Raw genomic sequence first — 129,547 nt, forward strand, 5'->3', positions numbered from 1 at the left:
GGGTGGAAACTAATCAAGGAGGGAACCAACCTAGAAATTAAGCTAAATGTCCTGACCATTAGAACAATTAATTAGTGGAACGGTTTCCCTTCAGAAGTTGTGGGTGGTCCATCACTGGAGGTTTTTAAAAAGAGGGTGGAGTGTCGTTTTCGTCTGAAATAGAACTGAGTTTGCTGCTTCAGGAAGGGGTTAGACTAGAAGACCTCCAAGATCCCTTTCAACTCTGCTATTCTCTTTCTGTCTATCTTTTCTTCCTCTATCCATTAGAACTTCTGCAATCAACCCAATCACGTTTGCTGAAAGAGAGGGTTATTACAATATATCGTCCATTTTGTGAGAATGCATTGGGGGAATACTGGAATTTTTGCAACTTTCCAGCAAGTAATACAATTTTTGTTGTTGTTGCTGTGCAATAAAGATTCTCGCATTAAGAACGGCTTGCAAGCAGCTTCGACTTTTAAGTGGTGGGATTCAGCCGGTTCGCACCTATTCGGGAGAACCGGTTGTCAACTTTCTAAGCAGTTCGGAGAACCGGTTGTTGGAAGAAATCTCCTTTTGTTTTGTTTTTTCCCCACTTTCCAGGGCTAATCCTGTAAGGAAGGCAGGAAGGAAACATTCTGGTGTTGTTTCTAGCCTCATCTTTATTGCCCTGCTTACAGAAACTGTCTGTGGAAAAGCTTTCTTTCAGATTTCGTAACAGCCTATTCTTTTTGAAGGAGTTTTCAAATAGTTCTATTTCTACAGGATGGTTTCTGCGCTGATTCCGCAACGTCTTTATTAGCTCGGCGCTCGACAAGGTTTTGTTGTGCGAGCCTTCTCTTGTCTTCTGTTTCTTTGCCTTAAAGGAAGAACAAGGGGAAGATTTCAAAAATGTATTGTCACATCGTAAAGGTATCCGGCTGATACCTTGACAGGATGATTCTAAGGACTCTGCAATGGCTGTTTTTATTCAATTTTGCAAACTTATTGAATGCTATAAATGACTCTCCCCCTACCCTCTATTGCTCCTTAAACTCCCTGAACTGACTATTGAGGCACTTCAAATGGGTTGACTTTAAAACGCCCACTTGAAAGACCTTTTTTCGAACCATATATTTCCATTGGGGGGGAAAAAAGCAGAGGTGAATCACCCAGGCCAAATCGGCCTTTTTAGTTATTTTGGACAGAGAGAAATTGTTCTCGAGTTTCAGCTTAGGTTAGTTTTAAGGATTTTCTGCACTGGGACACGGATAACACAAATGTTGGGCCCTGTCGGCTGCCAGCAGCTCCGGCAGCCGAATCAGAAGAGGAAGAGGAGGAGGAGGAGGAGGAGGAGGAGGAGGAGGAGGAGGAGGAGGAGGAGGAGGAGGAGGAGAAGGAGAAGGAGGAGGCGGCATGGGGTCTACATTAGGGCAACCTGAGAGCTCAGAGGGGAAGAGAGAATGGAGCTGTTAGAGAGAGAGAGAGAGAGGGGGGAGAGAGAGAGAGAGAGAGAGAGAGAGAGAGAGAGAGAGAGAGAGAGAGAGAGAGAGAGAGAGAGAGAGAGAGATGGAGCCTGGGCCGTCCGTCAGCCCTCAGATGGAGAGTCAACAGCCCCCAAGTCTGGAGGTGGCTGATGAGGAATAGAAGGAACATCTGGATCCAGGGCCTGATGTGCGGCTGCACAGAAGGCAGAGGAGAGGAGAGCAGTGGAAATATAGGGGCCAGTCCTTGGGATCAAAGAGCCACCACTGGCTAGCAAAGCCTCATCCTAACCCTGCCCACCACCACCCCAAATATATATATATATGTGGTAACCACTGCTGGCCATATATTTTTCCCTGCACGGAAATTCTTCCTGGGAATCAAGGGTGAACCATTCACTTAAACTACAGTCTGACTTCAAAAGCATTATTTTGCATCAACTCCCACCCAGCCCGGTGGGATCCCGCTAATTAAAAATACCCACTAATTTTAATGAGATGTTAGTCTCGCCTCTAATTTGGCCCTCAGCAAGTAGGGAATGCTGCATGGTTTGGGGGTTTGGAAGTATTCTGAACGGAAAATTAATTTAGCAGCAGAATTACAGGCACCAGACATAATTACACCGTATCCAGTTGAGGTGACACTGAAATTCTCAGCATGTTGTTACTAACTTGGCTGTTCATCGCTATATAGTCTTTGTATGGAGTTGTGGGAAGCTACACAGCCTCCTAGGAAGAATGGAATATTTTGGGAAATATTAGAAAGGCAGAGTGGTATATTTTCCCAAAGGGAGAAATGAAGAAACATCAGGGGTGGTTTTCAACTTACTTTCCCTACCTGTTGGCAAATATGCACGAATGCACACCCGCCCCGTCTGCGTATGTGCCCAGATTTCCGTGCATGTGCTTTGCTCAAAAAATGTCTGTAAATAGAATGACATAGAGCTTCCCAAGAGCATGAAGCAAATTCCTGGTCCCGACAAAAAACCCTTTTATTAACTTACTGTGAATTCTGCTCATTCACATCCAGAAAAGTCTTTCAAGAGAGGATTTATGGTCACAGACCTTATCTGGCTTGGAGAGGTGCCAAGCAATATATGCAAAACTTAGCAAGGAGTCTCGGAGAGTCATGAACCAATTAAGTGAACTAATTGTCTCCTGCAAACTCTCCACTCCCCTTTCGCTCCTCTTTTATTTCCTCTGGGAGGGGCCATTCATTGTCCACCTGTGGCCTTACTCCGAAGTCGACCCCTGTTCTTTAGCTGTTCCCTTCGTCTGTCAATTCTGCGTATGCACACACTGGGAACAGGTTCCAGCTGTTCATATGCCTCACTGATGTCTGACTGTGAAGGCAGCTGATAACTGGCATATGGCTCTGGCCCTCTCTCTGCCTCCGACACAGAGCCCTCATCCGAGCCTTCCCAGCCTCCAGGACTGGCCCATGTTTCTCCCCAACCTCCTCACTGTCCGAATCTTCTGCCAGCTCCGCTATCTACTGGCGGGCCACAGTCTATAGAGGCTTCAATCTCAACTCTGCATCGGTAAAACAAACATTTGCACACTCAGATATCCAGCGCCTTCTCCTTAAATAAAAAATGAAACATCCACTGGGTCGGCAGACAAATTTCACCTTTCTGTTTTAAAATCATCGCCAGCGGCACTTTTGCGTTTGAGAGATATTTCATATTAATGGCTGCCCAGTCTTCTCTCTCTCGTTGTTGTTGTTGTTGTTGTTTAGAGAGAGACACACACGCCATCGTGCTGAGAACTTCCCAATTAATATTAATCTGATCTTGCTTTCCTGCTTTTGATCCCAGCCGGAATAATCAGTAGAAATGACCTCTATCCTGCATCCTGTTTTTCAAAACTATACAGGAGGGCTGTTATCCTGTCTATTCATCTATGACTTTCTCCCCTGCCTAGGCCACCCAGGGCAGAAGCCTGGGGGGGAGGGGGGGTTGAGTGAGTTAATCTTGGAACCGGGTTCAAAGTACAGGACGTATGAAAATTTTCATCACAAGCCATTTTTCGTAGTTGGTTGTTCTTAGGAAGTTTGTCGTTGAGTTCTAAATAAAAGTAAACAGCTTCGTAGCTAGCTTTGAGTGGCGCTAAGCTGCTGAGATGTTATTAATCACTCCTCGGGAGCTTTCCCTTAAATTACATAAAGTTTAGGGGAGGGGGAAACTAGCTAGAGGATAAAACCACTTAAAAACTGAAAACAAGCCGAAGGAATAGCAATAGCAATAGCAGTTAGACTTATATACCGCTTCATAGGGCTTTCAGCCCTCTCTAAGCGGTTTACAGAGTCAGCATATCGCCCCCAACAACAATCCGGGTCCTCATTTTACCCACCTCGGAAGGATGGAAGGCTGAGTCAACCCTGAGCCTGGTGAGATTTGAACCGCCGAACTGCAGATAACAGTCAGCTGAAGTAGCCTGCAGTGCTGCATTTAACCACTGCACCACCTCGGCTCCTTGGCTTACGACCACAATCGAGCACAAAGTTTCTGTTGTTAAGGGAGACATTTCAAGAGGTAACTAGATTTTCTGGGGTTCTTTGAAGACATCATCCAAGAAGCTTCTTCAGCTCCATAAATTATAGCTAAATGTATGTGGAGATTCTCAGTCAATCCGGGTCCTGGTGGTCCCAAAGATGCTTTTTCTTTCTTTTATTTAAAAAGTGTCTGTTTATTTTTGTTTCTCATAAATTCACAAATGTGCATTTCTCATAAATGTCATTAGTGTTATATATTATCCTTTAACCTTTATGCTTCCATTCTTTCCATAAAGATATCATACTATATTCCAGCTTACTTTCCAGTGGTGGGATTCAAATAATTTAACAACCGGTCCTCTGCTCTAATGACCAGCAGGGTAGGTGGGGCTTGGTGGTCATGTGACTGGGCGGGCGTGGCCAACTCAACGTTACTCAAGTCGATGGATGCTTCGCATTAGCTGTTACAATGTAATAAGGGTTAACCGGAGAGGCAGTTTCTGTAAGCAGGGCAATAAAGAAACAACACTAGAATGTTTCCTTCCTGCCTTCCTTACAGGATTAGCCCTGTAAAGTGGGAAAAAACAAAATGAGATTGCTTCCAACAACCGGTTCTCTGAGCTGCTTAGAAAGTTAACAACCGGTTCTCCCGAATAGGTGCGAACTGGCTGAATCCCACCACTGTTACTTTCCTGCCATCCCGTAAATCTATCTTAATATTACAATAACCCTACTTCTTCTTCCGTCTTTCTTTCTCCTACCCTCCCTTCTTCTCTACTTTCCTCCTCGCCTTTCTCTTTTCTTCTTTCCCTTCCTCTCCCCTAACCCTCCCCTCTTCCTCCCCTTCCTGTCCTCTCTCCCACTGTTACTCCCCCCTCCCTCCCTTCCTCGCCTCCAAAGGTGCCTTTTCAAGAGGCCACTGGTTTCTCTTTGAAGACGTTTTTTCTTCTCATCCAGGAAGCTTCTTCAGGGTTATGCAGTCTACAACACAGTCCTTTCAACAGTTCCAAAAAGGCTCCACACCCATATGCACCACTCAGGTGACCCTGAGGACAGAGATAAACCTCCAAGCGGCCTCAACAACCCTCTAAAAGGATGCAAATGACCAGCTGTCTGCAAGGAGGATCAATCCTTCCATTCCCCACCACCCAATCAGAGAAGAAGATTCTTGGAGGAGAAGTGAAACATCTTCAAACAAACAAAAAAAAAACCAAGAAAGTTCAGTTGCCTCCTGAAAAAAACACCTTTGGGGTAACCATGACGTGGAGGGCTGAGACTTTCCATAGACTTTGAGTTTTGCATTGGTTTACAACATTTTGTGCCACCGTTGCTAAGCGAATCACTGCAGTGGTTAAGTTACTAACAGGGTTATGAACAGGCTTCCCCATTGAGTTTGCTCGTCAGAAGGTTGCAAAAAAAGGGGGGGTCACATGACACTAGGATCCTGTTATGTTGTGCTAGGTTTACAAATCACGACATCTAGACCAGGGGTGGGTTCCTGCCAGTTCTAACCTCTTCTATAGAAGAGGTTCCACAATCTACCGTGCCGTTTAGAACCGGTTCCAACTCCCTCTCCCGCCCGTCTGCACATCATCAAGATGAAGAGCGAGAGGAGGAATTCTGGGGGTTGAAGTCCACAAGTCTTAAAGCTGTCAAGTTTGAACACCCCTGGGGTGTTTTTTTCTAAAGAGTTAGGGGTGCAAGGGTCTTGTAACTTGACAGCTTTAAGACTTGCACGCTTCAATGCCAGAGTTCCTGAGCCAACATCACTGGAGGAGGAATTCTGGGAGTTGAAGTCCACAACTCTTAAAGCTGTCAAGTTTGAACACCCCTGGGTTTTTTTTCTAAAGGGTTAGGGTGCAAGGGTCTTGTAACTTGACAGCTTTAAGACTTGCACACTTCAATGCCAGAGTTCCTGAGCCAACATTTTTGGGTGCTAACCAAGAGCATTGTTAAGTGAGTTTCACCACATTGTACAAGTTGGCCATGCCACCCAGTCACATGGCTGGCAAGCCACTCCCACCCTGTCACATGGCTGGCAAGCCACTCCCACCCTGTCCACATGGCTGGCAAGCCACTCCCACAAAGCAGGCCACACCTACAGAAGAGGTTCTAAAAAATTTTGAAACCCACCACTGATCTAGACTTATCTATCATACTAAGCCAAGACCCAAATGTACCACATTAGGGTTTGATGTGATACGTAAAGCCTTGTTTTGTGGTTTTGTATACAGGACAGTATTTTAAATTTAGTGGATTTACATTCCGTTTGGCAGAGCACAATTATGAAAGAAGGGAAGAAAAGCAAGCATGCAAAATAAAACTGGCCCCCAAAACAGAAAATCTCTCTCTCTTTTTTCCTGCCTGTCCAAATCTGCAAATATGGGAAAACTGCTAAGTATTTGACAGGCACCAAAATTGAATGTACAGCCTGTGATAATCTGTTCCAATTCTGTGATACAGCTTATTCCGAAAGCTTGGGTAAAAAATAAAAAAACGACCAACAATTACAGCAAACCACCACACTGGACTAAGTAAAAGAAATGGTTTGCTGTAATGGAAATCCTCGACGTTTGATCACAAGTGAGCCCCAGATTTATGAGAGTGAGAAATGCATTAGGTGAGTTTTATGACTTACCTTGCCACCGATAATACCCATGAGACTTCAACTTGTGTATTTAATACAATACAATACAATAGCAGAGTTAGAAGGTATCTTAGAGGTCTTCTAGTCCAACCCCTTGCCTAGGCAGGAAACCCTATACCATTTCAGACAAATGGTTGTCCAACATCTTCTTAAAGACTTCCAGTGTTGGGGCATTCACAACTTCTGGAGACAATTTCTGTTCCATTTATGAATTGTTCTAATGTCAGGAAATTTCTCCTCAGTTCTAAGTTGCTTCTCTCCTTGATTAGTTTGCACCCATTGCTTCTTGTTCTGCCCTCAGGTGCTTTGGAGAATAGCTTGACTCCTTCTTCTTTGGGGCATCCCCTGAGATATTTGGAAGACTGCTATCATGTCTCCCCTACTCCTTCTTTTCATTAAACTAGACATACCCAGTTCCAGCAACCGTTCTTCCTATGTTTTAGCCTCCAGTCCCTAATCATCTTTGTTGCTCTTCTCTGCACTCTTTCGAGAGTCTCCACATCTTTTTTTACATCGTGGAGACCAAAACTGAATGCAGTATTCCAAGTGTGGCCTTACCAAGGCGGTATAATTGATTCTATGAAGTGTTAATACCACTTTATAATGCCTACAAGTAATTGTACTATGACGCACTTTGATAATACCCATGAAACTACAACTTGTGTATTTAAGTCTCACCTGTGCACTGTTCAAGTATTCCCCTCCTGAGAATCCTGTCCTGCACATGGTAGTTCTCAACAAGACACCTTCTTATTGAGTGATAAAGCTTTTCGTTGCCTATAATCTCCTTGTTTGGTTTTTCGTAAGTGTATAGCAAAAAATATCAGGGATTTTTTTTCTCACAATTTGGGGTCTCGCCGGGAGTCAAGGCACAACAAGGGATATCACAGCAGCGGAGTTTTCTAGCACTACTGCCCATCCGGTCTCCAACCATACCAAAACTCCTGGGATTTCTATTCCCCCTGGCAACAGTGTGCCTTGACAACTGATATCACTAGAAGTCAGATGGCAGGTGCTGTCGAAAAGACGCGGATCAATTATTGATGGGCCTTAATGGATTGCTAATCCAACGAAACAAAGTAGCTAATTGTGTTCCATTGTAGAAGGATTTCGGCTTTGGGGAACATCAAAGGCGTCTGAAATGAAGGACACTGGATCCTTCCCCCTTCGTCTCTTTGTTTGTAGGGTCACCTCACCTGTTTCAGATCCAGGTGGCCTTTCCTTACCAAGGGATTATGGATATTAGATTCCCCGCTCTTCCTTTTCCTTCCTTGGCTCTTTACTCCAACACACGCAAAAGAAAATAAACTTCTGAGTCCTTTTCGGCTTGGCCTCACCAGCTCGTTCTCCCAGTTTTTAATTTGGAATCCTCGCTCAGAAGCGAGTTGTTTGGTTGCTAAGAAGAACATTTGTCAGTGAGAAATGGGGGATAATGTTGTATTTACCATCTGTAGAGATTCTCAGTCATCCAAGTCATAGTCGTCTCGAAGGCGCTCTTACAGGAGACAACGGGACTTTCTTGTTTTTTCTTTGGAAGATTTTTCGTTTCTCATCCAAGAAGCTTCTTCAGCTCCGACTGGATGGTGGGGAATGGAAGGATTTATATTCCTTGCAGACAGCTGGTCATTTGCATCCTTTGAGAGGGTCGTTGAGGCCACTTGGAGGTTTATCTGTGTCCTCAGGGTCACCCCAGTGGTGCAAATGGTTCCTGTAATCGGAAATGTTTTTCCTCTGGAAATCCATTCCTATTCCCACATCATTCGAAGGGTGTTCATCCCAAATTGTATGGCTAAAAGTATGTAGAGATTCTCAGTCATAGATAGAATAAGAGGGAGGGAGGGAGGGAGGGAGGAAGGAAGGAAGGAAGGAAGGAAGGAAGGAAGGAGGGAGGGAGGGAAAGAAGGAAGGAAGGAAGGAAGGAAGGAAGGAAGGAAGGAAGGAAGGAAGGAAGGAAGGAAGGAAGGACCATGGTGGTGGCACAGTGGTGAGAATGCAGTATTGCACAGTGACTCTGCCCATTTCCAGGAGTTCGATCCCGACCCGCTCAAGGTTGACTCAGCCTTCCATCCTTCCCAGGTTGGTAAAATGAGGACCCAGCTGGGTGGGGCCAACCAGAGCTGATATTTCCAGGTTCTCTGAACTACTCAAAATTTTCCGCTACCAGTTCGCTAGAACCGTTCCAAACCGCCTGAATACCACCTCTGATCCAGAGTGAGATAAACTCTCTTTCAAATTGAACTCAACACCAGATGCCTCAGGGGCACCTGATGAGAATTCTTGGCAGCAACGGAGAAATAGTTTGCCCTTGACTTCTTCTCAAATCTATCACTCATTCCTCGTCTGGACCCACAAAAGTGGGACATCTGGTGGTCTCCGATCTAACTACTGACCACATCTGTCCCTTCCTAACCTCTGAGTCCAGAAGAAGCCTGCCAGATGTTGCTATCTGTCAAGCCAACCAAAGTTATAGCCACCACCGGGGGGAAAAATAGCTATTACACCCTTCGTGGATTTGCACACTCTGTAACGTGAAAAAAAAATATATTCTCTGATTTTGGTTCTTGTTCTGACTAGTTTTTTCCTTAGATCTACAGGGAAAATGCTCCAAAATATGTTTTCTTTCAATTCCATTAACCATATAATGGAGTTTGAATGAATGGGCTCAACAAACACCTATTGATCAAAGCAGCTTCTGCTAACACAGTTGTGTCGGTTAATTCCTTTTTTCTCTACATTCAAGTGATTTAGTTTGACACCCAGCAATATTTCTGCTAACGTTTACTGCTTTGCAAAGGAGAGGATAATCCTGTGATCTCTTTTTTCTTCACTAAGGAGTTTTTTCTTCCTTTAAACAGTTTTTTTTTATTAGCTTATAATCTAAAATAAAGGAACGCGGTGGCTCAGTGGCTAAGACACTGAGCTTGTCGATCAGAAAGGTCGGCGGTTCGGCAGGCAGGGTTGATCTCCTCTAGGACTGATCGGTGCCTGCAGCCATCTTTTCTTTTGGATCTTTGGCCTGCCACACTTTCTATTATTCTACTATGCATTCTCTATTGTGGGAAAATGGGAGGGGGAATTGTAAGGAGTTAGATGTGATGTAGTCATAACAACATTCTTTCTAGAGAGCCAAGGTCATCCTTTGTCTTTGCACCTCTGCACCTCACTGGAACGGGATGGGTGGAACTGTCAGCATGGCAGTGGAAGATTGGACCATGTGATGGACTTGTGGGTATGGGGGCAAGATCTTGAACTGGGTGGGGAAAACCGGGAAGCTTTCAGATTCGGGTTTTCCCAGATGTGCCAACACGACTCTCTTAATAAATTGGAACTTTGAACAACACTTTGCCTTGGACTCTGATTTATTTTGGGATGCTATTTGGAACCCTGACAACTGGTTTGATCACCTTACAGTCCAAGGGACTCGCAGGAGTCTTCTCCAGCACCAGAGTTCAAAGGCCTCCATTCTTTAGCGCTCAGCCTTCCTTATGGTCCAACTTTCACAGCCATGAATTGCAACGGGGAAAACCACAGCCTTGACTGGACGCACATTTCTTGGCAGAGTGATGTCTCTGCTTTTTAGAACTCCCTAAACTTCAGTTAAAAAAAATAAAAACCAATCAAGGCGATGAAACAGATTGAAAATTTAAAGAATCCAAAAATGTGCACAGAGATTGGTACCTGCGTCAGGAATGTTAAGAAGGAGTCCATTGCAATCTGTGGAAGAAGCAAGAACGGTGGCATTTGACTTAATAGTACTCCCCTTGCACAATGCTCTAACAACCTTAACCCTCAAATTCCAATCGATTTCTGGACGTGGCTCAGAATCCAAGCCACGGTGACCTTTGTAAGGTTTCATCACAAACCCTCAGCTAAGCTGTGTGCCCGCTGAGCAGGAAGCTAAGTAGAGAGGGTAACTCTCTGAGTCATCTTGAGAAGCAGCAGCTCTTCGGCGAAGAGGTCAATTCAAGCACTCCCAACAGCCCATGCATTATTCAGGACCAAGACTCCCCGCTGGACCATCGCGTAATTCCTTCATTTCAAGGAATCAGTCAAGAAAAGGGATGCTGAATCGCCCCAACTCAAAAAATTACAAGGTCGGTATTTTGTGTATTTCCTTCTTTGGGTTCCACCACAAAACCGTGCCCGACTAAACCGCGTCGCTGACGTCATCAACAGGGCGACAACAGCGCGGAGACAGAAGCACGCTGTAAACCCTAAACCTAAAATTAACACCTAAACCTAAACCTAACCCCCCTAAACCTAATCCTAAACCTAACCCTAAACCTAACCCTAAACCTAACCCTAAACCTAACCCTTAACCTAACCCTAAACCTAACCCTAAACCTAACCCTTAACCTAACCCTAACCCTTAATCTAACCCTAACTCTTAACCTAACCCTAACCCTAACCCTAAACCTAACCCTAAACCTAACCCTTAACCTAACCCTAAACCTAACCCTAAACCTAACCCTTAACCTAACCCTAACCCTTAATCTAACCCTAACTCTTAACCTAACCCTAAACCTAACCCTAAACCTAACCCTTACCTTAAGTTGAATCGGCTTGCTTTCAAAGCACTATTTAAAGCGCCCTTCTTTCTCCACGCTGGCTGTTGTCGCCCTGTTGATGACGTCAGCAACGCGGTTTAATCGGGCGCGGTTTAGTCGAGCGCGGTTTTGACAGGTCACGCCTTCTTTGGAACATTATCCCTGAGATGTTTATCCAAAGCAGAAGGTTAAAATAATAACCATAACAATAATAATCACATTGAATGATTACATCCAGAAAAGTGAAGGACCAATGATTAAGGAAGTAAATAAAGGAGGCCTTTTAAAAACAACTAAGTCAAAAGCTGAATATCAGAAAGAAGTAATTGAGAAGTGAGCTGAAAATTGGAAAAAATAAAGCTAGGCATAGCCAATACTCGAAAAGTATTGAAGGCAAAGCTGACCAAAAGCTAACTTGGAACTGGTTAAGATCAGGAGCACTGAAAAAAGAAACAGAAGGCTTTATTTTGGCAGCTCAAGAACAAGCCTTAGCCACAAACTGCATGAAGGCAAAAATTCAACATGTTACCACCAACAGCAAATACGACAGAAGTCGTATTTTCTGCAGTCGAGTTTGAAGCGGTTCTCAGGGGCTGCCACAAAGAAGACGGAGTCAACCTATTCTCCAAAGCACCTGAAAACAAGGCAAGAAGCAATGATGGAACTCATCAAGTGCACCAGGAGAAGACTCTATGGGAAGGAGAGGGTTTTCCAGTTGTCTCCACAATTGATAGGGCTTTCGGTTATGACAGGTAGAGGAAAAAGTATGCCGCGTTAGGAGGAGGAGACTCTATGGTGTGGGAACTGAACTTCCGGTCAGCTAGGAGGAGACTCTATGGTGGGGGAACTGAACTTCCAGTCAGCTAGGAGAAGACTCTATGGTGTGGGAACTGAACTTCCGGTCAGCTAGGAGGAGACTCTATGGTGTGGGAACTGAACTTCCGGTCAGCTAGGAGGAGACTCTATGGTGTGGGAACTGAACTTCCGGTCAGCTAGGAGGAGACTCTATGGTGGAGGAACTGAACTTCCGGTCAGCTCTAGAATTGAACAGGGGGCTTCCGGTTAGGATCTTTGTGGCTCCCGGTGTTTTCTTTACTGCGGAAAACGAGTCCAAATGACTCTTTGAGTGTTTAAGTTTGCTGACCCCTGAGCTAGAAGACCTCCACATTGGTCCCTTCCAAATCTGTTAGTCTCTTAAATGACTGATTCCACAGATAATAGAACTGTTTACCACAAAAATCATAGTCCCTAAACCAACATTTCAATCTCCAGTGTTCTAATTTACTAAAACGGTCTCCATCAGAAGAAGGAGGGAGGGAAGTAAGCTTAGAAATACGTATATTGTGTAGATATTCTTAGAGGTTGTGCATCCTGCCTGCAGACTGAATGAATGGAATTTGATCAGTTTGAGAATCTTTGCTCTAGGGAATAACTTGAATATTTTTGTCCTTCCTCCCTTTGATTGCTGCTGTGGTTTCCATGGAGATTTACTCAATAAAAAAATATGTCCTGGTTGGTAGCAATCATAGCCAGAGTCACTGTGGTGAAGTGGGAGAAGATTAAGAGCATTGTACTCTTAAGTGTCCCTGAGAATCTTGTCTTCCCTAACACAAGCATTATGTCATCTGCGATAATGCCTAGAAATGTGTGTGTATTCTGCCAATTTTCAATTATCAGCTGGGGAAGGGAGGGAGAGAGGGAAGGAAGGAAGGATGGAAGGAAAGAGAGAATGAGATGAAGGAAAGAAAAAAAAGAAGGAAAGGGAGAATGAGATGATAGAAGGAAAGAAGGAAAGGGAGAATGAGATGAAGGAAAGAAGGAATGAAGGAAAGAAGGAAAGGGAGAATGAGATGGAAAGAAGGAAAGAGAGGGAGATGAAGGAAGGAAGGAACAAGGGAAGGGAGGGAGGGAGGAGAATGATGAAGGAAAGAAGTAATGAAGGAAAGGGAGAATGAGATGGATAGCAGGTAAGAAGGAAAGGGAGAACGAGATGAAGGAAGGAACAAGGGAGGGAAGGAAGGAAGGAAAAGGAGAATGAGATGAAGGAAAGAAAAAAAGAAGGAAAGGGAGAATGAGATGATAGAAGGAAAGAAGGAAAGGGAGAATGAGATGAAGGAAAGAAGGAATGAAGGAAAGAAGGAAAGGGAGAATGAGATGGAAAGAAGGAAAGAGAGGGAGATGAAGGAAGGAAGGAACAAGGGAAGGGAGGGAGGGAGGAGAATGATGAAGGAAAGAAGTAATGAAGGAAAGGGAGAATGAGATGGATTGCAGGAAAGAAGGAAAGGGAGAACGAGATGAAGGAAGGAACAAGGGAGGGAAGGAAGGAAGGAAGGAAAGGGAGAATTAGATGAAGGAAAGAAGGAAAGAAGGAAAGGGAGGATGAGATGAAGGAAGGAAGGAACAAGAGAAGGAAAGAAGGGAGGGAGGAAGGAAGGAAGGATGGAAGGATAGATGGATGGATGGATGGATGGATGGATGGATGGATGGATGGATGGATGGATGGATATTGGTCTTAGCTGATAACCCCAGAGCCATGAACTCTCTTACACTTTGAAATTAAGCAGTGAGTTTCAGGAGGATGGGAACACACGTCCTCATGTACTGAGTACATACAATCTCATTAGGGACTCTTTGCATTTACAACAGTGGGGAAGATGAAGTAATATCAGAATCCAAGTCATCTTTTTTACTTAGCAACCACTTTATTTAACAAACAAATTGCCAGTCACAATTCTGGTTGCCAAACAAGGATTACCCGTACCATATAAGGAGAAGTGCTAGATAAGATACCAGAACATTTTCTTAATATTTTTGCTCAGGTCCACAAGCGCAGAAGCTCCCCCGTAATTTTCCTTCCATCGGTTCATGAAAATATCCCCTAAAAACTCAATTGCTGTTTACATCACAAAAGAGCGTAGCTGTAACGAGTGGAGAAAAATAGCAATTTTGAATGGGATCCAAGCAAAATAGAAACCGAAGGAAATTGAAGAATCATTAACGGCTCTTCTGCAAATGATCCTTTGGTGGAGAGAGAGAGAGAGAGAGAGAGAGAGAGAGAGAGAGAGAGAGAGAGAGAGAGAGAGAGAGAGAGAGAGAGAGAGAGAGAGAGAGAGAGAGAGGAGACAGAGGAGACAGAGAATGAGAAACAGAGAGAGAAAATGAGACAGAGAGAATGAGAGAGATAGAGATGAAAGTGAATGAGAGAGAGAATAAGAGAGAGAGGAGAGAGAGAATAGGAGAGAGAGATCAGAATGAGAGAGATATGAAAGAGAGAATGAGAGAGAGATGAGAGAGAGTGAGATGAGAGAGAGAATGAGAGGCAGAAATTAGTGAGAGATTGAGAGAGAGATGAAAGAGAAATGAAAGAGAGAGAATGAGAGAGAGAGGAGAGAGAGGAGAGAGAGAGAATAAGAGAGAGAGATGAGAGAGGAGAGAGAATGAGAGAGAGGAGAGAGAGAGAGAGAGAGAGAGAGAGAGAGAGAGAGAGAGAGAGAGAGAGAGAGAGAGAGAGAGAGAGAGAGAGAGAGAGAGAGAGAGATTCTTTATTGGCCAAGAGTGATTCGACACACAAGAAAATTGTCTTCGGAAAGAGCTGTTTTGCTTAATATAAAGGAGGGAGAGTAAGCGACAGAGGGAGGGACAAAGGGAGGGGAGAGGAGAGGAGGAGAAAGGAAGGAAGGAAGGAAAGAAGGAAGGAAGGAAGGAAGGAAGGAAGGAAAAAAGAGCTGTTTTGCTTAATTTAAAGTAGGGAGAGGAAGGGAGGGGAGAGGAGAGGAGGAAGGAAGGAAGGAAGGAAGGAAAGAAAGAAAGAAAGAAAGAAAGAAAGAAAGAAAGAAAGAAAGAAAGAAAGAAATAGAGAGAGACCCAGAGAGAGAGAGAGAGATCTATACATAGAATTAAATATTTATACTTTCCAGTTTTTACTTGAGACGTCTAGCCTTGTCATACTTTCTACTGTTGGAAGAAATGTCCATCTGGGTTCAGTTCCAAGTGGGGGAAAAGACACTGGATTCATGGAAGTTGCTTGGAAAGAAGGTTTATTGAGGATGGACAGGATCACATGGCTTGAGACCCTGGGCCAAAAGGGGAAGAGATGCCGAGTGTGCCTGGATTTCATGCCCTCTCTGGGCTTTTGAATTTGAGCTTGCATTCTGATTGGTTGTCAGACTCCCATGGGGGCCATGCAGGGGTAACTTTGTAGATTGTCTTTTGAGTCCCAGGCTTGGTTGACTCTTGCTGGGTGATGATGTCTTTGAAAGGGCTCTGGGCAGTTCCTCCTATGGCTCTGCCTGAAGGAGGTACGTCTTGGTTATGTAGAATATACTGGCTCAGGCCTTAATGGCCCGTTGACAAAGGTGGGGTGGGTGTGAGTTTCTGCCTCACTTTTAGGGGAAATAGCCTGCTCTTTTAATATTTCCTAAAATATCTCATTTTCCTAGGAGAGCGATGGGTGCCAACTTCCTACACTACAGAAGAGAAGAAACTGCAAAAGGAGGAGGTGGTGTGAGGGATGTTTTATCTCTCTTTTTTCCTAACTTTCATCTCTTGCACTGACTCGCACAAATCAGCGGGCTTGAAATCCGAAAGGAGATAATCTCACCTGCTTCCATCTTATCTTCACCCAAGCTCATCCTCCTTATTTCCCCACGCAATGTACCCACTGATTGACCAAGTAAAATCAAATGAATGGCACTTTGGAGAGGGAAACGTAGCATTGTGGAACCAAGGTTTCCAAACCAATGTAGTATCCTCAATTGTATGTGTGTGTGTATTTACTCCTGTTCTTCCAACAGCCATTCAACATTAAATATAAGCTCATTGAATGTAAGCCTCAATATTTTCTGAACAAGAATATTAGAGTTCTCCAAGCTTCATGGTGGATCTGTGTGCCCAGAATCCCCGTTTTAGCTACTGTCAATTCTACTCGTTCTTAACTATCTGGTTTGGTTCAGCAACCAATGTATGGTGGTGAAAGTTGGACCACAAGAAAGGCTGAGTGCCAAAGAATGGAGGCCTTTGAACTCTGGTGCTGGAGAAGACTCCTGCGAGTCCCTTGGACTGCAAGGCCATCCAACCAGTCAGTCCTAGAGGAGATCAACCCTGACTGCTCCTTAGGAGGCCAGATCCTGAAGAGGAAACTCAAAGACTTTGGTCAGCTCTTGAGAAGGAAGGAAGCCAAAGAATGGAGGCCTTTGAACTCTGATGCTGGAGAAGACTCCTGAGAGTCCCTTGGACTGCAAGGCGATCAAACCAGTCAGTCCTAGAGGAGATCAACCCTGACTGCTCCTTAGGAGGCCAGATCCTGAAGAGGAAACTCAAAGACTTTGGTCAGCTCATGAGAAGGAAGGAAGCCAAAGAATGGAGGCCTTTGAACTCTGATGCTGGAGAAGACTCCTGAGAGTCCCTTGGACTGCAAGGCGATCAAACCAGTCAGTCCTAGAGGAGATCAACCCTGACTGCTCCTTAGGAGGCCAGATCCTGAAGAGGAAACTCAAAGACTTTGGCCACCTGATGAGAAGGAAGGACTCCCTGGAGAAGAGCCTCATGCTGGGAATGATGGAGGGCAAAAGAAGAAGGGGACGGCAGAGAATGAGGTGGCTGGATGGAGTCACTGAAGCAATGAGCTTAAATGGACTCCAGAAGATGGTGGAGGACAGGAAGTCCTGGAGGAACGTTGTCCATGGGGCCGCGATGGGTCAGACACAACTTCGCAACAGCAGCAACCAAATAGGACAGACCCAGACTTCAACGAATAGTTAGAACGGCATAAAAAAAAACAATGGCTACCAACCTGCCTTCCATGTAGGACCTGTACACTGCACAAGTCAGAGAGAGGGCTGTGAAAATATCGACACGAATGGATGGATGGTCCTGGATGGGAAACAAACTGTTTGAACTCTTCCCCTCAGGACAAGGCTATTGGGCATCGCATGCAAAACAACTAGACACATTCCCCCATGGCATTCCTCTGCTGAACACCAAACTTCCCTGTTTTGTGCCTAAAGGATATCTAACAGAGGTGGGTTCCTACCAGTTCGCACCTATTCGGTAGAACCGGTTCGTCAAATCTACCGAACCGGTTAGAAGAGGCTCCACCAGTGGACCCGGAAAGCAGGCCACACCTACAGAAGAGGTTCCAAAAAATTTTGAAACCCTTCACTGGTCCTTGGATATGATTATTCTACACCATCATGCTCCTATTTATAAAACTCAGTGCCTCTGTGAAAGGTAAGGATGACTACTGCGTTTGTGGTGCAATCAGAACATTGTGTGTGTTGAAGTTGTTTTAACGCAAACCAAAGATGCCTTTTAAAAAACAAGTTTACGTCATATTCTTATGCATGCCAGTGCTGTGTGTGAGGTAATTTAAGGTGGTTCTGACAAGTGTCGTCGGCATCTTCATATCCGGTCACATGGGCAGCAAGCCACTCCCACAAAGGAGGCCACACCCACAGAGTAGGTTCGAACAATTTTTGAAACCCACCACTGATATCTAACCACATCGTAAGGCTGTATTACTATTGCCCTCCTCATCTTCCTCATCTTCCCATTTCTCGTACTACCATCTCCTGTTGGTATCATACGATTGATCACTTGTTGTTTGTATCTTACGGTTTATGATTTCAACTACGATTTATGACCTATGACTTATCAGCTTTGAAACAGAGATGAGCACTGTCCCCTAGAGTCGGGAACGACCAGCACATATGTGGGAGGGGAACCTTTGACTTTACCTATTAAGAGAATGTAGAAAGGGGACACAAATTAATTTAAAGTTAGATGAGGCTGGGGAATTATTTTAGAAAGGGATTTCTTTTTTCAAAGAATAAATTGGAAGGAGACAGGAACTGATTCTTCAGTGCGGGTGGGAGAGAACAATTTATTCTAAAGATGAATTTTAAGGATTTGTGAGAGGCACATGTGTGAATGCGTGTGTGAGAGAGACAGAGGGGAGGACTGTGTGTGGGTTGTTTTTTGTGGGTAGCATTAGATGAGTTTATTTGTAGCGATGTACAAAATAGAGAAGTCTAGCTTTCGGGGGGGGGAAAGGGTTTAATTTTAGAGTCGAACCACATATTTCTAAAAGTCCCTTGTCCAGAATATGAAATGAATGTGTCAGGGTAATGATGATTTAATAGCTGACCAGCTGCTGTAATACTGTAATGATGATACAGTGGTAGTAATGAGTCAGCAGCATTATTTGGCTCTTTATCACTTTAAGAGACTGTATTATAAGAGAGGCCTGGTTGGGATGTATCTCTCTCTCTCCCTGTGTGCTTCCATGCTATAGTTGATGATTGATTGCCTGATTTTGCCTAGTATGTGTATGTATATATCCCTCGTAGATAAACCACTATTTGAAAGACAAACCTCTGTTTACTGCATTTTGCTCCTGAGTTGTCTCGAAATAGTCATGCTGTGTGTATTCTGACAGAATGGTAATCTTTTCCAGTGTTACTATGATCCGTTTTCTCTTCCAGATGATACTTTTTTAGCTTTGGTCAAGCCACACATACTGTACTTAGCTTCTTGGCCTGGTTCTGGAGAAAATTCAGAATATTCGGATGCCAGTCCACTGTTTCCTTTTTTTTAATATTATAAAAAAAAATTTTTTCATTTTCATAACATATAATCACATGTATACTATTACATAGCCAACAACATATTGTATTAATAAATGTTTACATTGATTCATCTTACTGTCAACTCCCAAAAACAATTATTGGCTCTTCTGCTCTCCATACACCATATTTGTACCTTATCCATCACTTTCTTCTCCCTTTCTCCTCCCCCTCCCTGCCTCCTTTCTTCCCTCTGTCATCCTTCCCTTCTCTACTTCCCCTTCCTCTCTCCTTCTCCTCTCTCCCCTTTCCACTCCTCATTTCTCTCCTCCTCTTCCCTCCCCCCTTGCCCTCTCTCCTATCCCTTTCTTCTTCCCTCTCTCTCCTCTATTTCCCATTTACTTGGTGTATTTCAGCTTCTGAGAAAGCTCCATTTTATGTTGATGGTATTTATAATTCCTTTTCAATATACATATTTAATTTTAACATGTATTATCCTTTTTTAAAAAAAATAGAACAAAACAGTATACATATATAGTCATTGTACTTTTAAAACCCTCCCCCCCGCCCAGCCTAGTTTTGGCCGAGAGGTAGACCTGTTTACTGTATCTCTGTTGGCTTAACCATCAGGCACAAAAAGTCAGGAATCAGGACAGAGTTCAAAAGTACTATAAGTTTATTTCATGCTACGTAGTCACAAGAATTGGATCTACTAAAAATCGAGGTGAATTGGCGGCAGATAAGAGTCAACGGACCTTCAAGGAGGGATGAACTTAGTGTTGTGGCCCACCAGCAGAGCTGGTGACAATTAGGAGGTTGGGGAGGAACATGGGCCAGTCCTGGAGTCTGGGGAAGGCTCGGACGAGGGCTCTGCATCTGAGGCAGAGTGGAGGCCAGGGTCGTCCAACAGATATCAGCTGCCTTTGGAGATCAGTGGGGCAGTAAAACAGCTGGAGCCTGTTCCTAGTGTGCGCATGCGCAGAGCTGCCAGGTGAAGGGAACAGCTAAGGAACAAGGGTCGACTCAGGAATAAAGCCGCAGGTGGATGGTGAATGGCCCCTCCCATAGGGAATAAAGAGGAGCGAAAGGGGAGGGGAGTTTGCAGGAGACAATCAGTTCAATTCATTCGGGTGAAGATCTGTTCCTGACTCCTTGCCAAGTAATTGCTGCTACAGGATGGCGTTTGGAAGATATTGGCAGCTCTCCAAGCCCGATAAGGTCTGTAGCTGTGAAATCTCTTGATAGACTGTCGGCCGGGACTTTGCTGGAGAGGAATTCCCTTTAAACTAAATAAAAGGGGTTTTATTGGGACGAGGAGTTGGCTTCGTGCTTTTGGGTAGCCTAGGTCAGAACACTTAGGTCTCTTACAGTGGCATAAAGAATTCAAACTGATGAGGCATTTGACCCCACCGTAGGGTTCAGCCTTGCTGTCTCTAACGTTAACATATATAGAGCATTACTGAAGCACACACTAACCATTGCTTTTCGACAACGTCCTACTTTCTCTTTATAGTGACGGTTTGCAGCCTGGAGGGTGGGCTACTGAGGATAGAATGCGATGAACCCAACACAGACTTGGAATGGTGTGATTGCCCCCAACGCAAGGGAACATTGATCCGAAGAGTTTACAACCTGCAGGGATTGGTGACGAAAACTGAAATGCTGAAACAGCTTGACTTAAGGGCTTCCCCATTGCAGCACAATGAAAAAGAGAGAGTGGGGGGAGGAACGGAGGGAGGGAGGGAGAAAGCGAGCTGTTTTGCTTAAAGGAGGGAGAAGGAGGGAAGGAGGGGAGAGTAGGAAGGAAGGAAGGAAGGAAGGAAAGAAAGAAAGAGAGAGAGCGCTGTTTTGCTTAAAAGAGGGAGAGTAAGGGATGGAGGGAGAGGAGAGGAGGAAGGAAAGAGAGAGAAAAGAGTTGTTTTGCTTCATTTAAGGAAGGAAGAGTAAGGAGGGAGGGAGAGGAGGAAGGAAGGAAGGAAGGAAGAAAGGAAGGAAAGAGAGAAAGAAAAAGAAAGCTGTTTTGCTTAAAGGAGGGAGAAGGAGGGAGGGGAGAAGAGGAAGGAAGGAAGAAAAGAAGGAAAGAAAGGAAGAGAGAGTGTGCTGTTTTGCTTAAAAGAGGGAGAGTAAGGGAGGGAGGGAGAGGAGAGAAGGAAGGAAAGAGAGAGAGAGAAGAGCTGTTTTGCTTAATTTAAAGAAGGAAGAGTAAGGGAGGGAGGGAGAGGAGGAAGGAAGGAGAGAAAGATCTGTTTTGCTTAATTTAAATTAGGGAGTGTAAGTAAGGGAAGGAGGGGAGAGAAGAAAGGAAGGAAGGAAGGAAGGAAAGAGAGAGAGAGAGAAAGAGAAAGAAAGCTGTTTTGTTTAATTTAAAGGAGGGAGAGTAAGGGAGGGGGAGGGAAGAGGAGAGGGGAGGAGAGGAGAGGAAAGAAGCAAGCAAGCAAAGTAAGAGAGAGAGAGAGAGAGAAAGAAAGAAAGAAAGAAAGAAAGAAAGAAAGAAAGAAAGAAAGAAAGAAAGAGGACCCTTTTAAACTACTCAGTGAAAACTAAGGGCCAGTTCTGACTCAGGAAAGCCATGGTCTGCATTATTTATGTACTGATTCTCAGAGTAGGGGAAATAAACAAGATGAACTTGAAATCTTATTACAAAAAGGTGAAGATGATTTAATCAGTTTAACAGGGACCTGATGACATGTTTCTCCTAATTGAAATACAGAAGCTGAAGGGTACAACTGGTTAGTGAAGCAACGCAAAGGAAGGACACATGGTGTTGCACACTAAAATATCCACAATCGTTGGCAGAAATCCAGACGAAAGAACCATTTCTGGAAACTCCAAGACTAAAAAAACAACAACCCTATATCTGTGGAGATTCTCAATCACCCAGGTCGTGGTTGTCCCAAAGGTGCTTCCTTTCAAAAGGCAACTGGCCTTGCTTTCTTTTTGCTTGAAGAGGTTTCACTTCTTCAGAACAGAAGAAGCTTCTTGGATGAGATGTCGTCAAAAAATGTCTTCAAGCAAAACGAACGAAGCCTTTTGAAAAACACATTTAGGACTGAAAACAATACTGTGGTAGGTTTCCATGTGCTGTGGCCCACCAGTGGTGCTGGTGGCAGACAGTGAGGAGGTTGGGGAGGAACCTGGGCCAGTCCTGGAGTCTGGGGAAGGCTCTGAGGAGGGCTCTGTGTCGGAGGCAGAGAGGGGGCCAGGGCTATCGGACAGTTATCAGCTGCCTTCAGAATCAGACATCAGTGAGGCAGAAGAACAGCTGGAGCCTGTTCCCAGTGTGCACATGCACAGAGTTACCAGACAAAGGAAACAGCTGAAGAACAGAGGTCGACTTGGGGGGGGAAGGCCACAGGTGGACGCTGAATGGCCCCTCCCATAAGCAATAAAAAAGAACAAAAGGGGAGTGGAGTTTGCAGGAGACAATTAGTTCACTTCATTGGTGAGAAGATTTGATCTTGACTCCTTGCCAAGTATTTTCTTGTACAGCATTGTTTTTGGAAGATATCAGCCTGGCAGCTCTCCAAGCCTGATAAGGTCTGTGGTGGTAAGTTCACCCTTGAAAGACAGTTTGCCGGGATTTTGCCAGATGTGAATGAGAGGAATTCACATTAGCTTAATAAAAAGGGGTTTTGTCGGGACAAGGAGTCTGCTTTTGTGATTTGGTGAATCCTATATGAGACAGATTATGAAGACAGAACAGAACAGAATAACAGAGTTGGAAGAGACCTTGGAGGTCTTCTAGTCCAACCCTTTGCTCAAGCAGGAGACCCTATACTAGGCGTGTCAAACTGAATGACCATCAATAGGTTACCTGTACAATGTTTTGTGTGTCCACTATGCATTTTGACTTCTTCTGTAAATGGCTATAAACTGAGGCTGTTGATAGTGGGTGAAAAGCTGTTGAAATCATGATGGAATTTGTTGAGATTTATTTCCAGATCAGAGATGGGTTCTAGCCGGCGTTACTGCTGGTTCACTCATGCACGTGCTGGATGGGTGCTGCATGCGCAATTCAATGGAAATTGTTCTGCGCATGCACAGAACTAAAAAAAAAGATGGCGACGGCAGTGACCGGGGAACCAGTTCAGGGGCGTGGCCAGCCTGGGCTACTGCTGGTTCTGTGACCCAGGTCAGCATACCACTACTAGTTCGGTCAAACCAGGCTGAACCAGGTCGAACTGGGCCGAACCGGTAGCAACCCACCTGTGATCCAGATGATGAAAAAGCCATCAATGAACTTCAAGTGAAGAAAAGGATTGAGAAATCTGATGTCATTGAATAAATTGTCTGCGTTGGAGAAGATCCCAGCACTATTGGGAGACAAGCTGTGCCAAACAATTTCTGACATGTCTTTCTAACAACTTCCTCTTTCAGAAGGTGGGAAATGAAATGAATGAATTCTGAATAGCAAGCTAATTTCCTGTGGGTTGGATGACATGAAGGTTAACTGAATACACGGCAGGCTGAAATTCATAGTCCAAGAATTCTTACCAATTGTTCTTCACCAAACTGAAGGAAGCATCTATTGTAGATCACACTGTGTTGTATGTAGTTTATCCCAGTGTTCTTTAACATTTTTATTAATGACTAGCTGGATACCCGTGCTTCATGATGAAACTATGTGATTGGGCAATGCAGGAGAAATCCAGTTCACTCTGGTTCAATCCGTTGGCTCAGTGGTGGTCGGTGATCGGAACCCATAAGGGAATACTGCTCCTTCTGCCTTGAGCCCGGAAGCGGTCCCATAGGTGGAAGGTGTAGATATATTGGTGAGGTACCAATGTTTAGCACTGTAAGGGGCCCCAGACCACTTCCTGAGTAAAGGCGAGGAAGATCTGTCAGTTTGAACTGAGGTAACAGAATGAGCCAAGGTGACGCAGTGGTTGGGGTGCAGTACTGCAGGCCACTTCAGCTGACTGTTCTCTGCAGTTCAGGGGTTCAAATCTCACCGGCTCAAGGTTGACTCAGACTTCCATCCTTCTGAGGTGGGTGAAATGAGGACCCAGACTGTGGGGGCGATATGCTGACTCTGTAAACTGCTTAGAGAGGGCTGAAATCCCTATGAAGCAGTATATAAGTCTAACTGCTATTGTTATTGCTATGTGAGGCAACTGGCAGTTGGAATAGAATTCTTTTCAGGTGGGGAGGGGGAGTAGAACTCCTTAGCATCAGAGCATGTTAATGACTGTATAAGAAATATACTAATGATCTGATAGTCATTTCGAAAAATCCTTTCTTAGTGAGCAGCTAGAAGCCAAGATGAACATATGTGCCAAATTTCACATTTGTAGGCTTTATGGTGATCTGGAGATTTCATGATGAGTGAGTGGTAGTTGGCTTTTATACATACATGTGTGTGTGTGTGTGTGTGTGTGTGTGTGTGTGTGTGTGTGTGTGTGTGTGGAGAGAGAGAGAGAGAGAGAGAGAGAGAGAGAGAGATTTCAAGGGGGGAAAATGATGAAAGGAATACCCCAAGATTAGCAAAGGACACCCAATTGGGTCATCTACCTAATATCCTAGGAAACAGAAAATTAAAAAAAAAAATCCTAATAAGCTTTAAATTCTGAAGAGCAGAATCCAATTTAATTGAAACAGAGGCAAAGGTATTCAATTATGAAAAATAAATCAAAGGCACAGGCATAGCAAGCGAATTACCTGTCTCGCTAATCCTCCACGTGAAAAGATTTTTTTCGGGGAACTGTAGCTAGTCAAAAAGTTGACCGTGAATGGATCAGCAGGGCGAGTCGGCTGACAGAAAGACAAACGAAAGTTTAGGCTGCATCGATAAAAGTATAATTGCAAATCACAGGATGTATTTCCTCCATTATATGTGCCATCGATCAGATTCCAATGTCAGGGGGGGTGGTGGCGAATTCTGGAAATACAAACCAGAATAGGTGCAAAAGTGGGCAAAGAATATAACTGAGAAGTAGGAACTTCAAGTTGTGATTTGGAAATGGACATATTTCAGAGGGGGCCAACTCCCTGTCGTTTATTTATTTATTTATTATTTATTTAATTAGCTTGTATGCCGCCCACTCTCGGAAAACTCAGGGCGGCTTACAAATAAAAAGGGAAGGGGGGGGATATAAAAAATAAAAGACAACAATTTAAAAATTCAACAACATTCATAACTTAGGATGGGGCTGGATAATTCAACAGCCCCAGGCCTGCCGGAACAGCCAGGTCTTGGTTGCTTTGCAGAAGGCCGGAAGGGTAGTAAGGGTCCGGATCTCAACGGGGAGATCGTTCCATAGGGCCGGAACAGCTACAGAGAAGGCCCTCCCCCGGGGGGTCGCCAGCCGACATTGGCCAGCAGATGGAATCCGGAGGAGGCCTAGTCTGTGCGATCTAATAGGTCTCTGGGAGTCTCTCAGGTAGCCAGGTCCGATACCATGTAGGGCTTTAAAAGTAACGACTAGCACCTTGAAGTGTGTCCGGAGACCAATGGGAAGCCAGTGCAGCTCGCGGAGGATAGGTGTAATGTGGGTGTACCTAGGTGCACCCACAATTGCTCGCGCGGCTGCATTCTGGACTAGCTGAAGTCTTCGAACGCTCTTCAGGGGCAGCCCCATGTAGAGCGTGTTACAGTAATCCAGTCTGGTTGGAAGTGTTTAAATATAGACCAGACAGTTATCCCTTATCCGACACTTTCTTCCCTCTCTCTCCTCCCCCTCTCTACATCCTTTCTCCCCTCCATCATTTTCTAGTCTACTTCCCCTTCCTTTCTCCTTCTCCTCTCTCCCCTTACCACTCCTCCTTATACACCTCATCTTCCCCCTTCACCCTCTCTCCCATCCCTCTCTTCCTATCTTTCTTCTCTCCTCTGCTTCCCACTCTTCCTCTAATTCACTTGGTGTATTTCAGCTTCTGAGCAAACTCCCTTTTGTGTTGATGGTATTTATAATTCCATTTCAATACACATAAAAAAGAAAAAAATAGCAGTATACATGTACAATCATAATACCTTAAAATCCAACACCCCTCCTCCAACCTAGTAAACTCCGCTCCCTCTCCCCCTCCCCCCCAACCCCCCCCCCAACCTTCCCCCCCTCCTGATTTCCCAGAACCAATACAAGATATAAATCTTTAAGTTATCCAGGGATGGGTTCCTGCCAGTTCTAACCTCTTCTATAGAAGAGGTTCCACAAATCTACAGTGCTTTTTAGAACCGGTTCCAGTTCCCTCCCCCCGCCCATCTGCACATCATCAAGATGAAGAGCGAGAGGAGGAATTCTGGGAGTTGAAGTCCACAAGTCTTAAAGCTGTCAAGTTTGAACACCCCTGGTGTCTTTTTTCTAAAGGGTTAGGGATGCAAGGGTCTTGTAACTTGACAGCTTTAAGACTTGCGTGCTTCAAATGCCAGAGTTTCTGAGCCAACATTTTGGTTGCTAAGCAAGAGCATTGTTAAGTGAGTTTCACCACATTTTACAAGTTGGCCACGCCTACCCAGTCCCATGGCTGGCAAGCCACTCCCACTCAGTCACATGGCTGGCAAGCCACTCTCACAAAGCAGGCCACACCTACAGAAGAGGTTCTAAAAAAATTTGAAACCCACCACTGCAGTTATCTCTTGGGAATGGTTTAATCTGCATTCTTGCATTAAAAAGTTATAAGAGTGGGCTGGATGACTTCAGTAGCTTTTCCTTTCAATGTTAACACCCGACACATTGCTCCTAAACTAAATGCAGACCTCAATTTAGTACCTTTCTCAATCTAGAATTCCCCCCCCCAGTGGTGGGTTTCACTTATTTTTACCACTGGTTCTCCGCCTGCATGCAAATTTGCTTCTTGTGTGCACACGTGCCCCTGGCCTTCCACGCATGTGCTTTGCTCACACTTATGCCTTCTGTGCATGCGTCTGGCTTCAAAAACATGGCTAAATAGGATGGCATAGTCCCAGGGCAGTTGGGCAGACCCATCGACTATCTCCGCTACCGGTTCGGCCGAACCGGTCCAAACCAACTGAATACCACCTCTGCCCCCAATCCTCTAAAACTCCAGTTCAGAGTTTTACTGACTTTACCATTCATTCTAGCCTCTGGAGCAAATTTCTGTAGCCGTATGCAGGTCTCTGCGTGAGGCATGGCTTCAAGTATTAAGTATGATGCAGAAAATGACCGTCAACATACATATCTCAAACATGAGTCAGTATTTGCTTCTCTTCACATTAAAGAAAAATCGGAATGACACACAAGATCGCCTCTTGGGTTTAACCCCTGCAGGGTGATGGCATGCCCTGCCTTTTAAAATGTAAATATTGAGTGAGATAATTGAATCTGATAGATCAAAGCTAAAATGAGTCGGCTGGGAGGAGGAGGGGGGGAAGGATAAATGATGTGTTTTTCTAAGAATAACACAGGAATTTAAGAGGGGCCACGGAGTCAGCTGTCCAAAAAAGAAAACCCCATCTGACACAAAGCCAATCTTCCATTTGGATGTGGTCATCAGCAGCTACAGATTAACAGAGTGGGAAGGCACCTTGTAGGTCATCTAGTCCAACCCACCGCCCAAGCAGGAGATCCTACACCTTTTCTGACAGATGGCAGTCCAGTCTCTTCTTGAAAGCTTCCAGGGATGAAGCTCCCACAAACGACGATGATTTCAGAATGCTGTTCTGCGTGCAGTAACGTCATTCTGCAAAGCCTCCATGATGTGGTGAAATCTACTTACCTTCACTACCGATTCACAAATGTAAGCACGTGCACACAAGCGCTCGCTCCACTCACACGTACCAACTCTGTGCATGCATGGGACCTTCCACACACGCACAGAACATCAAAAACAATCGTGATGACGTTCGGGCGGGTGGCCGGAACCTGCTACCAAGTGCACCTGAAAGGTAAGTAGAACAGCAAGAAGGGGGGGGGATCCACTGTGTCAAGTGATTTAGATTATCCTGCTTTCTAGCTAACATAAACCATGCGTCACAGCTGATTGTTGGAAATACCGATTCGCCTGAACCGGTAGCAAATTTTTTTGCTACCGGTTCGGGCGAACCAGTAGCATTTCACCCCTGGGATATCCCAGTGACTCACGTGGAGAGAAGCAAGCAGCGGGGTACCACAAAGGTTTCTTCTTAGGCCCTGGACTCTTCCATATCTTCATAAATGAGCCGATGTGGCGCAGTGGTTAGGGTGCAGTACTGCAGGCCACTTCAGCTGACTGTTATCTGCAGTTCAGCGGTTCTAATCTCACCGGCTCAAGGTTGACTCAGCCTTCCATCCTTCCGAGGTGGGTGAAATGAGGACCCAGACTGTGGGGGCGATATGCTGACTCTGTAAACTGCTTAGAGAGGGCTGAAAGCTCTATGAAGCGGTATATAAGTCTAACTGCTATTGCTATAAATGACTTTGAGGAGGGAATAGAAGGGGAACTCATCGAATTTGCTGATGATACTAAACTGGCAGGAATAGCCAACCCCCCAGAAGGCACGCTCGGGATCCAAAAAGATCTTGAAATACTTGAACAATGGGCCATATTCAACAAAATGAATTTTAATGAGGAGAAAAGCGAGGTTTTACACCTGGGCAGGTAAAAACCAAAGGCACAAGTACAGGTTAGGCGAGACCTGGCTCAAAACAGTAACTGTGAGAGGGACCTTGGAGTCCTAGTGGAAAATCTCTTGAATATAAGCCAGCAGCAGTCAAAAAAAAGGCTAATACAATTCTGGGTTGTATAAACAGTGGCATAGAATCAAGATCACATCAGGCTATTCCTTACGTGCCTTTGTTTGTATGTTTTGGATATGGTTTTGTTACCCAGTTTTTGCTATGGCCATGAATAAAAGCTGATATTTTTTTGCAAGCCTCGTCTGGAGTCTCCCTCTCTTTGGCATTTCAGTGGCTCGGGGAAACTTCTGGAAGCTTACAGAACTATTCAGCATAACAAGCATAAGGGTTTAGGGGTGCTGAAAACTAAATAACCAATCAATATTATCTGTTATGCATGCATTATTAGGGGATGGGCAAAGGGTTGCATGCAACCATCCATTGACTATAAAAACTGCTGTAAGATTCTAATCTGGGTCCTTTGATTAGCTTTTCAAACTGGGGTCCTATTGTGGCCCAGCAGGAGCCGTTGGAGCTGCTGACAGACTCCGATAGTGAGGGACCCTATGAGTCAGCTCTGGAAGATGTGGAGGACCCTGGGGAGGGTTCAGACACCAAGCAGGGACCAGAGAGGCTGGTTGGCCACCAGGAGGCACCTGAGGCATGGAGCAGCGGTGAAAGCCAAAGGGAGTTTGTCCCTGACGTCAGGCACTGGAGCAGTGGTGAAGACGTCAGGCCCTGGAGCAGTGGGGAGGAGCAAAGGGAGTTGGTCCCGGACGCCAGGCAGAGAAGGGCAGAGAAGCGCAGGCAGCAATTATGGAGACATAGAACATAATCAGTCCCAAGTGGTTGTGATTTGGCTCCTCCAAAGAGAGTATATAAGAAGAGACTTTGGGAGGAGACCTTTTGCAGGACACAACCGTTTTACTAAGCTGGAAAAGCTCTTGTGTGTATCTCTTATCTGTGGGAGTCTGAGTTGCTGCCAAAGTCTTGTCTGTGAGTAATTACTGTGAATAAAGTGTGGCTAACAGTAACCTTGTGTCGGCGTGACTCACTGTACGGAGGGGGGTCAGAACAGGTCCTTATAGCTTGGTACCAAAATAAAAGTATAATTCTATATCACACCTTGTGTCCGGTGACTGATCAGCTTCGACACCAAGTTTTGGCTACAACCGTCTCCCATCCAGGTTTTAACAAATTCCAACCAACCAACCAACCTTCCTTCCTTCCTCCTTCCTTCCTTCCTTCCTTCCTTCCTTCCTTCCTTCCTTCCTTCCTTCCTTCATTCCTTCCTTCCTTTCTTTCTTTCTTTCTTTCTTTTTGCAATCAGTAAAAATTGCCTAATTATTGTTCTTTGCTAAGCAAATTGTCTAATGGACACTTCTTATGGTGTCTCTTGCAAAGAAGCTGTAATTTCCTTTAGAAATGAAATTGCTTTATGTCGGTCTTTGACTGGCATAATAAATAAGGGAGGTAGGACAGAAAGTAGTTTGCTACATAAAAATCCATTAACCCTCCCAGAAATAAATGGTCATAAAATAAATAAGAATAGCACCTCGAAGCTTTGCACTAACGTATGGCTCGGTAGAGGCCTTTTGCAATGAGAAATGTAAGAGAAAACACAATATCCCCTTAAAAGTAACGAGCATAAAAGATAAATCTGGATAAGCTTTGAATCTGGAAATAATTGAGGAGAGCAAAACAGCTCTGGGGACATCATAAGGAGAAGGTGGACAAGAGGTTTGCCTCTCGAGAGCCACAAAAGCGAAGTCTTGGAAGATAAGGAGTCTCATGAAACCTATTATTGAAAGAAATATCCATCTGGTTCAGTTTCAAGAAAGGGACTGGAGGTAAAATGGAGGCTTATTGGAAAGATGGTTTAATGATGAGCACGTGCAATTCTGGGCAGCTGGCCACATGGAGTTCAGAATGGGGATGTTTTATGCCTTCTCTTGGGGTTTGCACTTGAGCTACCTGTTCCTGTTCAAGAACATGTATTTTATTAGCAATAGCAATAGCAGTTAGACTTATATACTGCTTCATAGGGCTGTCAGCTCTCTCTAAGTGGTTTACAGAGTCAGAATATTGCCCCCAAAAACAATCTGGGTCCTCATTTTACCCACCTCGGAAGGATGGAAGGCTGAGTCAACCCTGAGCCGGTGAGATTTGAACAGCCGAACTGCAGAACTGCAGTCAGCTGAAGTAGCCTGCAGTGCTGCATTTAACCACGCGCCACCTCGGCTCTATTAGCTGCTGTAGGGGTGGCGTAGAGGTCATAACTGGCTCTATAGGTTGTCTGAGCTCCCAGGTTTGGTTGAAGTTTGGTCTGCTCTGAGATGATGCAATGAAGAGGTTTGTGTTCTGAAAGGGTGCTGGGCAATTCCTATTATGGCTTAATGGCTTTGTCCTGTTTTGGACCTTGAGTGAGAAGCTAATCCTATCACTCTGCCTTGGTTTCAAAATATCCTGTCTTGAATACATTTCTCCTTGCGGTGTTTGCTGATGAATAGAGCTATCTACCATTTAAATATGAGCCAGCTGTGTGCAGCAGGTGCCAAAAAAAGCCAACACAGTTCTAGGCTACATAAACAGAGGGATGGAATCAAGATCACGTGAAGTGTTAATATCACTTTATGATGCCTTGGTAAGGCCACACTTGGAATACTGCATTCAGTTTTGGTCACCACGATGTAGAAAAGATGTGGAGACTCTAGAAAGAGTGCAGAGAAGAGCAACAAAGAGGATTCAGGAAATCCCCATTCCCTCCCGACCCCACTAATCTGCTTTCCAGCTCCGTTCTCCTGTGCAGAGCAACAAAAGGAGACCCAGCCAATCAGCTGGAACTTAGGAGGCAGCGAATAGATCAGGGGCGAGGCCAGCCAGAAGTGGTATTTGCCGGTTCTCCAAACTACTCAAAATTTCTGCTACTGGTTTTCCAGAACTGTTGAGAACTGGCTGAATACCACCTCTGGACAAGACTAATTAAACTGTATTGTAGCTCCATCAGAAGCATCCATGAAGAGGCAGAAGTGCAGGGAGGCCTCCTCCTTGTTCTTAACATAAGAATTCTGAAAATCAGAGTGTTAAAACATGCCGAGTTTGAAAAACGACTGATTTGCACTAATCCTGAGTAAATATAATCCGACTCTTTCAAGATTCCGTTTTAATGTTCTTCCTTCTGCGTTGTTGTGGCGGTTCTTCTGCTAACTTCGTCCAGCTGAAATCAGTAAAAGGGGCAGCATGTAGCCCTCCATCAAGCCCCAAACTCGTGACTGTTAAGTGTTAAGAGACCCTCTACCATTCCAGACAAGTGGCTCCCAAGGCTCTTCTTAAAAGCCTCCAATGTTGGAGCAACTTCTAGTGGCAAGCTGTTCCATTGAATAATTGTTCTGAGCGTTGGAAAATTTCTCCTAAGCTCCAGACTGGATCTCACCTTGGTAGATTGACGATATAAATCTACTAAATAAAAGAAATAGTGAAATCCTTTGCTTTAAAAATTGTTGAGAGGGATGGAGGGAGAGGGGAAGGGAGAGAGGGGGAGGGAGAGGACTCGCCCTAAAAATAATCCACTACTTTAAAGGTAAAAGGTAAAGGTTCCCCTTGCACATATGCGCTAGCTGTTCCCAACTCTAGGGGGTGGTGCTCATCTCTGTTTCAAAGCCGAAGAGCCAGCGTTGTCCGAAGATGTCTCCATGGTCATGTGGCCGCCATGACTCAACGCCGAAGGCCCACAGAACGCTGTTCCCTTCCCACCAAAGATGGTTTCTATTTTTCTACTTGCATTTTTTACGTGCTTTCAAACTGCTAGGTTGGCAGAAGCTGGGACAAGTCACGGGAGCTCACTCCATTAGGTGGTGCTAGGGATTTGAACCGCCGAACTGCTGACCTTTCTGATTAACAAGCTCAGCGTCTTAGCCACTGAGTCACCACGTCCCTTCCACCACTTGACCCAGAGTATTTCATTTACCTTCTCATCCACGTACATCCATTAAAAAAAAACCTACTAAACTAAAGACTAGCAATCATTTGAAATAACTCCAATACATTGTTAGCAACGGCAGAGAATTAGAAGAAGCGGCTATCAATGTCGCCATCGCTATCTTTTGGCAGATGCGTGGCTGTCAAAGCAAAACCAGATGGAGACCTTCCTCGCAGATGTGCAGCCGAGCGCTTCTCGGGAGACGAAACAGGGCGCAACAGGATGATGAAATGTGTCACTACAGCCCCGTGGCAGCATCTGTTGAAATTACCGGCTGTCTTCCTTATCACTCATCTGCAACCGGATTCTCGTCGTTCTCGATGGACGTACACCAACCTGAGCTCGTTATACGTTTGACTCCTGAGGATCTTCTTCTTTTTAGCGTGTTCCCGCAGGTGCACAATCCACTTTTCGGATCAATGAATGGCATTTTGCACAATCAGCTGCATCTCCAGGGTGTGGACCCATGGCTCGCATATCGTTGTCATAGTTGTTATCTTGCCATCTCTGTTTTGGATGCCCGCAAGGTCGTCGACCATTGACTTCTAGTTGGTAGGCAGTGTTGGCCATGGTGGAAGATGTCGCTGCCTGGAGATGTCCTTACCAGCGGAGCAGGCCTTCTCTCCTCTTCTCTATAATTGGTGCTGATAGCGACTCCTGTTAGTGCTCGGGCTGGAAGGCTTCGGTCGGCCAGAGGGTGAAGATGAGGCCAGGCGAGAGAAAAGGACCTGGGCACGCTGGGCTACGTCTTGGGCACCTCTTCAATCCCTCCCCCCCCCCCCGTCGATGGTGTCCCGCTTTACCAATTTTAAAACCTGATCACTTTAGCTAATGCGCATTTAGGAAGGGGAAAAAAGATCGCCTTTGCTTTGATATTTATTAAGGCTTAATAAAGTCCACATTTTAAGTAGACTGTGACTTTGAGTGAGCTGGAGGATACTAAATATAAGAAGACCAGAATGTCTGTATTGGATCAGAGCAAACAGCCTTCCTAATTAAGAATTCTGTTGCCATTAAAAAACCCAAGGAGATAATTGGCAGACTCATAAGCACAGCAAATATAAACTTAATTCCATGAGCAACAGTAACTTTCCCAATGAACTGGTTGCAAATGTCTCTCGCTAGAATTGAAAACAGTCAAAGGAAACTGAGCTATTTTCTAATTAGTTCAGATCTTGCTTCGTACTGCATTATTTAAGCCATTATTGACATGTTGCAGAATTCTTCCAATGTGATGCTCTCTTCAAACCATAAGACCAGATCGCTGGTTCATCCCCGAGGTGGTGCAGTGGTTAAATGCAGCACTGCAGGCTACTTCAGCTGACTGCAGTTCTGCAGTTCGGCGGTTCAAATCTGCAGTCCAGCTCAGGGTAGACTCAGCCTTCCATCCTTCCGAGGTGGGTAAAATGAGGACCCGGATTGTTGTTGGGGGCAATATGCTGACTCTGTAAACCGCTTAGAGAGGGCTGAAAGCCCTATGAAGCGGTATATAAGTCTAACTGCTATTTAAAATCTGACTAAAGTAGGTAATATCCATTTTTCTAAAGAAAATGTCTAAAAAGCTAATTTGGACAACTTCACATAAACGAGGTTAGATCTTGGATAATGCTAACATTCTCCGTATTGTACATTGGCACCTGTCAGCTGTGAAGGTGATGTGGTTTATTTGTCAATCAATATCAATATAAATCTTATTTTTAAAAAAACAAAGACATGCTATGTATATTGAAATGGAAGTATAAATACCATCAACACAGAATGGAGTTTGCTCAGAAGCTGAAATACACCAAGTGAATGAGAGGAAGAGTGGGAAGCAGAGGAGAGAAGAAAGAGAGGAAGAGAGGGATAGGAGAGAGGGCAAGGGGGGGAAGATGAGGAGAATAAGGAGGAGTGGAAAGGGGAGAGAGGAGAAGGAGAAAGGAAGGGGAAGTAGAGTAGAAAAGGATGATGGAGGGAAGAAAGGAGGTAGGGAGGGGGAGGAGAGAGGCAGAAGAAAGTGTTGGATAAGGCATAAATATGGTGTATGGAGAGTGGAAGAGCCAATAATTGGTTTTTATTTTTATTTTTTATTTTTTTCCGGGAGTTGATGGCAAGATGAACTGATGTAATTATTAATTAACACAACATGATATTGGTTATGTGTTGTGACTCAGCAGACGTCTTCTGTGAGTCTTTTCAGGATGCAAGATGACCAATGCAGCTGGGGCTCGTTAGTGGCATATTCTGGTGATAAAAGGACGGATGGTGCCACGCCCTGGTTGCAGGAGTCAACGTTCCTTGGTTCGTTCAACACTGATTGATCATTGGTCGTGGTTTATGTAATGTACACTTGGAGAAGTGATTGGATTTCTGTAACCCTGATTCGTAGAGACATTGGAAGAAGTGCTTTGCTTTCGTTTTGTTCACCTTGTATTGCCGTAAGAAAGATTTGTTTTTCATTCCGTTATCTTCAGGCAGAGACTTTAATTATGTTATTTTTGGGCTCGCAGCCAGGCAGAGCCGAGAACTGATAAAGAGAGTTCCTTTCAAGTTTGCTTGCCTGCCATCTGTTAACGAGCAGTGAAGGGGGGACAGAACAGCTATGTAATAGTATACATGTGATTATATGTTATGAAAATGGAAAATAAAAAAATATTTTTTTAAAAAAAATCAATATAAATCGTAAGGATACAAGCAACAAAGTTACAGTCCTGCAGTCCTAAGTGGGAGGAAATGGGGGATAGGATCAATGGGAAGACTAATAGTAATAGTAATGCAACCTTAGTGAATGACAGTGGTGAGGGAATTATTTGTTTAGCAGAGTGATGGCATTCGGGGGGGGAAACTGTCCTTGTGTCTAGTTGTTCTGGTGTGCAGTGCCCTATAGCGTCGTTTTGAGGGTAGGAGTTGAAACAATTTATGTCCAGGATGTGAGGGGTCTATAGATATTTTCACGGCCCTGTTTTTGACTCGTACAGTATACAGGTCCTCAATGGAAGGCAGGTTGGTAGCCATTGTTTTGGAGAGTACCAGTTGAATACTGCCTCTGTGTCCATCACATTCCCCCCTTCCCAACCACCTCAGCTGACCCACAGAGGAGAACTACAGTGCTGATCTAGCCCTCAAAGAAATCCAGTTTGACCCCCTTGCACTACACACTCCCAGAGAGAGAAATTCCGGCCCAGATATATTCTGATGATCAATATACAGTATCTGAAGAAGAACTAGCAGTCTTTTATAAATAAAGAAGGGGATGTTAATTAAGAGCAAAAACGAGTTTTGTTTTGTCTGGTTTTCCTTTTCCTTTCCTTTCCTTTGGCAGATCCTTTTCCAGATCTGCCAAATGATTTCAAGATCCTTAAAGATTGGACAGAAATAACAAAATGCACCAAGCATTCCCCCCCTGCCATCCGTTTCACCGGGGCTAAGACGACAAAATTCCTAACGCCGAATCTCACATCAAGCGGTGGCTGGCAGGAGTGAAAGAGATAGCTCTGGTAGATCAACACTTATAAATAGAAGCATTGCTATCAGCTGTTATCACTCCAGATCCTTCAATGTGAACAAGTTAGCCCCCCCCCAAAAAAGACAAAAAGACACCCACAGAGGGGAAAAATAATGCATCTATTTTACGTGTGGTGATTTACTGCAGGTTCAACCTCGCCAGCTGTTTTCTCAGATTTCTGAATAATTTCAAGCATTGCCGACAGATGCTCCGAAGAGGCCGACATAGTTGTTTGAATTTTAAATAACATCATCGGAAGCCCACGCTCTCTCCCTCTCTTTTTAACTTCCTAAGAGTCAGAATATTAACTCTTGCCCATTGACAAATTGGCTCAAAGTAGACACACCAAAAAGAAGGGTAATGAAGCCCATGTTTTCAGCTATATTTCTTAATTCGCCAGGGGTGGGATTCAAAAATTTTAGCAACCACTTCTCTGCTGATTAGATCTTTGGCAGCGTTTCAAGGGAGATAAAGGTGGGCGCTTATCAGCCTTATCCCGAAGGACTGTGGCAGACTTCTGTCAGACTCTTTGCAAACTATTTGTGACTCATGACGGGCTGTGAATGAACATAATTCACCGCCGTTGAAATAAAAAGGAGTGGTTTTGGGACTAAACATGTGCTTTTTACTGTATCAGGAAGCCTAGATCAGAACAATAAGGAGACCCAGATTGTTGGGGGCAATAGGCTGACTCTCTCGAACCGCTTAGAGAGGGCTGTAAAGGACTGTAAAGCAGTATATAAGCTTAAGTGCTATTCCTGGGCTTATTAGTAGCCCTCTGAGCTGCTGTTGATAAGATAAACTACGAACTACATCTGTTGTTTCTGTCTAGAAGCAACAGCTGTTTCTGCTTCTTCCTCAGCCTCCTCTCACAGGTGGGTGGTCTGTTATAGAGAATAGGTACGGAGTGCAAAAGAGTTTGAATGTCATTTCTATATATAAAGAGCTGCAACTTAGCTTCAGCGCAGAGAAGAAATGCTCAAGAAATCTTCTTAAGAACCCAAAGGGGCATTTTTTTCAAGGGGCAACTGGACCTTTTGGTTTTTCTTTGAAGATGTTTCCGTCCTTCTTCTCCTTTCCTCTTTCTTCTTCTTCTTCTCTTCTTTTTCTCCTCCTCCTCATCCTTTTTCTTCTTCTCCTCCTCCTCTTCTTCCTTCTCTTCCTTTATCCTCCTTCTCCTCTTCCTTCTCCTTTTCTTCCTCCTCCTCTTCCTTTCTCCTCCTTCTCCTCCTTCTCCTTTTCTTCTCCTCCTCCTCCTCTTCCTTTTCTTCTTCCTTTCTCCTCCTTCCTCTCCTCCTCCTCCTCCTCTTCTTCTCCTCCTCCTCCTTTTCTTATTCTCCTCCTCCTCTTCCTCCTCTCTTCCTCCTCCTCTTCCTTTCTCCTCCTTCTCCTCCTCCTTCTCCTTTTCTCCTCCTCCTCCTTTTCTTCTTCTCCTCCTCTTCCTCCTCCTCTTCCTTTATCCTCCTTCTCCTCTTCCTTCTCCTTTTCTTCCTCCTCCTCCTCCTCCTCTCCTCCTCCTCCTCCTCCTTTTCTTCTCCTCCTCCTCCTCTTCTTTTTTCTCTTCCTTTCTCCTCCTCCTTCTCCTCCTCCTCTTCTTGTTCTCCTCCTCTTCTTCTTCCTTTTCCTTTCTCCTCCTTTTCTTCCTCCTCCTCCTCTCCTCCTCCTCCTCCTCCTTTTCTTCTTCTCCTCCTCCTCTTCTTTTTTCTCTTCCTTTCTCCTCCTCTCCTCCTCCTCCTCTTCTTGTTCTCCTCCTCTTCTTCTTCCTCTTCCTTTCTCCTCCTCCTCCTCCTCTTTCTCCCGGATAGATTTACTTAAACATAGTTGCACAGACTTCCAAACTCAATCCTCAGGTGTTGAGTTCTGCCTTGTGGAGCTGCTCTCTTTGGAAGCCTGCCAGGTAGCATTCATGAAGACAAATTTCCTTTTGACCAGCCAGCTGGGACAGATTGAGACCATTCCCTTATCAATGATAAGAAATTGCTATCTCCCTCGCTTCTTCTCTTCAATTATTCAGGCAAAAACCTCCCCACTCACACTTAGATTGGCTTCCTGCTGGCAGTATTGTGGAGCAGGTCTATTAATCATGAAGTGTCTATGGGCCTTTTCTTTCAAGAAAGGAGATGTGCCCAAAATAGAACACACACACACACACACACACACACACACTCTTATGCCGAACAAATGACCATTTGCTGCTTCCAAATGTCACCGCTTCTCCCCAAACAAATGAGTCCCCATTGGTCTGCTTAGATCAGGGATTGGCAACCTGTGGCTCCAGAGCCACATGCGGCTCTTTCCACCCTCTGGCGTGGCTCCCTGTCGGTTGATCCCACCACTGGCTGGCCCCACCCCTCCCCTCCCAGTCACTCCTTGTCTGGCCTGAGAAAGTACACCACCTACTCACATCACTTATTAAATGAGTGGCTCCTGGTGCTTTCTTTTCTATGGGAAACGGATCCAAATGGGTCCTTGAGTGTTTAAGGTTGCAGACCCCTGCCTTTGATTGTGCATCTTAGCCATGAAACTGTCCTGTGTCGTATCTTTATGGGCACTCAAGAACTAACGAGTTTTAAATTAAAACTGTAGTAAAATCTCAGTTTTGTAGACCAAGTAGACCAGTAGATGTGCATTAAAGCTGAAGTTACATAAGAGAGAGAGAGAGAAGAGAAAGAGACAGAGAAAGAGACAGAGACAGAAAGAGACAGAAAGAGAGAGAGAGAGAAAGAAAGACAGAGAGAGAGAGAGAGAGACAGAGAAACAGAGAAACAGAGAGAGACAGGGACAGAAAGAGATAGAAAGAGAGAGAGAGAAAGAAAGACACACACACAGAGAGAGGAGAGAGATTAAATTAAGCTGTGTGTCCAAGTTGCATGTTAAATATTTGGTGATCCGAAGTACACAATGCCCAGTGTAATCCCTCCGTTCCGCATCGCCTACCCCTTTCTCTCACTTTCTCTCTGAGGCTGCCCTGATTGTGCTGTGGAAGTCGGGACGCATTGCTCTCCACAGAACCGTTACAGATACACCCGGCCCCTGTTTGCTGGGGTCGAAAAGGCCACGGGAGAAGAGCAGATCTACATTAAAATCTTTGGCCAATTATTTGATCAGATTAAGTCCTTGTAGCTCCCACCCTCCCTCCTTCCCCTCCTCCGCCCCCCCTTTCTTTCCCATCCGGTTTTTTTCTGCTGATTGTCGCTCTTCTCATTGAGAGAAAAAAGATTTTAATCCTCTCAAGAAAGAAATGGAAATCTCTTTTCCTCTCGGATCTTGCAGGGAGGGTAAATTGCCCGTGCGTGCAGGAGAATCCCAAAATGAGGGGACGTGTGTGAGCGGATGAGGGATGTCCATCATTCGACCAGTTTGGGGAGTTTTTTTAGACATACGAGATTGAAAAGAATAGGGGAAAAATAGTAATCTCTCTGTTGGCAACTGTATTTTTCGGAATATAAGACGCACCTTTCCCCCAACTCAAAAACAGGGTGAAAATCTGGGTGTGTCTTATACACTGAATACAGCATTTTTGGACGCCCGAAACCCTGCCCCGTGCATCCCGTTTTCGCAAAAAATGGACACACAGAGGGTTTGGGAGGCCTGCAGAGTGTTGGATGGCCTTGCAGTCCAAGGGACTCAATGCAGGAGTCTTCTCCAGCACCAGAGTTCAAAGGCCTCCATTCTTTGGCGCTCAGCCTTCCTTATGCTCCAAATTTCACAGCCACCTATTGCAACTGGGAAAACCACAGCCTGGACTATACATGCACTTGTGTTGGCAGGGCGATGACTCTGCTTTTTAGGATGCTGTCTAGATTTGCCCTAGCTTTCCTCCCCAGGAGCAAGCCTCTTTCGATTTCTTGGCTTAGAAAGTAATTTCAAAACTTTCTAATACCCCTTTTTCTTTGACTCCTTAACATACCAGCTTTGAAACTTCAGTTTAAATCCTTCCCTCTATAAACCGCCAAGTTTAAAGTGTCTGCGTGTCGGTTCTCAGGGCCGTTGACATTTCTAGTAAGGGGATGTCGTGATCAAAACAATGTCCGGCTACAAAATCCCTACAGGATCTGAGAACGTGAAGAATTAATTGCGTACTTGTTCTCGGCTTTACAGCTCCGTGCTCCTGACCGTCTCTGGCTTGAACATTTGATGAGGAAAATAGCCAGAAGGCCATTCTGAGCTATTTATGGGTTTGACTTCCACCCCTCTTTGTTCTTCGCGCCGATCCACTTTCTGGACATTGAAATGTTCACCTTTTTTGGCAGCCCTTAAAGCCTCAATCCAATCTTTCCAGCGACTGGTGGGGTGTTTCTTTAATCCTTTTTTTAAAAAAACTTCTCTTCAATATGAAGATTCAGACTCCGGAAGGGCAAAGGGTCGAATTACTCATCTCGAGCCGAGAGCCATTAATTCAGCCTCAGGCGCTAATTATGTAACCTAAAGCAAGGAAGGATTGTTGGGGATATACGAAAAAAAGAAAAGCAGAAGCAAGAGGCAGCCATTCAGGGTCACACTTCCTTGGATAAATCCATCCGCATGCAAGCACGTTCTGATTTTTGTCAGCAAAACCAGAGAGAGAGAGAGAGAGAGAGAGACAGACAGACAGACAGACAGACACAGAGAGAGAGACAGAGAGAGAGAGAGACAGACAGAGAGGCAGACAGAGAGAGACAGACAGAGAGAGACAGACAGAGAGACAGACATAGAGAGACAGAGAGAGAGAGAGACAGAAAGAGAGAGACAGAGAGAGAGAGAGAGAGAGAGAAACAGAGAGAGACACAGAGAGAGAGAGAGACAGAGACAGAGAGAGAGAGACAGACAGAGAGGCAGACAGAGAGAGACAGAGAGACAGAGATAGAGACAGACATAGAGAGACAGACAGAGAGAGAGAGACAGAAAGAGAGAGACAGAGAGAGAGAAAGAAAGAGAGAGAGACAGAGAGAGACAGAGAGACAGACAGACAGAGACAGAGAGAGAGAGAGAGAGAGAGAGACAGACAGACAGAGAGAGAGACAGAGAGAGAGACAGAAAGAGAGAGACAGAGAGAGAGAAAGAGAGAGAGAGACAGAGAGACAGACAGAGAGAGACAGAGAGACAGACAGAGAGAGAGACAGAGAGAGACAGACAGACAGAGAGACAGACAGAGAGAGACAGAGAGAGACAGAGAGACAGAGAGACAGAGAGAGACAGAGAGAGACAGAGAGAGACAGAGAGACAGAGAGACAGAGACAGACAGAGACAGACAGAGAGAGACAGAGAGACAGAGAGACAGAGAGAGACAGAGAGAGACAGACACAAAGAGAGAGAAAGACAGAGACAGAAACAGAGAGAGACAGAGAGAGAGACAGAGAGGGGAAGGGAGGGAGGGAGGAAGCAAGAAATTCTAATCTCTTCAAAGGATGAAAGTAGGAGGGGCTGCCTTTATGGGAAAAAGACTATAAATAGCACAAATGGCCAAACTCAACACCTAACTGGATTCAGCAAAGTTGTCAATGTTAAGATTCCAAATAGCATCCAAAAGTAAATCAGAGTCCGAGGCAAAGGATTCCTCAAAGTCCCAACTTATTAAGAGAGCCATGTTGGCACATCTGGGAAAACTGAATCTGAAGCCTTTCCGGTTTTCCCACCCAGTTGTGAAAGTTCAAGATCTTGCCCCCACACCCACCAGTTCACCCCATGGTCCAATCTTCCACTGCCACGCTGGCAGCTTCCACCCATCCAGTTCCAGTCAGGTGCAGAGGTGCAAAGACAAAGGATGACCTTGGCTTTCTAGAAAGAATGTTGTTATGGCTACCTATCATCTAACTCCGTACAATCCCCCCTCCCATTTTCCCACCATAGAAAAAGCATAGCAGAATAATATAGAACGTGTGGCAGGCCGAAGATCCAAAAGAAAAGATGGCTGCAGGCCTGACAAAGGTTTCATGCTCACCGAAATAGCAGGAACCTACAAGAGGTTCAAGAGGAACCTCTTGAAGTCTACAAGAGCCCTGGTTGGTGTCAGGCACCATGTTGAGACTCTAGAAAAAGTGCAAAGAAGAGCAGCCAAGATGATGAGGAGACTGGAGGCTAAAATGTTCCAAAAATCAGCTGGCCAGTGGGAGGCGCCAGTGGTGAGATTCAAAAATTGTTCGAACCTACTCTGTGGGTGTGGCCTCCTCTGTGGGAGTGGCTTGCTGCCCATGTGACCGGATGGGAGTGTCTTGCTGCCCATGTGACCGGATATGAAGATGCCGACGACACTTCTCGGAACCACCTTAAATTACCTCACACACAGCACTGACATGCATAAGAATATGATGCAAACTTGTTTTTTAAAAGGCGTCTTTGGTTTGCGTTAAAACAACTTCAACACACACAATGTTCTGATTGCACCACAAACGCAGTAGTCATCCTTACCTTTCACAGAGGCACTGAGTTTTATAAATAGGAGCATGATAGTGTAGAATAATCCTATCCAAGGACCAGTGGTGGGTTTCAAAAATTTTTGGAACCTCTTCTGTAGGTGTGGCCTGCTTTCCGGGTCCACTGGTGGAACCTCTTCTAACCGGTTCGGTAGATTTGACGAACCGGTTCTACCGAATAGGTGCGAACTGGTAGGAACCCACCTTTGGCACTGAAGCTCTGCTCGGGAATCTTAGGCAAGTGAGCCAAGCTGGGTGCACATTCTTTGTGTCCTGCGTCCTTCCTTCTAACAACATGATGGCAAACCTGTGCCTGCAAGGCATTATGGGGTCATTAAAAGATGATGATGATTGGCAGCAAGACATGAGTTTAAACACTGAAAGCAATCGGACAAAATCTCAGCTTTGCAAATAAGAGCAAACCCCACTCCTTCCTAGCACTGATGATGTTACCTATGTGGGTAATGAAACGTCTGCCAGAAAACCACTAAGCTCACACAATGCCAAGGACCCTGCAACTTTAAATAATGCTAATTGATGATAGAAAGACAAGTTTTTCTTGTCCTCATAACATGTTACTAAATAGGCAGATCACATTTAGTGTAATCCCATGGTTCTGCTTTCTACACCTTCCTGGAAACTATCACGAGATTTTGATTAATATTGGATTGGATTGGAGTTAATTTAAGTGTTTAATACACTTAAATTCAGTAGGATTATGCCTATATAGCTATTTCTTGGCTGCAAAACTCTGGTTGACCACTAGATCACCACCATCAGTTTAGCATGACAATATCTCTCTGCTACCATCTAGTGGTCAACTGAAATTTGACATCCTAGAAGTGATACTGCTAGTTATGCTGTTAGTTTTCATCTATCCTGCAGTCCCAACTTCAGTTTTGATTGACACAGTGATGTCAAGCATATTTCCTTCAAGGTAAACCTTCCTGAATTCTCATGTTTTTTTTTAAATATTTGGGGATATATAATTATTAGTAAGAATTGTAATTGCGATAGCCAAACGTCCCTGAATTCCACTGAACCTTTTCCTACAGAAATGGGAGGTAGAAAACGACTTTATTCCGGCTGGGTTTGCAGAACAGATTAAACCGTGGTTACTTTGGCATGGATTAATCCACGAATCCAATTTTCAGAAGTGCTTACTACAACTGAACCATGAATAATAGGAGATGAGTGATTCAGGATTTCATGCAAACATTTCTCTGCATACCTGCTAAGGCAGGGATCGGCAACTTTAACCCTCAAAGAGCCACAAAGGTCCTAACCGGAAGCCCTCCGTTCAATTCTGGAGCCGACCGGAAGTTTGGTTCCCCCACCATAGAGTCTCCTCCTAGCACAGCATCCTTTTTCCTCTATCTGTCCTAACCGAAAGCCCTATCAATTGTGGAGCCGACCGGCAACAGGGAGCCACAGCAGAGGGATGAAAGAGCCACATGCGGCTCCGGAGCTGCAGCTTGCTAGGGATAGTTTTGAGGTCTTCTGTACAAAGCAAATAATTTGCTTTGCACAGAATTACGGTACCTCTGCAAAACATTAACAATCTCTGATACTTTAATAGTGATATTCTGTTGGTGACCCTAAGGTAAACCAGATATGGTAGACCCATTTGGATGTGCTGTATCTTTTGAGTTCAGCTCTTAAGAATAATCACCGTCATGCTGAGCCTTCTAATTCAGATTCAAATCCCTATCTCAACCTACATTCCCTCCAAATAACATCCATATTTAAGAAGTGTTTGCTCTGAAAAAAGGAGTGTTTTCCATGGCAGCTCTTTCTACTAAATACACAAGAGGTCACTTAAGCTAGAAGAAAATGATGGTTTCCTATAACAGATGGTCTTTCCTTTATGACTGAAGGCTTATACAGCATTCACCAAGTCTAGCATCGTCTCCGTTGCAGCTTCCGTGTCAAATTGTCACAACAATTTTATTTTAAAAGTTAACATAAAATGCTTTGGAAGCACACATGGGGGAATGTTGATGAGCTTCACTGTCCCATTTTTCTATTCCTAACATGTCTTGGGCCTTGTATCATACCATAGTAGTGAGGTATATATTAGGAAACTACCACCTAGGCCAGGGGTCAGCAACCCCACGGCCCTGGAGCCGCATTTGGCTCTTTCATCCCTCTGCTGTGGCTCCCTGTTGCCAGTCGGCTCCACAACTGATGGAGATTTCGATTAGGACAGGTAGAGGAAAAACGACGCTGTGCTAGGAGGAGACTCTATGGTGGGCGAACCGGACTTCCGGTCAGCTCCAGAATTGAACGGGGGGCTTCCGGTTAGGACCTGTGAAAGGTAAGGATGACTACTGCGTTTGTGGTGCAATCAGAACATTGCATGTGTTGAAGTTGTTTTAACGCAAACCAAAGATGCCTTTTAAAAAACAAGTTTACATCATATTCTTATGCATGCCAGTGCTGTGGGTGAGGTAATTTAAGATGGTTCTGACAAATGTCGTTGGCATCTTCATATCTGGTCACATGGGCGGCAAGCCACTCCCACAAAGGAGGCCACACCCACAGAGTAGGTTCGAACAATTTTTGAAACCCACCACTGGAATACTTCTTTTTTTCTGCCACACATGTTGCAGGAACGGGAATAAAACCAACAAACCGAATACCTTATTTGAAATATCCTTCTACTACTACCTTCAACACTGATAACTATCGTTTCATTGCCAAAATTTCCTTCCCCCCACCACCACCCTTGAGATGAGTTTAAATAATGTGTTTAGTTTGTTCTTATGCTGGAGTTTTTATCGTGACGAGGGCTTCACCATTTTATGGGATATTGTAGCATGTAGGTTTTTATTTTTATTTTTTACCCTTAACGACGGGCCCAACATCCTAGAATGAAGGGCAAGTTAAAAATAATCAGTATATATGATTCTGTCACAGAAAGAATCAAATCATTTCGAATTGGCCTCAGGAGTGAAGGGGACAATGTTCTTTTGTTATATAACTAACTGGATTCCGTGCCTCGCAATGAAACTATGTGATCGGGCTATGCAGGAGAAATTTTGTTCACAATCCGTTGGCGGTGGTGGTCGGTGATTGAAACACGTAAGGGAATATCGCTCCCACTGCCTTGAGTCCATAGGTGGAAGGCGTAGACATCTTGGTGAGGTACCGACGTTTAGTACTGTAAGGAGCCCCAGATCGTTCCTGAGTGAAGGAGTGGAACATAAGCCAGTTTGTACTGAGATAACGGAATGTGAGGCAACTGGCAGTTGGAACAGAGTTCTTTTCAGGTGGGGAGGGGGAGTAGAACTCCTTAGCATCAGAGCATGTTAATTACTGTATAAGAAATGCTAATGATCTGATAGTCATTTCAAAAAATCCTTTCTTAGTGGGCCCCTAGAAGCCAAGTGGAACATACGTGCCAAATTTCAAATTTCAAGTGTAGGCTTAATGGTTCTGGAGATTTCGTAATAAGTGAGTGGTATTTGCCTTTTATAGATATAAAAGATATTATCCAATGTTGGATTTGACAACTATTTTTTTCTAGACACAATGTAGAATAGAAATAAGTAGAATAGAAGGTAGACCTAAGGATTTCACATTTATTAGTCTCCCTGCCCTAATGGACTTCTTAAAAAATATTTTGATTGTTATTTTTATGATTTTAATTTTTTTTAAAAAAAATAACAGTTTTTTTTAATTGCCACTAAGCCAAATATAGCACCTACATTCAATGGTATTATTTTCACAACATAGTTTTTTGAGAACAGCCTCATATTATCCAGTTTCTTTAAAATTCTTTTTTGGAGGTGGGTTATTAACTGGTTGATCCATATGAAAAAAGTGACTTCCTTGTCCAAGCTGCAAAAAATAAGGGGACGCACAAGACAATGTTTGTTTGTTAGATTTGTGTGCTGTTTATCTTATCTGGAATGGATGTTTGTTATGCCATTCTGAAAGCTGAAATGAAATAGCCATCAACTCCTGTTCTGAATGGAATATCAGATTCCTATAGAAGAGGGAATATAGGAGGGACGCAGCGGCTCAATGGCTAAGACGCTGAGCCTGTCGATCAGAATGGTCGGCAGTTCAGCAGTTCGAATCCCTAGTGCTGCATAATGGAGGGAGCTCCCATTACTTGTCCCAGCTTCTGCCAACCTAGCAGTTCGAAAGCATGTAAAAATGCAAGTAGAACTATAGGGGCCACCTTTGGTGGGAAGGGGACAGCATTCCGTGCGTTTTTGGTGTTTAGTCATGCTGGCCACATGACCACGGAGACGTCTTCGGACAAAGCTGGCTCTTCGGCTTTGAAATGGAGATGAGCACCGCCCCCTAGAGTCGGGAACAACTAGCACATATGTGCAAGGGGAACCTTTACCTTATAGAACAGGGATGTCAAACTCAATTTCATTGAGGGCCACATCAGGGTTGTGTTTGACTTCAGAGGGGGCAGGGGGGCATGGCCGGAGATGGGGTATAGCCAGGGTGGGTATGGCCAGCTCGACGTCATTCATCAGGGGTACCCTGTGGTAGCCCAGACGGGGCTGGGGGAATCCTCCTGCAGCCTTCTGCCAGTGAAAATGGAGCCCTGAGGGGCTGGACTAGAAGACTTCCAAGGTCCCTTCCAACTCTATTATTCTGTTATTCAACTCCCAGAATTCCCTAGCCAGCCACTTCCACCCGTCTTAAAGGGCCTAAAGTTAGAAATGCTGCATCGGATCAAATAAAGGTGTTAGGAGAATTAGACTTAGCTCGTGGCTTCCTTATACAGACATAAAAAAGAAGAGAAAAAATAATAATGCCAATACAAATACTCAGGAAGCTGCAAAACACCTCAGGTTAGCTTTGCCCTGTCTTCTGAGTAAATTTACACACCTCCAATCATGACAATAGATTGCAACCAGCCTTTATTTTTCCAAATACTTCTTGAGGCAGTATGGCGTTCAGTGACATTCAGGGAAATATTACTCAGGTCAGTTTTCAGGTTTTTGTTTTAGGTTTTTGTTTTTGCTTTCCAGCAAATCAGCTTTACATTTTTTTAAAAAAACATTATTTTAAAATTACGTTTTTTTTAAAAAAAAAAGAAAATTAAGTAAGGGAAGGTGACTGACAGATGCCCAAAGACAGTTCCTATCTTGCTTACATCGGAGGTGATATTCAGCAGGTTCTGACCAGTTCTGGAAAACCAGTAGTGGAAATTTCGAGTAGTTCGGAGAACTGGTAAATACCACCTCTGGCTGGCCCCGCCCCATATCTATTCTCTGCCTCCCGAATCCCAGTTGATGGGGATTTTGCAGTAAACTTTCCCTGGAGTGGGGAGGGAATGGAGATTTTACAGTATCCTCCCCCTGCCACGCCCACCAAGCCACACCCACCAAGCCACGCTCACAGAACCAGCAGTAAAACAATTTGAATCTCACCAAAAGCTTACATCTATTATTCACCTTACAGTATCTCTTTCCCCACCACTGAAATCTGGTATTCAACCTTGACAAACTTAAGGCTATAACTATGCCAGTAGGAGCTAAATACGGCGCTTGGCCTTATTTCTCCCTTGCAAACCCTGGCATTTTGGAAATGCACCTTTTCTATCTGTGTACCAGTCTCCGCTTTTGTGCCTGAAGCGCTTAAAGATCTCCCCAATCGTGGATGTTCGCCGCTTCATTCTGTTTAGTTTAAATCAACAAAGCCAGTAAAACCCTTTGCAAATGTTAGCTTTGAAACGCATGAGAAAGGTTAGCATTCACTTTCTACCGAAGGAGAATCTGACCCTGGAGAGAAATAATCCCATGGTCCCAGTGGTGGGCTTCAAAACTTTTTTAGAACCTAATCTGTAGGTGTGGCCTGTTTTGTGGGAGTAGCTTAGCAGTCATGTCGGCAACCTTAACCACTCAAAGAGCCACAAAGGTCCTAACCGGAAGCCCCCTGTTCAATTCTGGAGCCGACCGGAAGTTTGGTTCCCCCACCATAGAGTCTCCTCCTAGCACGGCATCCTTTTTCCTCTATCTGTCCTAACTGAAAGCCCTATCAATTGTGGAGCCGACCGGCGACAGGGAGCCACAGCAGAGGGATGAAAGAGCCACATGCGGCTCCAGAGCTGCGGGTTGCTGAGCCCAGGTCTAGTTTAATAAAATGGATGAGGAGTGAATGATACCAGTCTTCTAACATCTAAGGGGCTTCCCTCAAAGGGGAGGTCAACCTAGTCTCCAAAGCACCTGAAGACAGAACAAGAAGCAATGGATGAAAACCTATCAAGGAAGGAGCCAACCTAGAATTAAGGAGAACAATCAACCAGTAGAACAGCTTGCCTTCAGAAGTTGTGGGTGCTTCACCACTGGAGACTTTCAACAAGAGATTGAACAGTCATCTCTCTGAAATGGTATAGGGTAGGGGGTTGGACTAGGTGACCTCCAAGGCCCCTTTCCAACTCTATTATTCTATGATCTAAAAGGATATTTGGGCTGCCCAAATAAGCAGGTGGCCAAGCCTAACCCAGATGAACCCACTCAACAGATTGGACATTCATTTGTTTGGGATGGTATTTTCTCATCTTCTCTTCTTTCTCACCTCTCCTCTTTCCTACTACCGCCCCCTATTGGTATATTATGATTTATCAATTGCTGTTTGCACCTTTATAATTTATGATTGTATCTAATGACCTATTTTATGATTTATGACGTATCACTTTGTTGTTTGTACACTGAGAGCTTGTGCACCGGAGACAAATTCCTTGTGTGACCAACCACACTCGCCCAATAAAGAATTCTATTCTATTCTACTCTGTTCTGTTCTATTTTTCATTCCATTATTCGTTTCCAGTTTGTTTTATTCTATTCTACCCTACCCTACTCTACTCTATTTTCATTCCATTATTCTCTTCTATTCTTTTTTATTCTATTCTATTCTACTCTATTCTTTCTTCATTCCTCTATTATATTTTATTCTTTTTATTCTATTCTGTTCTATTCTATTTTTCATTCCATTATTCGTTTCTATTCTATTCTCTTCTACCCTACCCATCTCTACTCTATTTTCATTCCATTATTCTATTCTTTTTTATTCTATTCTATTCTATCCTACTCTACTCTACTCTTTCTTCATTCCTCTATTATATTATATTCTTTTCTATTCTGTTCTGTTCTATTTTTCATTCCATTATTCGTTTCTATTCTATTCTGTTCTGTTCTATTTTTCATTCCATTATTCATTTCTAGTTTGTTTTATTCTATTCTACCCTACCCTACTCTACTCTATTTTCATTCCATTATTCTATTCTTTTTTATTCTATTCTATTCTATACTACTCTACTCTACTCTTTCTTCATTCCTCTATTGTATTATATTCTTTTCTATTCTGTTCTGTTCTATTTTTCATTCCATTATTCGTTTCTATTCTATTCTATTCTGTTCTGTTCTATTTTTCATTCCATTATTCGTTTCTAGTTTGTTTTATTCTATTCTACCCTACCCTACTCTACTCTATTTTCATTCCATTATTCTATTCTATTCTTTTATTCTATTCTATTCTACTCTATTCTTTCTTCATTCCTCTATTATATTTTATTCTTTTTATTCTATTCTGTTCTATTCTATTTTTCATTCCATTATTCGTTTCTATTCTATTCTATTCTACCCTACCCATCTCTACTCTATTTTCATTCCATTATTCTATTCTTTTTTATTCTATTCTATTCTATCCTACTCTACTCTACTCTTTCTTCATTCCTCTATTGTATTCTATTCTTTTCTATTCTGCTCTGTTCTATTTTTCATTCCATTATTCCTTTCTAGTCTGTTCTATTCTATTCTACCCTACCCTACTCTATTTTTCATTCCATTCTTGTATTCTATTCTTTTTTATTCTATTCTGTTCTGTTCTATTTTTCATTCCATTATTCGTTTCTATTCTATTCTACCCTGCCCTACTCTACTTTATTTTTCATTCCATTATTCTATTCTATTCTTTTTTATTCTAGTCTGTTCTATTCTACTCTACTCTTTCTCCATTCCTGTATTGCATTGTGTTGCATTCCATTATTCTCTTTTCTTCTCTCCTCTTCTGCATTCCATTAATCTATTCTGTTCTGCTCTGCTCTAAGACTCCTGTCCTGCGAAGAAGGCTGGACTAGAAGACCTCCAAGGTCCCTTCCAGCCCCAGGATTCCACATGCCCCTACCTTGTGGGAAGCTAACCCATGGAGACCTGCCCTCTCTCCCTCCGCTTAGCCTCGAGGCTTATACACGGATCAAACCAGGAGCTGGGATTGAGTGACTTTCCGCTCCCCCCCCCCACCAGACGCTTTTCCCCCCTTTTCCCTCGGATCGGATGCTCTGCTTCGCTCAGCCTAAAGACGCCGCAGGAGCAGCTGGGAGACTCTCCCCTCCAGTTGAAGACCACGGGGTTGCCGTCTCGCCCCCTCCTGCAGGGATCCCAGGGATCACCCCCTCTCCCCACCCCACCCCGTCGCCTGCCTCTCTGCTCCAGCCAGCAAGCCCGCCCCCTGGAGGGAAGGCCCGCCAGCGCAAGCAGCCCCCTTGGCTCAGCCAGACGCCCCAACCTTTCTGAATATTTCATCCCACCCGGCCGGCGGGGTGGGCAGCCACTGAGCTCTTCAAAGCTCGGGATCCCCTCGCTTGATCCCCTTCCTTCCTTCTCTCCTTCCTGCCCTTCTCCTTTGCTCCCACCTCAGGGAGGGGGCGACGGAGGGGGAAGGGGGGGGTGGAGAGATCGCTTTGGTGAAAAAGTTCTCCTCTCCTCCTCTTCTCCTCCTCTTCTTTTTCTCCTTCTTTCTTCTCTTCTTCCTCTTCCTCCCCCTCCTCCTCTCCCCTTTTTCCTCCTTCGACCCCTTTCTTCTCCTCCTCCTCTTCCCCCTCCTTGTTCTCTCCTCTTCTTCTTCTTCCTCCCTTCCTCCCCTCCTCCTCTTCTTCTTCTTCTTCCTCCCCTCCTTCTCCTCCTCCTCTTCTTCCCTTCCTCCTCCTCTTCCTCCTCCTCTTCTTCTTCTTTTTCTTCTTCTTCCTCCTCCCCTCTTCTTCCCCTCCTTCTCCTCCGCCACCGACCCCTTCTTCTCCTCCTCGTCCTCTTCTTCTTCCTCCCCTTCTCCTCCTCCTCCTCTCTTCTTCCTCCCCCCCTTCTCCTCCTCCGACCTCTTCTTCTCTTCCTCCTCCTCGCCTTCCTCTTCCTCCCCCTCGTTCTCCTCCACCTCCTCCTTCTCCCCCCCCCCTGCTTCTCCCCTTCTCCTTCTCGTCCTCCAGCTCTTTTTTCCTGTTTGGTTTTTAACCTCCGTCCACCCACCCCCTCCTCCAGCCAAGGCTCCGGCTTCGCTCCCCCGCTCCTGTCGGCCGAGTTTCTTTCCTAGGAGGGAGGGGGAAATCCGTTCGGGGTGGGAGGGGGCGGAGGTGGAAACCCACGCGAGACCACCACCACCACCACCACCACCCACACCCGCGTAGTTTCTTGGCAAGAGCCAGCGGTGGATGCTTGGCCCGCTGAGATCGCCGCGTGGTCTCCCCTCCCCGCAGCTTTCTCCCCCCCCCCCCCCCGCCGGCCGGAGCGTGCGTAAAACCGGGGGAAGCGCCGCCGAGGCTGGCATTTAAGAGCCGAAGTTGCCTGGGGCCAAAGCTCTTCGCGGCAGAGCAGAGCAAGGCGCCGGGATGCCACCTTGAGGACTAGAAGCATCGCGCTTGGCGGAAACTTTTCTCTCTCTGCCCCGGCGCCAGGCCGGAGAGAAGCGGCGGGAGGGGGGGGGCGTCGAGACAGGCCGAGGAGCCGCAGCCGGGCCCGGAGGAGGAGGAGGAGGACCGGTGGGGGGGGGGCGACGAGCGGCGGCGGCGGCGGCGCCCTTCTGCCAAAGGACGAGCCCGGGCGGGGAAAGACGGAGGGAGCGGCGGCGGCGGCGGGCCGGCGCTGCTTCACGATGTGGCCGGCTGGCACGGCCGCCAAGCTGTCGGCTCCGCGGGACTCGGCGCTGCGGAAAGCGGCGTTCTCCGGCAACCTCTCGGCTCTGCCGCTGCACCTGGGGCCCAGCGGTCGGAGCGTGCGGGTCTTCATCAGCGCCAACCCCGAAGGTGAGGCAGGGAAGGGCGGGCAGGGTGGCCGGGCTGCCTTCCTTCCTTCCTTCCTTCCTTTCCTCCCTCCTTCTTATTTCACTTGTCTCCCTCCCTCTTTCCATTCCATCCTTCCTTCTCCCTCCTTCCTTCCTTCTGATTTCACTTGTCTCCCTCCCTCTTTTCCCTCCTTTTGTTCTTCCTTCCTTTCTATTTCACTTGTCTCCCTCCCTCTTTCCATTCCATCCTTCCTTCCTTCCTTCCTTCCTATTTCAGTTGTCTCCCTCCCTCTTTCCATTCCATCCTTTCTTCCTTCCTTCCTTCCTTCCTTCCTTCCTTCTTATTTCACTTGTCTCCTTCCCTCTTTCCATTCCATCCTTCCTTCTCCCTCCTTCCTTCCTTCTGGTTTCACTTGTCTCCCTCCCTCTTTTCCCTCCTTCTGTTCTTCCTTCCTTTCTATTTCACTTGTCTCCCTCCCTCTTTCCATTCCTTCCTTCCTTCCTTCCTTCCTATTTCAGTTGTCTCCCTCCCTCTTTCCATTCCATCCTTTCTTCCTTCCTTCCTTCCTTCCTTCCTTCCTTCCTTCCTTCCTTCCTTCTTATTTCACTTGTCTCCTTCCCTCTTTCCATTCCATCCTTCCTTCTCCCTCCTTCCTTCCTTCTGATTTCACTTGTCTCCCTCCCTCTTTTCCCTCCTTCTGTTCTTCCTTCCTTTCTATTTCACTTGTCTCCCTCCCTCTTTCCATTCCATCCTTCCTTCCTTCCTTCCTTCCTTCCTTCCTATTTCAGTTGTCTCCCTCCCTCTTTCCATTCCATCCTTTCTTCCTTCCTTCCTTCCTTCTTATTTCACTTGTCTCCTTCCCTCTTTCCATTCCATCCTTCCTTCTCCCTCCTTCCTTCCTTCTGATTTCACTTGTCTCCCTCCCTCTTTTCCCTCTTTCCGTTCTTTCTACCTTCCTTGTCTTGATTCAGTTAATATGTGCAAAGCTGGGACAATGATTGGGTGGTTATTACTTCTTCCAAGATGTTATTTCCTTCCTTCCTTCCTATTTCACTTGTCTCCCTGTCTCTTTTGCCTCCTTTTGTCCTTCTTTCTTCTCCTTTCCTCCCTCCTTCCCTCCATTCCTTCCTTCCATCCCTCCCCTCTTATTTCACATCTCCCTCCCTCTTTCCATTCCATCCTTCCTTCGGTCATCTTCCTTCCTTCTCCTTCCTCCCTGCCTCCCTTCCTTCCTTCCTTCCTATTTCACTTGTCTCCCTCCCTCTTTTCCTTCCTTCCGACCTTCCTTCCTTCCCTCCCTCCTTCCCTGCCTCTTATATCACTTGTCTCCCTTCATCTTTTGATTCCATCCTTTTTTCTCTCTCACTTTTTTCTCTCCCTTCTCCTTCCTTCCTTCCCCTCTCTCCCTCCCTCCCTCCTATTTCACTTGTCTCCCTCCCGCCTTTTCCTTCCTCCCTTCTTTTCTTCCTCCCTTCCTTCCCTTGCTTGGATCTCCTTGGAGCTGTGCCTTTGGCCGGACTCAAGAGGGGAGGAAACGGGGCAGCCGAGATTCAAGGTTAGCTTTGCACTGGGCTGCCTTCCCATGACACTCAGACCCACCCAAGGGGTCTGGAGCCCATTTAGGCTCGTGCGGGGGATTGCTAGCTAATCCTAATCCTGATTTAGGCAAGAAAAGGCCATGGGTAAGGAAGCCGGGATGCAGCTTCCTAGCAGGGCCTCACATCAGAGGATCTGCTCTTGTTTCTCATTTTTATTTTTCATTTCTACTCCGACTGTAAAGAGGAGGTGGGGGGGGGGGGTTAGTACCGCTGCTGCCACAGTCCTAAAGCCAGCTTTAAAAGAAAGCAGGGTCGCCAGTCTGGGGAGAAGGGAGGGAGGTGTTTAAGAGTGTTTGCAAAGTTTCAAAGACAGTTGTTTTGTCTGCAGAAGCCTCTCCCCCCCTCCCCTCTTTCTTTCTTTTTTTAAAGAAGACGTTTTAAAAAAGCAAAAGTTGATTTCTCTGGAGGCATCAGCATTAGCAGGCTGCCTGTAAGGCCTGCAGTTCATCTTATTTGCCCTAGGAAAAAAAGCAGCATTTTCTGGCAACTAAGTGACTAGAAGGTGCTATTTTCCCCCCTAATTCAGAGGAGAGTGAGTGAGTGAGTGAGTGAGTGAGTGAGTGAGTGAGTGAAGGGAGGGAGGGAGGGAGGGAGGGAGGGAGGGAAGGAAGGATGGATGGAAAGATGGAAAGAAAGGGAAAGAAAAAGAGAGAGAAAGAAAGATGGAAGGAAGGAAAGATGGAAAGATGGAAGGAAGGAAAGATGGAAAGAAAGGGAAAGAGAGAGAAAAGGAAGGAAGGAAGAAAAAGAGGGAAGGAAAGAAATGGAAGGAAGGAAAGATGGAAAGAATGGAAAATAGAAAGAAAAATAAAGAGAGAGACAAAGGAAGATGGAAGGAAGGAAAGATGGAAAAATGGAAAGAAAGAAAGAAAGAAAGATGGAAGGAAAGAAATGGAAGGAAGGAAAGAGGGAAAGGGAAGAAGAGAAAGAGAGAGAGAGAGAAAGATGGAAGGAAAGATGGAAGGAAGGAAAGGTGGAAAGAAAGGGAAGGAGAGAGACAGAGAGAGAAATATGGAAGGAAAGAAATGGACGGAAGGAAAGATGGAAAGGGAAAGAGAAGGAGAGGAAGAGAGAAAGAAAGATGGAAGGAAAGAAATGGAAGGAAGGAAAGATGGAAAGAAAGGGAAAGAGAGAAAGAGAGAGAGAGAAATATGGAAGGAAAGAAATGGAAGGAAGGAAAGATGGAAAGGGAAAGGGAAGGAGAGAAAGAGAGAGAAAGAAAGATGGAAGGAAAGATGGAAGGAAGGAAAGGTGGAAAGAAAGGGAAGGAGAGAGAGAGAAATATGGAAGGAAAGAAATGGACGGAAGGAAAGATGGAAAGGGAAAGAGAAGGAGAGGAAGAGAGAAAGAAAGATGGAAGGAAAGAAATGGAAGGAAGGAAAGATGGAAAGAAAGGGAAAGAGAGAAAGAGAAAAAGAGGAGAGAAAGAGAGAAAGAAAGAAAGATGGAAGGAACGAAGGAAAGATGATGGAAGGACTAAAGATGGAAAGAAAATGGAAAGCAGAAAAGAGAAAAAGAAAGAAGGAAGGAAAGAAAGAAAGAAAGAAAGAAAGAAAGAAAAAAAGAAAGATTGATCTTCTTGTCAAAGAGATTCAGTAAAATGTTCTCTTTCAGTCTTTTGTAGAAAGTGGGAAAAGTCTTGAACGCTGCATGACAGCTTCGTTTCACGGAAGGCCCTTCACCTTTCACCACAATCTGTGAGGCCATTGTGCGGGGGGGGGGGGGGGCAGGCTTCACCTGGGGAGTTATGTCCTCGTATTGAAAGCGCCAAACTTTCCCTTCCTGCTCCACTTTTCTATGTATGTCAATTAACAACTTTCCAAAACGGGAATTCAAAGCAGCTCTTTTGAGCTCTGCGACCAGGAACCGATCAGAACAATTCTGAAACCAAATCCTTGTTTTGTTGAGTGCTTCCCCCGTTTAAGATACGTCAGAACTGTTAATGCATTTATTTTTAAAAAACAAAAACCCAGATGAAATGGACTCCTGAACTCTTTTGAAAACCTACCGGGTTTCCCCGAAATTAAGACAGGGCCTTATTTTCTTTTCACCCCCCAAAATAAGTGCTTGGCCTTATTATTATTTTTTAATAATTGCTTTTATTTTCAGACAAACACACAACCCATATAACATAAAAGCCTCTTCAATTACACACAGTGTGTCGATTGGTTACAAGGTCTTTCTGTGTCCTTTCCATAGTCCTCGCTTGAATTTTTACCTAAATTCCCATACTGGCAATCAAGATACCTTTGCATACGTTGTTATCATGCTTCCTCCTATTCTAAGTCATTCAATCGTTTTAGCATTGATAACATTCTCTAATAGTTTCCGATTCCATGTTTTTTTCCCCATTATTAGTATCATCAATCTAATATACATGTATACAAATTGTTATAATTATGAAACATCCATTAAGCCCAGCTATTATTACATCCTTTCAACACAAGGCATATTAAATTTGAAGTAAGTTTACATTATGGCATTTTATTACATCATCCTGAAATCATCCAATATTTTTGAGGCAGGGAGCCTGGGCACCTCATGGCTGCTGCTGTGTTGCAATATTTTCAGGGAGGGCTTATTTTCAGGGGAGGGGCTTATTTTAACGCATGCACTCAAAGGTCCGATTGGGCTCATTATCCAGGGAGGTCTTATTTTCCATGACCCGACAAAAGCGCGAACGTCATAAGCGCGCCGACAACAGCGTGCCAACAACAGCGCGCCGACAGAAGCGCGATTTAATTTAAGGTAAGATTTACAGTTAGGTTTAGGGTTAGGGTTAGGGTTAGGGTTAGGTTTAGGGTTACGTTACAGCATGCTTCTGTCGGCGCGCTTTTGTCGGCGCGCTTTAGGGCTAATTAGTCGCTCATTCGTCGCGCGGTTTTGTCACCGCGCTTTAGACACCGTGGTTTAGTCAGGCGCGGTTTTGTTGTGCGCGCATTTGTGGTGGAACCCTTATTTTCAGGGAAACAGAGTAAGAACATGCAGATGACACAATCCCACTGTATTTAACGTGCTACTCCCGGTGAGTAACGTCTCCTTGCTGCTTGCCCTATGCCCAATTTTACTTCGCCCTTGAGTGGAAAGTTCATTAAATGATATTGCTCTTCAGCCTGCTTGATGACAACAGACATTCCTACCTGTCTGGGGTTTTATGATTATGATATTATTATTGTTGTGTCCAGATCCTCAGTTGAAATATAGCGGGAGAGAAGATCGACTCCTCTGAAACTCGGAGTTGGAAGCCGATGTACATAGTGTCCCAGGCAAACTGGCAGGCGGCCCACTGCTTTAAAAAAGAACAGTAAAGAGATGAGAAAAAAAGATGTTTCTAATTTCTTTGGCAACAGAAAAAGAGATTGAAGCCTTCATTTGCAGAGAGGCAGACGGTCTTTTCCCCGAGTTGTTTATTGCCCAAGATGAAAACCCCGGCTCGTCTGCTGAATTATTATCTCCACAAGAGACATGGCTACTTGGGAGAGGAGCCTCACACGCCCTCTTCACGGGAGGCCTTCATTCATTTCCTCTTTTATATCTAATTATCGCTGTCTGATTCAGACCGAGTTTGGGGGGGGGTGTTGGAGAAAGGGCAGTTGGAAGCAAGTTTTTGCGAAGGGAACTGTCCATGGTACTGAACATAAGGGTGTGTTGGAAACGATAGGATAGGATAGGATAGGATAGGATAGGATAGGATAGGATAGGATAAGATAAAAGAGAAGAGAAGAATGGAATGGAGAATAGAATGGAATGGAAGGGTACAATAGAATAGAATAGAATAGAATAGAATAGAATAATGTAGGATAGGATAGGATAGGATAAAAGAGAAGAGAAGAATGGAGAATAGAATGGAATGGAAGGATAGAATAGAATAGAATAGAATAGAATAGAATAGAATAGAATAGAATAATGAAATATAGGACAGGACAGGACAGGACATAGAAGAATGGAGTGGAATGGAATAGAATGGAATGGAGTGGAATGGGGTAGAATAGAATAGAATAGAATAGAATAGAATAGAATAGAATAGAATAGAATAGAATAGAATAGAATAGAATAGAATAATGAAATATAGGATAGGATAGGATAGAACATAGAAGAATGGAATGGAGTAGAATAGAATAGAATAGAATGGAATAGAATAGAATAATGAAATATGGGATAGGATAGGATAGGATAGGACATAGAAGAATGGAATAGAATAGAATAGAATAGAATAGAATAGAATAGAATAGAATAGAATAGAATAGAATAATGAAATATAGGATAGGATAGAACATAGAAGAATGGAGTGGAATGGAGTAGAATAGAATAGAATAATGAAATATGGGATAGGATAGGATAGGATAGGATAGGATAGGATAGGATAGGACATAGAAGAATGGAGTGGAATAGAATAGAATAGAATAGAATAGAATAGAATAGAATAGAATAGAATAGAATAGAATAGAATAGAATAGAATAATGAAATATAGGATAGGATAGAACATAGAAGAATGGAGTGGAATGGAGTAGAATAGAATAGAATAATGAAAGATAGGATAGGATAGGATAGAAGAATGGAGTGGAATAGAATACAATAGAATACAATAGAAGAATGAAATGAAGGATAGGAAAGGATAAGATAGGATAGGATATGGAAAGAATAGAATTAGAATTAGAATTCTTTGTTGGCCAAGTATGATTGGACATCCAAGGAATTTGTCTTCGGTGCATAAGCTCTCAGTGTACATCAAGATACAAGCAATAAATCACGATAATAGTCATCGTAAATACAGTTGCTCCCCCCAAAAAAATCATTCAAATTCCCACACTACAAAAGCTGGTTGCCAATGTTATAGTGTCCAGAGCAATCTAATGGGAATGCCTGCGGCTGTAAATCAGCAGAAAATGTAGCTAAAACCCATCCGCGTGTTAGAAAAACCTACTTTGAGATATTGCCAGGTGCTGCTGCTGCCTACGGAACTAGTTCAGTGTTGCATGCTTCATTCTAATTCTGGAGTAAACGTGCATCTAAATGAGGTACAATAAGATAAAATTTCCAGATGCCGATAGCCGTAGAGCCTAGAAAGCTCTCTCTTCTGATGCAATATTTTAGGTTTCCCGTACTTATTTGTGAAAGCATTTAGGGTTTTCTATTTAATGCATCTCATTGCAATGGATGATGTGATACCTGGGTATCATACATTTCAATGCAAATAAACACAGCAATATTATTCCTAATAATTACATTTCATTTTTTCATTTTGTTAACACGTTACTTTTACTATCGTCCTTCGGGTCTAAGCCTTCTCCTAGTTCTTCCACACCTTATAACATTTTAGTTTCTGTTTTTACTATTATTCCTCATGTATTTCAACCTCTGGTTTACCCCCTTTTTTTTTCCTTTCCCTTCCCATATCACTCTAATATTCACAGACGTGATGCTTCCTTCTTTCATTGTTCAGTATTTCAATATATACTTCTAGTACCAATCCCAAGCGTTGAAACATTTAAGATACATCTATTCATATTCTTTCCAATCCTTCAATCCTTATAATTCTACCATTAATGCACAAATTTTCATTAAAGCATCTTCTTTCTTTGTCTAATCTCAAATTATTTACTTCTAGCTTTTCACTGCTAATCACATTTTTATACATATACAATAATACAATACAATAGCAGAGTTGGAAGGAAGGGACCTTGGAGGTCTTCTAGTCCAACCCCCTGCCTATATACATATTTAGTAGTACTGTCATACAAATTCAATTGATCGAATTCCATTATCCATTTATCTAACATTCTTTATTTGTTTTTATCAAACTACTATACAAACTATAGTGACATTTACTTAATCATTCTTTCTTCAGTCTGGTTAACCTTTCATAAAGTGATCTGCGGCAAGCATACCACCTTTCGTGATTTATTTCTAAAAACATTTCAAATGTTTTGTTTTATTCAACAATCTACCCCAAATTAGAAATCCAAATGTAATAAACCACATAACATTTAAAATTGAAGAGGCTGTTTTTGAAAAAAATTCAGCCGGGAATCTTAAGGCCGTACATGGGAGTTCACAGCTTCCTGGCTAAATATCGTGTGATAAATGTACAGGTTTTAATGAAAATATAATTTCTGGCTGTGTCTTTGGAAGAATGATTAACTTCCTTGCATTGTGCAATGGAGCAATTTTATTAAAGGCTATCATTTGATCTTAATTGGAAACTGCAGAAAGGATTAGCTCCGAGTAATCAAAGTACTTTCCTTAAACCTGAAGTGTCTAGAGAGCATAAACCATAATTAAAATACAGATAGTCCTTGACTTAGTATAAGAGTTAGAGTTAGGAGCCACATGTGGTTCTTTCATCCCTATACTGCGGCTCCCTGTTGCCAGTCAGCTCCACAATTGATAGAGCTTTTAGTTAGGACAAGTAGAGGAAAAATGATGCCGCGCTAGGAGCAGACTCTATGGTTGGGGAACCGAACTTCCGGTGGGCTCCAAAATTAAACAGGGGGCTTCTCGTTAGGACCTTTGTGGCTCTTTGAGTGCTTAAGGTTTCCGACTCATGACTTAGGAACACAACTGAGCCCAACATTTGTTGCTAAGCGAAACACTGTGAGTTTTGCTCCATGTTGCGACCTCTCTTGCCACCATTGTTAAATGAATCACTGCAGCGGTTAAGTTAGTGACATGGTTGTTAAGTGAAACTGGTTTCCACGTTTGATTTTGCTGGTCAGAAGGTCACAAAAGGTGATCACGGGGCATCACAACCGTCATAAATATGAGTCATTTCAAATTGTAGTTTTAAAACAGAGGTGGTCCTGAAATCTAATGGAGTCCAACATTGTTGTTGTTGTTGTTGCTATGGTTGTTGTTAGTCATGAAGTCGTGTCCAACCCATGGACAACATTCCTCCAGGCCTTCCTTTCCTCTACCACAGTGTTTCTCAACCTTGGGGACTTTAAGTCCTGTGGACTTCAACTCCCAGAATTCTGGGAGTTGAAGTCCACAGGACTTAAAGTCGCCAAGGTTGAGAAACACTGCTCTACCATCTTCTGGAGTCCATTTAAGCTCACGCCAACTGCTTCAGTGACTCCAGCCAGCCACCTCCTTCTCTGCCGTCCCCTTCTTCTTCTTTTGCCCTCCATCTTTCCCAGCATGAGGCTCTTCTCCAGGGAGTCCTTCTCATTAGGTGGCCAAAGTCCTTGAGTTTCCTCTTTAGGATCTGGCCTTCTAAAGAGCAGTCAGAGTTGATCTCCTCTAGGACTGACTGATTGGATGGCCTTGCAGTCCAAGGGACTCACAGGTGTTGTGGCCTGCCAGCAGCCAGCGGAGTGACAGCAGATTCGGACAGTGAGGAGGTTGGGGAGGAACATAGGCCAGTCCTGGAGACTGGGAAAGGCTCTGATATGGGCTCTGTGTCATAGGGAAAGAGGGGGGCAGAACTGTATGCCAGTTATCAGCTGCTTTCAGAATCAGACATCAGTGGGGCCGAAGAACAGCTGGAGCCTGTTCCCAGGGTGCGCATGCGCAGAGTTGCCAGAGAAAGGGAACAGCTAAAGAACAGGGATCGACTTGGGAGTAAGGCCACAAGTGGATGATGAACGGCCCCTCCCAGAGGAAATAAAAGAGGAGCGAAAGGGGAGTGGAGTTTGCAGGAGACCATTAGTTCGCTTAATTGGTTTGTGACTCTCCAGGACTCCTTGCCAAGTTTTGCAGAGATCTTTTTGTATTTTGCATTTTACAATCTTTTATAACTCCGTAAAACATTACAAACCAAAAATTACGCTTAGTTCACCGAATGCTGGCCAACCGCATTCAACCCGCCGTTCAATTTCCTTTACTGTATCTCCTTCCATGGAGATCGGTTGGCCCACGTATATTTCACCAGCTTAACACATTTTAAACAAGCAACGATATCATTTTCTATGTTCCTTGCTCCAACGTCTTGATTGTGTGTTTTTTTGTTCCAACTTACTGTATTTTTTGAGGTATAATATGCACTCCCCCCCCCAAAAAAAAGAGGGTGAAAATTTGGGTGCATCTTATACACCGAATGTATAGCAAAGAGCCAGTTTCAGTTTTAGTTTCAGCACAGCCTGATTAGCACAAGGGGGGGGGGAAATCGGCCTCTGCCTCCCAGCAATTTGCCTCCTTGCAGCAAACAGCAAAAAGCCTGTTTCAGTTTCAGCCCAGCCTGATTACCACAAGCAGCTGATTGTCAGTTGGATCAGCCTCCCGACTATCAGCTGTTTCAAGCTGCAGGGATTGCCACAGCCTATTGCCACCTCCGCGTGCCCCATTTTCTGCCCATTCCGGGTGGATTATTTTTTTCCTTGTGCTAATCAGGCTGTGCTGAAACTACAACTGAAACTGGGTGTTTGCTGTTTGCTGCAAGGAGGCAAATTGCTGGGAGGCAGAGGCAGATTTTTTTTTGTTTCCCCCACCCCAAAAAAGCTAGGTGTGTCTTATAATCTGAAAAATACGGTAGATACAATATAACTAGACCAGGGGTGTCAAAATCAAGGCTTGCAAGCCACATCCAGCCGACAGGATGCTTCGATCTGGCCCGGGGGGTCTGCCCTGGAAACAGCGAAGGACTGGCCCACACACAACCTCCCTCCCGAGCTCCGTTTTCGCTGGCAGAATGCTCTGGCCGCCACAGGCACCCCCAACACGGGGGATGTCGAGCTGGCCAAGCCCCTTGGCCATGCCTCCCACCGCCCCACCCGTGAGGTTAAACACAATCCTGGTGCAGCTCTCAATGAAATCGAGTTTGACACCCTGGAACTAGACTAAGTACCTGTTATTGGATTTCCCTGCAAACTATTTCAGCTAAAACAATCAATGCCTTAACGTTCCTTATCAGAATTGGCAAGCTCCTTGGCAGCCTAGCTGCAGTAATATGACCTGAATCAGACTGCAAAGTTTTGTGAATGTCCTTTCATTGTGCCTCCATAAAAATAAATGCTCCCAGGCCTCTGTGTGTGTGGTTTTTTTTAAAAAAAAAAACACCATTTTTTCTTCCTGTCGATTTTAAAAAAACAAACAGCACACATACACCTATACTTTAAAAGGATAAAGGTAAAGGTTCCCCTTGCACATGTGTGCTAGTCGTTCCCGACTCTAGGGGGCGGTGCTCATCTCCGTTTCAAAGCCAAAGAGCCAGCACTGTCCAAAGAAATCTCTGTGGTCATGTGGCCGGCATGACTAAATGCCAAAGGCGCATGGAACACTGTTACCTTCTTACCAAAGTGGTTCCGATGTTTCTACTTGCATTTTTACATGCTTTCAAACTGCTAGGTTGGCAGAAGCTAGGACAAGTAATGGGAGCTCACTCCATTATGCGGTGCTAGGGATTTGAACCACCAAATTGCTGACCTTTTGATCGACAAGTTCAGTATCTTAGCCACTAAGCCACAGGTTTATTCATAGGAAAAGAGATTGCCCTCTCTTCTTCTCCTTCTCCTTCTCCTTCTCCTTCTCCTTCTCCTTCTCCTTCTCCTTCTCCTCCTCCTCCTCCTCCTCCTCCTCCTCCTCCTCTTCTTCTTCTTCTTCTTCTTCTTCTTCTTCTTCTTCTTCTTCTTCTTCAAATGTGTCCTTGAAATCTTGGCTTCACTATTTGTTTCTTCAGGAGACCTTTTAGTAGCCAAAAAGGAATGCAGATAGTTCTTGGCTTACAACAGTTCATTTAGTTATCTTCTTTTAACGAACCAATAATCCCTTTTTGGGTGCAGTCTGGGCAACTGGATGGAGTTGAGTATTTACTGGCTGGAGGCCCTTCCTGTCACCAGCGCAGAGTTTTGTTGAGCAGATATATTCTCATTGTGCCCAGAGAGACAAATATCTGCCTCTACCTAGGCTCGAATTCACAGCCTCCTGATTGTGAGATGAGAGCTCTACTACCACACCACTCTTGCAACAGTTCATTTAGGGCAGGGTTCAGCAACATATGGCTCTTTTCATCCCTCTGCTGCGGCTCCCTGTCACCAGTCAGCATCACAATTTTGAGAGGAGCTTCCGATTGGGGGTGGAGGAGAAGCACAGCGCACCAGGTGGAGACTCTATGACAGGGGGTGGGTTTTCCTTTCGGCTCCACAGTTGATAGGACTTCCGGTTACAATATAGCAGTAGACTTATATACCGCTTCATAGGCCTTTCAGGCCTCTCTAAGCGGTTTACAGAGAGTCAGCATATTGCCCCCAACAATCTGGGTCCTCATTTTACCCACCTCGGAAGGATGGAAGGCTGAGTCAACCCTGAGCCGGTGGGATTTGAACCGCTGAACTGCTGATCTAGCAGTAGCCTGCAGTGCTGCATTTAACCACTGCGCCACCTTGGCTCTACAACAGGTAGAGGAAAAAGGATGTCGCGCTAGGAGGAGACTATGGTGGGGGAACCAAACGTCCGGTCAGCTTCAGAATTGAACGGGTCTCGGTGTTTTCTTTTCTGTGGGAAACGGGTCCAATGGCTCTTTGAGTGTTGAAGGTTGCCGACCCCTGATTTAGTGATTGTTCAAAATTACAATTACAATCGCATTTTTAAAAAAGTGACTTACGACCATTTTTCACATTTGCAACCATGAGACGCTTGGCATGACGGTTGAAATGTTACGCAATCAATCTCTACCCTTGCGTGGTTGCGGTTGTTGTTGGATGCTTGTGTTGAGTGAGGGAAAGTGTGTGTGTGTGTGTGTGTGTGTATGAGAGAGAGAAAGAGGGAGGGAGGGAGAGAGGGAAGAGAGAGAGGAGAGAGAGAAGGAGAGAGAGAGGGGATGAAATGGGCAAATAGGGATTGATCCATTTATAAACACAATACCTATTTTACAGCAACGGATTGTGATCGATAAATGCGTACGCATTCGATTAATATATAATTAGACTTTTGTCCTTGCCTTGTCCTTTTATACATGAGAACCTACCTGAATCCAACATTCGGTTCTCGGGAAGGAATATTTCTAGGACTGCGTTCTCCAAGACTGGCAAAGTGCAGGGGACAAATCAGAGAACGTGGGCATTGCTCAAGTTTGTTTGTTTGTTTGATGGTTTGTCTCATCAATTTTCATCTCTACATTGTGGTCTCCTCCTTTAGGGAGATGCTCAATTGAACGTTTGATCCTCGACCTTTAAATTTAACTTGGGACGGAATCTTTAATGGGGAGATGCCCAAAAGAGGTGGATAGACATTTGAATGGCCAAAACAGAAAATAGAGAATGTAAATACATGGTGAGACAAATAACCAATATTATTATAAGCGTTAGAACTACTATTGTTGTATTATAGGAGAAGGTAAACGCAATAGGAAGGCAATGCAGAATGGAGAACTGTTGTGGCCCGGCAGGAGCCGTTGGAGCTGCCGCCAGACTCCGACAGCAAGGGGTCTTATGAGTCGGCCCTGGGGGAGGTGGAGGACCCTGGACAGGGTGCCAACTCCGAGCAGGATGAGGAGAGACTGGTTGGCCACCAGGTGGTGGCGGAGCCTTGGATCAGAGGGAGTGTTCAGGAAAACACTTGTGAGTTGTTTCAGGATGCACGCCGTTGAAGGGCTACTCGGCGGAAGGAACAAATGCGTAATTGTAGGAGATGATTGCGCTTAGCTGATGCTGATTAAGATTCTCTCCTGATTATAAAAGAGATTGTTTGTGCCACGCCCTGTTTGCAGGAGTCAAAGTTCACGATTCAGAGAAACCAACTTGGAGAAGTTGGTTGAACTTGAAGAGCTTGTTTGCGTTGCCTAGGTTTGTAAGAATTACTGCCAGAGTGCTTATCTCTTTGTTTATTTTGGGCTTGCAGCCAACGAGAGTCTGGACTGATTAAAAGTATTCTTATTTACCTTTGCTTGTGGCTTTCATTTTTGGACGGAGAAGGGGGGTCAGAACAGAGAACTATGAAGGCTAAATAGGAAAGCCGATACAGAAGGCTGTAAAATTACTTTATATTGTTACGTATGTTTTGTGACTAAAACATTCAACAAAAACATTATTTTTTTTTAAAAAAAAGAAAGAAGTTTTAATGGCTCGGCTTATGTTACTGTTGTAGAAAAGACGGGACACGCAAGCCGGCTCTTCAGAGAAGGAAATGTTTATTGCGCAGGTTCAGAATGAATGGCCTGAACAACGAGTGAAAGTCAGGAAATTCCTTATATAGTTTATCGCTTTCAGCTAAAGCCATCTGTTAGTTTTGGAAACACCCCTCAAGATTTTGCCCTTGAGTTACAGAAAGTATGTTTACAGGATGTCATAATACATAGGTCAGCCAACGGATATACATAGCATGTATTTTGAGGAACTAACAATATGTGTCTACCAAACAGATTAAAAGCCAAGCCAGCAAATGGGCTAAAATAGATGCTTCGCTTCGGCATAATTCATGTGCAGACTTCCTTCTAACCCATGTCTAACCGCACTATGTCCTAAAAGCAAACCTATATGAACAGTTAAAGCTTAATAACATAAAACCCTAGTTTGGTTACAGGCTTGAGGCCTACTTTGGTTCAGCCTGCCACCTTATAAGATAAGGAAAATGATTCCACCTGAATTTCTAGCGCATGAAAAATCTGTGATAATGCATAATGAACAGGAGCATCAGGTCTAATTACAAGAGCAATAGAGATACAATTCTTTGCTTTCGATAAGAATACATCCATATCAGGGGTGGGTTGCTAATCCCGTTCCAACTGGTTCGGTTGGAACGGGTCCGGTGGCGTCCTTGTGCACGTGCGCAGTTCACGCATGCGTCTTAGCACCTGCGCGATGCTCCAGCTGCTCGCGGAGACTCACGCAGGCGTTGTATGTGCCATCCAGCTGCTCGCGGAGAATCGCGCAGGCGCTGTATGTGCCATGGGCCTGCGTGGAAGTGCAGAAGCCTTCAAAGACCGGTAAGGAGCACGGGCGGGCGGGTGGGCCCTTCGCCGTTCCCGGAAGTTTCTTACTTCCGGGTTCACCGACCAACCGGTTCGCGGGGACCGCCGCGAACCAGTTGAAACCCACCCCTGATCCATATTATTAAATATTGGAACACTGCTACCATGTCACCCCCCTAGACCTCCTTTTCATTGAAGTAGACCTACCCAGTTCCTGCAACCGTTCTTCGTATGTTTCATAGCTACAAGCCAACGAGATGTCTTCTCTAGCATAGAGTGCATTTTCTGGGGAATTACTGGCCCACTTTTCGCCAATGAAGGACGCTTTCTGAGATATCCCTAAAGTTCAGGAAGCACAAACACTAAAGGATTTGACCTCCTACTTCGTTATTTCACATGTGAGCTGTATGTCTTATGGCATATCAGAAAGGCAATTAAAACAATTCAGTGGAGGCTGCTGTTATCAAGAGAGATTTTGTTTACCCCTTATCGCCAGAAAAGCCATCCCAGAGGGGGTCTCTCTTAAAGCTGCAGCCTTTCAGCTTCTTTACAAGACAGAAAAGAAATGGCATTAAATGCACAATTGGGGGTCAAATAATATCCTTTTTTATTAAGTAGAAAGGACATCGTGTTTGCTTTGGGTCCATCCTTCCCTATCCACTTCTTTAATGCTAGCTGATATTTAATATGATGAAACAGTAGAGAGGGATGGGATGGAATAGAATAGAATAGAATAGAATAGAATATGGAATGGAGTAGAGTAGAGTAGAATAGAATAGGGCATGGCATGGCATGGCATGGAATGGAAAAGAATAGAATAGAATAGGGAATGGAATAGAAAGGAATAGAAAGGAATAGAATAGAATAGAATAGAATAGAATAGAATAGAATAGAATAGAATAGAATAGAATAGAATATGGAATGGAGTAGAGTAGAGTAGAATAGAATAGGGAATGGAGTAGAGTAGAATAGAATAGGGAATGGAATGGAATAGAAAGGAATAGAATAGAATAGAATAGAATAGAATAGAATAGAATAGAATAGAATAGAATAGAATAGAATAGAATAGGGAATGGCATGGCATGGAATAGAATAGAATAATGGGATAGCAATAGCAATAGCAGTTAGACTTATATACCGCTTCATAGGGCTTTCAGCCCTCTCTAAGCGGTTCACAGAGTCAGCATATTGCCCCCAACAACAATCCAGGTCCTCATTTCACCCACCTCGGAAGGATGGAAGGCTGAGTCAATCCTGAGCCGGTGAGGTTTGAACAGCCGAACTGCAGAACTGCAGTCAGCTGAAGTAGCCTGCAGTGCTGCATTTAACCACTGCGCCACCTCGGCTCTAGAATGGAATGGAATAGAATGGAATGGAATAGGGAATGGAATAGACTAGAATAGACTAGACTGGACTAGAATAGAATAGAATAGAATAGAATAGAGTTGGAAGCAGAGGTGGTATTCAGTCAGTTCTGACAGGTTCTGGAGAACCAGTAGCGGAAAGTTTGAGTAGTTTGGAGAACTGGCAAATAGACTGGTTCTTGTTTGGGTGAGGGGCAGAATTAGACTAGATGACCTACAAGGTTCTTTCCAACTCTGTAAATCTGTATCTGAATTACGGATTTATCGTGTGTCTTTTGGTCTCTTAACTCTGCCTTCATGTTGTCTAGGAGACTGTTAATCCGAGGTCATTTTCCTCAGACCTGAGGGATGTGATGATAATGTGACAACATACATTATCTGCAACTACCCTCAAAGCTGTAGAAAAGTGATCGAATCTTCAAAAGACTCTGAAGTTCATGAAAATCTGTTTATTGCTTCGAAGCTGATTCCTCCTTCCAAGACCTGAAGCCATTTCGAAATGTTTATAGGTTTATCCAAATCTATATCTATAAAAATGGTTGTGTGTATCTCTCTCTCTCTCTCTCTCTCTCTCTCTCTCTCTCTGTGTGTGTGTGTGTGTGTGTTCCAGCATAACTGTGGAACGCCTCAAGCAATTTCAACCAAACTTGGTACACAGATGACTTACCCTCTGGAAACAAATATGGGCAGGGGGAGACACCCCTAACACCCCTTGGGGTGTGTGCTCTGTTAAGTTACAGCCTGTTGTGCCTTAAAATGGCTTCTACTGTACAGCACAATGGAGTTGCCATGGTAACAGCTTCACAGTAACAAACGAATGAATTGTTTCCTGCAAAAGCACACTCCCCATTCACTCCTCTTTTATTTCCCATGGGAGGGGCCAATCACGTCCAAGGTGTGGCTTTACTCCCAAGTCGACCCTGCTTTCTTAGTTGTTCTTGTCTTCTGGCATCTCTGCGCATGTGCACACCGGGAACAGGCTCCAGCTGTTCCTCTGCCTCACTGCTGTCTAACTCCCTCTCTGCCTCCGACGCAGATCCCTCGTCTGAGCTTTCCTTATCCCCCATGACTGGCCCATGATCCTTCCCAACTTCCTCATTGTCCGACTCTGCTGCCAGCTGTGCTGGTTGCCGGCAGGCCACAGCAAAGTTCTCCATCTACGGCATTCACAGAAAAGATTCCCCACCCTTTTGGAGCTGCGTATGGAGAGAAATTAAGCTAAAATAGAAATCGTGGTCTCAAGCAAACTCATCAGTTAGTGTTGTGCCACAGCGATAAATCTCTCATTTCTTTTTCTCAAAGAAACAAGAGCTATCTTCTGCGCGAACCTTGAGTTGTAAAAGGCCATCTGTCCAAGATGCTTTCCTCGCCCGTTTCCAACGCGGGCTGCAAAATTGTTTCTATCTCGATCTGCAATTATCACAGTTGGATTAGGGCCAGCAATTTTTTTTTTTTAAAAAAAGTGTTGTTTATTTCATCGCCTTGAAAAGATCCCAAAATAGTTTGGAAGCAGCTGATCTGGTGTCCTTGTGGCCAAAACAAATAACACGGGAGCCTTGTTGTGTTTTTTAAACCAGCTGCATATTTACAAATAGGTCCAGAGAGTAGAGAGAACAGACGCTTATACCATAATTTAGGATTGCTAGATACAACAGCATAAAGTGATGCAATCATTTTTGGAAACTGTACCTAACTGTTGTGACCAAGGCTTCCCCAGCCGCACGAAACTGAGTCCTCGTCCCGATAAGCCCCTTTTATTTAATGTACAGTGAATCCTTCTCCAGCAAAGTCTTTCCTCGCCCACAGTCTTTCAAGATAATTCACAATTACTAACCTTTATCAGGCTTGGAGAGTAGCCAGGCCGATATCTTTCAGATGCCGCAATGCTTGGTACAAATGCAGGAATGAACTAATTGTCTCCTGCAAACTCCACTCCCCTTTCGCTCCTCTTTTATCTCCTCTGGGAGGGGCCATTCACCATTCCCCTGTGACCTTACTCCCAAGTCAACCCCTGTTCTTTAGCTCTTCCCTTCGTCTGGCAACTAGAGCCGAGGTGGCGCAGTGGTTAAATGTTGTTGGGGGCAATATGCTGACTCTGTAAACCGCTTAGAGAGGGCTGAAAGCCCTATGAAGCGGTATATAAGTCTAACTGCTATTGCTATCTGCTATCCAGACTTTTTTTTGTTTTTTCCTGCCAACAATTGTTGTCGTGGTGTTGCTGTTGTTATTATTATTATAATAACATGCATGGTGCCAAGCTCTCGACAACTATAATTCCTTCAGTAGTTTAACCAAGAACATGTTATATGTGAAGGGTCCTTAATTCGTTGCATTTTAACTGTAATATTGCTTTTCATATTTTTTTTGTAGCAATCACCCAGGAAACATATTCGTTCACTGTGGTTTAACTGTAATATTGCTTCTGATTATAGTTAAGAGTTTTTGTAGAAATCACGCAGGAAATATATTCAGAGTACAAAGAGTACTTATTATAAAATTAATTTTGATTACCGTTGATTCTGGTCCTCCTAGACTTGTTCTGTTTGTGGCTTTTAATTGCAATCAACAGCAGTATTCTGTGTGAGCAATTTTAAACCTTAATCTGCACTTAACTCTCGAATCTACTTGCCTCAGAGGTTAAAAGAATGCTAACAAAGAAGTTTTTAAAAGGCAGAACCATTGTCTTAGAAAGAGTCATAGGCAAGGACCAGCAATGTCACAATCTATATGTATAAAAATGTGTGTGTTCCAGCATAACTCTGGAACGCCTTGAGCAATTTCAACCAAACTTGGTACGCAGATGGCTTACTCTCTGAAGAAAAATACTGTGGGGGTAAGACACCTCTAATACCCCTCGGGGTGTGTGTTCTGTTAAGATACAGCCTGTTGTGCCTTAAATGGCTTCTCCTGTACTGCCGTAAAATGACTTCTACTGTACAGCGCAGTGGCGTTCCCATGATAATGGCTTCACAGTACTCCACAAGGGGCTCCCTCTGGTAAGGGGGAAAATCCAACATTATATTTAGTCCGGACATTTTCCCCCTATAAATAAATATCCAGGCAACGCCAAGTTATCACATAGTTAATATATAAATATTCCTTTCTTTTCCCTGCCCAAAATTCCCTGCGGTCTTCTCTATTCAGCTAACTAAATTTTCTAGCACATTCTTGTGTACAGGCAGTCCTCAAATTTCAAACATGGTTGAGCCAGAAATAGTTGCTATGGGAGACCTTTGTCAATTGGGTTTTGCCCCATTTTGCAACCTTCCTTGCCACCATTGTTAAGTGAATCACTGCAGCTCTTAAGTTAACAGCCTGGTTGTTAAGTGAATCTGGTTTCCCCCCCCCATTGACTTTGCATGTCAGAAAGTTGCCAAAGGGGATCATAGGAACTTTGGACGCGGCCACCGTCATAAATATGAGTCAGTGGCCAAGGGTCTGATCACGTGACCATGAGGATGCAGCAACGGTCGTAAAAACAGTTCTAAGTCACTTTTTTCCAGTGCCGTTGTAACTTTGAACAGTCACTAAATGAACTGCTGTAAGGACCACCTGTATAAGAAGAAGAAAGAGAGTCTGATCGCTTTCTGAATCCATTGGAAACTTCTTGTCGGATTAAGGGAAGTACTAAAAAAATCGCCGAAAATAAAGAAATGGCCCGAAAGGACTCCATGCCTTGAATTCAATGCTTCAAGGGACAGAATAGAATCACAAGGAGAGAATATCAGGCTCCTGATTGCAAAACAGTAGGCAATCTCCAAATTGGAGGACCTAATAAACACCCTGTTTATTATACCGTTGTGTAAACAGAGGCATGGAATCAAGATACTACTACCACTTTGTAAAACTCTAGTAAAGACCACACCTGGAATATCACAACCAGTTTTGGTCACCCCCAGTGGTGGGATTCAAATAATTTAACAACTGGTTCTCTGCCCTAATGACCAGCTGAGGGGACATGGCCAGGGGGTGTGACAGGCAGTACTTAGCCTCCTGCAGCCTCCTGGGAGCAAAAATGGGCTGGGGGGGCGCCACACACCCCCACACCCCGTTTTGGGCCTAGTAAGTCTCCCTGCACTTACCTGGGAGCCAGAGACCCAGGGAATGTAGGGACTCCTGGAATGGGCAAAGCAGGAAGGGGCGGGGCCAGCCAGCAACTTAATAACTGGCTCGCCCAAACCAGCCCGAACCGGCTGAATCCCATCACTGGTCCACCGCACTACAAAAAAGATGTGGAGACTTTGGAGAAGGGCAACCCAAACAATCAAAGGCCTGGAGATTAAAACATAGGAAGAAGAACAGCTACAGGTTTTGGGTTTGGCTAGTCTAGAGAAATGAAGACTTAGGTTGTGACATGACAGCAATCTTCCAGTATTTAAGGGGCTACCACAAAGAAGAAGGGGTCAAATTGTTCTCACCCAAATCACCTAAAGGCAGGGCAAGAAAGAATGGTTGGAAACTAACCAAAGAGAGAAGCAATCCGGAATGAAGGAGAAAAGTCTTCCGGGTTTCTGGCGCGCATGCGCAAGTGATAATCAGCTGGCCTTTCTGCATGCGGCAGTGCTGGAAACCGGAGGAGCTGGTCTTCCATTTTCCAGCATGCACGACACCCAGCTGATCAGCACCTGCACATGCGTGACCATAACCAGAAGATTTGCTGGCTGGCTTGTATGTATGCGCTGGAAACCAGACGTTCATTTTCCAGCATGCACACACCCCCTGGGAAGCTCCTCTTCCAGATCGCAGCCCAGACGAGCACGCAAAGTGCTCACTTTTCGGCACTTGATGCCAAAAAGGTTTGCCATCATTGGTATAGGCTCTCCTGCTTAAGTAGGGGGGGGGGGTGGATTCCAAGACTGCCAAGGTCTCTTCCAGCTTCTATTCTATTCTATTCCATTCCATTCCATTCTCTATTCTGTTCTGTTCTGTTTTATTCTATTATATTCTATATTCCAATATTCTATTCCATTCCATTCTATTCCATTCTTTATTCTTCTATTCTATTCTGTTTTATTCTATTCTATATTCCGATATTCCATATTCCAATATTCTATTCTATTCCATTCCATTCTTTATTCTTCTATTCTATTCTGTTTTATTCTATTCTATTCCATTCCATTCTATTCCATTCTTTATTCTTCTATTCTATTCTGTTTTATTCTATTCTATTCCATTCTATTCCATTCTTTATTCTTCTGTTCTATTCTGTTTTATTCCATTCTATTCTATATTCCGATATTCTATATTTCAATATTCTATTCTATTCCATTCCATTCTTTATTCTTCTATTCTATTCTTTTTTATTCTATTATATATTCCGATATTCTATTCCATTCCATTCCATTCTTTATTCTTCTATTCTATTCTATATTCCAATATTCTATTCTGTGCTATTCCATTCCATTCTTTATTCTTCTATTCTATTATATTCTATATTCCGATATTCTATTCTATTCCATTCCAGTCCATTCTTTTTTATTCTTCTATTCTATTCTATATTCCAATATTGTATTCTATTCCATTCCATTATGTCTTCTTTTATTCTATTCTATTCTATTCTCCAATATTCTATTCCATTCCATTCTTTCTTCTTCTATTCTTAAGGCATGGGTACATTTCAAATTGGTGACTTTTAGGGTCATCTCTGCTTATGCTGGTAGTTATGTAACCTCCTTAATACAGCATACATTGGAAGAGGGGGGAAAGAAAGAACAATAGAGAGAGAGTACTAAAACTGGGTAGACTGAAACGATCCAGCTTCCCCCAGAGAACTTTCTTAGAGCAGCAACGGATGCTGTGTGTTTGCCAATCATCCTCGCGGGAGAAAGTATCACTCAATTCTGAGATCCTGGAGCTCGGGAATCCCCCAAGGAGGAAACTGTAACAAATCCAATTGCTTCCTTTCCACCAGGTTTGGAAAAAAGTCGGATGAAAGTCTAGGCAGAAAGGCAAACAGTCAGTGGGTGTTACTGGAGAATATTAGAGGAGGAAGCAATATTGATCTAGCATGCAAAGATGAACATCTCGTATAGAAAATAATATTTGTAGCTTGGAATTGAACTAGGTGATCCCTGGTGTTTTTTGAGCTTGGTGGCTTTCTTGCAGATATTTCATGACCCAACTGGGGACATCGTCAGTGCAACCCCAGGCAATGGGGTTTGGGAGGAGGAGGAGGAGGAGGAGGAGGAGGAGGAGGAGGAGGAGGAGGAGGAGGAGGATGTGGCTCACCAGCAGCCAGCAGAGCTGGCAGCGGATTCAAACAGTGAGGAGGTTGGGGAGGAAGATGGGCCAGTCCTGGAGTCTGGGGAAGCCTCTGATGAGGACTCTGCGTTGGGGCCAGGGCTGTCTGACAGTTATCAGCTGCCTTCGGAATCAGACATCAGTGAGGCAGATGAACAGCTGGAGCCTGTTCCCAGTGTGTGCATGCGCAGAGTTGCCAGACGAAGGGAACAGCTAAAGAACAGATGTCAACCTGGGAGTAAAGCCACAGGTGGATGATGAATGGCCCCTCCCAGAGGAAATAAAACGTGGAGCGAAAGGGGAGTGGAGTTTGCAGGAGACAGTTAGTTCGCTTAATTGGTTCGTGACTCTCCGAGACTCCTTGCCAAGTTTTGCAGATATCAGCGTGGCAGCTCTCCAAGCCAGATAAGGTCTGTGACTGTAAATCCTCCCTTGAAATTCAAAGACTGCTGGATGTGAATGAGCAGAATCATAATATCATGGCCCGTGGAAAATTATTCTGGATTAAGACAGGATATTTTTATATATTTGTTCCTCTTTTTTTTGCCTACAATTCATAACAGTGGCTCAGCCTATTTAAACAAGCAGGAATAATACATCTGGATTCATATTTATAGCCCTAAATATTACATTCCAATAAATGAGATTATGCTGCCAGAGTATGAATGTGCAATCATATAATCATGATGACTTCAAGAAGAAAGAAATGGTTGTTATTTTGGTCTGCATTTTTATAGAAGTTATCTTTAGTACAGGCTGATATCACAGGACTTAATTCATACAATTCAAAAAATAACTTTCCTTTCCACGTTAGCAACGAGAAATGAACATTATTTGCCTTCCCCAAAGGCAGATGTTTAAAAATCTCCTTCCACGTTTAAAATAAAAAACTGAATTGTTTTATTTCGTTATAAAGTAGACTCATTTGGTAGCAATCCCACCTTGAAAGGTGGGGTTTATAAATTTATACAATTAAATTGGAGGACCTGTCAGTCATCCCAATTAATTTATTCCTTCTTATTTACCGTTATTGTTTTTCCCAACAATCCGATACATTGAGGTACATGGTAAAACAAATTTGCTAGCCTTTTTAAACGCACTGTATATTATGCATGCTGGATTTCACTTATTCGAGTAAAAATAAATTTCCATAATTAAGCCAGAATAGGTCTTCTCATTCTTTGAATGGTTTTCCTGAATAATTTGCATTCGTTTCAACTTTATGATAGTTCAACTTTAGTTCCTACGTGTAGAAATTTCAGGAATACAAGAATAGAACAAGTCAGTGGCTGAACTCTAAAGGTAAAGGTTCCCCTTGCATGTATGTGCTAGTTGTTTCTGACTTTAGGGGGCGGTGATCATCTCTGACCCAAAGCCGAAGAGCCAGCGCTGTCCGAAGACGTCTCCGGGGTCATGTGTCCAGCATGACTCAATGCCGAAGGCGCACAGAACACTGTAACCTTCCCACCAAAGGTGGTCCCTATTTTTTTACATGCTTTCCAACTGTTAGGTTGGCAGAACCTGGGACAAGTCACGGGAACTCCCTCTGTGGTTCCACCACAAATCCGCGAAGCCCTTATCCGCGGAGACATAAGCGCGAAGACTAATTCGCGCCATTCGAAGCGCTAAGGAAAAATGCGACCCTACCGCGATGACATAATCGTGGAGGGCAAATCCGTGCATTCCCAAGCACTCAGTACCCTAAACCTAACCCTAAACCTAACCCTAAACCTAACCCTAAAACAAACCCTAAAACAAACCCTAAAACAAACCCCTAAACCTAATGGTAACCCTTACCTTAATTGAAATCGGCTTTCTGTCGCGGCGCCGTTTTAAAGCACCCATCTGTTGCCGCGCTGTTGTTGCGGCAGTGATGACGCGCGGTGATGACGTCGCGGCTTTAGCGACGCGATTTTATCACCGCTATTTTGACTAGCGCGGTTTTGTCGTGCCACGCCCTCCGTTACGCGGCGCTAGGGATTCGAACCGCTGGACTGCCAAGCTTTCTGGTCAACAAGCTCAGTGTTTTAGCCACTAAGCCACCACATCCCTTGCTGAACTCTATAACTGGCTAATTTTCAGTCTTGTCTCCTTCATTTAATCGAATCACGACAGTTCTATAGACTAGGTGAAACTTGGCTTAATGCCAGTAACTGTGAGCGGGATTTTGGCATCCTAGAGGACACTCACTTAAATATGAGCCAACAATGTGCAGCGGCACTCAAAAAATCCAATGCAATCCTAGGTTATATTAATAGAGGGATAGAATCTACCACTTTACAAAGCTTTAGTAAGACCACGCTGGGAATACTGCATTCAGTTCTGGTCACCACGATATGGAAAAGATGTTGAGACTCTGGAAAGAGCGCAGAGAACAGCAACAAAAATGATTAGGGGGCTGGAGGCTCAAACAAATGAAGAATGGTTGCAGGAACCGGGTTTGTGTGTTTACTCTAGAGAAATGAAGGATTAGGGGGGACATGATAGCAGTCTTCCAATATTTGAGGGGCTCCCTCAAAGAAGAATGGGTCAACCTATTCTCCAAAGCACCAAAAGGCAAGATAAGAAGCAATGGATGGAAACTAAACAAGGAGAGAACTGACGTAGAATTAAGAAGAAATTTATTGGCAATGAGAACAATTAATCAGTGGAACGGCTTGCCTTCAGAAGTTGCGGGCGCTCCATCAACAGAGGCTTTCAAGAAGGTACTGGACAACCATTTGTCTGAAATGGTATAGGGCGGGTGTTGGCAAACTGTGGCTCTGGAGCCACATACGGCTCTTTCGATGCCCTGCTGTGGCTCCCTGTTGGCTGAATCCACCACTGGCTGGCCTCATTGGTGGGATTCAAATTTTTTTACTACCGGTTCTGTGGGCATGGCTTGCTGGGCGTTGCTTGCTGGGCATGGCAGGGGAAGGATACTGTAAAATCCCCATTCCCTCCCCACTCCAGGGGAAGGTTACTGCAAAATCCCCATTCCAGGGGAAGGATACTATAAAATCCTAGTTCCCTCCTGATCAGCTGGGACTCGGGAGGCAGGGAATAGATGGGGGGAGGGCCAGTCATAGATGGTATTTACCAGTTCTCCAAACTACTCAAGATTTCTGCTACCGGTTCTCCAGAACTGGTCAGAACCTGCTGAATGCCACCTCTGGCTGGCCCCGCCCTTTGCTCTCCCCTTCCAGTCACTCCTTGCCTGGCCTGAAAGAGATGAGAGAAGAATGAGACAGACAGACAGACAGACAGACAGACAGAAAAAGAGAAAGAGACACACAGAGAGTGATATCTGTTTCCCACAGAAAACACCAGGAGCTACAAAACCTGATTAGGTGTGGCTGGGGATTGCCATGTGACTGGGTGGGAGTGAGTGGTGTTGAATTGGCCATGCCCATCCAGGTTTTGTGGCTCGTGGTGTTTTCTTTTTTGTGGGAAACTGGTCCAAATGGCTCTTTGAGTGTTTAAGGTTGCAGACCCGTAATATCGGGTCTCCTGCTGAAGCAGGGGGTTGGACTAGAAGACCTCCAAGGTCCCTTCCAACTCTGTTATTCTATGTTCTCTATTTGTTGTGTACACCTCTGATCATCCCAGCTTTTGAGCTCCAAAGAAGCTGGTTCAGTTTTGCCGTTAATTGACTTAATAGCCCACTCAAACATTGGAAGTAATTAAGCGTGGAAACACTATTTTTAGTGGAAACCACAGGATATAACTAAACAAATAACTGATCTCTGAACCGACCTAAAAGAAGGCAAACTTGCCTTCTTTAAATATCGCAAACTTTAATCATAGAGGAAAAAGTTCACTCCAGGTTTTTGTTGCTGCTTTGAGGGTATCTCAACAGGTAAATTTTGCAGTTTTACACATGAGAGTAGAAAGGACATCAGTTAAATTGAAAAAAAGTTTTAACTCTTAATTTATGGTTAAAAAAATTTGCTTGGTACTAAAAGCATTTGATTTCTCTTACAATTTTAAAAAGGGACGCAGTGGTTCAGTGGCTAAAACACTGAGTTTGTTGATCAGAAAGGTCAGCAGTTCGAATCCCTAGAATTATGTAACCGAGTGAGCTCCTGTTACTTGTCCCAACATATTAACTGCAAGTAGAATTGTATTAGCACAGAACTGGAAACAAACAGATATCGCCCCAGATTCAATTACAGGAAGGAAAATCTATGAATGTGCAGAAATGGATAAAGTGTGTATGGAAATGAAGGAGAGGGAAGAAACCAAGTATTATCAAATTTGGAATAGATGATATTCCTGGTTTGAGAGTAAATGTAAAACTTAAGGTATAAAGGGTAAAAGTATAATATATATGGAGTATTTAAATAAGGATATAACATAGGATAGTGATATAGAGATAGAATTTTTTGTAAATAGTTACGGAAAATAGTTTTTTGTAAATTGTTACGGAAAATATGTATACCGATATGGAAAAACGGCTACAAGTGTAACTTTGTGTTTTATTTTTTAAACGTTGCAAAATGTAATAAATATATTTCTTTTTAAAAAAAAGAAGAACTTTGTGGTCTGCTTTTGTGGAGTAAGACCAGAGGTGGTATTTAGCAGGTTCTGACCAGTTCTGGAGAACTGGTAGCGGAAAATTTGAGTAATTTAGAGAACCAGTAAATACCACCTTTGGCTGGCCCCACCCCCATTTATTCTCTGCCTCCCAAGTCCCAGCTGATCGAGATGAAATGGAGATTTTGCAGTATCCTTCCCCAGGAGTGGGGTGGGAATGGAAATTTTGCAGTATCCTTCCCCTGGAGTGGGAAGGGAATGGAGATTTTGCAGTATCCTTCCCCTGGAGTAGGGAGGGAATGGAGATTTTACAGTATCCTTCCCCTGAAGTGGGGAGGGAATGGAGATTTTGCAGTATCCTTCCCCTGGAGTGGGGAGGGAATAGGGATTTTGCAGTATCCTTCCCCTGGAGTGGGGAGGGAATAGGGATTTTGCAGTATCCTTCCCCTGGAGTGGGGAGGGAATAGGGATTTTGCAGTATCCTTCCCCTGAAGTGGGGAGGGAATGGAGATTCTACAGTATCCTTCCCCTGCCACGCCCACCAAGCCATGCTATGCCCATCAAGCCACACCCACAGAACCGGTAGTAAAAATCTTGAATCCCACCACTGAGTAACACAGCATTCCTATGAAAGACAACAACCTCAGAATAACCACGAGAGAGAGGATGAAAAAAGTAGAGTGTTCAAAATATATATACTTTAGATGTCACACTGAATTATTGTCACAGTCAGAGACTTCAAGGCTCTGGCTTGATTGCTGCTAGTCTTATCTGTCCAGGGTTACCGCTTCCTTAAAAAATAAAAATACCTCTGAAATCTGTATCGTGTATAAACATTATGCTGAATTATTGCCAAAAGTGTTCAACTAAATTTGGGTAAATGTCACAGTAAGTGTTTCTGTTCAACAAGCTATTCCCTAGAGCACAGAATCAAGGTTTCTGCCTCTACGCTTGTGTTCACAATTTTTGAAATAAATGTTCTCTTCTCTCCATAAAACGACCGAACCGAGCTATAAATACAACGTTTTTCCATTCTTTCGTTTTGATTTTTCACCTCCTCACTTACAGATACGGTTGCAGAAAGGAACGCTTTACGAGAACACGTGTATCCCAAGCTACGGGAATTCTGCCGGGAAAACTATGGGATGGAATTTCAGGTACTGTCCTACCGTTTAAAATTTTAAGCCGGGATGTTCATAAGCTTGCTAAACCAAGGGTCGGCAACGTTAAACACTCAAAGAGCCACAAAGGTCCTCCAATTCTGGAGCCGACTGGAAGTCCAGTACCCCCACCATAGAGTTTGCTGCTACTGCGGCATCCTTTTTCCTCAGTTGGCAGGAATTCCGGTTCCCTTGCCATAGAGTCTCCTCCTAGCGTGGCATCCTTTTTCCTCTACCTGTCCTAACCAAAAGCCCTATCAATTGTGGAGCTACTGGCGACAGGGAGCCGCAGCAGAGGGATGAAAGAGCCACATGCGGCTCCAGACCCACAAGTTGTGGCTCCTAAACGGAAATCTTTTAGACGTCAGTCCTCTGGAGATCAACTGATTTTTATTTATTTTTTTAGTTTCAGAAAGCAAAGCCTCATGTTAAATATTGCTTTTTGAGACATTTATTTTTAAAAAATGGCTTGGTTTAAAGATAAATTGATACCTAGGATGCAGCTGCAATCCAAGGTACATTGCCGTTAAACCTATTGGATTTCGATGTATCAATCAGTATGATGCATGTTGCCTTTCTAAATTCAGAATTGATAGCAGAGATTCCGTATGTTTGCTTGACAATTCCCCACCACCACCAAAAATAGAATAACAGAGGTGGGAGGGACCTTGGAGGTCTTCTAGTCCAACCTCCTGCTTAGGCAGGAAACCCTATAGAGGTTAGAGTGTACCACCCACAACTACTAAGTGCCACTATTAGTAATCTGGCTCCCAATTTGAGGAAAGGTAGGATGGAACACTGCAGGGTAGTCCTCAGTGTACGATAGCAATAGCAATAGCAGTTAGACTTATATACCGCTTCATAGGGCTTTCAGCCCTCTCTAAGCGGTTTACAGAGTCAGCATATTGCCCCCACAGTCTGGGTCCTCATTTCACCCACCTCGGAAGGATGGAAGGCTGAGTCAACCTTGAGCCGGTGAGATTTGAACCGCTGAACTGCAGATAGCAGTCAGCTGAAGTGGCCTGCAGTACTGCACTATAACCACTGCGCCACCTCGGCTCTATCACAATCGAGCCCAAAAATGTATGTCGCTAAGTGAGACATTTGTTAAGGGAGTTTTGTCCCAGCTTATTCTTGCCAGGGTTGTTAAGTGAATCACAGCAGTTGCTAAGTGAGTCACACGGTTGTTAAAAGTGGCTTCACTACTAGGGGTGGCTCTTCCGTCCCAAGGACCAGCCCATAGATTTCTACTGCTCTTCTCTCCTCTGCCTTCTGTGCATCAGGCACTGGACCCAACTGTTCCTCCTTGTCCTCATCAGCCACTTCCAGACCTGGGGGCTGTTGACTCTCCATCTGAGGGCTGACGGACAGCCCAGGCTCCACCTCTGTCTCTCTCTCTCTTCCAGCTCCATTCCCTCTTCCCCCTCGGAGATCTCAGGTTGCCTTGATCCTGACCCTGACTCCCACACCTTCCCCTCCTGCTCTGATTTAGCCACTGGAGAGCCGACAGGCATTAATGTAGCCTCACAAAACAAAACGGCCATGTAGCATCCTTAGACGATTTCACAGCCAAGGATAATTATGTGCCGTTATTGTTTGATCCATTTTTTGTCTTGCTGGCTCCACCGTTTTGTTCTCACCTTCAAGTCGGAATCGCCCTTTAACTTAAAAAGTGGTGCCTTTGTGATGCCCATTGGTAGAGTTGCTGGAAGAAAGGATCCCCTCGCACCTATGTGCTAGTCACTCCTGACTCTAGGGGGCGTTGCTGATCTCCATTTCAAAGCCGAAGAGCCAGCGCTGTCCAAAGACGTCTCTGTGGTCGTGTGGCCGGCATGACTCAACTCCCGCAAGGAACGCTGTTACTTTCCCACCAAAAGTGGTGCCTATTTTTCTACTTGCATTTTCACGTGCTTTCGAACTGCTCGGTTGGGACAAGTAACGTGAGCTCACTCCATTACACAGCGCTCGGGATTCGAACCGCTGAACTGCCGACCTTTCTGATCGACAAGCTCAGCATCTTAGCCACTGAGAGTCCCTCATGATATTGCTAGTATTGTGATTAAGGTTTCGCCCAGGTCAGTTGTGCGTGCCGATGAGTCTGTAGGTGTCAAATCATCACAACTTGAGCTCCTGATTCTGATCTCATCCAAGGCTAAGAGGAGCAATATTGACAGCTTATGTACCAAAGAGGCTGTTTTTTGCATAATTGTTTTTGCACGCAACTGTGCGGGAGAAGAGGGACGAGAGGAGTAATTGGGATATGTTCTCTTTTTATGCAGCAATTTGCGCACACACTCAATCAGGCATCAAATCACTTCAGTTCAGTGGTCAAAAATATTGAATTGCCATGATGTGATTACGGCTGGCACATGAAAAATCAGAAGTAGGACAGCAGTATGCCAGCTTATGCTAAAGGCTGGTCTTTCTTTTGAAAGGTCTTTTATTTTATTTATTTCAAAGGTCAACTGGTTTTTTGTTTTTGTTTTTTGAGTTTCAGAAAGCAAATCCTCATGTTAAATATTGGTTTTTGAGAATTGTTTTTTTTTTTAAGAAATAGCTCGGTTTAAACATAAATTAATACACTCTACATGGGGCAGCCCTTGAAGAGCATTCGGAGACTTCAGCTTGTCCAGAATGCAGCCGCGCGAGCGATTGTGGGTGCAGCCTCGGTACACCCACGTCACACCTATCCTCCGCGAGCTGCACTGGCTGCCTATTGGTCTCCGGATGCGCTTCAAGGTGCTAGTCGTCACTTATAAAGCCCTTCATGGTATTGGACCTGGGTACTTGAGAGACCGCCTACTGCCAATTTCCTCCAACAGACCCATTAGATCCCACAGATTAGGCCTCCTCCGAATTCCATCTACTGGCCAATGCCGATTGGCTACCACCCGGAGGAGGGCCTTCTCTGTGGCTGCTCCGGCCCTCTGGAACGAGCTCCCCATGGAGATTCGGACCCTCACCACCCTTCAGGCTTTCCGCAAAGCCCTTAAAACCTGGTTGTTCCGACAGGCCTGGGGCTGGCAGATTCCCCGCCCCCACTCAAATTGTGTGATTGTTGAGTGTTTTTAAATTGTTTGTAGTTGTTTGTCCGTTGTTTTCCTCCTGTTTGTATCCCCCCCCCTATTTTGGTTTGTGAGCCACCCTGAGTCCCTCTGGGAATAGGGCGGCATAGAAATCCAATAAATCAAATCAAATACTGCAGTTCTAGGTACGGTTTGTCAGAGTTTGTTGCATAAATTCAAATCCAGAAAGCACACACAGATAACTGATTCAGCTGGATTCATTAACTTCTTTATATCCATAAGAATAGATGGATAAATGTACAATACCAACAGGTGGTTCTTCCAAGTAAACGCAAGGCAGGAGAGTTACAGGCAAACACAAGCAGTTAGCTTTCATTTCAGCAGATGAGCCTAGACAGACTGCTAGTTTACTTCTCAGAGCAGCAGATTGCTTAAGTTTCTGTTTCAATTCTTTGCACAGACTGAGATCTGTTTATCCTGGCCATGCCCATCCTAACCCCTTGAGGTCAAACACAACCCTGATGCGGCCCTCGCTGAAATCGAGTTTGATGCCCCTGTATTAGAGGAAGCTATAAAATTGATGTCGTCACAAAATAGATGGTCAGCAGTTCTCAGCAAATGATATAAGAGAAAAGCATTTAGGATGACCCATAAACTTTTCCATTATTTTGTCTGATCAGTTATGGCCTCCCTACAATAATACCAAAACAATAGCAGTTAGACTTATATACCGCTTCATAGGGCTTTCAGCCCTCTCTAAGCGGTTTATAGAGTCAGCATATCGCCCCCACAGTCTGGGTCCTCATTTCACCCACCTCGGAAGGATGGAAGGCTGAGTCAACCTTGAGCCGGTGAGATTAGAACCGCTGAACTGCAGATAACAGTCAGCTGAAGTGGCCTGCAGTACTGCGACCCTAACCACTGCACCACCTCGGTACACTGGGAACTGGCAGTGAGTTTCAAGGTGGGTTGTGGTTGATTTTGGGACTACCCCAGATGGAAGGTCCTGAGAAGGCCAAGATCAAGCCATAATTCTGCTAGGGGTGAGCCGCCTTCTGCTTCTCCAGACTCTCAACAGATTTCAATCTCTGTGGCAAGTAAGATAAACAAGCAATAAGCAACAGCCTGATCAAAGAATCGTCTAGAACAGAGATCACCAACTGGTGCTCCGTGGACCACTGGTGGACCCCAAGAGAATTTTGCTGGTCGCAGAAAAATTATTTGCATTTTTTATATTGCATCAAATCAGGGATCCTCAAACTCCTCCTCCTGGGCGGGATCCATGCAATGAAACGCATGCAATGGAACGAACTACCCCCAGAAATCCGGACCTCACCCACTCGCATGGCCTTCAGAAAAGCTGTCAAGACCTGGCTTTTCCGGCAGGCCTGGGGCTGTTGACCTCATTGTTGAGGTCCAGCCCCGATTGAAATGAATGTATTTGTGTTGTTTTAACTTGTCTTATTTAATTTTTTACTTTCTTTTATTTTCTTTCTCTTCCCTTCTGTAAGCCGCCCGGAGTCCTTCGGGATTGGGCGGCCTATAAATAAAATCAAACTTACAAACTTACATGAACGTTTGTGTGGCTGCAAAGAGTCTCCTCCTTCGGGGTTGGAGGCGGGGGTAGAAATTCCAATTTTGGGTCTGCTTTTTTTTTTTCTTAGTTACCTCTTTGAAATCTTGGTGCGTCTTATACACCGGTGCGTCTTATAGTCCGAAAAATACGGTACATCTTGGAGCAAGTTCCAATTCAATTCAGTAAGAGCTTTTTTTTTCTCTCTCACGGACAGATATAGAATTAAAGTGTTAAAACATTGCAGAAGTGACAGAAGGCTCGCTGTACGTGTTTCAAACCCATTCCTAACAGAAATATTTCCTTTCGCGACTCATTTATTAGGACAGCGGGAGCATCAAAGAAATGATAACACAACGCAGGCACTTTAACGCTGTTAAGTTCTCTACACAGAGTCGATATCCGTGATGGCCAACCTGTGGCACATGGGCCAGAGGTGGCATGAAGAGTCCTCTCTGGGGGAATGCGCACCGTCGCCAGCTGTTCTTCATGTTTCCAGCACACAAGCACCAACCAGTTGGTTTTTGTGGGCGCCGGAGTGCCAGAAAACGGCTTGAAAAATGGCTAAAATTGGCCAAAAACATGCTGGTTTTGGGGGGGCGGTTTTCGGGTCATTTTCAGGCAGTTTTCCAAGGCATTTTCCAAGGCCGTTTTCAGAGCACCCGGAAAAACGCCGGGAAAACGCCCCGAAAAACAGCCTGTTTTTTGGCAAGATGGTCTTCAACTTTCCAGCATGCACATAGCAATAGCAATAGCAGTTAGACTTATATACCGCTTCATAGGGCTTTCAGCCCTCTCTAAGCGGTTTACAGAGTCAGCAACTTGCCCCCACAGTCTGGGTCCTCATTTCACCCACCTCGGAAGGATGGAAGGCTGAGTCAACCTTGAGCCGGTGAGATTAGAACCGCTGAACTGCAGATAACAGTCAGCTGAAGTGGTCTGCAGTACTGCACCCTAACCACAGCGCCACCTCGGCACATGCATGCACGCCAGCCTTACCTAACGGCCGCTCCTGGAACCCTAGCCACCATGCCCCTTCTGTCACGCTAATGGCCGCTGCAAAAGGAATGGCAGGCCCAGCGACGCGCCACGCACCTCGCTGCTGCAACAGCGCAACACAGCAGCAGCCATGAGGTGACTCCGCTCGCCGTCTCCTGCACCTCAAAAAATAATAAGACCTCCCTGAAAAGAAGGCCAAGCGCTTATTTCAGGGGTCAAAAGAAGCGGTGTCAGCATGTTGCCCCCCCCCAACAATCTGGGTCCTTATTTTATCCACCTCGGAAGGATGGAAGGCCGAGTCAACTTTCAGCCAGTCAGGATCAAACTCCTGGCAGTGGGCAGTGAGCATTTTGCAGGTCGCAAGGAGATACATCTAGTGGGACCCAGAAGAAGGGCCTTCTCTGTGGTGGCTCCCTCCCTCTGGAATATCATCCCTCTGGAAATTAAGCCAGCCTCCTCTGTAACACTCTTTTGGAAGGGCTTTAAGGTTCTTCCAGTGGGCCTGTGAAATCCAGAGCGGGATTGAGCCCATTGAATGACTGGTATGAATGAAGCCACTTTGAAGGGACGCGGTGGCTCAGTGGCTAAGACCCTGAGCTTGTTGATCAGAAAGGTCAGCAGTTCGGCGGTTCGAATCCCTAGCGCCGCGTAATGGAGTGAGCTCCCGTTACTTGTCCCGGCTTCTGCCAACCTAGCAGTTCGAAAGCAGGTAAAAAGTGCAAGTAGAAAAATAGGAACCACCTTTGGTGGGAAGGGAACAGCGTTCCGTGCGCCTTCGGCATTGAGTCATGCCGGCCACATGACCATGGAGACATCTTTGGACAGTGCTGGCTCTTCGGCTTTGAAACGGAGATGAGCACCATTCCCTCGACTCAGGAACAACTAGCACATGTGTGCCAGGGGAACCTTGACCTTTCAAGCCACTTTGAGTTGCTAGGTGTGAGTTGGCAGCAATATGAATTTTCCAAATAAATAAATAAATGATCATAATCTCAGTTATGATTGCAAACCAAGGACTATCTGTCACACGCTTCTATCCACGTGAGCTAAAAATTATGTGAAATCACACTCTATGGCTTCATTTCTTTAAATAAACATATCGGGTTTTTCTTTTCTTTTTTCCTCTCCCCCCCCCCCGCCCCCCCTCTCCGTGTGAGGGCTTGCATCTAAGATTATTTCAGACTGACTGTGCAGGGACAAAAGAAAATGTGAACAATTAAACATCTGCTATTTTAGAAGGCTCGGCTTGATGGCAACCCAAACAACAAAATATGAAATATTTTAAAAATAGCGCTGTGAATACAAGACTACCGCTCGCTGTTCCAAGGCCAAGTTAGATCATTCTTAGGGAAGGAGAGAAGGAAGGAGAGAAGAAAGGAGGGAAGGAAGGAGGGAAGGAAGGAGAGAAGGAGAGAAGGAGAGAAGGAAGGAGGGAAGGAAGGAGGGAATGTAGGAGAGAAGGAAGGGGGGAAGGAAGGAGGAAAGGAAGGGGGAAAGGAAGGAGAGAAGGAGAAAAGAAAGGAGGGAAGGAGGGAAGGAGGGAGGGAAGGAAGGAGGGAAGGAAGGAGGGAAGGAAGGAGGGAAGGAGAGAAGAAAGGAGGGAAGGAAGGAGGAAATGTAGGAGAGAAGGAAGGGGGAAGGAAGGGGGAAAGGAAGGAGAGAAGGAGAAAAGAAAGGAGGGAAGGAAGGAAGGAGGGAAGGAAGGAGGGAAGGGGAAGGAGGGAGGGAAGGAAGGAAGGAGGGAAGGAAGGAGGGAAGGAGAGAAGAAACGAGGGAAGGAAAGAGGGAGGGAGGGAAGAAGAAGTAGGACCGTTGTAAGTTAAGATGGATCTATGGGATGTTAAGAAAGCAATCTTCAAGTATATTGTCAACTGTAGGGAAAATTTTTTATAAATGCATATTATTAATAACAGTTATGAGATCATATAATTGTGAATATATGAAATTGATTAAAAATTTTTAAAAAAAGATCATTCTTAGGACGATCGGCTCATGGTACAGAGAATCAGTAGATCGTGGGTGTCAAACTCACCCTGTCACGTTGCTGTAACATGACGTATCGCGACATTTTTTCCCTTTGGGGAGGTGTGGGGGGGGACATAGCTTGCACATGATGCATGAGGCCCATAGGCCGCCACTTTAACACCCCTACTCTAGATCAGCAGTCCACAAGTAAATTTGGGGCGGTCTGCAGAAAACTTATTTGCATTTGTTTATATTGCACTAAATCAGGGGTCCTCAAACTACGGCCCCTGGGGTGGATACGTGCAATGAATGCTTGTGTTGCTGCGGAGAGTCCCCCCATTTGGGGTCTTTTTGTGTGGGTTGGAGGGGGGGGCAGAAATTCCAACTTGGGGTCTGCTTCAGCCTAATGGTGGGGGGCTTTGGGCAAAGGTTGTATAGAAGATGGATGGATGGATGGATAGATGGATGGATGGATGGATATGAGAGAGAGGTAATAGATGATAGAGATATATGATAGATAGATAGATAGATAGATAGATAGATAGATAGATAGATAGATAGATAGATAGATAGATAGATAGATAGATAGATAGATAGATGATAGATATGGATGATGAAAACATAGAAGATGGATGGAAGGAAGGAAGAAAGGAAGGATATGTGAGATGATAGAGAGAGATAGAGAGATAGATGGATGGATGTATATGGATGATGGATGGATAAACATAGAAGATAGATGGATGGATGGATGGAAAATGGATGGGTAGAAGGATGGATGGATGGATGATGGATATGAGGGAGAGGTGCTAGATGATAGATATAGATAGATGGATGGATGGATGGATGGATGGATGGATAGATAGATAGATAGATAGATAGATAGATAGATAGATAGATAGATGATAGATAGATATGGATGATGAAAACATAGAAGATGGATGGATGGATGGATGGATAGAAGGAAGGAAGGATATGTGATAGAAATAGATAGATAGATAGATAGATAGATAGATAGATAGATAGATAGATAGATAGATGATAGATAGAAGGAAGATAGATAGATAGATAGATAGATAGATAGATAGATAGATAGATGATAGATAGATAGATAGATAGATAGATAGATAGATAGATAGATAGATAGATAGATAGATAGATAATGATATATGACAGAAGACAGGCAGGCAGGCAGACAAGACAGACAGATAGATAGAGATAGATATGATAGATGATACATCATAGACACATACAATAGACAGACAGACAGACAGACAGACAGACATAGAAATGTGTAAGTTATTCTTAAAGCCTGTTGCATTGTTCTCTCTCCTCATTGATCATAAGTCCTAACCAAGCTTGTTGTGGAAATAATAACACTTGGAGTTAAACATACTCCTCTTAGCCATGAGTCCAAATAATTATAAAACTCCCATTTGGCTTCTCAGATCTGACCCTAAATGTTGACAGAACTTATCCTTTGCTACGGTCCATAAATACATGAAGAGAAACCCTCCAGTCCTTCAACTATTGCTGTGTGTGTGTGTGTGTGTGTGTGTGTGTGTGTGTGTGTGTGTGTGTGTGTGTGTGTGTGTGTCCCCACACTGTTGAGTTATGTCCTGAATGGTTATTTGTGACTAATACTCCACATAACTATGATAACATTATTTCTTGGCTCTCTAGGTCATTGATCTGTACTGGGGAGTGGAGCCAGAAGAATGGGACAGTCCAGACCTCCAAAAGACTCGCATGAGGCTCTTAGAAGATTGCTTGAAAACATCAGCAGGTCCATGTTTTGTTGTGGGTATAAAATAAAGTTTTACTTAATTAATCTAGTTTTAAAAGTAGTGGTGGTCATTTCTTAAGGATGCATATTTAACGTACGATCTCCTAAGAGATTTAGCTGCTGTTGTGGGGCAGATTCCAGAGAGGCATCTGAATATTTCATCATCATCATCATCATCATTTCTACGTTGCTGATCAGAAGACGGGAATTTGGGTTAAGAAGTGATTTGTTTAAAACATCAGATATGTTTATGTTTGGAATGACGTCTCAGAAGGAATATTAGTCTAATATGTTTGTTCCCCTTCATTTATTTTATTTTATTTTTCATTATATCCTATCATTTTATTATTGTATTATTATTTCATTTTATTATTATATTATTATTTTATTATTATATTATATCATATTATCACTATGTTATGTTACATTGTTATGTTATTGTCAGAGTTTGTTGCAGAAAGCGCACACAGATAACTGATTCAGCTGGATTTGTTAACTTTTTATATGCATAAGAATAGATGGATAAATGTACAATACCAACAGGTGGTTCTTCCAAGGAAACACAAGGCAGGAGAGTTACAGGCAAACACAAGCAGTTAGCTTTCATTTCAGCAGATAAGCCCAGACAGACTCCTAGTTTACTTCTCAGAGCAGCAGACTGCTTAAGTTTCTGTTTCAATTCTCTGCACAGACTCAGATGTCTTTAAGCTCCCATTGGCTGACTTAGTTGCTATGCCTATGGTACTTGAGAGACCGCCTGCTGCCAATCACCTCCACTAGACCAATTAGATCCCACAGATTAGGCCTCCTCCGAATTCCATCCGCCAGCCAGTGTCGACTGGCAACTACCCGGAGGAGAGCCTTCTCTGTGGCTGCTCCGACCCTTTGGAACGAACTCCCCATGGAGATTCGAACCCTCACCACCCTCCAGGCCTTCCGCAAAGCCGTTAAAACCTGGCTGTTCCGACAGGCCTGGGGCTAAAGAGCTGTTGCCCCCATCTCGAATGGTATGACTGTTGTGTGTTTTTAAATTATGTATTGTTATGTTTCGTTTTTAATTTTTTGTCTGTACCCCCCCCTTCCCTGATTTGATTTGTTAGCCGCCCTGAGTCCCCTTCGGGGGAAAAGGGCGGCATATAAATATAATAAAATGAAATGAAATGAAATGCCTATTCATTGGCTGACCTTGTTCCCATGTCTCTCCCAGTCATGAATATTTTAACTGTTATGTTATGTTGTGTTATGTTATGTTTTATATTATATCATTATATTATATTATATTATATTATATTATATTATATTATATTATATTATATTATATTATATTATATTATATTATATTATATTATATTGCAAGAAAACCACCAAGCTCAGAGAGCACCAAGGACTGTACAGTTCAACCCCGAGCTACGATTATTCTCTTCTATTCCAAGATGTTTCAGGCAGACAGTTCCACAAAGTAATTCTCTCTATAAAGTTGAAAACCTATCCTGTCTTTTGAACTTTCAGCAGAAATATCACATCCAGGGCGATTAAAATGTATGCTCCTCAAGTCAATCCACTGAAAATGCCTCTATATTTTTTTTTAAAAAAAATGGCAGCCATAAAATGTCCCCTATGCTTTTACTCCTAAGAGAAGAAATGTGATTGTCTTTATTTCCGTTGGCAGTTTCTCTTTTACGCACATCTTCCATTTGCTCCTAATTGCTGGTTTTGCCAACATATTTGAACGTGGCTCATGTCTAACCATTTTCTAATCACGTTTTAGATTTTTAAAAGCGTTGCGATTTTACAATGCGGACTGAATTACCAGACAATAGTTGTAAAACTATTCACACTCCGAGAATCGGCGGTCTTTGCTAGAGTATAGAATTGCCTCTTTTGTGTTTTAGATTGCTCGCTGGATGTGACATTTTGGATAAGGTTAGAAGCAACAGAATCTTTTTTTATTTAAGGAAGAAGTGTGCAGCTAGACAAGATGAGGAAGGGTGTGTAATTATTGCCAATGTCCACTGATGAACAATTAATAAAGCATTGTGCAGACTTTCCTCTCTCCAGACAACCCTGTTCCATAATACAGGAGGGGTTAAATTAATACAATAAAAGATATATTTAAAATTCATAGTGTACTATTGAAGGGACATACTACTAGAAAATTGTTGCTAGATGGTAAGTTAAATCAATGTCTGGAGGGGAAATCACTTCCACTGCTTGTAAGTGAATAGTAACCTAAGTGTATACTATCAAAAGAGCCAAGGTGGCACAGTGGTTAAATGCAGCACTGCAGGCTACTTCAGCTGACTGCAGTTCTTCAGTTCGGCTGTTCAAATCTCACCGGCTCAGGGTTGACTCAGCCTTCCATCCTTCCGAGGTGGGTAAAATGAGGACCCAGATTGTTGTTGGGGGCGATATGCTGACTCTGTAAACCGCTTAGAGAAGGCTGAAAGCCCTATGAAGCGGTATATAAGTCTAACTGCTATTGCTATTGCTATCAAAACAGCCACAGCAGTATCTTGGCTGCATCAACAGAAGGATTGCATCAGATTAACAGATTAACAGAGTTGGAAAGGACCTTTTTCTGTAGGTCATTTAATCCAACCCCCCACCCCACCCAAGCAGGAGACACTACACCATTTCTGACAAATGGCAGTCCAGTCTCTTCTTGAAAGCTTCCAGGGATGAAGCTCCCACAACTTACGAAGGCAACTCCTGTTCCATGGATTGATGGTTCTCACTGTAAGAAAATTCCTCCTTGTTTCCAGGTTGAATCTCTCCTTGTTCAGTTTCCAGCCATTATTCCTTGTTTGGCCTTCGGGTGCTTTGGGAAATAGCTTGACCCCCTTCCTCCTCTCTGTGGCAGCCCCTCAAATATTGGAAGACTGCTATCATGTCTCCCCTGATCCTTCTCTTCCCTAGACTAGCCAGGCCCAGTTCCTGCAACCGTTCATCGTATGTTTTAGACTCCAGTCCCCTCATCATCCTGGTTCCTCTTCTCTGCACTCTTTCTAGAATCTCAACATCTTTTTTAGGTTGTAGTGACCAAAACTGGATGCACTATTCTGGTGTGGTCTTACTAAGGCTTGATAGAGTGGTATTAGTGCCTCACTTGATCTGCATTGTATCAAGATCATCAGAAGTGATAATACCACTGTACCAGTGGTGAGATTCATTTTTTTCACTAACAGTTATGTGGGCGTTGCTTGGTGAGTGTGGCATGGCTTGGTGGGAGGGGAAGGCAGGGGAAGGATACTGTAAAATCTCCATTCCCTCCCCACTCCACGGGAAGGATACTGTAAAATCCCCATTCCCTGCTCACTCCAGGGAAGGATACTGCAAAATCCCCATTCCGTCCCCACTCCAGGGGAAGGATACTGCAAAATCCCCATTCCCTCCCCACTCCAGGGGAAGGATACTGCAAAATCCCCATTCCCTCCCCACTCCAGGGGAAGGATACTGTAAAATCGCCATTCCCTCCTCACTCCAGGGAAGGATACTGCAAAATTCCCATTCCCTCCCCACTCTAGGGGAAGGATACTGTAAAATCTCCATTCCCTCCTCACTCCAGGGGAAGGATACTGCAAAATTCCCATTCCCTCCCCACTCTAGGGGAAGGATACTGTACAATCTCCATTCCATCCCCACTCCAGGGGATAGATACTGTAAAATCTCCATTCCCTCCTCACTCCAGGGGAAGGATACTGCAAAATCCCCATTCCCTCCTCACTCCAGGGGAAGGTTACTGCAAAATCCCCATCCCCTTCCAATCAGCTGGGACTCAGGAAGCAGAGACTAGATGAGGACGTGATACTATGGTAACCAGCCTCTTAAGCATGGTTTGTGATGTGTCTTCATGTGGGAGTAGGAGATGAGAGCAACCTTGATTTAATCGCCAGACAATTAGCAACCAATTAAGATCATTGAACAACTCTTACTGTGAAGAATGCTCAGGAGGTAAACAGTCCCAAATTTGCTTTTTCAAGAGGCAATTAGACTTCCTTGTTTTTCCTTCGAAGACGTTTCGCTTCTCATCCCAGAAACTTCTTCAGCTCTGACTGGATGGTGAGGAATGGAAGGATTCATGCTCCTTGCAGACAGCTGGTCCTTTGAATTCTTTTGGAGAGTCGTTGAGGCCACTTGGAGGTTTATCTCTGTCCTCAGGGTCACCTGAGTAGTGCAAATGGGTGTGGAGCCTTCTTGGAACTGCTTGTTGTAGTCCATCAATGGCCAGTGGAGATGGCAGCAGAGTCAGACTGTGAGAAGGTTGGGGAAGAACACGGGCCAGTCCTGGAGTCCGGGGAAGGCTCGGATGAGGGCTCTACGTTGGAGGCAGAGAGGGGGCCAGGGCCATCTGGTAGTTACGTGCTGCCTTCGGCGTCTGATATCAGTGAGGCAGAAGAACAGTGTGAGCCTGTTCCCACTGTGCACATGCACAGAGCTTCCAGGAGGCAAGGACAATTAAGACAAAAAGGGCGACTTGGGAGTAAGGCTTGGAGATGATTGGCATAATAAAAGAGGAGCAAACATGACTGAGGCTTTGCAGGAAGCAATTTTGTTCGTTCTGGTCGGTTCAAGCTCAGAGAAACTCCGTTTGACTCTGTGCTCTATTTGGCCTTGTAAAAGTAATTAGCAATTAGGTCTCTGGCAGCGTTTCAAGGGAGATTAAGATGGGTGCTTATCAGCCTTATCCTGAAAGACTATGGCAGACTTCTGTCGGACTGTAATGTGAATCATTACGGGCTGTGAATGAACATAATTTGCAGCCGTTTAAATAAAAAGACGGTTTTGGGGACTAAGCGTGGGATTTTTACTGTCTCAGGAGATCTACACCGCTAAAGGGACTGCGTTGTGGAGCTGTCCTTTCTGCGGGGTGTTTTCTGAAAAATGCACCTTAGGGACAACCACGATTTGGGTGACGGAGAATCTCTGCAGACTTTTAGCTAGGCAATTACTATGCAACTTTAACTACGCACACCACTTCCAAGAAACAATACACAGCCGAACTGGTTTTTTTTAGGTTCCAAAAGTAAAAAAAAGAAACATTTTCAAAACCCGAAATCTGCAGAAATGGATTTCTGCAAAACACTCGGCTCTATTTATAAAGGGCTGGATGTCACCCTGGATAACTCTTCTAAGAGTGTTCATCCCACTTAAGTGTTCATCCCGCTTAAATGTTTGGGAATAAAATAAATTGCCAGAGGTAGATTGAATATTAAGGGTTCAAGGTTGTCCCTTTTATTCACAGCTAACTCTTAATTACCTGCCACGTTTGGCTAATGAATTTTTGTATTTTCAAAAGTGAACGTTGTTAAAAAGTTTTTAGTTTATTTTATTTTTAAAAAACGAATATAACCGTTGGCCATTCTTTGTCGCTGTGTTGGAAGAAATGACCATCTGGGTTCAGTTCCAAATGGGGGAAAAGACAACTGGAAACATGGAGACTGCTTGGAAAGATGGTTTAATGGTGGACAGGATCATAAGGTTTGAGGTCCTGGGGAAAAGGCATATGGGAGAGAGAGATAGAGAGACAGACAGACAGACAGACAGAGACAGACAGATAGAGATATAGATAGATAGATAGATGATAGATAGATAGATAGATAGATAGATAGATAGATAGATAGATAGATAGATAGATAGATAGATAGATGAGAGAGAGAGAGAGAGAGAGAGAGAGAGAGAGAGAGAGAGAGAGAGAGAGAGAGATTTATACCCTCTCTTGGCCTTTGAGGTTGAGCTTGTATTCTGATTGGCTGTCAGACTCCCATGGGGCCATGCAGGAGCAACTCTATAGGCTGTCCTGAGTCCCAAGCTTAGTTGACTCTTGCTGGGTGATGATGTAATGAAAGGGCTTTGGGATTCCAGTTATGGCTCTGCTTGAAGGGGGAGGTCTTTGTTATGTAGAATAGACTGGCTCAGGCCTTAATGGTCCGTTGACAAAGGTTGCAGGGGAGCTGAGTTTCTTCCTCCCTTTTAGGGGAAATATTCTGCCCTTTTAATATTTCCTAAAATATCTTATTTCCCTAGAAGAGGTGTGGGTGCTAACTTCCTACAGTTGCGCAATATAATTTTGAGAGGTGTAATTCAGAGATGCGTCGAAAGGTGATACATTGGGATTTGGGTTCAGATCCTTGATCAATATGAAGCCCTGGACAAGTTAATGTTTTTGCCTTTTGCCTTATATTTTGATTTTATCTGGAAGGGGGGAAAATGGGCTTCGTATATCACAACTTGGGAAAAAAAAAGAAATCGTTTTTTTCAAGTCCATAAGTCAGATGGTGAGATATTAAGAACGCACAAGGGTGTGTAATTATTGGTCCAAGCAGCTGTTCAACATGTTAGGTCTCACACCTGCTGGCATAAATAATCATATATTCTAATTTTCTGTTAGTGTAAATACAGTGGTTTTGTTTTTTTTTAAATCAAATGATTAGATGAAATAATGCCATCTGGTGGCTGGATCTCACAAACAAATAAATGAAACTGGTTCGGGCGAACCAATTTTTCAGACAGACAGCTGTGACGTGCAATTTATATTAGCTAGAAAGCAGGGATTCCTGCGAATGCGCTCACATGCACGCTCACATTACTACTGAACCAGTAGCAAAGGTAAGTGGATCTCACCCCTGGCATAGTCCCCATTTCTCTACATTGTTGAGACTAGGAAGATCAAGTTTGTACTGTTTCAATTCGTTCTTCTTTTGTCATTGGGCCTCTTAACCTTTTGGAAGAAGGAAAATGCCTGTCTAAGCTTTGATGGACAATGTCCTCAGCGTTGTTCCTGACCATTGTTCTGTGTTGTGTGCACAACAGGGCCTTTTGGGAGAAAAATACGGAAGTATCCGCATCCCGGGAGAAGTGGAATCCTCAGAATTCGAAATGATTCTGGATGCCGCGGTTGAGGCCAAGCTGGAAACCAAGATTTTGGAAGAGTGCTACTGCCGGGATGAGAACGCGGTGCCCCCAACCTATTACCTCAAACCGAAACCTGACATCCTGAAGAGCAATCCCAATATGGTAAATCTGCTTCACGTGGTGGTGTTGAATTAGGACAGGAGTCCCATACCCGACTTCATTGAGGGCTGCATCAGGGTTGTGTTTGACCTGGGGGGGACAGGGGGCGTGGCCAGGATGACACCCCCTGTGTCGAGGAGTCCCTGTGGTGGCCCGAGCGTCCTGCCAGTGAAAACAGGCTCCCGAGTTCCGTTTTCGGCTGGGACGGCCATTTGCAATCCTCCGCCAGCGAAAATTGAGCTCAGGAGAGCCGCGCACGATTCTTGTGAGCTCTGGCAGAGGCACCGCGGACTGATCCTTCACTGTTTCCGGAGCAGCCCCGTGGGCCAGATCTAAGCACCCCGCAGGTTGCATCTGGCCCTCAGACCTTGAGTTTGACACCTCTGATTTAGGACATGTCTGAGGGCGGAGTCAAAAGAGGGTTTAGCCTAGAATCCTAACATGGCCACAAGCAGACTAAATCCAACATCCCCTTGAAATCGGTTGATCCTTACTTAACTCCCAACAGGTTGCTTGCCGTTAGTTGAGAAGATCACAAAAAGAAGGTGAAAATTTGACGGAGTCTTATACACCGAATGTAGACCCACCCACCGCCACCAGAGACCAAAAATGGGTGGCATGGAGGCAGCGATGGTCTGCGGCAATCCCTGCAGCCTGGAACAGCTGATTGGAGCAGTCTGATCCACTCGGCTGTGCTGAATCAGGCTGCAATAAGTGCTGAAGCTGACCTGGCTGGTCAGAGTTTTCAGCAGCAATCACATTCAGAAAGCACACACAAGTAACAGATTCAGCAGGATTCAAAATAATAATATTAATAATATACAATACATTACCAAAAGCAGGTTTTCCAAGGTAGCAATAAATACAAGCAAAACACAAGCAGTTTCACTTTCAGTTCTGGGCTAAGCCAGGCTCCTCACTGTCTCCTTGTTGCTCACACAGCAAATACTGTTTCAGAGTCCAAACAGCCCTCATTGGTGGCCCCTATGCCGTGGCAGGCCTGGGTCACTGCCGGTTCCAGCGACCCATGCCACCAAGTTACTACGGGTTTGGCCAAACCCATAGTAACCCACCTCTGTCCCTAATCCTTCTCTTCAGTAGCCTGGACATACTTTGCTCAGTCAAACTACTCATTCCTTCACCAGGCCATCCAACTTTCTTGTTTTGTGTTCAGATGTCCTTCAAATTATCAGACCTGGGGAGGGGGAGGGATGAGGAGGGAAGAACAGCATGGGAGAGTTGCCATGGAAACTTTCCATCATGGAGAATTCGTGCAAAACCCTGTCCCTCCCTGCTGATTGTTGCCATGAAGACAATATTCGGAAAGGAAACAGATGGGGTAGGAAAAGTATTGTTTCCACCACCACCACCCCCAGATTGGGAGTCAAATTTTTCTATGGGAAAGGGGTTAGAAATGTACATTTTGCTTCTTAGGTACAATAAACTCGTGACCCGTCAAAACCGCGCCCAATTAAACTGCGCCCAATTAAACCGCGTCGCTGATGTCATCAACAGGGCGACAACAGCCAGTGTGGAAAAAGAAGGGCGCTTTAAATAGCGCTTTGAAAGCAAGCCGATTCAACTTAAGGTAAGGGTTAGGGTTAGGGTTAGGGTTAGCTTTAGGGTTAGCTTTAGGGTTAGGTTAAGGGTTAGGTTTAGGGTTAGGTTAAGGGTTAGGGTTAGGTTTAGGGTTAGGTTAAGGGTTAGGTTTAGGGTTAGGTTAAGGGTTAGGTTTAGGGGGGTTAGGTTTAGGTTTAGGGGTTAATTTTAGGTTTAGGATTTACAGCGTGCTTCTGTCTCCGCGCTGTTGTCGCCCTGTTGATGACATCAGCGACGCGGTTTAGTCGGGCGCGGTTTAGTCGAGCACGGTTTTGTGGTGGAACCCAATAAACTGGTATGTGCACACAACACACTCATATTCTAATACAGGTAGTCCTCAACCTACGACCAGAATGGAGCCCGGGATTTACGTTGCTAAGCGAGAAATTCGTTCAGTGAGTTTTGCCTCGTTTTATGACCTCCCTTGCCACTTTTGAGAAGTGAATTGCTGCGGTTCACCAACAAAAACGTGCCGACAAAAGCGCGGCGAGAAAACCGCGAGGTTGAAATCATGCTGACTATGGGCGCAGAAGCGCCGACGAAAGCGCGGCATCAAAAAACAACGAAAACAATGTAATAACCCTAAACCTAACCCTAACCCTTACCTTAACTTAAATCTCGCTTTTGTGGGCGCGGTTCTGTCGGCCCGTTGTTGTGGGTGCGTTTATGACATCGCGGTTTTCTCGCCACGGTTTTGTCGGTACGCTATTGTCCTGCGCGCATTTGTCGGGTCACGAATTGCTGCCGTCATTAAATTAGAAACACGGTTGTTAAGCAAATCAGGAATCTTGACTTGGCTTGTCAGAAGGTTGAGGAAGGCGGTCACATGACCCGCAGGACAATGCTGCCATCATAAATACGAGTCAGCCAAGCCTCTGAATGTAAATCACAGGGCCATGGGGGTGATGCGATGGTCATGTGTGAAAAATAGAAGAGAATGACAGAGTTGGACGAGTTTGGCCGGTAGTGATTTGGCAGCCTAGGTCGCTGGAACCGGCAGCAACCCAGGCCTGCCATGCCTCCAAACTGGTTCTCCTACGGAGCTGCCGTCTTGATTTTTGGTTTTGCGCATACACAGAGCAATTGTAATTGCATACATTTATTTTTTTCCCTATTTTTAACATTTTGTGCATGCCTAGACCTATTTTTGTGCAAATGTGCTCGTGCAAGGAGCGCAAAAAATTTGTGCGTCCCGAACCAGCAGTAATGCCAGGAGCAACCCACCCTTGCCCGTGGCCCATTTTGCCCAGCAGAGGTACCATGGGCCAGTCCTTTAATATTTTCAGGCAGGCTCCACAGGCCAGATTTAATAGCAATAGCAATAGCAGTTAGACTTATATACCGCTTCATAGGGCTTTCAGCCCTCTCTAAGTGGTTTACAGAGTCAGCATATCGCCCCCACAGTCTGGGTCCTCATTTCACCCACCTCGGAAGGATGGAAGGCTGAGTCAACCTTGAGCCGGTGAGATTAGAACCGTTGAACTGCAGATAACAGTCAGCTGAAATGGCCTGCAGTACTGCACTCTAACCACTGCGCCACCTCGGGTCTTAAAACTTCAATAACTTTATGTTATGTGGATTTCCAAATATTACTATATTTCTTATACAGTCATTAACATGCTCTGATGCTAAGGAGTTCTACTCCCCCTCCCCACCTGAAAAGAATTCTATTCCAACTGCCAATTGCCTCACATAGCAATAGCAATAGCAGTTAGACTTATATACCGCTTCATAGGGATTTCAGCCCTCTCTAAGCGGTTTACAGAGTCAGCAATATCGCCCCCACAGTTTGGGTCCTCATTTCACCCACCTCGGAAGGATGGAAGGCTGAGTCAACCTTGAGCCGGTGAGATTAGAACTGCTGAACTGCAGATAACAGTCAGCTGAAGTGGCCTGCAGTACTGCACCCTAACCACTGCGCCACCTCGGCTCCTTAAGCACCCTGCAGTCCGGATCCAGCCTTGAGTTTGACACCCCTGTATTAAACACATGAAAACTTTCCAAGTTAATTTTATCCGCATGCGTTTTGGGCCTGCTTTTTGCAATTGTCGAAACCCTGGCACTGACCTTATCCTTTTTTCTTCTTTTTGTCTTTTTTTTCTTTGTTGCTTTAAAGATGGAAGCCTCCTGCAACCCTGTCAGTGAGAGCAAATGGCAGGAGATATCAGAAGAAATTAAGGTGATGTTTAAGACAGCCGTGAAGATACTGTATGAAAAGGGGAAAATGAAACACAGTCAAGCAAAGAGATATCTTTCCTCTGGTAAACATGAAATCCAGGCACACCAGTGCGTAGACAGATAAATGCTGAGATAGGATTGCAGGGAAGTATGTGCAAAAAAAGAAGAAGAAAAAAAAAGGAAATCGATTGCCTTCGATTTGAATCGTAGCCACTAATGACATGCGATTCTTCATCGCAGGTATAATTGTTCCTAAATTGGGTCTCTTCACCCTACTCCTGAAACAATGAAGAGATAGGAAAGGCACTGCAGAGGTAGTCCTCAGCTTATGACCACAATAGAAGCCATCCCCAAGGTGCTTTTTTTTAAAATAAAAGGCCACCAGACTTTCTGGTTTTTCGTTGAAGAGGTTTCGCTTCTCATCGCTAGAAGCTTCCTCAGTTCTGATCAGAGCAGAGGTGGTATTCACCCAGTTCAGACCGGTTCACCCAAAGAAGCTTCCTCAGTTCTGATCAGAGCAGAGGTGGTATTCACCCAGTTCAGACCGGTTCACCCGAAGAAGCTTCCTCAGTTCTGATCAGAGCAGAGGTGGTATTCAGCTGGTTCGGACCGCTTCATCTGAAAAAGCTTCCTCAGTTCTGATCAGAGCAGAGATGGTATTCACCCGGTTCAGACCGGTTCACCCGAAGAAACTTCCTCAGTTCTGATCAGAGCAGAGGTAGCATTCAGCCAGTTCAGACTGGCCCGAAGAAGCTTCCTCAGTTCTGATCAGAGCAGAGGTCGTATTCAGCCGGTTCGGACCGGTTCACCTGAAGAAGCTTCCTCAGTTCTGATCAGAGCAGAGGTGGTATTCAACCGGTTTAGACCGGTTCACCCGAAGAAACTTCCTCAGTTCTGATCAGAGCAGAGGTCGTATTCAGCCAGTTCGGACCGGTTCACCCGAAGAAGTTTCCTCAGTTCCGATCAGAGCAGAGGTCATATTCAGCTGGTTCAGACCGGTTCGCCCGAAGAAGCTTTCTCAGTTCTGATCAGAGCAGAGGTCGTATTCAGCTGGTTCGGACCAGTTCGCCTGGAGTGGTAGTGGAAATCACGATTTTGGGCGAACTGTTCCAAACCGGCTGAATGCCACCCGCTCACACACACACACCGGCTCTATGCATCCCATTTAGGCACGGTGTTTTAGGCCAGGCGCATGTGTGGAAGGGCCGCACGCAAACCAGTGGTAACAAAATGTGAAACCCACCACTGGATGAGAGCCTCCCATTTCTCTGGCTGAGTTAGGCATTTGTTAAAATGAGCTTTGTCCCATTGTGCGACCTCCCTTGCCACTGTTGTTAAGCGAACCACTGCCATTGTTAAGCTGAGTGAATTGGGTTTCCCCATTGATCTCGCTTGTTGGAAGGTGACCCCCCCCAGGACATAAATACGAATCCGTTGCCAAGCATCTGAGTTTCGCTCATGTGACTATGGGGATGCTCCAGTGTGAACAATTGTCATAAGTCACTTTCCCCAGTGCTGTTGTAAGTTCAAACGGTCACTAAGTGAATGGTTTTAAGTCGAGGACTACCTGTATAGAACGTAACTGGCTTTGTCTTCCTCGCCCCAAGTATAGAATATGAGGAAACAATTAGAGAAGCTTGGTAAGGGTTTGATACAGCCTAAATGTCTATGTAGATTCTCAGTCATCCAGCTCATAAAGGTGCTTTTTCAAGGGGAAACTGGACTTCCTCGGTTTTCTTTGAAGATCCAAGCTTCTCATCCAAGAAGCTTCTTCAGCTCTGTAGTTATAGCTAGATGTCTATGGAGCTTCTCAGTCATCCAAGTCATGGTTGTCCCAAAGGTGCTTTTTCAAGAGGCAACTGGACTGTCTTGGTTTTCTTTGAAGAAGTTTAGCTTCTCATCCAGGAATCTCCTTCAGCTTTCTCCAGTCTACAACACAGTCCTTTCAACAGTTCCAAGAAGGCTCCACACCCATTTTGCACTACTCAGCTGACCCTGAGGACACAGGTAAACCTCCAGGTGGCCTCAATGTCTTGTTAAAAAGAATGCAAACGACTAGTTGTCTGCAAGGAGGATCAATCCTTCCATTCCCACCATCCAGTCAGAGCTGAAGCTTTTTGGGTGAGAAGTGAAGGATCTTCAAAAAGACAAAAACAAGAAAGTCCAGTTACCTCTTGAAAAAGTTCCTTTGGGACAACCATGACCTGGATGGCTGTGAATGCCCATAGACATTTAAGCGTGACCCGTCAAAAGCGCGTTCCACAAAAGCGCGGTCGACGAAATCGCGTATGTGACGTCATCACAACGCGACGAAAAAGATCGAAAAATTGAAATAAAAATTAAATTACAGCAAGCCGATTCACATAAAGGTAAGGGTTAGGTTAAGGGTTAGGGTTAGGGTTAGGTTAAGGGTTAGGATTAGGGTTAGAGCGTTAGCGTTACGTTTAGCGTTAGGTTAAGGGTTAGCGTTAGGTTTTTCGTTACGTTAAGGGTTAGGTTTAGGGTTAGGTTAAGGGTTAGGTTTAGGGTTAGGTTTAGGGTTAGGTTTGTGGGGGTTAGGGGAAGGTTTTAGCTTTATTTTTACATTTTTCGATCTTTTTCGATCTTTTTCGTCGCGCTGTGATGACGTCACATACGCGCTTTCGTCGACCGCGATTTTGTCGTCCGCGGTTTTGTGGTAGAACCCATTTAAGATGGGTGGACTTCAACTCCCAGAACTCCTGCAGCGAAGCTCAGGAACTTTTAAGGTGGGTGGACTTCGACTCCCATCTCAAGAACTTTAAAATGGATGGACTTTAACTCCCAGAATTCTCCCAGCCATACTCAGGAACATTAATTTCCCCAACCAATCTCAGAAATTTTAAATTCTAGGACTTCAACTCCCAAAATCCCCCCCCCCCAGCCAACTTTAGGAGCTTCCCCAGAGCTGAAGAAGTTTCTTGGAGGAGAAGCGAAACATCTTCAAAGAAAAAAACAGAAAGTCCTGTTGCTTCTTGGGGAAAAAAAAATCACTTTTGATGCAGCCTAGTAAATTTGGATTCCGCGCAGCAGATTTGACTTTATTCTCCACGAACTTTAGATGTTTTCTTACCTTTTTCCTCCTCTTCTCTTCTCTCAGCTATTGAAGATGAGTTCGATTTCGCCCTAGGAAAACAAACCCCGGCTTTTTTGAAGAAGTGCGTTTGTTACATCCGGAAAATTGCCAACATCGAACGTTTCGTGAAAATGCCTGAGATGGAGAAATACATGGACGTCCTTCACAGCGGCGGGAAATTTCTGAGGGATCCCGAAGCGCTTGAAAAACTCATCCGACTCAGGGACGAATTTGTACCTACCATTGTGGCTTCGTCCAACTTGAGAGTCTACACCTCCGTTACGCATTGTGACATCAAGTACGGTTACACCCAAGAAGTAGAGAGCCACTACATTGAAGGTCTTGGCAAACAGTTCTACGAAGACATGATTGACATCATACAGGCAACCGTCCAACAGAATTTTGACATAGAGACAGACTGGATTTATGACGAAGTCCTGCAACATTCCTCTCTGTGTAGAACCTACTCTTCCTTCTACGAATATAGATGTGAGGCCAGAACGATCATGCGTAAATACCTCCTGCCGAAGAAAATGGGCCACGTTAATCCTCTGATCATCTACGGGGGACCCTGCACCGGGAAAACATTTTTATTAGCAGAAGTGTCAAAGAAGGTAAAAGCCCACAGCCCTCCTGTTAATTTTTTTCCCCCTTGCTGTTTTAAACCTAAACAGTTTAAAGACTAAAAGTCTTTAAAGAGTTAGTCGTTTGGTCTTTCCAAGACTAAAACTGAAGACTAAAAGTCTGTAGAGATAATCAGTCATCCAGGTCATGGGTGCCCCAAAGGGTTCCACCACAAAACCGCGGTTGACTAAAGCGCGCTCGACGAAACCGCGTACCTGACGTCATCACAGCGCGACGAAAAAAGCACGCTGTGAGCGCTAAAGTTAAAATTAACCCCTAAACTAAACCTAACCCCCCAAAACCTAACCCTAAACCTAACCCTAAACCTAACCCTTAACCTAACACTAAACCTAACGCTAACCCTAAACCTAACCCTAAACCTAACCCTAACGCTTAACCTAATCCTAAACCTAACCCTAACCCTTAACCTAACCCTAAACCTAAACCTAAACCTAACCCTTAACCTAACCCTAAACCTAACCCTAAACCTAACCCTTAACCTAACCCTAAACCTAACCCTTAACCTAACGCTAAACCTAACGCTAACCCTTAACCTAACCCTAAACCTAACCCTAACGCTTAACCTAACCCTAAACCTAACCCTAACCCTTAACCTAACCCTAACCGTAAACCTAACCCTTACCTTAACGTGAATCGGCTTGCTTTCAAAGCGCTTTTTAAAGCGCCCTTTTTTCTCCGCGGTCGCTGTTGTCGCGCTGCTGATGACGTCAGCGACGCGCTTTAATCGGACGCGCTTTAGTGGACCGCGGTTTTGTCGTGCCACGGTCCCAAATGTGCTTTTTCCAGGGGGCAGCTGGACTTTCTTTGAAGACGTCCAGTCAGAGTTGAAGAAGCTGAGAGGCGAAATGTCTTCAAAGGAAAAAAAAGGAAGTCCAGTTGCCTCCTGAAAAAGCACCTTTGGGATAATTGAAGATCACTTCTCTGTTTTATTTTAAGCTGTAATTGTAGCTTTCTCTAGATGACTTCACCTGTTGGTAGCCTTATTCTTGAAGTTGCCGATAAGACAAGAAAAAGCATTTGACTCATTAAAGTGGATGAGTCTCTTAAAGCAGGCTCAACTTTATTTTAGGCTCACACAAAGAGGCACTTTTGCCTTATCTTTTGATTGTCATGTGATTTGTTTACATTCTGATGCTTGATGACCGACTCACATTTATGACGGTTACATTGTCCCTGGGTCATGTGATCCCCCTTTTGCGACCGTCTGACATGCAGTCAATGTGGGGAAGCCAGATTCGCTTAAGAACCGTGTTCCTAATTTAACAACCACAACGACTCTCTGAACATATGCGGCCAGAAAAGTCGTAAAGCAGGGCAAATCTCACTTAACAAATTTCTCGCTTAGCAACATAAACATTGGGCTCAATTGCTTTACTTCTCTCTTTATACTGAAATGAATTTCAATTGTTATAGGTTGAGAACTCTGTTTTAATTAATAAATAAATATCACTTGTGCTATTTTTCTCGCCTGGATTACTGTAACGCTCACTACATGGGGCTGCCCTTGAAGAGGTTCATCTGGTCCAGAATGCGGCCACGTGGGTTATCATGGGGGTACCTAGGTGCTCCCATGTTACACCCCTTTTAGGCAGCCTGCACTGGTTGCCAGTGGTGGCCATGGGTCACTCTTTTTGGTGCCATTCTAACAGTCACTAAACAAATTGTTGTAGGTCAAGGACTACCTATATTTACCGTGTATTGTGACCTGTTGGCCACCGGTCCCTCCAGCAGCCGAATCAGAGGAGGAGGAGGCGTGGGAGTCAGGGTCAGCATCAAGGCAACCTTAGAGCTCCGAGGGGGAAGCGGGAATGGAGCTGGCAGAGAGAGAGAGAGAGAGAGAGAGACAAAGGCAGAGCCTGGGCCATCCATCAGCCCTCAGATGGAGAGTGAACAGCCCTCAGGTCTGGAGGTGTCTGATGAGTAAGAGGAGGAACAGCTGAGTCCAGTGCCTGACACACGGATGTGCAGAAGGCAGAGGAGAGGAGAGCAGTGGAAATCTATGGGCTGGTCCTTGGTCCAGAAGAGCTACCACTGCTAGCAAAGCCCCACTCTAGCTCTGGGGATAAAAGGCAGGGGGTGGGGTGGAATAGATGTGGCAGACAATTATTCATCTCTCTGCCGGATAGACTTGTTAGCCTGCGGTGAGAGAGAAACTTTTTGCCGGGGCTGCCAGCACTCCTAATAAAGGCATTGTTGATTTAAATACAGAGGTTTTGTCGTGTTTGGAGAGTTTGGTCAGAACACCATGTTTCTTGCGTGTGTGGCTGGATTAAGTCTGCTAACTTGAACAATTAACCTCTTTGTACTTCTACTTTGCAGGCTTATGCTTGGCTGAAGGAAGAGATGGGACCTGAATCGGATCCTGTGGTGATCATAAGATTTATAGGATCTACAGAGATGAGCACAGACCTGAGGACCCTCCTTCAAAGTATTTGTGAACAGTTAGTGGTCAGCTATCGATGCCTCGTGCAAAGCTACCCAAAAAAGACCCACGATCTCCGAGACTTGTTCGTTAACCTTTTGAACGAGTCTTCCTTTCATCGACCTCTGGTTTTAATCTTTGATGCTCTGGAACAGCTGGCCGATCACGAGGACGCCAGGAAATTGTGGTGGCTCCCTGTTCACCTGCCTCGTTCGGTGCGCATTATCTTGTCCACGCTGCCGAACAAGCATGGCATCCTGCAAAAACTGAAGAGCCTCATCCATGACGAAGACAGCTACATTGAGTTGACACCAAGGGACAGGAAGATGTGCAGCCAAGTCCTCAAGCAACAGCTGCTCCAAGTGAAGAGAAAAGTCACATCGGGCCAACAGATCTACGTCAACGAAGCTTTCTCTAAATGCACTCTGCCGATGTTTGTGAACTTAACCTTCCAAGAAATTCGACGTTGGAGGTCTCATAAGGATGTCAATGAGTCTTCCCTCTGTGTCACTGTTCACGATGGCATAGAGCAGATGTTCTGGTCCCTGCAGAACATCTGTGGAGCGAGACTTTTGTCCCGAGCCCTTGGCTATATCACAATGTCCAAAGCTGGCTTGAGTGAAATGGAATTGGAAGACATTTTGGCTCTCGATAACACCGTCATGCTCGAGCTAAGTCAACGCATCAGGAACCTCAATCCGTTGAGAGTACCGTACATCTACATCGCCAAATTAAAAGAAGGATTAACCGGATACCTCGTAGAAAGACAAGTCAAAAACGTCACCCTTTTAGTTTGGGCGAATCGGCACCTACAACTGATTGCCCAAAAGATTTATCTTCACAGTGAAGAAGATGTGCATGACATGCACGCTGTCATTGCAGAGTATTTTCTAGGGGTTTGGTCCGGAGGCCGGAGGAAGTCTCTTTACGGCGAAGATCAATATCTGAACGGCTGCCTGGACAGTGACAGCAGGAGTATGAACAATGAGGAGAGGCACATGATGGACCTCATGAATTTCGACAGGCAGTCCCCCGATCAGCCTTGGGTCTTCCAGTGCAATCCTTTGGAGCCCGACATTTTTTTCATTAACCACCGGAAAATGACCGAGCTTTTGCACCACCTAACCAAGTCCGGGAAATCTGACGACATTTTGTACGGCGTCATCATGAACTTCAGCTGGCTTTACACCATGATCAAAATTGGACAGTTCGACAAAGCCCTCTCGGATGTGGAGCTGGCCTACAACTACTCGCAGGAAAAAGAGCTGAAGTTTCTAGCGGCCATCCTGCGGGCCATCAAATACAAAGTGATCAAATACCCAGGGACCCTCTCAGCTGAGTTACAACAGAGGCTACTCCCGGTAGTCAGCTCCTTGCCCAAACTGAGACAGCTTCTTCTAGAGTGTGACAAAGATGGCCCTAAGTATTGTTCTATTGTTCCACTTCATTCTGCTATGGACATCACTTATAGTCCTGAACGGCTACCTCTGTCCTCCAGCTGCTCTCAAGTGACCGAAATCCTGCCTACCTTCAATCCAAATGTAATTATTGTTGCTCTAGAAAATGGGTCCATCAGTACCTGGGATATTGAGACCCGCCAACTCTTAAGGCAAATTACAACTGCTCAGTCAGTTATTTTGGGCATGAAACTGACGAGCGATGAAAAATACCTTGTGGTGGCCACCACCAAGAACACACTCTTGATTTACGACAATCTAAACTCTTGTCTTCTCTCCGAGGTGGAAATTAAAGGCTCAAAGCATAGCGGAATTGGAGTGAGTTCAAGTTTTATAAATGGATTTGCCCTCTCTGTAAACCATGCGCTGTCGTGGTTGGAAGCTAGTAAAGACATTACAGTGATCGATCTACTCTACGGATGGCCACTTCATCAGTTCCACTGTTGGTACGAAGTCACCTGCGTCCAGTGTTCAGGAGATGGGATGTACGCTTTCTGTGGACAACATCTGAACACGGCATCAATATTTCATTTGGGCAGCGGCGACAAGCTGGCCACGGTGACCTCTGAATTCTCAGGAGGGTTTGTTAAGTTTCTTCTCGTCTTAGATGCAGCTCAAGAGATGGTCATGGTGGACAGTGAAGGGGCCCTCTCTATTTGGAACACGGAGGAAATTGCCCACCCTCAGTTAATGGACGACTTTGATTGCAGGAGGGGGGATAGCGAATTTGTCAGCCTTGAACTTGCTGAAGACCAAAGCGCCATTCTAATCTGCAAGTCTCTCGGGATTGACCTCCTGGACACCAGCATGTGGAAAGTCGCGGAAAAGTTTAGAGCGAAAAGGAACGAGCGCTTCGTCTCCGCCACATTATCCAAAAATGGAGATTATATCATTGCGTCGATTGAAAACACCTCTGCCATTTTCATTTGGAGAAGAGATAGCGGGCAGTGCATAGCGACCTTACAAGAAATCTCAGGGAACATTGTCCGGTTGATGAAGTCAAACCATCACAACATGCTGCTCTCCTTGTCCACCAGCGGGGTCCTTTCAGTATGGGACATCGATATTATCACTGCAATGTCCAATATTGACAAAACTGGCAAGCCGATCCAAAGAATGGTTTTGCCCGCCAAGGGGGAAGCGATTTACACGCTGGATGGATCCGAAGCTATCCATAAATGGAACTTCAGCACGGGGTTCATTGAAGCAATATTTAAGCATGAAAGCCTGGTTGAAAACTGTGTCCTGACTTCCAACGGGAAACTGATGATTACGTCTGATGACAAATGCAGCCAGTACGTGTGGCAAACAGACTCCGGTGAAAATCTCTTCCGCATCAATGGGCAAAGGATATGCCAACTGTTGATAACCCACAATGACCAGTTTGTGGTCTCCCTCTGTGAGCAAAATGCATCCAGGGTTTGGAGGCTGTCTACCGGACACCGCGTGTGCAACATTCTTGTGGCCTTGCAGAACGCATTTATAACCACGGCAAACACCTTTGTGGTGGGGATGACAAAGAACAAAGTGTTAGTAGTCAGCCTGTGGACTGGTAGCATAACCAAGAAGTTTTCTTGCGATGATGGCATCACCATTGTGGATATCAAACTCATCCCAGATTGTCCGGATATCGTAGTCTTTATAACATCTGCTGAAACCGTGAACATCTACAGTCTTAGCGAGGAAGTCGTCTCTCGGCGTTTACAGCTGCCTAATAATTTCTTGAAAACATTAGAAGATTTTGAAATAGCGCCCAATGGAAAACTGGGGATTCTCTCTTGTGGGGATGAGAATATCAACATCCTAGATCTTCACAGCGGCAAACTTCGAGTGGTCCACGCATCAGGTATCATCTGGAGGCAGAGGCTCTCTCAGGACGGACGCTACCTGGTGTACATTTGTTTTCGCAGTGGGGAAGACGACGAGGATAACAGCGCCATCTCTATCTTAATTGTAATGAGGTTGGCGGATGGCAAAAACATCGGGGCCTGCTCGCTCTACAAAAACCCCGCTTTCCTAACTCTTTCCCAGAGGCACCTGAACATCATCGTGGGCTTCGACGACGGAAGCATCGCCACGTACACCGTGGTGGATCGCGTGGACGCTGCCCTGAAAATCAAAATCGCTACGTCAAACAGCCGGCAGATTTTCAACAATGCCTCTCAAGCGATGAAGCCGAAGTGTCACCATTACAGCTTCAAGGCGACCGCCGACTGCATCTGGAGAGAATCGACGGAGGTGTTTGCGAGAGACAGTCCCATCACCGTGGTGGATGTGGAGACCAGCGACGCCACCCCCACCAAAAAACACAACTATTGCTACGATAAAGTGTGCTCCGCCATAGACTGCAGAGTGTTCACTGCTGGCAACTAAGCGTCGAACATGGAGTCCGCTCGCCCTTCTGCACGACGGATATCGCATTTGTTATTGGGGCATGAGCCAGGTTTTTTTTTTAAAGAAGCCAATTTAAAAACTAACACAATTCCACGAGGCAAAGAGAAAATATTTGAAGGCGAAGCTTGATCCACAGTGTTTCAAGCAATATCGTCCGATGTATTCTGCTGTTTTAAAAAAAATGGGGTAGGGAAGGAGGTTTTTCAATAAGCAATGATGCTATATTTCATATTGGAATGGGGCAGATCAAGCATTTTTTAAACTAAAAACTAAAAAAAAACACCAAAAAAAAAATCCAGCTGACCAGAAGCAATTTTGAATTGATATACCACTTGCAAAAAAAAATAGGTTTTTTTCCTTCAGATGGTGCAATCAGATGTTTACATGTCACCTTGAAAAAGTTTGATGCATTCCATAAACATTTGAAGTAGCAGCTGTTAGAAACCCCCCCCCCCCACACACACACACACTCATACACACAAAGACATACAAAATACCATATTTTTCGGACGCACTGGAGTACAAGACGCACCAAGGTTTTGAAGAGGCAAATTTTTAAAAAAGTTTTGAGACTCTGCAAACCTTCCAAAAATGGGTCCAGGTTTTTTTTAAGGGCATGAATAGCCTTTAGGAAGCTTATAGAGTGCTCCTGGGGGCTGGGGGGGGGCAAAACCATGCAAAAAACAGCCCAGTTTTTGCTCATTTCTGCCCTCCCCAGCCCCCAGGAGCTCTCTGAAAGCCTCCTAAAAACTATGTACGGCCATTTTAGTGAAGGAGGCGGGGTTTAAGGAGGCAAAAAATGCTGTATTCAGTGTATAAGTCACACCCAGATTTTCAGCCTCTTTTTTGAGGGGAAAAAGGTGCATCTTATACTCCAAAAAATATGGTAATTGTTTAAAAGAAAATAGCAAAGGGATTTTTTTCAGCCAGTGAATAGCCCGAATTCTCCCAGATTCTTCAGTCACGGCCATCCTTTCATGTAAATCTTTTGTCACTTAACTCGGTGCTCTTATACTTCTGATTCATCCTGCTTGGTTTTTTTTCTCTCACTTGGTTCAGGTAGAGAGGCAGGTGAAGTAATCTAAAAGCCGCCACATAAAGGGTGAAGACATTGTCTTTGAATTAAACAAAATACCCCAAATTGCAAAGCGCTTCAAACGTCGACAAAAAGTTTTCTATTGCAAAAATACAATTTTGACAAAATGGCCGATTTAGATCCTGTAAAGCGGGGGTGTAGAACATGGCTGACTGGAGGATTTGGGAATTGAAGCCCACAAGTCTTAAAAGTCACCAAGGTTGCACACTCCTGCTTTACGGGATCTAGCACGGCTGACTGAGGGATTCTGGGTGTTGAAGTCCACAAGCCTTAAAGTTGCCAAGGTTGGACCACATGGTAAAGAAAGCAGTTTTGTCTGGATTTTGCGCTGTTTTCTATATCCTTCCCAATGTCTTTCAGGACAACGCTTAAGGCAGAGGTGTCAAACTCAAGCCCAGAGGCCAAATTCGGCCTGCGGGATGCTTAGATCTGGCCTTGGAAACAGCGGACCGGCCCACAGTGCCACTGCCAGCAAAAACGGAGCACAGGAAGGTTGCGTGCGGCCCTCCAGAGGGCCATTGCAGCCGAAAACTGAGCTTGTGAGGGCTGTGGGCAGCACTACCAAGCTCCATTTTTGCTGACAGAGGGTTGCAGGAGGCCGTCGCAACCGAAAATGGAGCTGAGGAGCCCGTTTTCACTGGCAGTGTGCTCAGGCCACCACAGGCACCCCCCATATGAATGATGTTGAACTGGCCATGCCGGTTCCACCACAAAACCGTGTTCGACTAAAGTGCGCTCGACGAAACCGCGTAGCTGACGTCATCACAGCGCGACGAAAAAAGCACGCTGCAAACGCTAAAGCTAAAATTAACACCTAAACCTAACCCCCCTAAACCTAATCCTAAACCTAACCCTAAACCTAACCCTAAACCTAACCCTAAACCTAACCCTTAACCTAACCCTAAACCTAACCCTTAACCTAACGCTAAACCTAATCCTAACCCTTAACCTAACCCTAAACCTAACCCTAACCCTTAACCTAACCCTAACCCTTAACCTAACCCTAACCCTAACCCTAACCCTTACCTTAACTTGAATCGGCTTGCTTTCAAAGCGCTATTTAAAGCGCCCTTTTTTCTCCACGGTCGCTGTTGTCGCCCTGCTGATGACGTCAGCGTCGCGGTTTAATCGGGCGCGCTTTAGTGGAGCGCGGTTTTGTCGTGCCACGGGCCATGCCTACCCCGGCTTCCCGAGGTCACACACAACCCTGATGCAGCCCTCAATGAAATCGAGTTTGACACCCCTGGCTTAAGGGATAACATTTTTCCCTCAGAAAGGGCATTAGGAACCGTGCATCCCATTCCATTCTCTCTTTTTAACGTCAAAAAAAAAAATCACTCTTATGATCCGTTGTGTTGTAAGAAAGTCTGGCTGATTCTAATCCTTGCAGGAATCAGAACGGGAAGGATTCACACGTCCTTCCCGACGCATTTAGTGTCTGCCTTATTGTCATTCCTGTTCTTTCCTGCGCGAAACACGGACGCGAGGACCAAATTACTCGGGGATTCCCTGTGACACGCTCGCCTATGTGCTGAAAAAGAAGCAAACAACAACAACAACAATCTGGCTGCCTAAAGGGTTCTTTACTGTTACACTTTGTAATAAATTTCTTACTTCTCTGTACAATATCATACTCTTCACTTCCTGCTTTGGGTTGGCCTTTTTATAAGATTTTATCACTTCGATGCCTGCGAGTATTAGGAAAAATGGGGGTGTAATTCTGATATTTATTTATTTTTAAGTTCATCTCCTCCTGTTCTCCTACCCTTGCCTTTTCTAACCGAGAGCTCTCTCCAGGTAGTCCTTAGAGGAGATGGGATTTGTAGTCCAAAGATATCTAGAAAGCCCTCTATGAATTGGACACGCGGAACTCAATTAAGATATAAAGTATGTGAGTTTCAGAGAGAGGATCTCAGGGGTGAAATGCTACCGGTTCGGTCCGATTCACCTGAACCGGTAATAAAAAAATGCTACCTGTTCACTCGAACCGATAGTAAAAAAAAAAATGCTTTTAAAAAGTTTTTTAATGATTCTGACGATCAGCTGTGTCGCGCAATCATCAAACCTTTTAAAAACCTTTTTAACACATTTTTTTTTACTACTGGTTTGGGCAAATAGGTAATTTAAAAAATGCTTTAAAAAGGTTATTAAAAGGTTCTGACGATCAGCTGTGACAATCAGCTCTGCCATGCAATCATCAGAACCTTTTAAAAACTTTTTAAAGCATTTTTTTACAACTGGTTCGGGCAAATAGGTAATAAAAAATGCTTTAAAAAAGTTATTAAAAGGTTCTGACGATCAGCTGTGACAATCAGCTCTGCCGCGCAATCATCAGAACATTTTTTAAAACTTTTTAAAGCATTTTTTTTATTACCCGTTCGGGCAAATAAGCAGTAAAAAAAATGTTTTTAAATGTTTTTTTTTAAAGTTCTGACGATCAGCTGTGACAATCAGCTATGCCACGCGATTTATATTAGCTAGAAATCAGGAAATCCTTTCTAGCGAATCTAAATCACGCGGCACAGTGTCCCCCCCCCCCGCTTTCCTACTTACCTTTGCACACTCAGAAAAGGCTTCTTAGCACTTGTGGTGCGCATGTGCGTGAAGTGCGCAAACCACATGAAGCAAACCGGTAGCAAACTTCGGAGCATTTCACGCCGGGAGGATCCCTCCTATTAATTACAGAAAGTATAAAAGATTTCTAACTGTCTCTGAGTGTAAACAACATGTCTTTGTAGGCCGGTCTTCCATTTTAAAATAAGGGCCACCGGTGTCTCTTCCCAGCTTGTGTGTATTTTATAACAGAAGTAGGTAAAACAGCTGCTTGTTCCGGTTTTGTCAGCCAATATTTGAGGACTCCGAGTATCCTACTTGTAAAATCCTCTGGCGCAGAAGCCCTCAGAGAAAATTTGCACAGGGGATGAGGTTACACTTAATCACGGAGGGAATTTGCACATCACTTGCTGGATGGTCAATTTCCTTTTTGACATCAACATGTCATATACAACCTCCTGGGAGAGTGATGTGGTGGCCTAGAGTTAGAACTCTTGCCTCACGGTCAGGAGGCTGTGAGTTCGATCCTAGGTAGTGGCAGATTTCTCTCTCTCTCTGGACGCAATGAGAATATATCTGCTGAACAAAACTCCATATTGGTGACAGGGAAGGGCATCTGGCCATGAAACAGTCTGCTAGCTCAATTCAGATGGCCAGACTCCACCCCACAAGGGATTATAGGGTCGTTAAAAGAAGATGATATATACAGCCTCCTGGGAGCCATTTAATCTTGAATTCTCAAATGACACCAGGCCAACGATGTACAGTTCATCCCATGGTGAAGAAGTTGCTCTAGGTGGGGTTTTGAACTATGAAAACAGCTTCCTAATTAAATTGAAATTTGCAGCGGAGAAATTGGATATTAGAATAGGCATGCCAGTTGATCAAATGCATTTGTGCTTCAGTTTAATTGAGCTGTTGAGTGCATTTTCTTACAGGTTCTCCCCCCCCCGCCACCCAATCCAATAATGTCATTCATCAACTTGGTTCAGATAGTCCTTGACTTACGACCACAATCGTGCCCCCCGCATTTGCTAAGTCAGACAGGGACACTCATTTTACGACTTTTCTTTTCTCCAGACTCCTCCCCTTCCCCCCTGAAAATTCCACTCCCTTCTAGCACTGATGATATTCCCTAGTTGGGTCGTGAAACGTCCCTGCAAGAAAACAACCAAGATGTGGGAGCATCAAGGATCCCACAGTCCTCCCCTTCCTCCTCCTCTCTTCCTCTTCTTCCTCCTCCTCCTCTCCCCCCTTTCTTCTCCTCCTTCCTGAAAATTCCACTCCCTTCTAGCACTGATGATGTTCCCTAGTTGGGTAATAAAACGTCTGCACGAAAGCCACCAAGCTCAGACACAACCAAGAACGGTCGCAGTTCAATCTACAAATATTCTCTTCTATCTGAGGACTGTCAATACCCCCACCTAATATAGGTAGTCCTCAACATACGACCACAATTGGGCCCAAAATGTATGTTGTCCAGTGACAAATTTGTTGAGTTTTGCCCCATTTTACGACTTTTCTTGCCACATTTCTTAAACGAATCACTGCAGCTGTTAAATTACTGTATTTTTCGGAGTATAAGATGCATCGGAGTATAAGACGCACCAAGGTTTTGAAGAGGCAAATTGAAGAAAAAGTTTTTGCACTCTGCAAACCTCTCAAAAATAGCCTGTTTTTCATGAAGACGGGCCCTTTTTTTTCAAAAATAAAGCCATGTCTAGCCTTTAAGAGGCTTGCAGAGCGCTCCTGGGGGGTGGGGGGATAAAAATGAGCAAAAAATGTCCCTTTTTTTTGCAAAAACAGAGCCATTTTTTGTCCAAAAAAAGGAATGGATAGCCTTTAGGAAGCTTATAGAGTGCTCCCGGGGGTGTTTTTTGCTCATTTCTGCCCTCCCCAGCCCCCAGGAGCTCTCTGAAAGCCTCCTAAAGGCTCTGCATGGCCATTTTGGTGAAGGGGGCGGGGTTTTGGGAGGCAAAAAAGCTGTGTTCAGGGTATAAGACACACCCAGATTTTCAGCCTCGTTTTTTGAGGGAAAAAGGCGCGTCTTATATGCCGAAAAATACGGTAGTAACCCCCAGTTGTTAAGCAAACCTGGTTTCCCCGTTGACTTTCTCATCAGAAGGTTGCAAATAGCGATCCCTTGATCTCGGGGGCACTGCAACCCGTCATAAATGTGAGTCAGTTGTCAAGCTTCCAAAAGTAGATCACATGACCATGGGGATGCTGCAAGGATTGTGGGTGTTAAAAGTGGCCTTAAGTCACTTTTTGTTGTGGCCCGCCAGCGGTCAGCGGAGCTGGCAGCAGAGTCGGACAGTGAGGAGTTTGGGGAGGAACACGGGCCAGTCTTGGAGGCTGAGGAAAGCTCAGACGAGGGCTCTGCTTCGGAGGCTGAGAGGGAGCTAGACAGCAGTGAGGCGGAAGAACAGCTGGAGCCTGTTCCCTGTGTCCGCATGCAGAGCTGCCAAAGAGAAGAACAACTAAGAAAGCAGGGTCGACTTGGGAGTAAAGCCACACCTTGGAGAGGATTGGCCCCTCCCATAGGAAACAAAAGAGGAGTGAATGGGGAGGGGGCTTCTGCAGGAAACAATTTGTCCCTTCGGTCGTTTCAAGAGTGGAAAGTTCTGTTTGTGCCTCTGACTCTGTGCCAAGTTTTGCCTTGCCCTGAGTTTGGAAACTTGTTACCTGGCAGTTCTCTGAGCGAGATAAGGTTCGTGTTGATAAACATTCCTCTGAAAGACTGTTTGCCAAGCCTTGCTGACTGTGAATGAAAGGAATCCACAGTCATGTAAATAAAAGGGGTATTGACGGGACCCAGACTCTGCTTCTCACTTTTTAAGGAAGCCTAGGTCAGAACACGCTTTTCAGCGATGTTGTAACTTCAAACGGTCACTCAACAAACTGTTGTAAGTCAAGGACTACCTGTATAGATGTCCCACAACTAAAGCACCTTTCCCCCCACATCCTCTTTCAGGAAGGGTACAGCCATGCGTATGAAGTCAAAGCAAAATGGTTGAAGGTGTTAGAGCCCAGGGGTATTTTATTGTCTGGATTCAGAGGTCACATTCAGCCGGTTCGAACAGGTTCACTTGAGCTGGTAGTAATGACTTACAAGTAGGCCCACCCAAGCGCCCCGGCGCTATGCCCTCCTATTTAGGCACGTTTTCAAGCTGCGTGCATGCGTGAGAAGCCGCATGCAGGAGCAAAGCGCATGCAAAGAAGGCCGTGCACATGTGTGGGAAGGGCACGCTCACATCTGTGAAGCGGTATGGAAAGTAAGTGAATACCACCCATCTGGATTGTGTTCAGTGGTGGGATTCAAATAATTTAACAACCGGTTCTCTGCCCTAATGACCAGTTGGGTAGGCGGGACTCAGTGGTCATGTGACTGGGTGGGAGTGGCCAACTCAATGTCACTCAGGTCGATGGGCGCTTCGCCTTAGCTGTTACAATGTAATAAGGGTTAACCGGAGAGGCAGTTTCTGTAAGCAGGGCAATAAAGATTAGGCTAGAAGCAACACCAGAATGTTTCCTTCCTTCCTTCCTTCCTTCCTTCCTTCCTTCCTTCCTTCCTTCCTTCCTTCCTTCTTTCCTTCCTTCCTTCCAGGATTAGCCCTGTAAAGTGGAAAAAAACAAAATGAGATTTCTTCCAACAACCGGTTCTCCGAACTGCTTAGAAAGTTAACAACCGGTTCTCCCAGTTAGGTGCGAACCGGCTGAATCCCACCACTGATTGTGTTGATCCATTTCCCTGGTGTCGTATTTGTTGTACATAGCAAACCTGGATTGGTTGAGTTTCCAACTCGACCAATCTATGATTTAATGATTTCAGATGAACATGACAAAGGGAAGAGACATCTACATCTCCCTGGTTTCGTGATAGAAATTCTTGCTCTCATCTCTCTCTCTCTGGAGACCGGTAAGTTCTCGGCCGGTAAGACAAACCCAGCACAACATTGGACCGGACCTGGGTTTAACCCGTCGGACTTCCAAAACGGTCTGCATTTTGAACCTCAATGAGCCTTTTTGTACAACTAATAGAGAATGGACTGTGGCATACCATTCTTCTGTGTAAATGACCCCCTCTAGAATATAAAGAATGCCTTTTCTTAAATCGGTTGCAACCAATAGATCAAACTGAATGTTTTTATGTAAACTTTGTATTGTCTGGGGAAGAATTAGCCCCCCCCCCCGGGTCAAAGATTTATATTTTCATAAATGTTTAATTTAGTTACCTTTTGTTACAGGGTTGTTAAATTAGAAATGTATGGCTGTCTTCAACCATATATTTGTCTTGCCTATACATTGTTTGTATGGATAAATAAATATAAACGCCGCAATAAAACTAACAGCTTTCTGACGTCATTTTTCTCAAAGTTTGCATGCTCCACAAATTTTCCACAAGTAGAGGTAGTAATCCTCGAGAGTGGTGCAGTGGCCTAGAGGTGGAGCTCTCGCCTCCCCATCAGGAGACTGTGAGTTCGATCCCAGGTAGAGGCAGATATTTCTCTCCTTGAGCACAATGAGAATAGATCTGCCGAACAAAACTCCTCATTGGCGACAGGGAATGGCATCCGGCCAGTAAACACTCAGCTCCATTCAGTTGCCCAGACTCCACCATGCCAGGGATTGTGAGGTTATTAAAGCATGATGATGACAGGTAGTAGCCACAATTTCCGTTGCTGACAGTTGTGAAGTGTGCCAAGGTGGCGCAGTGGTTAAATGCAGCACTGCAGGCTGACTGCTAGATCAGCAGTTCAGCGGTTCAAATCTCACCGGCTCAGGGTTGACTCAGCCTTCCATCCTTCCGAGGTGGGTAAAATGAGGACCCGGATTGTTGTTGGGGGCAATATGCTGACTCTGTAAACCGCTTAGAGAGGGCTGAAAGCCCTATGAAGCGGTATATAAAAATCTGCTATTGCTATTGCTATTGCTATTTGCCCCGCTTCATGCCCTATCTTGCCACAGTTGCTAAGTGAAGGCGTCATGAAGTGAATCTTCATGAACAACATGGTTTGTTTGTTGTTAAGCGACATGGCAGTTAGACTTATATACCGCTTCATAGGGCTTTCAGCCCTCTCTAAGCGGTTTACAGAGTCAGCATATTGCCCCCAACAACAATCTGGGTCCTCATTTTACCCACCTCGGAAGGATGGAAGGCTGAGTCAACCCTGAGCTGGTGAGATTTGAACAGCTGAACTGCAGAACTGCACACAAGAGCGCATCCAGAAGTTGTTAGCCATTCGATCTTGAGTTAAAAGGTAAAAGTAACATTACGATTGACCAGTAGATGGAGCAAGCGTGTTGCACACCTATATTTTTTTTCCACGTCCATCTGATGGTGTTACCAGAATGACAATTAGAGCATTGATGCTCTTTTAGTCATAGGCAATAGAGAACAAAACCAACAGGGAAACCTCTTGTATCTTCGGTTGGTCGGAGTTTCTCTTGAAGCCCAGAAAAAGAACAGTGTGTGTGTCTGTGTGTCTGTGTGTCTGTGTGTGTGTTCCAGCATAACTCTGGAATGCCTCGAGCAATTTCAACCAAACCTGGTACACAGATGACTTACTCTCTGGAGGAAAAAAAATGTGGGGGTAAGGCACCCCTCACATCCCTTGGGGTGTGCGTTCTGTTAAGATACAGCCTGTTGTGCCTTAAAAGGGCTTCTACTGCACAGTGCATTGGAGTTGCCATGGTAACGGCTTCACAGTACTCCACAAGAATAGAATAGGACTAGGACTAGAGTAAAATAGAGTAGAGTAGAGTAGAGTAGAGTAGAGTAGAGTAGAGTAGAGCAGAGCAGAGTAGGACTGGGACTAAGACTAAGACTAAGAATGGAGTGGAGTGGAATGCAATGGAACAGAACAGAATAGAATAGAATAGAATAGAATATGGAAAGAATAGAATAAAATAGAATATAATATGGAAAGAATAGAATAGAATATGGAAAGAATAGAATAGGAGAGGAGAGAAGAGAAGAGAAGAGAAGAGAAGAGAAGAGAAGAGAAGAGAAGAGAAGAGGAGAGGAGGAATGGAATGGAATAGAATAGGATAGGATAGAATAGAATAGAATTCTTTATTGGCCAAGTGTGATTGGAAACACAAGGAATTTGTCTTTGGTGCAGATGCTCTCCGTGTACATAAGGAGAATAAACTGCATTCATCAAGAATAAAAAGATACAACACTTAGGGATAGCCAAGGTTACTAATAAGCTATCAAATTGTACAATTGTATTAGCTCAAAGTCTGTAGAGATTCTCAGCCATCCAGGTTCTGGTTGTCTCAAAGGTGCTTTTACGGGAGGCAACTGGACTTTTTCTTGGGTTTTTTTTTCTTTTGAAGGCGTTTCGCTTCTCCTCCAAGAAGCTTCTTCAGCTCTGAAGAAGCTTCTTGGAGAAGAAGGAAAAACGACTTCAGAAGAAAAAAACCAGAAAGTCCAGTTGCCTCCTGTAAAAAGCGCCTTGGGGACTTCCTTGTGAATGGCTCAGGTCGGGATCCTGACTCCTGAGTCCTATTCCCCTTCAGGAACTCCTCCTGGGAGTTTTTTGGGGGGGGGAAGGCGGGGGGGGGAGGACAGCATCCCAAATCTACCTGGCAAAAGCAAAGCAAGAAAGATTGTTGATTGACTGATTGATTGTTGTTGCTGTTGTTTTCTAACAAACAAACAAACTTGGGACTTTCCTTTCATCCTTTGTCGGCTGAGATTCCCCCCACTCCCGGCTCGCTTGCAAGAAAAGAAGGGTCCTGGTTCACTCCAAAAACTTCGTAAAACTTTTCCACACACGAAACCCCCCCCCTCCACACACACACACACACACACACACACACACACACACACACACAGAGAGAGAGACTCTCTCACTCCGGCTTGGTCGTCCACGTGACGCCCGCTGCCCAATGAGGGGCGGTCATTCGGACGGGCTCCTGCGAAAAGATCCAGAGTCGGGGAGAGGGGGAGAGAGAGAGGCGAAAAGAGAGAAAGAGGGAGGGAAAAAGAGCGAGAGAGTGGGGGAGAGAGTGGCAGAAATAGAGAAAGAAGGAGGGGGAGAGAGAAAGTGAGAGAGGGGGGAGAGAGGGGGAAGGAGAAAGTGGGAGAGATAGAGAGAGGCAAAAGAGAGAGGGAGGGAGGGAGGAAAGAGCGAGAAAGTGGGAGAAACAGAGAGAGTGGGAGAGAGGCAGAAAGAGTGAGAGAGAAAGACGGAGGAAGAGAGAGAAAATTGGGAGAGACAGAGTGGGAAAGAGAGGCAAAAAGAGAGAAAGAGTGAGGGAGAGAGGGAGAAAGAGCGAGAAAGTGGGAGGGATAGCGAGAGAGGGAGAGAGAGAGAGGCAGAAAGAAAGAAACTGGGAGAGACAGACAGAGAGAGAGTGGGGCAGAAAGAAAGAGAGTGGGAGAAAGAGAGACAGAGAGAGTGGGAGGGAGAGAGGCAGAAAGAGAGAGAAACTGGGAGAGAGAAAGAGGGAGAGAGGGGGGAGAGAGAGATAAAGTGGGAGATACCGAGAGAGAGGGGGAGAGAGAGAAAGAGAGAGGGAGGGAGAAAGTGGGAGAGGCAGAGAGAGGGGGAGGGAAAGAGAGGCAGAAACAGAGCGTGTTTGGCGAGAGGCAGAAAGAAAGAGAAAGTGGGAGAAAGAGAGAGAGAGAGAGAAACTGATTGACTAACCGACTTAGTTCCGGGGATGGCAGACCGCGATCCACAGCCTGCTTCCATTCCGGAACGACCCCGAGGCGACAGGTGAGTTGGCTGCTTCGCCCTGCGCGATTTTTCTTCCCTTTGCGCAACTTTTTCTATCCCGCGGATCACCTGTGCCCTGCTCACCTGGATCTGCGGGAGAATCCGGGATCCTTTCTTCCGAGATCCCCTCCTGGCGCCGCGTAGGAGGTGGGGGGGATTTCACTTTCTCCGAAGTAAGTCGATCTGATTCCCACATTCGAGTCCAACAGCCGGCGCAGGTAGGCTGCAGCTGGCAGAGGAGGCTCGAAGCCAAGCTCCTCGACTTAGAACTGCAATGGAGCCCAACGCTTCCCTTGTTAAGGGAGAGGTGTTGTTAAGTGAGCTCTGCCCTGTTTTACGACCTCTCTCACGGCGGTGGTCACCGGCAAATCAGGCGGTTGTTAAGGGAACCTGGCTTGAAGATGGATGTGGCTTGCCAGAAAGTGACAGCGACGGTCGTAAGTAGGAACCAGTGGCCAAGCAGCTGGATTTCGGTCACGCGACCACGGGGAGGCTTCAAAGGTCGTAACTGTGAAAAACGGTCGTATGCCACTTTATTCGGTGTTGTTGGAACAGTTGTAAAAGTTGTAAGGGAACTGTGGCAAATCTAGGACTACCTGTAACAGAGGGACCTTGGAGGTCTTCTAGTCCAACCCCTTGTTCAAGCAGGAGACCCTATACCGTTTCAGATAAATGGATCTCCTGGCCAGTGGTGGGTTGCCAATTTTGTTACTACCAGTTCTGGCGCGCTCCCGTGTTTGTGAGACGCTTCTGCGCAAGCTTAGAAGCATCCGGGCGGGTGGGCGGAGCCTTCCGCCGCCACTACTACCGGTTGAGCCAATCCAAGCCAAACCAGCAGTAACCCACCTCTAGTCCCTCCGCTTCTTCAAAACCTCCAGTGTTGGAGCACTCACAACTTCTGGTGGCAAGGAGTTCCACTGATTAGTTGTGTGCAGAAGACAACGCGGGACACCTAACATCAAACGGCTGATGCACCTTCGAAACGTAGGTAGGTTCTGTACATTACCCCACAACACCTTTTGATCGTCTACATTTTAACCACCCGTGCCGGAATAATTTCAACTTCTTTTCAAAAACATTTCAGTGGCCTCAACGACTCTCAGAAAGCGTCCTAAGGAACTGCAAGGAACATAAACCCTTCCATTCTTCAGCCATGTTCCTTGCAGTCCTCTGGTTGTTAATCCTCTTCCTGAGAGTCGCTGAGGTCACATGGAGGTCATCGGATTCCTTCCATTTCTCCACCCTTCGCTCAGAACTGAAGAAGCTTCTGGGATGAGAAGCGAAACCTCTTCAAGGAAATAAAAAACAAAGGAAGGCCCGTGGCCTCTTGAAAAAAAGCACCTTTGGGACACACGGCAGGGGTGTGCGTGTGTGTGTGTGCGTGTGTGTGTGTGTGTGTGTGTATGTGTGTGTGTAAAACCGTAAAGTTGCCTAGCACTTTAAAAAGATGGTGTGTTTTACCAATAAAATCTTTAAAAAAAAAAAAAAAAAGATGGTGTGATATAGTGGGAACTGGACTGAATCGTGGGAAGACTTTAGGGGGAAATTTCCTTTCCGTGTGACTTTTCTACTCTACAAATCACGACCTCGTTGTCTCCGGCCTACCTCACCAGGTTGTTGGGAACGTTTTTTTAAAAAAAACATGGGCTCTCAATATAGCAACTCCTTCGTTGTGGGAGAAGCCATGGTGATCCGGTGGATTTGACGTAGGCGGAGCGGTTATTGAACTTATTCTCGGTTGTTTTCCCGCTGACGCCTCCCCAAAGAAAAATGGTTTCTTTCTCCAAGTGAAGCTGGAGATCTATAGACCTCCCCTCTGCAGTTGTATAATGGTGTAACTGAGGTTGCAGCCGCCTTGGGAGCAGCTGTGTTTGACCGTCCTAAATGTTTATTTTTCTCTCTCCTACGGGCGTTCTAGAGAGTTTGCAACCTTCAAGTCAGAAAGAAAAATGGTAAATGATTACCTGGGAGCCTGTATTTGTACTACGAGAAAGGTGGGGGGGGGGGAGGAAGGAACGTGGAGCCTTTATCGTTTGCTGGCGTGCTTAGTAAGGCTCCTGAAGCCTGAAATGTTTTTGAAAAGAAGGCGTAGCTTTCTGGAAACAAACAAAGAAGTTGAAATTCCGGCACGGGTGGTTAAAACGTAGAAGATCAAAAGGTGTTCTGGGGTGATGCACAGAACCTACCTAGGTTTCGAAGGTACATCAGCCGTTTGATGTTAGGTGCCCCGTATTGTCTTCTGCACAACCGATGGGTTACATGGGGACAAGCTCCGGGCACGCTGGGGATCCCTTGGGGAGAAAGTTGTTATTTTAATATTTTTATTAATTTTATTAATTTTATTAATTTTATTAATCAATTTTATTAATTTTATTAATCAATTTTATTAATTTTATTAATCAATTTTATCAATTTTATCAATTTTATCAATTTTATCAATTTTATCAATTTTATCTTTTACAATTTTTACAATTTTTATAATTTTTACAATTTTTATAATTTTTACAATTTTTACAATTTTTATAATTTTTACAATTTTTATAATTTTTATAATTAATTTTTATAATTTTTATAATTAATTTTTATAATTATTATAATTATTATAATTATTATAATTATTTTTATAATTATTATAATTATTATAATTATTATAATTATTATAATTAATTTTTATAATTTTTATAATTAATTTTTATAATTAATTTTTATAATTAATTTTTATAATTAATTTTATAATTAATTTTATAATTAATTTTTATAATTAATTTTTATAATTAATTTTTATAATTAATTTTTATAATTACTTTTTATAATTAATTTTTATAATTACTTTTATAATTAATTTTATAATTAATTTTATAATTAATTTTATAATAATTTTTATAATTAATTGTATAATTAGTTTTTATAATTAATTTTTATAATCTTTATAATTAATTTTATAATTATTATAATTATTTTTATAATTTTTTTACTTTTTTACTTTTTTTTAGTAATTTTTATTTTTATTTTATTCTATTCTATTTTTATCTTTTTACTTTTATTTATTATTTTATTATTTTATTCTATTAATTTCATTTTGTTTTATTAGTTTATTTTAGTATTTTATTTTACTTTATTTTATTTTACTAGTTTATTATTATATTATATTACATTACATTACATTACATTACATTACATTACATTACATTACATTACATTACACTACTATACTATACTATACTATACTATACTATACTATACTACTATTATTATTATTATTATTATTATTATTATTATTATTATTATTATTATTATTTTCAAATGGGGTCATTTTCCCTGGCCTCAGAAATTCAAAACTTTCCAAGGAAGGAATCCAGTGGAAATGCATTCATGTGTCTTCCTGGTGAAGTTGTGTTCAGTGGATGGTAAAGTTTCTGCAAAAAAATCAACTGTGTGTCTTTCAGGGAGACATCATAACATCTGCCCCAGTTGTTCAGGGAAGTTTCCTAACTGCTGAGGTTAAATGTTTGCCTTGTTTCTCCCTTGTTTTGACGGTGGAAGTTTTGATGCTCGTAGCCCAGCCTGCATACTCAGAAGTCAGGGGTCCTAACAACTGTAGAGTAGAACACACAGAGGTCTTGCTATCTAGATATTAAATCACGGATTAGACATAGCTACACAATTTGGGATGAAGAACCCTTTGAATGGTGTGGCAGTAGGAATGGATTTCCAGAGGGGGGAAAAATGACAGACTAAAGGAACCGTTTGCACCACTGGGGTGACCCTGAGGACGCAGATAAATCTCCAAGTGGCCTCAACGACCCTCTGGAAGGACGCAAATGACCAGCTGTCTGCAAGGAATATAAATCCTTCCATTCCCCACTATCCTGTCAGAGCTGAAGAAGCTTCTTGGATGAGAAGCGAAACGGCTTCAAAAGAAAAAAAATCAACGTCCAGTTGCCCCCTGAAAAAAAGTAAAAGCATTTGTCTGAAGTGGTATAGGGGTTTCCTGCCTGAACAAGGGGGTTGGACTAGAAGACCTCCAAGGTCCCTTCCAACTCTGTCATTGTGTTATCCTCTAAGTCTGACTTAGCACAGCATCCTCACAACAACATCCTTGTCACCTGCTGGGATACTTAACATGAATTTAGCATGCTAAGGCGTTTTCATGGAAACAAGATGCTAATTCACTGGCTCCCATCCATCCTCCTTTTCTCTTAAGTGGAAATGTGACTTGGGTTTCAACTATATTATAGTCCCAATAAAGGATGCAATATGGAACTCCATATTGTGGAATCAAATTGTTGCCTATGACACATGTACAATCTTTTTACGTGGTCGGTTCACTACGTTGCTGTAACGGGAAGGCAGGAGAATTCACCAGCAGTCCTCATCTGAGCACCACAATTCAGCCCACAGTTTCTGTCATTAAGTGAGAAAGGGGTTAAGTGAACGTTGCCCTTTTTGGCCACCATTGTTAAGTGAATCGCGGTAGTCGTTAAGTAGGTGAGAGACCGCCTACTGCCAATTACCTCCACTCGACCAATTAGATCACATAGATTAGGCCTCCTCCGACTTCCATCAGCCGGTCAATGTCGACTGGCAACCACGCGGAGGAGAGCCTTCTCGGTGGCAGCTCCGACCCTATGGAACGAACTCCCCGTGGAGATTCGTACCCTCACCACCCTCCAGACCTTCCGCACAGCCCTTAAAACCTGGCTGTCCCGACAGGCCTGGGGTTAAAGATATTGACCCCACCCGAATTGTATGAAGGTTGTGCTTTTAACGATGTATTGTTTTATGTGTTTAACATGGTTTGTCCTCCCTTAATTGTAAAGATACAATTAAGATCATGTGAAGTATTAATACCCCTCTACAAAGCCTTAGTAAGACCACACCTAGAGTACTACATCCAGTTTTTGTCACCACACTATAAAAATAGCAATAGCAATAGCAGTAGACTTATATACCGCTTCATAGGCCTTTCAGGCCTCTCTAAGCGGTTTACAGAGAGTCAGCATATTGCCCCCAACAATCCGGGTCCTCATTTTACCCACCTCGGAAGGATGGAAGGCTGAGTCAACCCTGAGCCGGTGAGATTTGAACCGCTGACCTGCTGATCTAGCAGTAGCCTGCAGTGCTGCATTTAACCACTGCGCCACCTTGGCTCAGTAAGAGTCTAGAAAGAGGACAGGGAAGAGCAACCAAGATGATGAGGGGACTGGAGACTAAAACATACGATGAACGGTTGCAGGAACTGGGCTTGGCTAGTCTAGGGAAGAGAAGGACCAGGGGAGACAGGAGAGCATCTTCCAATATTTGAGGGACTGCCACAGAGAAAGAGGGGGAGGGGTAAGCTATTTTCCAAAGCACTCGAAGGCCAGACAAGGAATAATGGATGGAAACTGGTCAAGGAGAGATTCAACCTAGAAATAAAGAGAATTTTTCTTGACAGTGAGAACAATCAACCCATGGAGCAGAAGTTGCCTTCGGAAGTTATGGGAGCTTCATCCTTGGAGGCTTTCAAGTAGAGACTGGACTGCCCTCTATCAGAAATGGTGTAGGGTCTCCTGCTTGGGTGGTAGGTTGGACTAGATGACCTACAAGGTCCCTTCCAACCAGAGGTGGGTTCCTGCCAGTTCGCACCTATTTGGTAGAATAGTTGTGTCTAGTTGTTCTGGTGTGCAGTGCCCTATAGCGTCGTTTTGAGGGTAGAAGTTGAAACAATTTATGTCCAGGATGCGAGGGGTGTGTAAATATTTTCACAGCCCTCTTTTTGACTTATGCAGTATACAGGTCCTCAGTGGAAGGCAGATTGGTAGCCATTGTTTTTTCTGCAGATCTAATTATCCGTTGAAGTCCGTGTCTTTCTTGTTGGATTGCAGAGCCAAACCAGACAGTTATGGAGGTGCAAATGACAGACTCAATAATGACAATGAAGATGCATGTAGGGAAGAGGTGATGGCTCTGATGGACAGTGCAATAAAAGGAACCTGGTTCTAAATGTTGATTAAAAAGAAGAAGATCGTTGTAGATTTTAGAAAGAGCCAGCACGGTTATACTCCACTCAGTATCTAGGATGCAGCTATAGAGGTGGTAAATAGTATTAAGTATCCAGGGGTGCAGATAACTAACAATCTGAACTGATCTCTCCACACATCATCCTTAGGGAAGTGTGTAAACCAGCATCTGCATTTCCTGCGTCGGATGAGGAAAGCACATCTTTCTCCTTTTATCCTGGCCACTTTTTACAAAGGCACAATTGAAAGTCTTTTAACAAATTGCATCCCTGCTTGGTTTGGTGGCCGCACTGCCTCAGATAGAAAGTCCATACAGAGAGTGGTGAGGACAGCGGAGAACATTCTAGGAAGCTCGCTTCCCATTATTCAGGATACTGCTTCTAAGCGCTGTGTGCTTAGAGCTCAAAGCTTCGTTAGAGACCCCCACACACCTACTGTATGGTCTGTTTCTGTTATTCCCCTTTTGGGGGGGGGGGGATTTCGAAATATTTCTAGCTGGACTACCAGATTCTGTAACAGCTTTGTCCCTAGGCCGGCCATCTGTTAAACTCTCAAGATTTGTTTCTCTCGCCATGTACACATGCGAACTAGACTGTGTTGTTTCTCTGTGTCATATAATATATGTGGGTATATGCATAATTTTGTATTTATTTATTTATTTGTCTATTTTGTCATGTTTATGTAGTGCATATTGAAGGTGGTGACCCTCTGAGAGCTGTATGTAACGAAATTTCATTTTAATGTATGCCGATTCGTGTACATTCAAAGTGACTAATAAAGTTATTCTAAGTGTTAAGAAGTGTAAGGCAGCTGGGACCCCCTCCAAAATTTGCTAGCAAGTAAAAAATGTGGACCTATCTGTTCAAAAACACATAAAAAATGCAAGTAGAAAAATAGGAACCACTTTGGTGGGAAGATAACAGTGTTCCGTGCCCCTTCGGCATTTAGTCATGCCAGCCACATGACCACGGAGACGTCTTCGGACAACGCTGGTTCTTCGGCTTTGAAACGGAGATGAGCACCGCCCCCTAGAGTCGGGAACAACTCGCACAGATGTGCGAGGGGAACCTTTACCTTTTAAGAAATGTCAAAGAGCTGGAAGGGAAAGTCAATGGAGGAACGCCTGCAAAATACAAATTGCATTTCATTTTTTTTTATTTTAATTTGGATTTGGATGTGGATGAAATGAAATTTAATTGTTGTCTGCTTAACCACCTGGGTTAAGCAGGGAACACGCCTCTCCCACAAAAGACAGGTACTTAACTCGTCCGTTCTAAATCCCTACAGAAATCACAATTTAATTAAGCCAACCCAGAGCTCAGCAAACTCCATGCAAACGCCTCAGAGTTATTTCTGTTTCTGGCACTTTCTAAGCCAGACTGAAAAGTTGTTTGGGGGGGGGGGACGGACTCCACTGAAGAGCATGAATAATTTCCATATTTAAAAGTAATCCTTGATTTAACAACAGTTCATTTAGTGGCTCTCATTTAGAGAGTGTTTTAACAAACACTCTCTGCTTGGTTTGGTGGCCGCCCTGCCTCAGATAGAAAGTCCACACAGAGAGTGGTGAGGACAGTGGAGAACATTCTAGGAAGCTGATTTGAAGTTAAAACAGCACTGAAAAAGCAACTTATGAACTTTTTTTGAACACTTATGATCGTTGCAGCCTCCACGTGGTCAGTTGATCAAAAATTCAGATGCTTGGCAACTGACTCGTATTTATGACGGTTGCAGTGCCCACGTGATCCCCTTTTGCGACCTTCCGACAAGCCAAGCCAAGGGAGAAGCCCGATTCATTTAATGACTAATGTTACTAACTGAACAACTGCAGTGGTTCACTTAACAACGACTGCAGAATGAAAAGTCATCAGATGGGAGAAAAATTCACTTAACAAATGTTTCGCTTCGCAACAAACATTTTGGGTTTCATTGTGATCGTAAATCAAGGACTATTGGAATTGCCAAAAGAAGTCCATTGATATGGGTATGGTTTTCAGAAATGAAAACCCCCCTTTTTTTATTCCATTTTCTTCCTTCCAGCCCAGGCTGAAACAGAATAATTATTTTGTGAGCCAAACGGTAAGGGTGAGGGACTCACCAGGTTTCATACGGTGTATAGAAACTAATCAAAATATCCATATTTCCTGCATTCAAAGAAATAAATGTTGCAAACGGT

General features: G+C 44.4%; 2 protein-coding genes across 3 annotated transcripts in view; both read left to right on the top strand.

Annotated features, from left to right (window-relative positions):
- Positions 1 to 51,983: 51,983 nt before the first annotated feature.
- On the top strand, positions 51,984 to 110,580 carry NWD2 (NACHT and WD repeat domain containing 2). The gene is made up of 7 exons (XM_087724801.1): positions 51,984 to 52,146; positions 79,753 to 79,841; positions 89,088 to 89,204; positions 96,001 to 96,204; positions 99,917 to 100,061; positions 103,097 to 103,686; positions 106,037 to 110,580. Exons 1-7 carry the CDS (start codon positions 51,996 to 51,998, stop codon positions 109,967 to 109,969), a joined length of 5,229 nt encoding a protein of 1,742 aa, XP_087580927.1. The 5' UTR covers positions 51,984 to 51,995; the 3' UTR covers positions 109,970 to 110,580.
- A 10,575-nt stretch (positions 110,581 to 121,155) lies between these two features.
- Positions 121,156 to 129,547, top strand: part of PGCKA1 (PDCD10 and GCKIII kinases associated 1) — a 40,483-nt gene continuing 32,091 nt past the window's right edge. For both annotated transcript variants that reach the window (XM_087724803.1, XM_087724802.1), the window contains exon 1: positions 121,156 to 121,369. The gene's annotated coding sequence lies outside the window, so the exon portion shown is untranslated. The remainder of the gene's footprint in view (positions 121,370 to 129,547) is intronic.

The sequence above is a fragment of the Thamnophis sirtalis genome, unplaced genomic scaffold, assembly GCF_051295495.1.
Source record: "Thamnophis sirtalis isolate CommonGarterSnake01/CBP01778 unplaced genomic scaffold, rThaSir2_p1.2 scaffold_10, whole genome shotgun sequence".
Taxonomy (NCBI): domain Eukaryota; kingdom Metazoa; phylum Chordata; class Lepidosauria; order Squamata; family Natricidae; genus Thamnophis; species Thamnophis sirtalis.

Bases quoted from the DNA above. Each gene is read 5' to 3' on its own strand.
- NWD2 (XM_087724801.1), top strand. From the start codon at position 51,996: ATGTGGCCGGCTGGCACGGCCGCCAAGCTGTCGGCTCCGCGGGACTCG. The intron at 96,205-99,916 runs GTAAATCTGCTT...GTTGCTTTAAAG, and splicing joins TGAAGAGCAATCCCAATATG to ATGGAAGCCTCCTGCAACCC. The intron at 100,062-103,096 runs GTAAACATGAAA...CTCTTCTCTCAG, and splicing joins AAAGAGATATCTTTCCTCTG to CTATTGAAGATGAGTTCGAT.